Below are 138,124 nucleotides of genomic sequence, written 5' to 3'. Positions count from 1 at the left end.
TTAAAAAAAAATAGAAAGTATAAATGTATAGGTTCAGCCAGGACACTAATTAAAACTAAAATCTGGTCTTCCAGTAGCACCAAAAACAATTGAGTAGGTATTGTTCATAGAGATTCTAATCATACAAACAGTCTGGTAATATTAGATGGAGTTATAATCGGAGTAAATGTAAAAGGGAGGTATTGAGCTGTAGCCCTCATCCTCATATAATATGGGCTTTTTGATTGGAGGCTAATGAATCAATTCCTGTTCTTATGCTATCAATTCACAGACATGCAATGCAAATATTTTTTGAACTTAAGTCAAACATTACTGTACCATAGTGTTTTATTGTTTGCCCCAGTATTGGCCATGGAAGATGGAGCAATAGCACACCTTGAACATGGCTTACTACAAAATGATTGTTTGTATCTATGACTTTGAGTGCTGTGTAAAGAACATAAAATATAAAGATATGGTGGCAGATAAAGGCGGCATGCCTTCCAACTATCTGCTATGTAAAAGAAGGGTCCCTAATTACACAGCCAATGTGCACTTTGGTGACCACCACCCCATAATCATATTTAAAATCAGCTTTCAGATTCACCTGCTGGCTGATTCCCATACTAAAGGGTAGGATTCCTCCATCACAGCTTTTGTGCAAAATGGGAAGTCATAATGACTTGTTACATGTGTACAGTTCCACTAAAATGAAAGTATTTACAGTATTTGTCCTCACTTTAATATATTCCTTATTGGAAGTGGCTAACCAATCCATTGTCTGTATTTCTACCAACTTGGCCAAAATTCATATCTGAAAGGTTTCTTTAAAGTCATTTAAAGAATGTTCACTGCTTGGGTTAACAAAGGAATAATAAAAAGGAAATCATGTAACACTGAAACAATGAGGAAAGGTTTCTGTGTAATGCCTATGACATCATGTACATGAGAGAGGGCAGTACAGGCTAGCACCTGTCAGGTCATAGTAATCACGACTGCCGAAACAGTTCAAGTAATGAGTAATCTGCGTTATGTGCCATGTGTATATCTCTGCATGCCAGAATCAAGACTCAATTTCTTTTCACTGCTGTGATTGTACAATCAAGAGCAATGCCTGTCCTTGTGAACAAACAGATTATTGAGCAAATCATCTGCAAGCATGCCTCTAATACTAAAGTATTTAATCACCTGATGAGCCTATTGATTTGTTACGGGAACAAAAGTCTCATTATGAGTGAACTATTTTTTTATTCTATTTTATTAGCAAAAAGCTAGAATTAAAATGGTTTGTGTCCATGGTGATAACTGTTATTAGAACATAAAGTGAGATCAAATCTACGCAGTGCTGACACAGCAAACAATACAGATGTTCTAACTCTGCCTTCTACTCAAAAACAGCAGAACAGTTTTTAATCTCTTAATCCAAGCAGCAAAAATTTCTTAATTTCTATTTCTAATTTTTAATTTCTTTATTGTCCCTGCTGCTTTGTTCATCAGAACACCAGATATAAAAAAATTACCCTGCACGTTCAGATATGGAAGCACTGGACCAAGCACAAAACATGAGTGTCTATATTTAGAAGTTGGAACTCGAGTCATCAGACTTGGACTCAAGTCCCACTTAAATCACCTAATGAACAATTTGTGACTTGACTGGGGGGTTTTGCCCAGCGACTTGCGACTTGACTTCCGGCTTTCTCTGCAAAAAGATGAACAGGGCGTGGACTTAAAATTCGATCCTGTGCTCAAGAACAGGATCAGAGCTCTGTTTCTTTATAGGGACAAATGGGGATAAATGAAGTGACTTGACTTGGGACTTGACTTAGAAGAATTCATGGTGACTTGAGACTTGTCTTGGGACTTGGTGTCAATGACTTTGGACTCAACTTGAACTTGAAGGGTGACGACTTAGTCCAACCTCTGTCCATAGCCCAGCAAAGGCTATGTTTTGGGTTTACACACAGGTTCTTCTGTTTTTTTCTTGCAGTAAAAAGATTTAATGAGAGAAATATGTGAAAATACCAGTGGAAGTCCAGCTTTTGGCTCAGTGGTAAAACTGATCAACTAACTGATGGTATATCTCTCCAACAGAGACAAATACAGCAATTTTTCCCTTAGTAATGTAGGTTAAGCTCCCTGTTTTGTATTTGCTGCTGTCTTCTAAAAGTAAAACCAGTTGCCTCTAATTTCTTCTCCTGGTGTCACATGAACAAAAACTGAGGGGAAACCTCATGCACAAAAAGATTTGCTAGAGATAAGATTGAACCTACAGCACCGAATCTGGCGATGACATTTGCACTTACTTTGTGAGAACCAGATGCTCATGCAAGCCTCTGTTATGTTATTTATCCTTTTTGTAAGACAGGTGGTCTTTTGTTCACAATATAACTGCTTTTTTCGCATTACAAATCAGTATGAACAAAACTGCAGATTTGAAGGAGGTTAAATGCAGGCCAAATACACCTGTGGATGAACTCTGGATGATCTCAGAAGTGTCTCAAACTGATCCAAGTGGAATGCAGCCAAAAGAACGTTGCATCTGCCCATTGACACAGGTTCTACATAGAAACATGTTTGTCAGCATTTCCCATCTGCCCAAAGAAGACTTACTGTACTGTGCTGTGCAATACTGTACAAACAATGATACAGGAGGAGGAGAGGACCTGCCCAAAGAGCTTACAATCTAAAAGATTTATTTTAAAGGTAAATCATTACACGCTATTTTATACAAAAATCATGTTAATGTTCCCCTGAGTTTTATAAATATATTTTAAAGGCAATATAATATGTTGAATGACTACACATCTAAAAACATATGGTGTAAAATATTTTAGTCCTGTAAAGGGTTGTGAAGTGGAGGGCTAACAGGATTAAGCATGCTGCATGTGAAGCCAGGCCTCCTCAGTGTGGCTACTAGAGAAGAACACACACTGAGAGGTGAGCTGCAAAATCAATGTGCAGAAGGCACAGAAACTTACCTGCAAATTCCACGAATATAAGCATCATGCCTCATCAAGGAGCTTGACCAGGGTAGCTCGGACTTTCTAGCCCATCCTTCACCATCACCATCAGAACCTCCCCCCGACCCCCCAGCTGCTTACCAACCACTCCCCCACCAATAAATACCCAGACACCAATCTTAGATTTAAATTGGCTGGCAAGCACCCATTTATTTAAACACCAATAAATAAATTAACCATTCAATTAATTAACAAATATCCAATAATAAATAAATGACAAATAAATAAATACATTTACACTTTTGATATTCAAGCATACAATAACATACATAACATAACACTCCATTAATATTATTATTACTTAACCGGGATAATATATAACGCAAACATATTATATTGAATATAACCTATTTAACCAACAACCTGATTCCCTTTTATTAAGACCTAACCATAACAACAATATCCATAACGTTATCAAACTCCATACTCCCGGTTATACACCCAAACAACCAGGCTGTAGGTCTCAGAAGGCAAAATCCGCACCCAACAGGACTTTAATTCTTCCAACATCTCCACCTTGGCCCCTAGCTTCCCACCACCGCCACAGGAGCCATAATCATCTGTTCACTATAAAGGGGGAGACCCCACCAAAGAGGATCCCCCCTGCCAAATTCCACCACTTTACCATTGCACTGGATCCTTGCCTTCCAAGACCCCAAATGCTAAAATTACCCACACTTTCAAATTACACTTTTTCTTACAAGAGACCCTTTTAACTCATCCTATTCCTAATCCCCTCCTACCTCACACTCCACACTAGCACAGCCCTCCTCTAGCTTTACTACATTATTATTAACCCTTAACACCCCTGGGCTTGGCCTCCCACCCCTGTCATGTGGCCCTGTGCCTACATTCTTATGGCTACGGGCCTCTCTAAACCTCCAGGTCTGAGGTTGTTTAACAGAGCTCTTAGATTTCACTATTTGGCAAACTAATGATATTTTGAAATCAGATTGCTTAATGAATTGCAGAAATGAAATATAGGCATAGTTAAATTGTAACTCATATGTGTTTTGGCATCTACAAAGCATTCTTAAACCAGACTTATCTGTAACAACAGGTGTTTTTGACCAAGGCCAAAGATAGCACATGGAAAACAGGTTCAAAATGAACATTTAAAACAAGGGTAACCTGTCATCATAATACACACCTGAGAGAAAAACATCTGTTGGACGTGACCATGCACTCATCCAGATATGCGTTTCTGGGAGGTGATGTTCATTGAGCTGCAAAGATCTGATGGAGGTCAGAGGGGGTCATCATGGAAATGTTTCCTTTGCAGCAAACTACAGGATATTTTCAGATAATGTAAGGTTTTAGAAGTAGTTTTTTGTGATGTGTCATGGTAAGATAGAAGTTGTGAAGCAATCATTAGGATGGTTACAGATTAAACTGGAAGCAGAAGCCTGCTTTTGTATTAAAGAAAATAGAGTCTTATCATATACATATGGAATAAAAACTGCACATAGGAATTAGGGTTTTAAGAAATTCTTTATTTAATGTTTTTAGAAACTCTATCACTTTGATCGTTCAAGGCAATGTAGCAGCTTCTTACTGAACCCAACTTAACTAAACTTATATTAAAATTCACCACACTTTCTGCTGCTTGTATTCTCCATCATAGCTGTGGCAAATCCATGGAACATGAATTTATATTATTTCCTAATACTTACCAAAACCAAAAAGTCCACAAAGCAAAATTCTCAAAGCAATATATGTATTACCTGCATACACATATGAATATATGTATTCATGAATTAAACTAAAAAAAATGACAACCCCTTGTGAAGTTATGCACCAACTACACAGCCCTGACTTCCAATGCTTCTTTGTTTCATGTTGGTAAATGAAGATCCTTGGTTTGGCACTTCCTTCCTCCTCATGGTTATAGGGTGGGTGTCACATCTGATGGATCTTTCCACTGTCGGAATTCAGAAATGGTGTATAATTAGATGTAGTGCAGTGTGCAAACACAATAGGCCAACCAAAAAAATGATTTCCACCACTTTGTTTCTATCCACTTATCAAACTCATTGCCTTGTTGGGCTTTAAGCATCACTATTCAGACAAAGTTAAAATTTTCCCTGACAAAATTCTACTGTTGATTTTGGCCTATAAAAATAATATTAGGGTTCATTTAAACATCTGCCATGTAAAATTATATTCACCCAGAAGTCTGGGTTTTTATTCTATTGACAATCTTTTTGACAATGAGACAATCTTCTCTGCATACCTTGTGAGTGAGGAATCCCTACTTATATTTAAATACAAAGTCAGTGGTAACCCAGGAATTTGGTGGCCTTTATGGGTTTATTTTAAAACACAGAAAAAGTTTGTGTTCTGAAATATGTTAGGGTATTTCCATGTGCATATAGAAAATGTCATGGGTGGAGCACCATATATAACTAGCAGCCATATTGTAAATGTCACAGTACTTTTGTCCTAGTAAACAGTACAAATACAAAAGAATGCCTCTAAGCAGACATCCTCTTTGAACATATTTTACAATTGTGTTTTTCTCTTTGGTAATGCTTCACTGAAGAAGTCAAAGACAATTCATGAATTGTTCAGGACAAATATGTCTGACTTATAGAATTTAGCAGAATAACATTGAATGTTTCTCTACAGCTTAGAACAGTAAAAGTATTTTTAAGGTTTGGGTCTAACAGACTCTAAGTAAAGACTATTCTGAGCAATACATTGAAATGCCATGTGTAAAGCTCCATACAGATCCTCAATTATCAGACAAAGCAATCTTTAGTGAATATTTTGTGATGGCCTGTTCTGTTCTATGGAGTGTGGGGGGCAAGCAGGAAGGGAGGAGATCATGAATTACCATCTCCAGCATGGAGCATCCGTACATATTATTTAAACTACATACAGATAAAAGTTGCTATGTGCATACAAACAATTCCCAACAAATGGCTATCACAATCCATGATCCATTTATACAGCATTGTCTGCTCAGATCATTGTACTGACTGCAGATGCAAATGTGTAAACATTGTGGATATATCAACTAAAAAGCAACCGCACACGCATTGTTCTGTGCATAACTGTCCCGTCTAGTGACCACTGTACACATAAACACACATGGCATGCAAGAATATTAATATCGCCATTTCTTTACATTGTTGTCTGGTTTAAATAAATAATTTCCTAATGACTGTTTGAAAATTGGTAAATTTTAATAACATTTACCAATCGTTTGACCTTAAGAGTGGCTTTACACACAGACAATTGCAATTATTTCAAATTGTCTGTGGTGCTAAGAAACTACCTCCATACCAGCCATAAATAGATTGTATCTGGGTCTATTCAGTATTTTTTTTTTTGCAGTTGAAAGCAGTTTATATTAGCAGAAAATGATTGTGTATGGTCAGGACCATGTCTACGTAAAAAAAAGCAATGCAACCTATTCAATCACCGTTTGTGACAATCAGGCTGTGTAAAATTGAAATACAGTAGAACCTCGGTGATCCGGACCCACAGGGAATGGCTGATTCCAGATAATAATAAGTGTAGTTTTCAGATAACTCAAGTTTTCTTTTCTCAGCCATTCAGCACTAGACTTGAATGGGGGGACTTGTCTGAATTGCTGAGATAAGGGAAACCCTGACCACGCTTGAGCATCATCAGGGTTTCCCTTTCCTCAGCCAATCACGGAGAGGAGCAATCAGCAAGGCTCTGCTGACAGCTCCGCTTTCTTGATTGCTCCCACAACCCTAGCAGAGCTCTGGCATGTGTTCTTGGATACAAAATACATGGCACAGCTGTGCTAGGGCTGCAGGAGCAATCAGGACAGCGGAGCTGTCAGGAGAGCATAGCAGAGCTCAAGTGTCATCAGGGTTTCCCTTTTCTCAGCCACTTAGCACTAGAGGTGAATGGGGACAAGTCTCCCCATTCATGTCTAGTGCTGAATGGCTGAGAAAAGGAAACCTGTTATCTGGAAACAACACTTATCCGGAATCAGCCATTCCCCGTGGGTGCTGGATAATTGAGGTTCTACTGTAATTGCATTTATTAGTTTTCTATAAAAATGAATGGGAACTGTGTTGCAGTAATTTTTTTTCTACACTGGATCTGATTCTGTGTACTTCATGCATATAAATATATTTATTAGTTTTCTAAAAATATGCATGGGAAAGTTTTGTAAGTATGCAAAATGCCAGTACATACACAGGATTTGTGTTTGACAACTGCATTGTGGCATAGGAAACACACATTACATAAATGCAGATGCATTGGAAAAGCACAGTTACTCAAAGTAGATAAGATCCAAAATATGCAGTTTATATGTATATATATGCAGGCTATAAGTTCCTTGCTTCTTTGCACCTAGTGATCTTGCCAGTAACCTACTCACTGTCTTCACTATACTGCACATAATGAGCACCACTTCCAAAAACAGAAAGTGTATAATGACACCATGTATATGATGTAAAACACCTTCCCATATCCTCATCTCCATGATATAATGAGGTGTTCTCTCTTAAGGTTATTTAAAAACAACTCTCATTCAGTATATAATCTGTAATATTACAGTCATATAACACACAATCCAAAAACCTTCACACTTTGCAGTTTCTCAAATCAATTTGCAGGTAAAAAGGAATAATAACTAATAAGCATGGGTAAATCTGTGGGACGGCTTATAACTTTACATATCACACCATGGACGCATGCTTACTAATGCAGTTAAAGGGCGTTTGTAAAAATATGTTGGAGATAGAATGCTGTAGAACTAGATTATGTATTTAAAGAATTGCAGACAATCCCAGACACACCTGTAAAATGAATTTTATCAGCAGTAAATTTATAGAATTGTTATGTAACACAAACCATGACAGGGCACCATTGGCCTGTTCACCTAGGGATCATGGTGTAAAGCAGAGGTAGGCAAACTCCGGCCAGTATTACAGTCTGGCCTACCGCCTCCCTAGTTATTTATTGTTGGATCCGGCGAGTTCCAGCACAGTAACCCCAATTACTATGCCTAAAGAGCAGAAGCAACGCGCAGCTACCAGTCCCTGGAAGGTTGACCTCGAACGTCGGGTCTTCAACCCCAAATGGACTGATGAATTATTCTTCCTCCAACGCGGCAACAAAGCCCTGTGTTTAGTGTGCAACAACACCAACAGCACTTTCAAGCGGTTGAATCTCAAGGGGCATTTTGATGCCAAGTAATAATAATAATAATAATCCATTGTCCGTGGATCTGCCAGGACGATAATTTGGACTATGGACGACGAGCAGCCTAACACTGATCTGATCTCTAAGCAGCACTAGGCCAATCACAAACCTATCCACTGTCACAATACATTTACCTTAGTTCTCCCTTTTATAAACATGTAGCTCAGACATAAAGAAATAAATAGTTATAGACTGAAAATAAAAGACAAATGTTGTAATCGTAGGGTTCGAGTATGGGCAGTGAGAAATTAATGCATTTTATCCCACAAAAAAATGGTCTTTGATAATCTTTTTTTTCAAGCTGTCAACTGTCAGGTTCTTTTATGCACTGGGTTGTGAGCTTCAGTTATTTAAAGGGTAGCAGTGATATGTTTAGGTACAGTAAATTTTATTTTATCATTGATATTTTTAATTAGTTGGTTATAACCTTCAACATTTAAAGCTCAGTAGAAACCTGGCTTTTAATTATTGGAATGCAGTCAGGCTGCATAATCAGTAAATAACATATTTGTATTTTTTAAATTTATTATATTTACATACTGCAGCTTTTACTAAATTTTTTTGAGCTGTCAATACACTGAAGATCCAAATTACCTATCAGTGGTCCTGATCTCCAGCAGTTAGAATGGTTCCTTGTGCTGCGCTTCAATCAACAATACCGCTCAGGGAGTTTGAGCTCTGATTGCACTGTGCAGGGGATGTATTTGACCATTTTTGGTATTTTCTTTTAAACCCCCTTGCACAGTACTCCAATCAGCACTCCACACACAATATTGTTGATTACTATTCAGAGATCTGGATCACTAATCTGGATTAAGCAGTGGTAGAACTTCAGTATGCTGCAAACCCAGGTAATATTATAAGAGGTTGAAGCATGCTAGTATGGTAAAAAATAAAAACATGGACACTTGAGTTATGCAGGAGGTAGACTTCAAAACGTACATTAAACAACTCATAATAATAAAAATGCAAAATATTTGGCAAAGAAAAGGCTGCACTTTAGGTTTAGGTTACTTACTAAATTCCAATACCATAAATATCAACTTCATAAAATTATCCCCAATAACAAGAGTTATTAGGACCCAAGCAACATCAATAATATGCACATGAAGAAAATTAGTACCCCATTAATAAAGGGTGACAAACCAAACAAAATGCCATGACAAATGGAGGGAGAAGGGGAGCTTGTTTGGTAAAGCAGACTTAAACTCAAAGTTGTTACTTTACATAAAAGGGTAGACAACCCTTTTATATAAAGTAAAAATGACCTTCTCTCTTTTTTATTTTTTAAATGCAACAAAAAAAAGTGAAGCTGGCTGATGCTTGTCAGGCATGCGCAGAAGGAGCCTTTACTTTAATGGGGGAAAAAATTGTTGATCTCACGCATGGGTAGTAAGATCGGCACTCTTTCTTTGCCTATCTACGTCACCTGATCTTGCACCTGCACTGTGCGAGATTGGGTGATGTACAAAGAAAGAGGAAGAAGGCCAAAGAAGATGGCAGCGTGTCGGGATGAAGAAGGATACCGAGAAGACATGGGACCTGATCCAGCGCAATTGAGGTTAGTGTAATTTTTTTATTTTTCGGTTTAGTTCTGCTTTAAGGATAAGGTGCCCTGGAGACCTAAAATAATAATGGCCTTTTTGATCTTTTCCGAAAGGCAGAAGCCACCCAATTTTATCACCTGAATAAACCAATATTCACACTCAAAGGAAAGATAAATATTTAAAAGGACAGTACACTTTATTAATACATTTGCATTTTCAATATTATAATTTTCGAAGATTGACTGTATTACAGTGCTTACAATTAAAAATTCAACAGGGCTTTACCAAGTAAACAATAAAATCAGGGTACAACCAGAATACTAGCATCATTCCAGATTATGGGTTTTCCAAGGATCATGATTTTCTTTGCAGCAGAAGCTGCTTGCTTTCAGACTGTCTTTCTGTAGCTTAATCCTCCATATTGTCTGCTCTGTACAGCTTCATATAAAAAGTGTTTCTTATCCAACATAAGAAACAGAGCAATTTGGTCAGTTTTAATGACACCAAAGATCATATTGGCTCTCTTTAAGGGTGACATTATTCCTACTGCCCGCCACGCTAATATACTGTAAGCTGTTGCTATAGTAATAAAAGCAGAGGTTCTATAAGAACCTGAAAGTTAATTCTCCCATGTTAAAAGGTAGAGAAAGGCTGATATAGCCTATAGACACTGTCACTCACTCACATGTATATGTGATTTGGGCTTTAGATAATGAGTTCTATATATAGTCTTTATTTTATCAGCAAAGTAGGTAAAGCTGAACACTACTCATTTTTTACAGAGCCAAGTTAGCTAAAAATTGTATACCAAAACGTACTATAAATGCATAAAAATATATCAGGGCTCTTTAAATAGGTAAGCAGAATACATAATAAACTCACAAGAACAGCATAACCTTTAATGTTTGTGATTTGTTATTAGAAACCTACATACAAGCATGCTGACCTAACCCATAAAAAGGCGTGACAGCTGTGGAAACTGTGATCGTATTAATGTGGAAGTCTAGGATGATAGTATTACTGAAAAAGAAAGCTTCAGGGCTTTTTATGCGAGCAACTTTTTTTCCCTCCTGTTCCATCTATGTACAAATGACTAAGATCTATCACAGGAAAAACACAATTGTATGAACATAAAGTCCACATTATACACATAGGAATTTATATGGATGCCTTGCATACATTTGCGTACTGTTTATGCTCCAAAACAAATATTATAATTTTACGAGGACAGTCAGAAAATGCACTGCAACTTTTTCTAGCGTATGCAATGAAGAGACCTACACATTTAAATTGATGTCTCCAAACTCTTCTAAACATTTCTATATAATACTGTAAGTGATCAAATAATTATAGTAGTCATTCCTCTATCTCTACAGTATATAAGGATAATATTGGACTCATTTGTCTTTGTGTTCACAAAACAGAAGTAGGTAGGAATCTTCAAAATGCAAAAGGATTTTTTTTTAATTTTGGACAGGATAGGGAAGGGTTAGAAATCATTGAGTTTTTATTCTTGTCTATGTCCCTGCTGGAGAGATTTACTTTTCTAATTGTCTTGGATACATTGCTTCCATTGAATTAAAAAATTTTGGAGTTGTCACAGGAACATGTGAATGGAAATATTCCAATCAAAATACCTGTTCTGATGACAACAGTCTAAGATTGGATTACCTTTTCTTTGCAGAGATTACATGTAACTTGCTCTTAGACAGCAAGAAACACCTGAAAGGGGATTTAACCACCTGAGCGTTACACTGAGGTCTAGATTTCTGTACCAAAAGTGATCCACTGTTTTTCAAAAGGATGTGACAAAAATACGGGCTTAACCATCCTAGCCATTTTTTTTTGCCCGTACGAAGGTCGGGCTTAACGGCTAGGTGGTTAAAGAATATGTAATCCATAAAGAAAAACATGTAATACATAGCATTTTACTAACCCTTAGATGTCGTGGCTACATCAGTTTTAATTTTTCATACTTACTGTGTAAACCATCAGTCCCATGCCGTACATAAAAAAAGTGTGTCTTTAAGGGTGGCCATAGCAAGCTTTGTACCCTCATAATATACTGCCACCTTCAGAAATTATGGATGTTAAACAGATGGCAAATACCACATTTATCTTGGGCCAGTTTATATATGGATACCGGAATGCCCTCTCTATCATACTCTGACATACTTTGGTAGTCATATTGGTAAAGTGTCCACCACAGTTTCCACACCTCCATGCACAAAAGGGGTTTTCAAGAAAAAAAAACAATCAGACTAGTAACTGCTAGACTTTTGAGGGGAACCCGATCCAGAGATAAAGGTTATGTTAGTGGAGTGGAAAAATATATGAGTGGAAAAATTAGAACAATTGGGTTTATAGGATCTCACTAGATATCTTTTGCACTCAGATGTTGAATTTGCAACCTAGTGTCATGGCAAGAGAATTCCATGTAAATATACAGAATACAAGGTCATAGGAATTAAGGCAAGTCTTTAGCCATAAACGCCAAGTATTTAATGAGCAAGGTTGACTCTGCAGAGATTTAGGACATACTTTCATTGCTTGGGCCTCATCTAAAACTGGGAGGAGAGCAAAGTCTGTGAGTTTGAATTGAGATGCAAGAAGAGACTCCATCTTCCACAGAGTTTCTAAACACCAGGGTACATTCTTTAGTGTTTGTGGTGCCCCCTGTAAACTCTTAGAACAGCTGGATACACTAGTGACAGAACACAAGGGGTGGATCACTTTGTTTCCATTCTAATGAACCCAAGATCTGAAAGATGAAATGATTTAATTGATTTCAGGAGTAAGTGCAGTCAGTGCAACTCTGAACAGACTTTCACCAGGTAGATGTAAAAGTGAATCAGGGTTAGAATTGGACAGAGAATCCAAGCTACCGTGGCAAATGATAAATCTGCAGGGGAAAGTACTAACGTGTAGGGCCTCCACAGTTAGGCTCAGTCAAATACTATGCTAGACACCATTTAGGGTGGTGGGGCAAGATCCATATTTTCTGGTGACCAAACTGTTGGCCATACTCAGTGCCAAGGTAAAGAATGGTAGTTTGCTCTTGCAACAAGTCAACATAATTCCCAGGTACAGACATAACCCCATATGAGCTATAAGCAGCTAAATCAAGAACTGTTAGAAGAATGTGAAGCAGGTCTGTACATAGCAGCAGAACTGCCCACTCTAGGATCAGACATTTTGTACCCATATAGTGGTGAGCTAATTTAAAGGCTCAGTGTGCTGGACAGGGCCTCTGATACTCACAAAGTTCTCAACAACTGGTATTAGATGAGGGCCTGATGGCTAGAGTTGATCAGGTTCGTTTAGGTGGGCATTAGGAACAAATTGAAACTCCCAGGTGCATGTGCCAAGAAGGAGCAACTGCAGGGAGAGTCTTCCTCAATAATGAATTGCAAAAGAGACAAAGCAGACAGACTCCCACCCAGCAGATGACATTTCCGCATTTCTGTTAGAAAGCAGGCAACTTAAAAAAGGACACCATCCTAGATTTAACTCAGTTAAATTGTGCAGTTGGGAAGCACTTTGCAACTAACTAGTACCTAAACAGGGTCTGGACTTACATGGAGCCCAGTGTCCATGAGTAATTCTAGGCCCTACAATGTCCAGTGGGGTTTACAAGCATGGTTCAGATTTGAAAGTTGCCTAGGTAGCTGTATGATAAATGAAAAAATAAAAAGGTTTGTCTTTTGATCGGTACAGCTGACAAAAAAATGTTTATCCTTTTGTTTGCCTGTGTCCAATCCACCTCTAGACAGCAGTGTAACCTGATGGTACAAGACTTCCCTTATTTGTGTTTCCTAATAGTCAAGAAATAAAGACCATTGCAAAGTTTGTAGCTAGCTTTAACATTTTACATAACATTTAACATTAGCTTTTAGCTTTAAATTTATAAAACCTTTTTAAGTATCATTCGGTTCCAGGAAGAAGAGTGTTAAACACATATCTTAATGGAAACTCTGACAAACTGCCAGCAGGCTTCATCACCACTTGATTCTTGATTATGCACACATGCTGACACCATTATGAGAAGTTTACAGTATATATTTGTATGATCATTTATTTATTTTGTATACTAAAGAATGCAACAGAAATGCTGGAATTTGCAAGGGTGAGTGAGAACACCTGAAATGTACAGATGGATGGAAACAGAGATGGAATTTCTGTATACAAGACAAACAACTAGGGGCTGACTCAATTAACAAGTAATGATATAAAAAAGTATCATTCATAGGTAGATTCACCTTTGAGGTAAAGTCAAACGAACAGCCTGTGATTCAGTGTTTTCTAAATACCATAAGTTGCTCACTGACATTACCTAGAGGAGCTAATAACCAGGTCATTAGACTGAGGTTGATATATGTAAAGTAAACCTGATGAGAAAAATATGGTGCTATCATTGCTGTCTGTCTATTATGCTCAACCCTACTAAATTTAAAGCAGACATAACTTTAAAAATAGGCTTATAACAAGATAAATTGCCTATTTAAGTTTAGATACATGTATTACTTTCCCAGTTCACGATCTGCAACAAGTGTATAAACAAAAACAGGAAAGTCAAACATTTTCTTCTACACTTGGGGGAACTTATAACAAGCCAACTGGTATTTTAGTATCTCAGCAGTGACACCTATATTGAGTATGTTTGCTTAGTTAATATGAGGCTTGTGTTACGGTTGACAGAAATAACAATATTGGAAAGCAGAACATTGCTACTGAAAAAATCATAACACACAATAACACGGTGGAACCCATTGCCCACCAAATAAAAGAAGGAAATAGCTATTAAAAGAAGAAAATTTGCTAATAGAATACTTTTGAGAAAAGCATTGGCACTTATTCAGTGTTACCCTTCAGGCAGTAAAAACTGTTGACCTATGGCCCCTTACAACAGCAAGGTGGGACAGATTTATGGGAAACGTTTATGTCTTATTAGTGGAAAAAGTACACCCTCTTAATTCTAAAAGTTTTACAGACTAGAAAAATAAGCTGGTCCAAAAATTAACTCTAACCACACAACTCATCGACTCGTTGTTTTACCAAAATAAAGAAGCCATGTGTGAAAAATAAAGTACAATCCAGGATTCTATAGCTTGTAAAACCACCTTTAGCAGAAATATCTTGACAATCATTTTCTGTATTACTATCAGTCTCACACATCATTGTGAAGGAAGTTTGGCCCACTCCTCTTTACATTAGTTCAGTTCAGTGAGGTTTGTGGGCACTCAGTTATGCCCAGCTATCTTTCCACCAACTGCATCTGGATTGGGTTGAGGTCCAGACTTTAACCGGGCCACTGCAACATCTAGACTCAATTTTTAAGCCATTCTGTTGTAAATTTGCTGGTGTGCTTAGGATCAGTCCTGTTGCATGAGACAATTCCCACCAAGCTTCAGGTGTCACACAACTGACCTCACATTTGACTCTAGAATACTTTGCTTAACCAAGGCATTCATGGTAAACTCAATGATTGCAAGGTACCCATGTCCTATGGTTGCAATGCAATACAAAATCACCAGTACTCTACCACTGTGCTTGACAGTGGGAGTTGTGTTTCATCAAATATGGCACTGTGCTTTATGGCCAGACATCTCCACTTTGGTCTTCCCTGTCTAAGGGACATTGCTCCAGAAGTCTTGTGGTTTGTTTAGATGAAGCTTTGCAACCCTAAGCCATGCTCCTTTTAGAGCGTAAAGGCTTTCTTCTGACAACTGTTCATAACAAGCCATACTTGTTTAGGCTTTTTCTACTTGTGGAAACATAAAGGGGATTTATCAAGTGAAACATCAGAAATGTTGATTGTGAATTCGAAATTATGTGGACTTAGACATTGGGGAGGGATATTCAGAATGGTTTGAGTGGTGGCCTGAACTTTAAGCAATTTTGTAATCTTGAAGTTTTTGTACCACTTGGCATAGATTGTACAAGTTTACATTAGTGCTTGGTCCTTACAGATCTATGAATGCTCTTGGCTTTTAAAAATGTCACGTTTATAAAAATAAATGAATTTTCTTGATAGAAGAATAAAATAGACAGACTCACAAAGTTGTCCTCAAAAAAATCTACATATTTTATGCACAGATCAAGTCATAACGTTCACACTATGGTGTACAGAATGTATCTTCTTGCACAGCGGCAGTTGTATTTATAAAGCAATAATACCTATCACCTATTCTTTGACATGTGACCATTAACTGCACATGTAGTGCAAATGATGAGTATGGATTATTAAGAGCATTTCCTATGTATGACTGGCACAAAATTTTACCTACATTTGTCAAGCTTTCAAATACCAACTTCTGATATGACTGACAAACTTTGCAGCAATTTTCTTCTGCACACTATGCTTTTACTCATCCTGCTGAACTGTTACTATTTTGTAAGAACATGAAACTTATGTTGGTAATGTCTGTTTTTTACAGTGCCTGCTTTATTGCATTGGTATATTGTTTATTAAGCAGCACAGATATTTGTAAGGAGTATGATCTGGTGGTTTTGTGGATATTGACAATAATCACTTGTTGAGCTAGAGTCCTATTATTGTTGATTTTGTAATACTTGATAAAAATACAGTAACAGATGTGAGATGAGAGAACCATTTTGTACTGTACTAGATACAATTCCTAAACCATTAAAATATTTTAAAAAAATGGTTCAAGTATACAATAGGGCTGAGAATCATCAAAAAAGGTAACAAACAAATCAAATACAATTTACAACACTTTATTAAAGCGCTTGAGCTGGTGAAGATCGTGCAGCATTAATGTTGGAAATGATACAACTTTACAAGTTAATTTTCATTTCATAACCTCTCCAACATGCACAGATACCCAAAAAGCTGTAATAAAGAAAAAACAAAAACAAAGCAAAAACACACAGAAGAAAAATAAAACAAAAAAACCCAGCCATGTATGAATATACATGTACTCTATGTTATTGGTAATATATTTACAGGATTAGAAGGAAAAAGAGGATAGAGGAAAAACTGAATTAACTATAAGTAAAAGAAAAGCATTCATGTATTTATTCACCATTCAAACAAAAAAAGGGTGTTTATACCTCCACGCGCAATGTTTATACACACGGTTCACACAGTCTGCTGCATTTCTTGTTTTCTTTATGTGTCCTGTGGCATATGAAGCCAGCTGTGCTAATAACACACTTCAGGTGATTTGCACTTCTGCTGCTATCCAAATGGGAGACAAATGTATCCTACTTTATACGCTACAGAAAAAAATGTCCCTTAGAGCCTGATTTTATTTCAGCAATAAGGCTAAAGCTCTGCAAAAATATTTACCTGCTAATGTAACTTGCATCTAAATGCAGATTAAAGTAAAATGAACTGTAAACAGAGCTTTTCTGTATTTGTTTTCCCAATTTGAAAAGGTTTCCACTTTATTACCTCTGCGAGTCGGGTCAGCTGCCAAAGAAGCATTTGTCTTCCACCCACCAGAGGAAATAATGTAAAGTTTGCAGTAAAGTTTCCCTCCTTGCAAATCCTAATGTTTGCAATCTGTCTTTACTAAAAAGAAACTCTTCCTATTATTAACTGAACTGCTTGCTATATAAAGTCTTCCATCTCGCTGCTGCTCTTCCAGTATAAGGCCCCTGTGATGCCTTATTTCCAAGTAGTGCTCATTCTGAGTGTGTGTCTGTTGAGAAGTAGCTTCCAGCCTGGACACATCAGACAGAAGCAAAGGCTGCCGTTTCTACACCTCCTGGCTCCCAGCACTGTCCTGAACTCTCTTCTGAACATGCTGCGATGTGCTGCTGATCTCAAGCAATATCTCCACTAGCCATGTTGACAGGTAGAGGGCCCAATGGAATGACAGTAGTCACCGAATCAACGTCTCCTGGTGAAAAGGAAAGAAAAAGGAAAGGAAAGGTATTTAACAAAATTATTCATTATATGCATTTAGTTGACTATAAAATGGAAAATCTATAGTTAAAATTTCCACTAGAGGCAGAGTTTATTTTGTTTTATATTACCTTCACTACTTCTAATTTTAAACTACAACACTCTCCCCCAAAACAGTTTTCTACCAGCTTTTCTACTGCATTTGGGATTTGGGATTTGGGATTTGGGGGGGGGGGGGGGGTACCTTTCATTCCAAAAATACAACTATGCCAAATTTTTTTCCAAAAACAACTCAGGACTTAAGGCAAAAAGTCATAATGTATAATTGCTTGAAATAATATTGTATTATAAAGACTTTACAATTATATGCCAATAAAAACATTTAAAACATTAATATAAACTAGTTGACATCTGATGGCATGGAGCCCAAAAGGAGAAAGGTAATGATATCATGGATCCCAATCTAATCAAGCTATGAAAGTCTTCTTACGGATTCCCATTCATTAAAGTAAAATGTTTACTGATTCCTTTTTATATTACTATCGCATATATAAATACTTCTTTTTTCTACTTCTCTCAGTGTATCAGCCTCTTAGCTGTGCAAAAGGGCATATAATTGTACAGTCTTTATAATAAAATAGTGGTATTATACATTGAGAATATTTGCCTTAAAAGTCCTGAGTTGTTTTTGGATAAAAACTTACCTTCCATACCACCTGGAAAGGATGAATCAGGCTAACAGAAAGGAGAGTATTTTTTATTTTAAAATTTGTGTACAAATAAACTTGTGGTAACGATTTGTTTCTATCTGAACAACCAGTTAAGACCTCAATTTGTGAGATATGGATGAAGCCATCATAGGTTGAAAGGTTAAAAAAAACACAAACCAAACGCTTTAATCAGAAAGAAAAGCACAAGAATGAGCAACAATGCAATAATTAATATTTATTAATAATTAATAAAAAGTCTGCTCACCTGCCGCCAGTCTTAAAGATGAGATCTGCATTTGGTGCCCCTTTTGGATGCTGGTATCGGGGCCGACGCTCCCTGTTAGTATTAGCTGGAGCTGGGCGCTGAGCCAGAGACTGAAGCATTTCTGTAGAAATAAACAGAAAAAGCCCTTTTATATATTTGTTCAATTGCATTACATCCGAAAACCTTTTGCTGTAACTCATGCTAGTTTTATGGCAATAGAACACATTTAGCATGTCATATATTTCAATGAAATGCAAGTTTACCCATTTCCTCTGGATATATCCTAAACATGCAGTAGTTGTATCCTAAATTTCCTTGCATGGGATGAATTCAAACGAGAACTATAAATCATTTGAAATCCTGTGTTTCCAACTACAATGGTTCAACACAATTTGTTACCACAACTATTCTGAAGGAACCTCCCTAACATGTAGGTAAATAGCCAAGTGGTGGCTCTGAACAATGAAACATTTGTGTATACTGTGCAGACAATAGTACCTATTCTTCTAATGTGGGTATGTGTTGCTAAACAGCTCCACTTAATAGCCAGGGAAGTTAAACAAGATTTAAGAGAACATGCTGGCAGAAGTAGATTGAGGATTAGGTGAATTCTTATATAGCTTGTAAAACATCTGTCAAACAGTCTCTGAGAACATGTATCTTATATGGAGTAGAGCAAGCATTTTAAATCACCTTATAGCAGTGAGATAAAGCAATATTAGAGATGACGTTCCTTTAAAAATTGCAAAGAATATGGTCTTTAGTTCAGACAAGCAAAAAACGTTTGCACTCCTAATATATTTAACTCAAATGAATCAAACAAAATTTACTAACATATTCCAAACATTTGTAAGTAATTGCAAATAAAGGTAATACGGGCCACAGACAACGTTGACAGCTCTGATTAGTAAAGAAACTATTCCAGAAGGAATGACGTTTTTCAAAAAAACTAAAATCTTTACAAGCCAATCACTTGGGACCCTGCCCCCTGTATCACTGTCTGTATTAGTCTGTCATTTGCAATCCCTATTTAATGTACAGCGCTGCGTAATATGTTGGCGCTATATAAATCCTGTTGAATAATAATAATAATAATAATAATATTATTGGCCATAAATGACCAATTCTAACCCAAGTGATTGGCTTGTAAAGATTTTAGTTTTTTTGAAAAACGTCATTCCTTCTGGAATAGTTTCTTTACTAATCAGAGCTGTCAACGTTGTCTGTGGCCCGTATTACCTTTATTTGCAATTACTTACAAATGTTTGGAATATGTTAGTAAATTTTGTTTGATTCATTTGAGTTAAATATATTAGGAGTGCAAACGTTTTTTAATATGGCTTGCTTTATGTCAGTAAGCGCAGTATACAACGATTCCACTCAATATTTTGAGTGGATAAAAATAGGGTCAAGACTTTTTAAAAAAAATTAAAAAATGATTAATACCCTGATAATCCTCCTGTTCTTGACGTTCATTAATGTCCAATGTGAGCTTTTTCATCCGCATCCTTTCCTCTTGCTCTGCTTGCTGTTGGCTCCAATGATTTGCAGCCAGTTGGGAAGACATTGGTACATTCAGAATTTTAAACTAGAAGACAAATTAACATTTGCCATTATAAAATCATAGTACACACAGAATACACCAAGTACATGAACAGCTTAGTATGTGAACTTTATTGTGAAAGTAGTGATGCACATTAAATGTGTAATTTTAACATTAATAGTTTACCTTTCCATGCCATCTGTATAATTTATACAAGAAGACTTTGTCTCTAGCCAAGTCAGTATTAAGCTCCATCCTGTTAAATACAGGAACAATAACAGCCAATACAGATCTAGGCTCTTTGCTTCAAAAGAGTACCAAAATCTAAAGAGGCTGGGGACCCGTGTACAGCATAGTCCTGGAATCCATTAGGGACAAAGCAAGGACAAAACTCATATATAGACAAGCATAGATAAGTGTATTCTCCCTAAGGTGCCTGCACATTACCATTATTATAATCTTATATCCTGGAGTGGTCAACTTGATTAATATAAGGGTCCTTTAGAGCAGCGCATCAACAGAAGGCTGCATGTATTCAGTAAATGTAAATCTGGCAGGGACTACAGACATGCTGCAGGAGAGTTGCTGGAGACGGAGGATATGCTTTAGGAGACTGTTATAGATGAGATCACTGCTATTATGACCACTTTACAAAATCAATGATTCCACATTTGTGCACACTTCAGTTCCTCTTAAAATTACTTCAATGCAGAATGTTTTTTTCTTTCAGAAGGAGCTAATATAAAAGATCAGATATAAAAAAAAAAAAAAATAATAATAAGTAAAAAAATAGGGATAAACGAAACTGAAAAAAATAGGAATAACTTGAAAGGAAGCCATTTAAACTACTAGAACCTAGTTTAATGCTTTGTATTCTTCAATGACCTAAAAAAAAAACCCCAGGAAAGAGAAACATGTATTTCAGTGATCCACACTTTCAGTTTGAGCAATGGAACTTCACACAGTGCATGGGCAGTGACAGTGCTGCGATAACCTAAAAGCCTTTACCATTACCCCCTTCCCAACCTGACCTTTTGTGATCCTACATGTACCTCTAATTCTAGATGCCAAATGCAGAACAAAAGTATGTTTTGGTTTATGTCTTGTAGCCCCCTATATTTTTGAAATCCCATATTGGAATCTGATTCACAAGCACTAGAATATGGTCTTTTTAAGTTGTACATGGAAATACCCCCCACCCTGAGGTCTGTAATAAAGATTACAAATTAGGGTAAGTTGAAGGGAAATGGGCTTTAAAGCGGAAGCATAGTTCCACTTTGATACTTCTTCTCATGAAAATACTCTGGTGGGAATGTGCTGGGTATTCCAGCATTCCACAGGTCAGGTGGAGCTAAATGAACTACATCATCCCAGCCGGGGTCAATGATGATTTGCAAGATCCAGTTCCAGAAAGAAAATTGGGTGAAGATGTTTTTTCCGGAGCAAAGACAGGTGAGTGCATTTAAATTGTGATCAGGCAGATAAGGTTATTCCTTACCTGGACCACTTGTTCTTTCTGCAATAAAGGACTTATCTGGTCACTTTTTTTGTTTTTAGATATAGCCCTGCTTTAAGCTACAACTACTGTTATCACCCATAGCCCAATTTTTTTTTTAATGTAGAACTTTGCTATGCAGAATTCTGGCATTTTAACATTGTATAATCATTTGTGCTTACTAGCAATAAAGAATTTTAAGACAAACAAAACTAAACTACATATTTACAAATGTTCAGATCATTTTATATTCTTCAACTATGAGAAAATAAACACTAAGGTCAGCATCATGTAATCTTTTCCATTCATTTCTCTTAGTCCTGTTTTATGAATAGGGTTCAGTAGGTTAATGCAATGGATAATCTTGGATGCAAAGAAGCTTTATTTGATGGTACAGCTTCAGCAACACAATTTAAATATTGCACAGGTGATCCTAAGAGTTTCCTCCATTTTATCAGTGAAATAAAATCCTCTTTAGTTGTACTGCCAGGTATAAAACAACAGTTATCAGTGCATTAAGGTTTACATTTTCACAGCAATGCTATTAATAAGAAGGATGGGTACACTTAGACATGGTTTAATCCTTTAAGCTTCTAAATGCTAGAAGAGCATCATTCATCCAGCGTTTACATATCATTTAACAAGCTCTAACCAGCTCAGGGGAACCATTGAAAAAGAATGTGTAGTGATTTTATGATTGGTTTAGTAAGACAAATACAAAATATTATACATTTTGACTTTTAAACCAACAGGTGTGGCTTTAGGTTCCATTTTACTTAAGTATCTCTAACCATTCATAGCCGGTTAATAAAATTCCTTTGTTTTTTCCTTTGATCCCTACCCTGCAGCCCTTTAGGCATTTATTGAGGCTCAGGGCCCCTGTAGGCAGTAATCTGTTTTTCTTATCTAGGTCAGTGGTATCCAACCAGTGATACGAGAGAAAATGTTGGTGGTCCGCAGATCTGGCCAGTGCACCCTGAGCGGGGTCAGAAGGACTCCACTGGGGGGCGCACTGGCCAGAGCCACGGACCATGTCCCCTGTACAGAATGCAGGCTCAGGGAAGTGGGCGGGTTGTGTCTCTGAACACAACCTGTCCACTCTCCCATCGCAGGTCTGAGGAAAGAGGGCGGGTTCTGGCATCATGTCATCACTAGAGGGGAAGGTTTTCCCCCTTTGAGTAAATTTAGTGGTCCACCGCTCTGAAAAGGTTGGCAACCAATGAACTAGGTGCATACTTCATGAAAGAAAATATAGCTTAGACTGGTTTAGGCTAGGTACAAACATGCAATATTTATCCTAAGAAAACAAACGACTAATGACAGATCAACAATTATTCCCTACAATATACAATCGTTCTCTGCCGATATATGAACAAGGTTGTTCATCAATGTCCTGGCGGTTCAGTTTGGGTGACGATCGTTCACTATCTATTGTGTGTACGGTCGTGTAGCGATCGTGAATGGTTCTGCGGTACGCTTTCTCTGGTACACGTCACTTCCTGCATCGTTCAAATGATCGTATCTAGAGTTTGTACATTATTGGTGGATTTTATTTGAAGGATGGTATCATTACAGCATGTACAGAATCGTGCACAATACGATTGTTCAAATATAATCCAGCAATAATGTACACATACTAGATACGATCGTTTGAAGGATGCAGGAAGTGACGTGTACCGAAGAACCATCCATGATCACTACACGACCATACACAAAATAGATAGCGTCGCCCAAACTGATCTGCCAGGACAGTCGTTCGTTTTCAGCGACATTGCTCATATATCGTCGTTGTGCACTTTTTTTGTTAACGTTCATTGAACTTGTTTTGATTGTTTGTTTCCAACGACAATTATTGCACGTGCGTACGTAGCCTTAAAGTTAAATGCCTTAATTTCAAAGCATCTTACCTTTTTCTGTGCTGCCCATGCCTTTTTTTTCCTTGTTTTTCCTATGGAGATCTAGGACATTGTATTTTGCTGGGCAAAACATCAAATATTGCACAAGTATTTTTAAAAGGGCTATAATAATATAGTGACCTATAGCAATCTCATGAAATGTATTTCCAGTATATGATGGTCTCTTAATTATGTTTGTAATCTCCTATCTTCTGTAGCACATCTGAAGTCTGACCACCACAGTAAAGTAAAAAAAAAAACATTTTATACATCAATAAATAATCTCTTCAATAGCTTTTCACAATACGGACACATAGAGACACAAATTTTTAAAACAACCTGCCAAGAAAACAATACTTTTTAAGTAATTTACCTGCTGTTTGTTGCCTCTTCTGGTTAGCATTACAAACGGCATAGTGTCTGCACAGTCTGCATCTCCCTCCCCACTGGTTATTGTTGGTCCTTTCTTCAGCTGACTTTTCAGATGCAAGGGTATGGCAACATCCAGCTGATGCACTTTCACAGACTCTCCACTCCGTTGCTAAATAAAAAAAAAGAAAATAAAAGATTTGCTTTATAACTAAAATGAAACTTGTGTAACTAATCTTTGAGGGTCTATTCACATTCTTAACACATGCGCATTTATGTAATTAGTTATCAGACACTACTGCATGCGGTGTTAAAGGTTGATCAATAAAATGAACTGTCATCACAAATGAATGCACAAAAAAAAAAAAAGTGACATGCCCAAACACTACTTCATTTTCTTTCCTATTGGTTACTATATGGAAGAACTAGAACCTGGTGTTTATTGTTGTCTCTGTTCCAATTGGGGAGATTTCCAACAACCATGATAGAAAGAGAAATTCTTCCCAAAGGGGGAGAAACCTTTGACAGTTTTCAGAGCAGCTGTCCCAATTGTTCAATTTAAAATTGCTACATTTTGGAGCCCCACCCCCCACCCCTTTCCCCAATACCTAGGCAAATGGGGAGGATCAATCTCCAAAAGGGACACTCACAGCAAATAAAACCTTATAATGTTCCTTAAAAGAATGTGATCTAAACATAGCAAATAAAATGTATCACTCACAGACAAAACACTAAAAAAAGTAGAATTTAAAATTGTGCAAACAATGTTGATATGTTGTAAAGAATAAAAAAAAAAAGCACACAGATGATCAAAGATGAAAGCAAGCAAATGTAATTTGCTGTTCTTCAGGTTACACTGCACTGCTTGATAGGACTTAGATCACTTGGCATTTGATAAATGGATTCTGATTACAGAACAATATTTGGCAGAAAGTCACATACTTGAAGGTTTTCGAGCATCATCTTGTCCAGAGCCTGAATGAAGTCTTCATCTTCTGCACAGGCTACATGTTTGATCCCACCTCCCTTTATCATCACTGCCTGAAAAGAAGAGAGATGATGATATATAACAGAACAGATGCCAAATATGTGTGGGTGTTTTAAACTGTATTACATTTTTATTACCTTATTATTCACTTAAACTTTTCAGTGTAGTACATACTAAGTGACAGGTCCTCTTTATAAAGCCATAAGGGGGATAAAGGCAACCAGATGCACCAAAGTTTAATATCAGCAGTCACTCAGAAAGTCATCAGTGGGAACCAATTAAGTTTGCTATATGCAAACCTGCTGAGAAGCAACAAACTGAACAAGAACAATCAACAAAGTGAGGAGAGTAGTAATGACTTCCGGTTGCACCTCTACAGTCCAATCAACAACTAAAGGAAGATGGATAAATTTAGATCAGGCTTTTTCAAGCAAGGTTCTATGGAGCTCTTTCATTCCGGTAGGAATTGCAAGAATTGCGTAGCTCAGGCAGTAATTGCGTGGGTCCTTTCAAGACTCTCCCCCTCTACTTTCAGGTAAGAAACCACTGACCACATATGCCTATTTGAGCTATCTGTAATAAGTGCATATTTACCACTGATCACAAATGTAGGGACGCACTGCACTAACCACCAGGCCCCTACCGACAACCATTTAAGCCCTTCTTCAATTACCATCTCTGTAAAGGAGGGATTTACTGCCAAACAATGTTAAGCAAGGACCTCTCCCACAAACCACCAACAGAAGGGGACATTTCTCCACTGACAGCCACTGTATTCAGTAATATTTAAAGATTAACAGAAGCAAAAAAGTTTATCTAAATGTTTTACCCCAATAACCACAAAGAATATAAATCAATTTTGTGTGGGCCAAGCTCCATTGTAAACCTAGTTCCTAACTTGTATTAAATTAAAGCAGTGGTAACATTACTGTTCTGTATAAAGGACCCAGCACCAGCTGCCTGCAAAAGACCAGTCACCTTGGATTAAAGACTAGTCACCTTGGACAATGAAGAGAGGCAATGACTTATTACAGTAAGCATCTGCACAGAGGTAAAGTTTTATTTGCAAGGTTTTAAAGACATCTTTTGAATAATCCAACTTGGAATCGATGGTTTCAACCCCAGAAGGTCTTGCCCTTGCTGTGAATAAAATAAAAACAATTACTTACTGTATTTTCTTCATCGGTTTCATTTTCCTTGTTTGAGTCAGTCATGTAATCAGTGTTTTCCTCCTCCTCTTCCTCTCTTTCATCCTCTTCATTTTCAGAAGCATCCTAAAAATAAATGATTTTCAGTTTTATTAATGCAAAACTTCCCAAAGCTTTACTAACTGCGGCATTGTAGCTACAAATGCTAATTACATGAAAAATATCCTACAATATTAGATCCTAACTCTTTAAATCTCAGCATCTGCATAGCTTAGGTGCAGCAGAAGGTGCATATAGATAGAAATGCAGCCAACATCTACCTAAAGTGGACCTGTTCCCACTGAGCTGAAAGATACCCAGTAATTAAAATGCAGTATGTATTTATGTATGTATACAGTCATACCTATATTTACTCAGAAGTAGTATGGCAGGTTTTTAAATGTAAACAATGTTGCCTGCCTCTCACATTACTGTAGTTCCTTTATGTGTTAAGATTATCTCCTAACAACAAAACTTAGAAACGTAAAAACACAGCAATAAATGGTATTTTAAACATTAAACTGAATTTACTAAAACTAATTAAAACATTAAACTGATTTCCAACATGGAAGTGGCAAATCAGGATTTACATAAAACATCAGAAATGTTGTAGCTCTGCTACTTGTTCTTGCTTTCCTGCTCTGAAACAAGGAGTGTGCCTGTGCACAGGGCCCTAATACCTTCCAATGGGAATCTGGGCCAGGCAAGGAAAGACCTTTCCTTCTTTGCAGATGCTTTATGATGCAGAATGCAAGTGTGTTGGCTTATCTTTGATAACGCAAAGAACAACCAGAAAACAGTTAACATTCTATAGCTCTGTATGGATTCCAGAACTTGCAGGTGATGTAATGACTAAATAAATGCATGTTCCAGGATTGTCAATATTAAACACCAATGTGAGCCTTCCTGCTCAGGTAAATAAACTCAAATTGTTTAAAATGGGATCACCAATCTATACTTAACAAAAACATGTACTTTGACAGACTAAGTAGGAAAAAAATATGAAAGCTACAATCATGAATTCCCTAACTTGGTTTTACAAAGAATCCCAAAAGTGTGTGTGTACAAGTGAACAGATTGCAATGATGTTAAAAGTACATTTTGAATGCGTTCCAAACCCATTTCACATCTTTCTTCCCCTGACCAACCAAATAATGCAACATTTAAAACCAAAATACCAAATCACGAAAAGTTAGAGAATTTTATTTGGTAAGAAAACTGGTTCCAGGAGCATCTTGTTGAATCCAATGTTTATTGTAAATGATAATGGCTTTATACAGCACTTGGGTCATAAACCCAAGTTGCATTTTACAGCCAAAGGTGTGCATTTACCAGATGTGAAATGAGTCCAATGTTTATAACAAATACGATGCAAAAAGATACTTCTGGAGCCTGTTAATTTACGCGAACCGGTACGCAGCTTTGTTAAAGCTGAGGTTCCAGAAGAGTAATGTGGCTTGGATTCACTAGCAGCAAAGTATGTTTTTGTCTTAAAAAGATTTACTAATGTAATTGTAATAGAATTGTGATTTATTGTATGCATAAAGAATAAAGTGTACGAACATCTTCTTCATGGTCATTCCTTTCACTTTCATTCCCAGACTGCTCTTCTGTCTCTGCTCCAGCTTCTTCTTCCTCTTCATCATCATCATCCTCCAGTGCCTCACCCTCAGACAAGGAATGTTTTGCATCTTTGTCATTCGCAAGACCTTGTATGACAAAATGTCAATGTGTTTACAGAAATTTAAAAATGCTTTTTTAAAAAAATATAATACATTAAAAGAATATGAATTACACATTTCCATGCTTGCATTCAGCATGTGCATCTGGCTGCCCTGAATTACAAACCATTGTAGGTGACATTATCTTCAGAATGAGGCAATTAAAATGAAAACAAAAAACATGAAACAGCAAGCTTAACTGATTTCAATACCAATCTCTATCATGCCCACAGCAGCCAACAGTCTGGAGCTTGAGAGTGGTACAACACGGAACAAGATACCAGCCTGGAGTCCTTGTCCAGAAGCAGTGAAAAAAAAAAATAGTAATAAAACTGCTGAGTCTGGTTTCATGCTTCCTGAATATTAGTAGTTCAATGACTTATCATTAGGTAAATTGCTCTTTGACAATGTGAGGTTTTTTTTTTTTTGAAAATTAGTGTTGTCAATAGTTCTACAATTCTCTCAAATTACAAAAGTTAATAAAAGATTTACATACGACCATATTGCACCAGAAGCAATCTCAGTTACAGCATAAAGACAACAGAAATATAACAATTATAACTGCAACTTACAGCGCTCCATCACTCAAATTACAAGCTAATAGGTTTCAGAAAAGCGATATGCTCTATTCCAAACAGACTACGCTTACCTAGTTTTACTAGGAACTCTCGCTCCAGATCCTGCACTTGCCGCATTGCTTCAATTTGTGAGTTACACAATTTAATTTTTGGTCTTAGCAGCTCCAGTGTGTCACTAATCATATAATCAATGTCTATGGGGAATGGGTAATCTTTTGTCCACACATCCAGACTTTTTTTCCACCAGACATAACGCTAAAACATAAAAAGGCAAAGTAGTTAAAAGATTTTTCACTTCAGCAATGAAGCCATATTTTGACAACTTAAAGACAGGTTTTCCAAAGACATTTTTACTAGATACTCATGTGAGGGCAAAATATAAATCCAATAAAATGTTAACACAGGGAAATGTTTCTGAGTAATATTCATTCCATACAAGTAAAACTTCCTACATTTTCATATATACACACGCACACACAATGAGTTGTCCTACCTGAAAATAAACGAGGAAGCAATCAAGTTTGCGCTTGCTAGAGCCTCGGTCAAAATACTGCCCGCAGGTATCGAGAATGGTGCAGACTAATCTTATACGAAATAAATGCTCAGGAGGATCGAGAGGACTGGGAGTACCATCGGAGTTTACACCAAAGGATATGAAGGAATAGAGTGTGCGGAATATAACCGCAGATTCGACCATTCTATAATTATAAAGTTCTCCAAGAAATTTTGCACTGCTTATCCGGCGCTGATTGAACTTTGGCTGATTCACCTAGTTAGAAAAAAATTTAGTTTATAGGTATCAGTATACGCGGTCATTGTTATACATTGAGCATTAACACATTTAGCACTTTCTTCTACTGTAAACAGAGCCAAAAGTAAAAAAGTTTACTGAAGTGTACAATTTCACTAGTGAAATAAGCCTTAATGTTTACCTACTTGGGGAATTATTAGGGTCATGGAAATGGATTCTAAAAAGGTCATGTAATATACTTTAAAGTGACTCTGTGATCATACAAATAATTCTGGATTACAACTTATGGTTTAAAGCTAATTAAAAAGCACGCAAAATCCTCTGTTAAGCCAGCAACACAGTTTTATTAAGGAATGTTATTTTACCTCCATCCCTAGACGTATATCTTCTAGCACACCATCTACCACATGAATTCCAACATCCTCCTGATAAAGCACCAAGCCTGCCAAGAGGTTAGCCACACAATGGATGCTGTTGTATTTCACATTCCAAATGTTGATCATGCAGCAGATGACATATTCTCTTACTTCAGGATCCTGCCAAGGCAACTTCCTCATCTGCCGTAAAACCTAAGACATAGATACATGATAAGAGTACAACCAGTCTCTATAAAACTCTTATTCATCATGTGTTGGCAATAAAAATAAAAACATGCATAAAAAGAAACATATGGCAATACCAAACTATATCAATATTACCAAAGAACCAAATACAAGAAACAGAAGAGGCTGACAAGCAAAGCTCTCAGTTCTGGAAGTGTTGGCCTCCAACAAAGCCCTGGACATATTGTCACAGGTGATCTGCCGGTGTTAGGCCCTGTGGTCAGTGCAGATCTTTGAAAAATGGAGTGATAAAAAAACTTCATACACATTATAAGGAAACTATCGAAAGAAAATGGGTGCCCCTGTAATTTACTAGGTTGTGCCCCTGTTATTTACTAGGTTGAACACCACTGTTATAAGGTACAATACTGAGGAAATCAAGGCACCTTGTAGTGCCTGTATGCTCCTGCATTATTCTATATATGGATTTATGTGTCACTACGACTACCATTCTAGGTCCTGCAAAGCAACTGCAAAAGACACTAAATCCTGCTCCCTCTAATCTACCCTAAATATTAAATGTCAGTGTCCATCCTAGACACTGGAGCTCTAGAATTTGACAACTGAATGACAAGTTTTGGTGCTTAGTGCGCACAAAAAAGTTGAGGCACCGTGATTTTAGGAGGCTGAACCCTACCTATAGAATGGAGGAATAGCTTAAGAAAAAACTGTCAGGCTATCATTTTTATTGCCCGTCTAATTACTGAAAAAAAATTTAAATTATGAAGGCCGCTGTATGTGGTGAGATTGGTGGTGGTGGGGCACTTCCAAGCTTTAGACAAGCAAAAAGCACACCATCTATAATAAACACATTTATAAGCACAGACATCTTTCTAATACAAACACAAAAAGAGTACAACTAACCTTCTCAGTTGTGACTTTGGAAAGGTCCTTATACAGCAATTTCCTAATATATTCTTGCAGAGGTGGCCGCTTCTTCTTTACAGTTTTTTCAGCAGGGGGTGGGTTGCAATAATAGTAGGCATTTTCCACCATTGTTACATATCTCGCATCCAAGTGCATGGCTTGCTTCTTACGCATCATTTGTTCCTAAACAGTTTACAGAAGCACAGACATGACACATACAAGCTATAGCCCAAGAACTATACAAAAAAAACAGTCAAATAGCTTATACACAATATATTTACCCTCATTTTAAACTGGCAATTTTTAAGTGGAAAAAATCCATCCCAATAAAATACTGCACATGCCGGAGTGTTTGTTAAATTTCACTTATATTAAATGTGATCTATAAGGAAAGATTCCAAAAGCTGTCATTGCTGAACATGTTCCAGAAAATGCTAATTGGCTGGATGAAAAACTGATCTTTTTGTGTAAGTCTTAAGCTAGGTACACACTTCCAAAAATTATCGTTCGAAAACGAACGATTACGACCAATCAACGATTATGCACGATTACATTTGAGCGATCGTATTGTGCACAATTCTGTACATGCTGTAACGATAGGATTGTTCAAATATAATCAACCAATAGTGTACACTCGCTAGATACAATCGTTTGAACGATACAGGGAGTGACATGTAAAGGAAAAAGTGTATTGCAGAAACATGCATGATCACTGAACGACTGTACACAGGATAGATAGTACACGATCGCCGGCCAATCAGATCCGCCGTGACGATTGTTTATTTCCAACGACAATCCTCGTCCGTCGGCGTCGTTGGTCACCTTGTTAGTGAACGATTTTGGGTCTATCGGTCGTTCGTTTCCAACGATAATTATTGGAAGTGTGTACACAGCTTTAGTTGCACGCTTGAAACAAGGATGCAGAAAACTGAGATAAGATGTCTGGAAATTAGCTGAACACCATAGCTGCCTACCTATTTTGGTTTAGCAAAAGTTTTTAGGCAGGTACTAAAGGTACTAAAGACAGGAGATCAGAATACCAACAAGGCAAGCTGTGTTTTTCAGAACCAGGTCTGAAATTGCAGTTTACATAATCAGTGGTTTCTGTTTGAATTAAAGATCAGCTAGGAATGATTTTGAGTTCAAGTATGAGGGCACCTGACTTTCTAAGCCGCATCAACCTGATTCAATCTAGCTGTACATTACCTTTGACTTGCATAAGAAGAAAAGCAGTTCTGAAGTGAAACTGGAGCCCATTTACATAGGCCCCCAAAAAAGTTTCTTTCATTTAATTACCATACGGTCAGTCCAGGCAGTGAGCAGGACCTAGGTGTGATTAGGTGCAGATTGACAAACTAAAGGTTTGTCATGCCCTTGCATCATTATTATATATATATATATATATATATATATATATATATATATATATATATATATAATATATAAATAAATATAAATACACACATACACCATAAACACACACACACAATACTTACAAGACCACTTAAATAGGACCAGTTACACATAGCCATGTTAAAACATTTTTATAACTGTGCGGTGCAGGTTTACGTGACTTTACCAATATTAGTGCTGTGTAAGTAAGTCCATACCGTCACATTCCACTGCTACTTGCACAAGCCCTTAAGTGGAATTTTAAAACAAGATGCAAACATTTTAAAATAATAATTATTTGATGTATTGCTGAATCGGGTTAAAAAAATATGGCTTCCAATGATTTACTAAATGGTAGGCTTTTCTTCTACTAGAACTGTAATCCCTGCCCATAGGTTGTCCAGTTCTCCAAGAAGTAAAAAAGACACTGGGGAAGTTCTCTATTGACAAGTGCATTGGCAGCCCAAAAAACAAACAATGTGTGATAAACAAAACAATGTTTTAAGGTCAGGGAAGGTGAGCACTCAGGCTCTTATCTTCAGCAATTTTAATTGGACCACCACTGAACAAAAAAAAAAAATGGAACAGCTTGATGACATGTTAAAAAATTACATCTAACTGCCTGAAGAAAGAAAAACTGCACTTGAGTAACAGGATAGAAAAGGTTCTGGGTCATGTCGAGAATGCCAGGTGTTACTAGAATGATAGTACGTAATCTAGCTAGGAAATAGATTGGTTTAATGCATTGCAAGTACTATGAACCTGTGTGGAAAGAGACAGAACATTCTACGACAAGGGGCAAGGTAATGTCACCACAGTCCATAATCATGATATACATTGTATATTTGTGCACAAGCACACGCTCCAAACAAAGTCATACAAGATGTCCTTTCTTACCAATAGAACACTAGTGCGCAAATGCGAATCTGGAGACCTGAAGAGGAATCGCCCACAGGTTTCAAGCAGGGTGCAGGCCATCTCAATGTGGTGATGTGAAAAGTCTGACAACAGCATCTACATAAATTAAATATACAACTTAAAGAACAGTAAAGCAAATGCATTATCTTTTTTTAAAAATTTGTAAAAAAAAAAAAAATTAAAAAAAAAAAAAAAAATTTAAAAAAAAAAAAAAAAAAAAAAAAAAGACAACACAAGAAAAAAAAATAACTGAATAGAAAAGTCTGTATTTTCCTCCCTTGTTGCCTGAACCACTGTACACTGTTCTGTTCAAGAGAAATTAACAAAGAAACAGACTTTTATAAATGCCTATCTTCTACATTTCCCGCTGTGCTTATATCCTCCCAGAGAATTTAACATCACACAGTCATGACATGGAAACTAGTGGGAGAAATCACTGAGCGCGGCAGGGAATATTGACAGACACTGATTTTATGGTTTCTTAGTGAGCTTTAGCAGAAGACATCACTTGAGCAAAGTGGTGCTCAGTGGAACAGCCAATAAAAAAGGCAAATACCTTTACCTATCTCCTACCCCAACAACAGGGTTGCTTTAAGTGGACTGCAATAACCTGAGGGAAAAAGAAAGTTCAGAATGGACTAAAAAAAACTCCACTATTAATAGCCATTCCTTGATGTATTGATGTGGACAAATTATATATATATATATATATATATATATATATATTTATTTATTTCAGTTTAAAAGCCCAATGAATGTGATTGCTGTATTCATTTTCCTTTGCAGGATGTTTATCCCTTATTTACCTGATGATCTTACCAGTAATACAATTCTGGTGCTAGGGTAACAGCACTCACACACAGTAAAGTGAAGTTAAACCCTTGAGCAGTTTTCTGGCACGATCCAAAGGTTTTTCTTTTTTTGGGTGGGGATGATAGTTATTAGTATTAGTATAGTATAGTTATTAGTATATGTACTGGCAAGAATCCGACATCTACATAAAAACACATGGGTTATGATTTCATAAATCAATTTTTTTCTAAATCCAGTTTTAGCAAAACTTTAGATTTGCTTGCCAGTTCCCTGGCAGTGCTATTACCATAATCCATTAAAGTGGTCACTCTAGCATATATGGAAAGGGACTCGGCCAGCTTGTTTTGTACATTGCCAGTGGTTATGTCAGGAGTCCAAATGCACTGTTTTTGAAGCAATAGTATATGTACTGGGCTAGGTTAGGATATTGGGGCTGATAAGGGGCTGCCAAGAAAGGAAAAAAAAAAAAAACCTACTTTTGAAGAATCATTACAGTATTGCTTCCCCTAACATTGAAACACTAAACTGTACCGATATTCTCTTACATTCCTACTAACACAATACAGGGAAATTAAAATAGTAAAGCATTGTTGAAACAGGTAAACGCAATGAATTCTCTATAAGTTGCATACATACAATAAAATGAAGTATTTTGACTGTCACGCAAGCATAATTCACAGCAATACCACAATATAAAATACAGGATGCAAAAAAACACAAACCTTTAAACAATGTAGAGTGTCTGTTTTATTGAACATTTTAAACTTGGCAAGCTCGCCAATGAACCGCACAGTTTTGTTCTTTGTTTCAATATTTATCTGATCCTTTTTTCTCACCTAGGGAAAAATGCAACAAGTTTCATAAGTACCAGTAACATGCATCATTGAACTTTCATGAATGTAAACAAAGTTTTACTTACAATAATAAGTTGGTTGAATCACTGAAAACAATGCAAATCATATGTGGCTAAAATCTTAGCTCAACAGTTGTTTAAACCTAATTAATGTTTGTATTAAAGCTACACCAATCACTTTGGGGTGTAACATATTGTTGTACCGTGGATACTGCATTGCTACTCAATGGCCCATGCACCCCCTGCCTACCCCCAGTAATCTGGATAAGACAAGTATACCCCTTTAGTTATGCAAAATATTCCCTTCGGTCAACCCTACAGCTCACAGTTCGTGATCATTAGCTGTAATCAACTGGCGGGGGACAGCCTGTAAAGAGATTAATTTAGGATTTAAAGTTAAAGACTAAAACTTTTTTCTTCATACGGGTGCCCTTGGTTGACTAGGTCATATTCTTGTGTTATCAATTCTGCAATAAAGGGAGGGAGGTTGAGTGAGGCTGAAGCAAACACAAGACTCCATCTACTGGTCAATATGAAACTTGCTATACTTGTACAATTACAAAATTAGTGGAAAGGCAGGAATAGAATACCAAGTCAAATTAACAAAATATTGCAAAATACATTTTAAAGCACATAGAATTAACAAAAGCTTCAGGATAGTAAATAAACAACATGTCCACTTGTAACCCAATAATCCCACAAATCCACTCCTGTATCCAACACCTTTAGGAACCAAATGTCAACTTACATGAAATCTGAAGTCTCCTTTCAACATAGAACAGAGGTCTTCTGCCACATCAGACATGCACGGGTGCAATGTCGCAACCAATCGTGCATAAAATGGCAACAGGTCCAATCTGATAAAATAGATAAGGAAGGTATTAAAACCATTTATTAGTGAAAAATAACAAGCATCTCAAAATATTCTTAGTCTTGTGCAAGATTTAATCCTGGAACACACTTTACATGCAACAGGAAGGGCTATGTGCTGTAAATATACAGTGGCGTTTATATTACCAACACAGATAAGTGTATCAAGTATGGAACATTAGACAAAAATGTAAGCAAAGATCTCACCCACCCAATTAAAAAAAACAATTAATAAAAAAAGAAAACTTTGAATATGAAGCATAACTTAATGTGGGACTACACATTAAAAAGAAATTATTGTTTTTTTTTTTTTTTTATTAACAGAAGGCACAGACTATGCCCTTTCTGCAATATAACATACTTACTTGTCTGTTGTAACTTTTTTCTGAAATCTACCCCGATCTGCATGTGCATAGCTCAGTTTATGATGCCATGTATGCCAGCATACAACACACTGCCAGGAATGCACACAGGAGATTCTGATGCCACTAAACCATGGTCAAATGACCAAACCATGAAGACCAGGTGATGATGACATCACCCGTAATAGGCACAGAAGTGACAGTACTTAAATTTACCAAGTTCCTTTTTTTGCAGAAGGGACGTCATTAGTCCCTTCTGCAATAAACATCCTGTCTGCTCATTTTTTCATGTTTAGTTCCACATTATATTTTATGAGTTGCATGCAGTTAAGTGTTTGTAAAAACAAAAACAAAAACAAAAAAAACAAAAAAAAAAGATTGCAAAAAAATAAGCAGCTACATAAAATTCATCCCTAAAGGGCCCTATAGCTGTATCCTCTATTTGCGCTGAGCCCATCTTAACTTAAAGCAAACACTAAAATGCACAACTGAAAAAGAAATATAAAAATTGACATATTAAAGAATTTGTGATTCAATCCTTGCAAGTTTTGGGTTTTATATCTGTCCATCAACGTACATGGTAGCTGTATAGGATAGTTCACCAACAAACGTTACACCTAATATTACCTTTGTCTAGGAACAATAAAAAGTGCTCGAACCAGTTTCCTTCGGTTTGCTTTAGTATTCATATTCATGCAGAAATCCATTGCAGCCTGAAATTAAAGAAGAAACCATGCTATTTTTAGATGAATAAAGGATAGCAAAAAAAATAAATAAATAAAAAAAATTAAAAATCAAGAAATTTTTTCCGCCAGAAAAGAACCAGTAGAAAATAATTAGGAATAAAATGATTAAACTGACAAAGATGAAAGCACAGAAATATAAATTTTGCTTCAGAACAAAGAAAGCATCATAGGACAAAAATTACATTATTGGGTAATAGTAAGTTTAGGTCTAGATGACTTTCCAAAATCAAGAAAAACTGTTCCTCCCTAACAAAGCAGAAATAGTATCACATAGCGTTTAGAAACGTTAAGGCTGACTTCACCTTAGAACACTTGACTTAGAATACTTTGCAAAAACCTACTTGCATGTTGTTGCAACCTATGCAGCAACAACCAGTTGGGTGGGACAAAGGGGATGCCCACAGTACATCTATTTGTTTCAGCAAGAGAAGTGTTACTGCACAACAAGGTGCCAGCCAGTCCCTATCCAATAATAGTGACTTGCTGGTTAACAGGGGCACTCTTAATGGACAGGGAAGGCAATAGGTGGACAGCGCAATATGTTCAACGTATCAATAGCAAACATTCTCTTTCTTACCAAGGACAGAGCAAAATGGTGGAATAAAACCGATTAGAGATTTAAAAAATTGGCATAAGGTACACTGGCTGTGAGCCATTGTTTTTAGGCAGATCAATGACTGTCAAACACTAGACATTGAATGTTGACACATGCAGGGTTCTGAGCATTTCTAGCACCACTGCCTGTCTTTGTCACTGTCCAGATAAAACAGTACACAGTATCATGAAGTTTTTAGGTTCTACGGCACAGGTGAGGGCAGGCAAGAAAAAGTGTCCAGAACGTGTCAAGTATGAATCTACAGAGGGAAGGCCAAGGTAACAAAAGGGGAAAGTTGTATGAAAATGTATTTATTCTGCAAGACGTTGTGGAAAAGTCTGAGATAAGGCTAAGAAAAAAAATGCTCGTTTTTGTTTCATTGTACAAATAAATGTTCCAAATGCAATTTTACTTCCCCTTATAATGTAAAAGGATCATTAGGAAACAGGTCAAAGTCTAAAAAGTTAGAATACAAGCAAGTACTGAATATACTGTGCTGCATTAAAAAATGCCTTAACCAGATGAAAAAATTACAGGGGTGTAACACTCTGGCCCGCCAACGTCCTTTTTTTGGCCCCCAAAGGAATCCTAAATATGAACAGCAGCTGGCACAAGTAATGCCAGGAATTGTAGTATCAGCATCACTTGTGTCTATAGACCAGCGGCCTCCCTGCCTATGCGTTGCCTCGCTTTAAACTGTTTTATAGATGCAGGGAATTGAAGCAGTGGTGCTATTTCAGTTTCAAGTTTGGCCCATGCCTACATCTTTAATTTTGGCCCACGGTGTATTTGAGTTTGACACCCCTGCCTTATACATTTTATTATGCTTTATGAATATACTCCACAGCTCAGCCTGCAGAGCTAGTAAAATGAATCGATAAAGAAGTTCTATCAAGCCAAAGGGGGATTGTGCACTGTGAGCCACACACACACAATATTATTAGGTTTTCCCACACAATTTTTCACTGTATTCAGAGTATGTCCGCATGTGTTGAAAGGGTGGAGACTGAACGCCTGGTATGTTTTGTCTTTTATATTTAAAGACTGTCTATCAAAACTTACCTTATCTATTAGATCCCGATTAACACAGTTTGGCAACTGCTGTATAAATGCATCAACTATGAGTTTCAAATGAGAACCAGTGCTTGCTTCTTCATCTTCTTGCTCTGTTGTATCAATAACAAGGGAAAAAATAAACAGCATGTATAGTGTAATCCACTATCCAACTATAATACTAGTTCTCATTCATGTGATTATTATCATAGCCAATTCAACATGGGTTTACTAAATAAGCCTGTTGGCTTACACAGTTACACTTGAAGTTTACACAAGACTTCCCCCTTTCCTTAGTAATAAACACAACAGGAACAAACGCAAAGTATGAGTAACTAGTCGTATGCTTAAAAAAAAGGAACCTGTAGCTCTGCCTGGTGTTACTATTCACTATAAGTGATATGTTTAGTTAGAGAATACACTATTATTGCAGGTAAAACAGAAAAATTAAAAAAGCTAAGCCTAATATTTGTCAAACCTGACATGAATACCATTTCAGATTGTATTGTTCAGTTATTTATTTATTTTTTGGGGGCTGCGGTTATAACATTCATACCTTGTTCATCAAGCAGTTTTTTAGTTAAGTCTTCAGCTTCCTCTATTCCTTCTATCTCCATAGGATCATCATTTATATCCAAATTTTCAAGTTCCAGTTCTAGTTCTTCTGTTGTAGATGTGTCTCTCTCTTTACAGTCTTTGGAATCTAAACAAACACAACATAAAAGGGTTACTGACTAAATGTATTCTATCAAGATCAGTTTGAAAAAAACCCGTCAGGAGGTTTATTACCTGGCACTGACAACCATACAGAACTCCTATGATCAGTATCAGTTCCTGGCTTCAGCCATTTCCCTATATGTAATTCTAAAAAACTGCAACAGTAGTTCTATTTCTTGAATAACTGAAAACACATGAATTAAGTTTTTTTTCTACCTCATCCTTAGAAAAAGATGACAAAAGAAAACTTACACAGACTAGAAGCTTTAAGATTGGATTGTAGTTAGATATACTAAACTGTCGCATTAAAAATTCAAAAGTAGGGGGCTTTTATAAATCAACATATTTTAGATTAGTTTAACAGTCTATTTTTTATTTGGTGAGAATATACATATTACACTAGAACAAACAGTTTTGCCTATGCCACTGAAATTGTTCTTTGGCCCACCATAAAAAATGTAGTATCATGTCCATAGCTGGACTGTGGAAAAGGTTTAAAACTAATTAGATGAGTAAGCCAGACTGGAACTTATGGCATTTGTATATGGCCTATTTTAAGTCCAAACTTCCAAACAGTTCCTCCAAAGTTAACCAGGCCCCTTAGTTGAATATCACTATCAAGTGGATATAGAAGAGCCTCTAAAGCAGACCTGGAATTATGTACCTATGTATTATGAACAACAGTTTAGGATGTGAGCTACCTGTTCTGCATCTCTAAATATGTCCCAGTAGCCACCAATGTGGCATGTGGAGATGTATAAGGAAAGAGGTCTGTTCAGCATTCACAGACTTTCATATTTATTTAACAATGTGATTTGTGGTCAAACAACTTGGTAGGCTTACAGCAATAATTCAGTGCACAAAGGTCCACTTCCAGAAATCACTTGTTCAACAAAAGTGAACATTACCTTTTAAGTCATCTTTTACACTGTCCTTGCCTTGAGCACTTCTTTCATTGTCCTTGAAGAGAATTGCAGGGACAAATGCTTTAAGGTCAATCAAATTTTCATAGAAGTTGCGGGCATCCTCATCTTCCCATATGCCTCCTTCTAAGTCATAATCACCAGGCTTTCCAGGTGTGAATATATCAATGCCAGGTCCATGTTCTGCAGAATAACAAGCTCAAATTAGAAAACATGTTAGGAAAAAGAAAAATATTTTTAAATAAAATGACAAACCCTAAATGTCAGCCTCTGGTATCATATGTAGGTCTTTGCTAATGTACATACTGCAGGTGTTTTTTTAGTAAGAGTTTTTAGCAACAGACCAAGATAAGGACAACTTATGATGGATTTAGCAATATCATTTCCTGGTATTTTCATGTAAATGCTGAAAAACACAGATAACACCTGGCTGCTACAGGCAAACATACCTCATAGGATAACTTACAGATGTGCTGAAAAGTTATTCAAAATATGACGGAAGAATTTTCCTAGTGAAAGGTCATTATATTTATCATTTACCTTCTGGAACAGGCTTGTCTTGAGGAAGCTCAGGCATATTTTCATCCAGGAGATCAGCCAGAGACTGAGAATTAGCTAATAATTTCTGATAAGATGTTGAAAATTCCTCATATTGCTTGTGCCTGTCTTCACTCAGCTCCCCCTTGGTATGGAGGATGCGCCTATAGCAATAAAAACACACAACTGTTCAGTATTAAAATCTATATATCCTACTTTCTACACTAAAAGAGAAGGCACTACATAAACACAAATTCATAGAGCGTAAAAGTGGTGTCTTTTTTACAACCATCTGATTTCTCCATACTCTCTTTATGACCAACCACTTTCAATCTGATTTCTGCAACAAATTTTTTAGTAATGTTCTTGTTTAAGCTGAATAGAGTCCTAAACAAGAATCGCTGGCATCCAGAGATTTGTTAGCTGCTAAATTTTAAGGTGACTATTTCTGACCAACGCTACCTGAGCTTTTCATGTCCCAGAAATCACTATACTGTGCACACCTAACAAACTGTATGTGCAACTTAAAAAAAAAAAAAAAAAAGTAACTTTGGATTCAAATACGGTTTATATGTCAAATTGGAATACATGTGTCCACAACAACTAATTTCTCTGCCACCCTGTCTATTCTTATACTCCTCATAAATTGACCCCCTACCCCATTTTTCTTTAAACATAGCCTACCAAAACAGAACTATCCAATATCTAAAAATACATGTCACCAATTAAAAAGCCAGGGGAAGGGAACACTTTGGCCTGATACACAGACAGGGTGCTAGAGGCCAATGAATGCTGCCAATATTGCACCTTAGAGGTAATGGCCATTACACAGCACATGAAGTGTGCTATGGTGATGCTCCGTAGAGACAGGGTCAGGATGCTATGCACTAGACAATTAAAACTTTAGTCTTCTGTGTTAGTGTACATTGTACAAAAGACTGCAAAAAGGTATGTCAATTATGTAAATCCTCAGTGACAGGATGTGCGAACAATAAGCACTGGCAGAGGCAGGAACAAGTAGGGCTGCTTGACTGGAGGTCTCACTGAGAGTTCTGTCTATACTTGGAAGTCTGCAATTGAGAGATCAGTAAGGAAGAGTTATGTTATTTTAGTGCATGGGAAGTGAGGATGGGAGTAACATTACACAATGTGGTGGGCATGGGGAAAAAAAAATATATATATATCTATATATACCCATGATGCCCTTTACTACAGAATTGAAACCTTATTCTTTTGTGTTAAATGAAGCTGAGTGAAAGTAAAAGTCAATATGTACATGAAACAATATACAGAAAAGCTGCTACTGCCATTACTAACTTACCTGTTCTGGCGTTCTATGTTTTGTAGTTCCCTATGGTCCCTTTTTAGGTGCTTGGTCAGTGAAGTGAAGTATTCTTTCAGCAAATTCTGGAAAGGCTGTTGTTTCTCTGGGCTTATGATCTCACTTGGTGGAAAGTTAAGACCAAATTTTTCAGATGCATGTTTAACTTTTCTGGGAACTAAACCTGCAATATCATCACCACAGTGGCGGCAAAAACTGATAATTACAGACACATGAGTATGAGACTCTCGATCGGCAGCAATAATATTCTTTAGCTGCTCATAGATTAAAGAGAGGCCTTCTTTGTCTGTAAAGATCCCAATAATTGTTAACTCTGCAATGAAACGCAAATCTGTTCTCAGTTTAGTTATATTGGGAGTTTTATCTTCTTTCCGAGCCTCAAAATGCTTCTTCCACACCTGAAGTAGAGATTGAGCAAAATCTGCATATCGCTGGTGAAACAGAGAACACAGATGAACTGCACAGTTAACATCAGAAATTTTAAGTTTTGCTTCAACTATGGAAGCAGCAGCTTCTGCTATGTACTTGCTTAAGTTAAGGCCATTGAAATCATGAGATAAAGAATCTCTTTGCTGCTCAGTAATGGTTTTAAGCTTTTTCACAAAGGCAGTATTCTTTTTGAGGCTGGAGTCAAGTTTGCTAAAGAAGTGCTCTTCAGGTCGGTATTCAGCAGCATTTTGATTTTTGCTGCGAAGTTCTTTCCTGCCTAGGTGTCGCTCCCAGGCTTCCTGGTGCAGCTGATGTGCTTCTTCTTTCTCTCTGCAAAATAGAAAACACAAACGCAATAATTTGTAATTCGTTTTATAAACAAGTTTGAACTGTTTAGGACGAGAAATACTTTGACAGAAACTTGCACTTGGCCATTTATAATATATTATAATGATAAATATGACATTCAGATCTCTTCACATTGTATACAAACTGAAGATAAACATCAGAGAAAAATGTTGCCTTTAACCTTCCACCTATCCATGTAGAGATGAACACCTCTAAGTTTGCAGAAAGTTATCAAGTGTGAAGAAGGTGCTGGGCATACTTACAGCTCATGATGCACCTAATTCCGTGTAAGGCATGGAAGTATCCTACATTAGAATAATTTCATTTTTTAATTAATGGAAGTCCAATCAACATCTGTGAACAAACCTTTCTTTGAAATGGTGTTCAGTAGTATCTGTGCATGCTGCTGATTTTGCTGAGGTATAAAAATAAATGTTTTATAATTTTGCACAGCATTGCAGATAATGAACATATCTAACTCTACATACACCAGTAACAAGGTAGTTAATTCTTGCTTTATAACTATGCATAAATGTCTTACTTTAACTGGTTTGCAGCATCATTTTGATCATCAGCTTTCTTCTTCTGTTCATCTTGCGCTTGTTTTTCTTCTTCCTCAGTTTTCCCTACAACATCCTCTTTCTTTTTAACATCCTTATCCTCTTTCTTGCGCCGTTCATCATCAGGTTTCTTTTTCTTCTCATCCGAGAGCTTTAATTGATCCCTTTTGCCACTTGACTTCTCATCTTTGACTCTCTCTCTGCTGCTTGCTGGTTTTTTCTCACTACAGTCTCTAACAGAATCTCTCTCCTCCATGCTGGATAGCTTCTTACGTTCAGCTGGCATTTTCCCAAACTATACCTGGGGGGAAGGGGGATAAAGCAAACACCAAACAAATTATCTTCACTCTTTCTAAAGGTGATCTACAGGCACAACAAAAATGTATTTATATTTTTTTTTATAACCACATAGGATATAAATTTGACTTTGCTTGTACCAAATGCATGTACAAACCTAGTCATTACCATGCAAAAGTGGCAGGGACATCATCACTGTACTGCAGAAACCCAATGCAGGGAGCAGAGATGTGGGCTGTAACCAGCAGACCAACCTATCACAGGTACAGGAAAGGCAGATACAAAAACATCATCTTGCATAAGGAGACTGAGGATTAGAGACTGGTATAGCAGAAAGCGCCTGAACAATATAGGTTTTAATGCTGGGTTACTATATAGACCTGGAAAAAAATGAAATGCACTTCACAACCTTGGTATTATTGAGGGAAGTGAAATTAATAGCATATAGTAATGAGCATGAACAAAAAAAATTCTCATTTATAGTAGCAGCTGAAGGGATTTGTAAGTTTATTTCCCTCAAGAGCAAAATACAGTTGGGTTTTTTATCAGGCAATAGTTACAATTCTTACAAGAGGAACTGGGGAGTGTACTTTTTGCAGATCGACAGACATTTTTCTGTACTTGCAGAGTCTTCAAAGTTATAACACATAGGGAAAGGTGTATGAACTGAATGTTCATTTTTTCTTTTGCCATGACATACATATTGTCTGTTTTGTAAAAGCAATTTAGCAAGACTATGTACCAAGCTCAGCAAATCAGCTAGAAAAATGTGTACATCCCTGACGTTCTGCCCATAGGACTCAATTAACCCTGAAAGCTGTGACAAGAGGGTCACTCCATCTACTTTTCAAGCTTTTGTAACCATCCAGGGTTAAGTTCTTTCTTTACCAGGGTCTTAGTTTTCTTGAATATCTATTTCCAGGTTACCTAATTTGACCATTTCATAGTGCTTAGTTGAAATCTTTAAAATGAGGCGTTTGTGTTAATAAGTTTCTAGAGTTTCTATAGGCATGCAAAATCCACAGCAGCTATCAATGATGAATAATCTCAGAAGAACCTCAGACTTATGTGTAAACTGATGCCATCAACACAAACCCAAAGCCTGTTGGACACAGATATTAAAAAAAATTATCTAAACTTTTTTAAATATGAAATAAAGCAATGCTTATTCCATAACATAATTCCATAAAAGCTTTAGCAATATTTTACCAAAGTATATAAAAAACAAATACCTGGTTCCATTTAAACTTGAAAACAGGCTATTAAAAGGGATGTTTGGTGGTAAACTGTTCAGTGAAGAAAAACAAATCAAAAGTATCCTTGATCTGCAAGAAAAGGGAAAAAAAGATAAAATACTCTTATACTCAAATTCTGTATTCAGCAGCCTCTTGAGAGACATCAGCACATATGCAGGAGCAACACTGTCATGTCAGACAGATTTCCCTCTGCTCTCTCTTATAACCCAAGAGAAACGCGTTCTGTTGTTCACGGAGAGAACCAAAAACAGTGCAACTTAAGCAGATTGCTCACAAGGCTATCAGCTCACAAGACTCAAAGGTATTTTGGGCATTAATAAAACAAAAACCCAAACTCAGTTGTGTCCACTTCTCCACTTTAATAGAAATTCTATACAACTGAGAAGGATGCTGCATTTGACAACCCTTAAATAGAAGGTAAAAATTACCTTTTCATTTGCAGAGGTGAAAAAAAAAAGGGTAAAGCCCCTTCCTTTCTGTCTTAATCGCTGAGGCAACAATGAGAATGGGAGCGGAGAGCCTCCCGGGATACATACGTCACTCATCCCAGGAGGCTCCTGGCTACTACATCAACAGGGGAAAAAAAGCCAAACTCATACATGCAGAGTGAGATCGGCATTTTTTTTTTTTTATCTACATCACCCGATCTCAGGCCTGAGCAATGCAAGATCGGGTGAAGTACGAAGATGGCGGAAAAAAGGAGAAAAAAAAAAGATGGCAGCACCCGAAGCTTCCTCTGCGCTGAGGATTCCAGGACATTGCGGGACCCGATCCAGAAAACCTCCAGAGGGATTTTTGTTTTCAATTTACTTCCGCTTTAAGACACAAGCAACCAGAATATACCCTTTACCAGCAACAATACCCTTTTAGCCTGCTTCTTTTTCCATTATCTTATCCAGTTTGCACATGGTTGGATCTTTAAAGTTAATATGTTCACAATGTATTGTGAGGAGAATCACTACTCTTTTGGAAATTCTGTGGCACATCCACTAATAAATCCAAATGAATGATAAAATGATTTTATGGGTCAGATGGTACCCTCTTTGTGGGTGGGTTTGTCTGGCAATTGGGGGTGAGTTTGACTGTCCTTCTCTTCCTATTGAGTTTTATAAACTGAGAATCTCAAAAGATAAATATCTTGTATAAATAAAATCTAAAATGCTGCTAATATTATATTTTAGGTCCATTTCAGACCCATATTCACAACTGTGTGCAGATGTGTTACCTGTGTTTTGTTTTTGCAGCTCTTACAGCAGCAGTTTGCCTTTTGCCTGAAAGCAGAAAAACACAAGATTTTCCACCAGAGGTGTGAAGAGGGACCTTACTAATACAACAGGTGCAGTTAAAGACTTTTCAAGAAAAAAAAGTCTGTTTTTCGAAATAAAACTTACGCATATTTAACCCATTCAGACCTTTAGCCCTAATGTACTCTCCCTTGACCATATTACTTTGTACCAAAGACATCACTGAAGAATCTTTTAAATAAATTATCTTACTTTAGCCCTCTTTGGTTTCAGTAATTCCACCCAAATAGGTATCTGTTAGGGACCTTGTGCTGTTTAACTAGAAACGCTTTTGTGAGACAAACTTTCTAATATATTCTATAATTTTAAACCAACTAATGACTTTCCTTCAAAACAGAATCAGAGGAAAAGTAACAGGTTTGTGTTGCACATACATCATGGTGGGGGTGAGGGGTACAGTGTGATGAGAAGTTGACACTGAAAACACCTACTTAAATAAAACTAAAAACAAGCATTGCAAGTTTCAAAAATCTCCTCTATATGTCACACCTGTTTGAAATTCCTAGCAATCATAAACTATGTCTTTTCCCATAGAAACGAAAACTATGCAAATACACCATATACTGCTCAAGGTGCATGACCACCAGGTAATAGGCAGGTGGAAGTCTTCAACTCGACAGGAAATCACAAAGATGAAATGACAAATCAGGTAGCTTGTAAACTATGACTTAGTCTGTGTATTATGTTGGTGCTTTATAAATAATAATAATAATCTGAAGACAAAGTAATAAAAGGCCAGTAGGCATCCAGACAGAACTGATCTGCTTTCAGGTAATAGAAACTGTAGTATGGGACAAAACCAGGAGGTTGGTGCTGGCTTGTCACTACAGCAATTGTAGCAGTTTTGAAAAAGCACACACAGGGAAATAAATACCCAACATCTGTTGTGAATGGCAGAGAAAGAATAATATTGAAGAAATTATTATTCCTAAACAGGATTTATATAGAGGCTAACATACTACACTAAATAGGGATCCTTGCAAAATTTGTGATATTCCAGGAATTGATCAGAACAAAAAAAATCATACATAAAGAAAGGGCACCGGACTGTGCAGATTCTAAAATTTACTAATAAATTAAAAAAATGTTTATTTAACTAGAAACAGACAATGATATATAACAAAGACTAATCACAATAGATTCTGCACAGGGTAGCGGAGGCACAAAACACTGCAGTCTCCCCTTAATAGTAACTGACAGTGGTCTGTCCTTGGGGCACCCGGGAAATGGCCAGGTTAGGTGAAAAATTCCATTCACAGTACAATTGTGGGGTGTTTGGCCAACAGACCCGGGCTTTACTACTTCCCCGCAAAATGGATAAAGGACATGGGTCTTGGTGCTGACTGCTGTTCATTTCAATGCCTGTGTAAGGAGGATTGTATTTGCACATTTTTTATCATCTACTATTTACCAATAAATTGTATTTATATGTAATTTGATAAGCTTTTGTTTATGTTTCACTGTTTACATTTTTAAGGTGTGCTGATCAATAACAAATAAGTTGCTGGAGATCAGAGGCCACCAACACAAGAATCACCGTCTGATCCTCCCAAATACATCGTTACAGGCAATAATCATCTCATGTCTATGGCTATCCTAAGAGAAGAGTTACCCAGAACTACCCTGCAGCTTTCTGAACACTAACTGGTGTCACCAATACACCAGGGCCATTTACTGGTGTCACCAATACACCGGCGCCATTTTCTGGTGTCACCAATACACCGGCACCAGGGCCATTTACTCAGCACACAACCATACAAGTTAAGCCATCAAACCAGGCCTATGTCATGATCCCTTATTATTATTAAACAGGATTTATAAAGCGCCAACATACTACACAGCGCTGTACAATAAATCGATAATATAGGGTCTATATAAATACCGCAAAATATTAAATAAATTATTATTTTAAATGATTACAGTGATAAAACAAAGTTGTCACAACAATCACACATCAGGCAGCTAGTTACCCCTCTCATACATACATTAGATGTGTAGCATTGCCATGGCAGTGTGTGAGCAGCACACATGACCCTCATACCTCTCACACCCCCAGCACACACTCGTGCGGCCCAGGGGATGACAGGAAGCAGCATAGCCGGGAACCCTGATAGCAGAGCCGGACTATATTATTACACACCGCTCCTATGTACAGCCGGACATAACTCCCACCGAGCCGCCAATTCCTGACATGACACTGACACACACAGACCACCGAGCCTTTACCTCAATTTGTAAACACTCCGCTCCCCCGCAACACTCCAACACTAGGACCCCGTCAGTAAAGTAGCCACACAGCTGCCTGTTCGTGGTGTACACAACACATCGAATTTGGAAGCCAGCTAATACTATAACAATTACATTTCTCATAGAAAAAAAGCCGTGGATTTAATGAATATGTCGGTATATTTATTTACGGTGAATATATTTATAGACACGCAGTGTAAAGGACAGAGAATAAAGGTCCTCTTGGTAGATAGAGGGAGGAGCTGTGTTGTCGTCACGTGACTCCCTGTACGTACAGTTTGAAAAGTACAGCTGACTTGTGAAGTTCTAGAAGGATTTTCTTCCCGGGCGGTCAACGTTGTTCAGTGGATTTCAAAGCAAACTGTTCATAGTTTGGAAGAACTAAAGATGTAAAACGGAAAATTCAGTTGCAGAAACCCCAATGTTACCCCATTTCTAATACCAGCCATAGTAACATATGTATCCCTCCATATTTTTGTTTCATATAATGGTGATTGTATAGTTCTGATCGGAGTTTGATTATGACTTATATCCGCGCTATTCTGACCTTGGATCAGAACTTGAAATTTAAATACAAAGTATACTGAAAAACGCAAAAAAAAAATAATACACTTACCTTCAATCCCGCAATGCAGGATTATGACTCATATCAGAGCTATTCTGACCTTGGATCAGAACTTGGAATTTAAGCAATCTGAATTTCTATCTGACATTACAATAGTTATACTGACAGTAGGACTCAGCCAGTCCTACCACCAGACATTGACAAGTTTGGAAGACCCAGGATGGTGACAGCTGAGCCGAACTATATTTGTAATTCACAGTTATAGTATGGATCATTAAAAAAATACACATGAATAAGAAAAGTGAAAGAAAAAGCAGGGTTTTTTTTGGCAAAGTAGCTTGTATTAGGTAAGTTTCAAATCTATCGTACAAAACACACATACATATACTAATGGTACACATATACAAGGTAAGATTGGTAATTCAAAATAATGGCAAATGTGACCTATCTGGCTAGACATAAAATTCCTATTGTTGAATTGTAAAAAAGGTACCGTCTAGTAACCCAGCTCATTTTTTGCCTGTCGGCTACCTCTGGATTTATGGAGAGCGCTATTTACAAACTGTACATGAAAATATTATATAAATATTAAATACATTATTGTACAAAGATTTCTTGTGGGAAATATAAATCATTAATAATATTAAATTTGACCAGTGAAATATTAGTATTCAATTTACAATGTGTATCAGAGAGGTATGTAAACAGGTACCCCATAAGATAAAGTATAACAAGTACGTGAATAAACATTGTTATTTATAGGTTTAAGTATAACAAAAAAAATAGTTACATATGTACATGCCCAATAAATTTTCCCAAATTTTAAGTGGATTATTCTTTATATGTTTTCAAGATGCTTGTATGTGTTTTCTTAAAACAAAGAGAATAGTGCACTCAAAATTTGGGAAAATGTATTGTTATGTAGTTCCCATTAGTAGTGACAAAAACTCTGGCATTTATTGCTCCCAAGCGCTTACTGGCAACTGCTAGGAGTCCAGGAATGATAACTGTTTATCAAGTTATGATTTCATGTTCTGTAGTGAGTTACAATAACACCATTTGCAAGGAAGTGCTTCTGCTTAAGTCTAGAAGCAAAAAGTTCTGCTTTGTCTTTGGATAGATTTACGAAACTACAAACACGATCTTTCAGCTCTGCTTTTGTAAAAATCTCTGTAACATAAAAATACAGACAACTGCCACTAGATCTAGTAATACATTTAGGATATTTATTCCAAATATTGTAAAAGATTTAACTACCTTGATAGCCATATTGGCCTTTCTTCATTTGATGAATGCATTATGCAAACTAGAGGAATAGAGCCTGTGTGTGTGTTAAAACTGCTTCAGAAAAGCCACAAGGGATACACAAACATTTCACAAATCTTAGGAATGATGGGACAAGTGTTACACAAAACACTTAGGAACCTTAAAGTCCCCTACTACAGGTCTATCCTCTTGGAGTTCTAGAGGTCACGCCCTTCCTTTGGCACGACCTGATCCATTATGTAGAGAAAGTACTTATTCAGAACCTTTAGACAACTCTAACATGAATGTACTGCGCTGCGTAATATGTTGGCGCTATATAAATCCTGTTTATTAATAATAATAATAATAATAATAACATGAAAGATGAGGAAGGGCTTCGAAGTGAATCAGAAATCTTACCAATTATGGACAAAACCCTTGACAGAATCACAGATGAATGGAACAGAATATAGAGAAAGGCTTTCCTAAGTAACTGATTTTCTAAGTTGTATCTTTTTAAAAAAAAAGAGAAAGTGATTGATCTAAAAAATGCCTTGTTGATTGCTTCCACTTAATGAGGCTTGCAAAAATGCTGTATCTTTCCACGATGTGTTGGACAGGGACATAGACACTACACTGCTGCTGGTACAGCCTGTGAACCAGCCTTAGCACTGACCACGGTCTCAAAGGCCTTGGAGGTTTGGTCAGAAACAGTAGACATGGTTGTTTCTAGTAGCCCCAGTACACATGAGGTTTGACCCACTGTCAGAAATATTAAACTTTTTTGGTAGAGGCTTCTGGTGACATAGTCAGAATAGTTGTCAGGATGATGCTATGGGCAGTTAGTAGGAAGAAAGCTTTGTGGTTAAAACCCTGGGTAGCAGATCCCACCTCTAAGCAGGGGTGTTGCAAAATTCCCTAAAAGGGGCAAAGCCTTTTTGGAGACAAGCTTAACTTAACTAGCCTTTATTCCCCAGGACAGACACCTAATGAAGCAACAGAGGGGCATCTTTAGAAGAGCCCCAGATGATAGACTAAAAGAATCTCAAGCGTGTAGGGTTGGCAGATCCAGGAAATCTTGGGGTAATGGTAAAAGCTCTTCCGCCAAAGAAATGAGTCATACTTCTTTGGGTAAAGCCATTCCTAAGTCCTTTTGAGTTTTTGCCCACGCAGAGTCCCCAAGTAGGCGCTGGGCTTGCCATGTTTCGGGAGGTTTGGGCGAGCAGGATTTTATTGTACTATTGGAATGCTTCCTAGGTGTCACGCTTGGGAAGACATGGCCACTAGGGGGCGCTTAGGCTTGCACAAAAGTGGTATGAGCCCTGAAAAGGGCCAAGGCGCAGAGTCTAAGCCGCAACCAGGTCTTCTCCAGAGCCTCTAGTGGTGAGGAAATTGTGCTGCTGGTTACCGCCATGGTACCAAATCACTAAGCAGAAGAATTTTTAAGGAAGGCCAGGGTCGAAGCAGGCAACAAGCTAGAGAGATCAGGTCACAAGCGAGGGGTCAAATACCAGGGATTCAGGAAATAGACACCAGTGACACAGGGAACACAGGAGACACTGGAAGCAACAGGAGTCACAGGAATACCCACAGACAGAAAGGAACACTGGAAAAGCACAAGGAAATTGGCTGGGAAACAACAGGCTAGGCAACAAGGAGTTAACACAGGAGTTGGACAGGGAAAGCACTAAATTACCAACATGGGAAATTCTCAGTGGAGCCGAGAATCATTATACCCATTGCATATGTGAAGAACCAGGGACAGCAATCCACAACAACGAAAGGCTTCAAGACCAGAAAGTGTTAAAAATGGCAGACAAATGGTCCTTCCTTCTCTAGGTACATCTCTTTGCTTCCCAATGAATCACAAACTGGGGAATTTTGTATCAAGATTCACTTGCCATCCAGCTTTGGGTTCAGATGTGCTGACGAGGGGCTGGCAGTTTCAGTCTGCTTTGCATTTCCCCCAGTGCCATTAGTCAACAAGTTCCTGAGATCTCTACTAAAAGAATCAACACTGGTATTAGCGGTCATTCCCAACTGGCCAAAACGTCCTTGGTATACGCAATTAAACATACAGACCCCTCTCCACCTTCCAGCCCACATAGATTTTCTCTTACAAGGTCCCCTCTTCTGCCTGAACCCAAAGAAATTATGCCTGATGTTTGGGTATTGAAAGGTCCATAAACCTTGGTGAGTGTGTAGTCCAAACATTTATAATTGCTAACAACTTGTGTACAACAGATGTTTATTACATCAATATAACTTAGATAATGGGTATCTGTCCATAGTAATGTGCAATTTCACTTGTAAGAGTATTTGGATAGCCCCACATTTAAGTGGAGTTTTGCTAGTTCAGGTGTGGAAGATGTTATTCCAGAAATACTGGATAGATTTACAATGCCATACAAGATGTAAAAGCAAGCCACAATCTCGCCAACATCTTGGTGAGCAGTTAGGGAAAGTGTTAGATAACTTAAAGGGGTGGAGGTGCCATTGGTTAAGATTTCTTTGAAAAAAGGACCCAGTTGTATTCACATTTAGTGGTTTTATATGTTTCTCTGATAGGCATAGACCCGATATATGGAGAAAATTGATTCCCAAGGTCTGTAGACCATTTTTTGATAAAAGGAGTTAGAGAAAAACATTTGAATGTCTTTAACCTCCTTAGCGGTAATCCCCAGTGTGACACAGGGTGAATTATCCATACCAAAAGCGGTAACCCCAAGCCACACTCGGGTGGAATTGCCAGGGAGTTTTATTGTGCTCCAGCAATGCCCGGCATCTTCTTCCCCTGGCGATACCGACCAGGCCTCTGTGTAACCTGGGGATGCCCGGCCAGCATCTGCGTGTTAGCAATGGGGGCGCAAGGCCAGGAAGGGGAAGCAGATGCCGGCCTGGAATCTGATTGTGAGTGTATGGCGGGAATTTAAAATACTAAGTATTTTTAAATGTACAGCTTTTTCATTTAAAATACTTAAAATTCATACCGCCAGGGAGGTTAATACTACAACTCCAGTTGAGCCTGGCCAACCATTCCAACTAACTACCGATATACCTTTTAACGTGTGGGCACATCTGCCACTTATAATGAGAAGTCTTGCAATAAGCACATTGCTGGTGACAACACTATGGCTTGTTTAAAAGACAGTGGGTGAGTGTTGTCACTTTTTTAAGGTGCTTCTGCAGCAATGTATTTGGATTTATAAAATACTGAAGAGAAGTGACAGTCCTGTCCATCTGCCTTCCCATTATCTAGTGTACAAAGATGTCTGTCAGCCTTTTTATTCTTCTCCACCATGGAACTCACCGTGTCACCTTCTACCCACTTGTTGTCCCTTCATCCCCCTTTGCCCTGTCCAGTCAGGGACAGCTGCTTCTCCACTATCATTACTATCCCCATCCCGCCCCTCAACGCTATTGGCTAATAACCCCACACATTCGGTAACGCGCCCCCAGAGCCAACCAATCCGCCTTAGGGGGCGTTGTCCGTCCTATTCTTCCCAATTCCTAGTGAGCTGCGTCTGCGCGCTCCTCATACATTGGTTTCTAGACATTAACACTTTAGTGGCTGCAGCATTGGGTGCTGTGTGTGGGGTTGATAATCATGTCGGCTTGGCTCGGGCTGTGTGTACGTGGGACTAGACTGTGGCGGCCGGTTCTGTACAGATGTTATCGCACCGAGCGCGGTGTATACGGTTATAGACCGAAGAAGAGCGACACTAATGGCAGCCAAGTGCGTGGACAGCTCAGCGAGTCAGCTGCTGGCAGTACAGGTGTGTGTGTGTGGGGGGGCTGTCATTGGTAGACCCCCGTCACGTGGGTAGTGTACGCTTCATGTCTTGTAGTGCCTAGCTGTGCGTGAGGGGAAATCTACCTGGGACATGGCTGAGGGAGATACCAAGACACAAGATGGGGGGGGGGGTACTACCTTTAGAATCACTCAGCTCAGCAAGCAAGGGGTAAAAACAAGGTCATGTGGTGTTGTTTACTCATCTTAATACTACTTATATATAAACATCTAGTGCCTTATGGTGGACATAATGTTCTGTTTCAAAAAATTAAAATAACAAACCTTATGTGAAAAGAATCACCCTCCCCAAATGGTTCAACTGTTCTGTGCATGTTGTGCTGCCACCCTTGGCCATGTGAGTGCTGAGATATTTACACCATACTAAATGCCTCGAAAAAATGATAAATAAAAGTTCATACTTGTGTATACAAGAAATAGCAATTGAAATAATATAGGTGATCAATAATCAGCACAAATTCAGATGTGTGCATAACATGCATCTGGCACTGGGGGCTCATTGGTCACATTTAGTAAAGGTGTAGTATAGTATAGTGTAGGATCCAGGCACATAGTCATGTCAGAGGTCCTCTGGCCTCAATTAGTAAGGGTGTAGCCAGGGTCCTGGAGAACAAGCAAAAAGCTTAGGAATAGCTGCCTATGTATACATCGGGGTTCTTTAAGCAATGGGCAGTTTGTGTCAGTTCAGTTTAGGTGTCACCAATGACCTTTGTGAGTAACTGTAAAGTTGCCATTCTTCCCACTGACCACCACACTGTGAGCTGTGCATATAGTAATTATAGAAGGGGTTACCTCAGACCTGAAAGTTTTTTCAAAGCCATTCTGCTTCTCTGTATGCATCATGCAAGTCACTCATTGCTGTGAAACAGTAACTAAAATCAATAAAGTGTATTTTGGAGCAGATTTGTCACCAAAAGTGAAGAAGAAAAGACTCTTACCCAGCAGTAGCCTGGTTTATGTAATTACAAATATTCGTAGACCTCTACTTAACACACATGGCCCTAGAACCTTCCGTTTGGGTTTTCATGACCACCCCACTATTAGATAAATATCATTGGGGGTGGGGATATCTGGGATATCCGGGCTATCCATCTTATTTTCCACTATAATAGTGATATCAGCATTCAGGAGAACAAAAGTAAGAGGATTGGTATGAGCCATCATCAAGAAGTATCGTTATATCTTTGGAAATCGGGAAGTGCTGGGTACAGAAACTATGTTTGCTTCATCTTTTATGGATCTATATTTATTCTGGTTACTGTTTCTGCAATCTTACTTACTGTGGGACATCATGGGGCAGCCAAGATTCCAGGTTCTCCTCCACTATCTGCATTGTGAGGTTTGCATGTTCTATGTTTGCATAGGATTTCTCCCACAAAATATACCTATGTATTATATGACTTCACCCCCAAAAATTTGGTCTTAAACTACATTAGGAATATTAGACTATGACTAGTGAGGATATAAGATTGTGACCTCCTATAAGGAACCATTAGGGATATGAATTATAGACAATGGAAATCAATGCATGTTGACATTCCATTGTCTATAAGTCATTGTAGACTCTATTTATACATTTAAATCTTAATTTCTCCCATACAAATAGTTTCTTTCCTTATTCATTTCCTATTGTGACAGCTGTGCACTTTTGAAAGGTGGCCACTAGGTGGCAGAACGGTTCATTGTTTTAATAGGAGACTTGTAGAAAGATTCCACCATAGACATCGCCACCAGCAAATTTCAGAGAATTCGGCTGGGGGAATAATTTATAAATAGAGCCCTATTCAAAATTCACATTAAAAATAAAAATGAAGGCAGTTGTGGCAATGCATTTTGATGTACAGCTGTTCTGCGGAATAATGCTTTTCTGTTTTTTGTATTGGCACAATTTTTCCCCCTCACTAGATTTGGGAATGTTCCACAAAAAAAAAAAAAAAAAAAATTTATGTTGTGACTTTTGTTTTTTTATACTAGATCCCTCCTTTTTTAAGATCAGATGACTTGTTTCAGGCTGAAGTTAGCAATATTTTCTTTAACTACCATTTCAGACGTCTTTAGGTCATTATCTCCAAACTGCATTAACTAGTTGACTTTAGCGTTTCTCCCTCAGCAATGGCAGTGAGATGCTTTTTTGTGTAAAAATATTCCTAAACAAATGTTTTCTGTGTTGGGAAATTTAGTAGTCTGTTTGCATTTTTCACACTCAAATTTTTATTAAAGCATTGAAAAAATATAGAATACCTCTCCCTTTATTTGACCCTTTTTGGTAATTTGTTTCCACCTTCTTTACTGCTGTAATGTAACTTTTTAATTCCACTATGTTATTTCTGTCTTGCAGTGGATCATGGTCTTGCACGACTTGTTACAGCTTATCGTGAGCATGGACACAAAGCTGCCAAAATCAACCCACTTTTTGCTGGTCAAGCAGTTCTGGATATGGTACCAGAAATACAAGTGCTTACTGATATCCTTCATGGGCCCTTTCGCACAGCAGGTAATACAAATTCCATTAAATTACAGGCCAATAATATATCTCATTGAATAGTGTCCAACAACTAAGTGTATTGGTTTAATTGCTGCAATGGCATCTAGATTGTTTTATACATGCATCTTCCCACATATGGCAATGTTTTTATTGTGTTCATCTTTGTCTCAATGAATGGCATGCAGTGCTCAACCCAGAATTTTTTTTAAGCAGTTTAAGAAATTGTAGGCAGATGAAAGCCCCTGTATTGTGACCCAATTCATCAGTATTCACCCAAAAATAGCCATTTGGTTGCTAAAAAGTGCTGGGTGGAGCGCCCCATTAAAAATGGCTGGGAAGAACACTGGTATGAATGTATTTTATAGCTGAACTCAAGACACAAAAACATTCACTTGTGTGCACCGAATACCTTTACAAAACTATTTATTAAAAGTCATGATAACATCACCACTTTGCAGCACGCTATGCTGCCTAAAGAAAACTACAGGAAGGGCAGATACTATTTCATGTACAGCCCTGCATAATATGTTGGTGCTATATAAATCCTTTTATTTAAATAATTTGTTTATATAATAATAATAATACCTTGTGTTGTCTCGCACAAAGTGACATACTGTAGTGACTGGTTAAACACAGGACGCTTCCATACAGGGGCAAAGTTTTACATTGGGTTAGTGCACAAATCTAAAAGAAATACACAAAACATACCCAAGATTCTAGCAGGGAATACATTCGTTTTTTAACTAAATTTGCCTTTCATGACATTTAGTTTTAAACCTCAAAATCCATTCTGTGATTGAAAGAGTTTTAACAAGAGAAAAACCAACATGTCCACAGCTGTGTTTCAGTATAAACCAACTAAAGCACAAACTGAATGCTGATTTCAGCTGACAGAATAAAAAAGTTCCCTCTGGATGATGAAAAGTTTGAATACATCTGCAACATTTGTAGGGCTTATTAAATGAGAATAATTTTCTTGTGTATGAAATCAAACGCAGGGCAGCAGATTCCTAGTGTTCAATATATTGAGGTATTATGGATGACCTTCTTCTGGCTGTGTTTGATATTCTTTGTGTTTCACATTGTTAGATGCAGTAGATCCCATTAAAATGCATTTGCATTGCTGGCAAAGCAGATCAAACGCACCCTTCTAAACAAGCCCTTTATCTGTTCTCCTCAATGTCTTATATTGGTCACCTATATATGTAGTGACTTAATAATTACTTGTAATTGCTGTATTTGTTTGATTGTTTTTTTTTAACTCTCATTAATAGGGATACTGAATATGGGAAAGGAAGAAGCAACACTGGAAGAGGTTTTAGAATACCTCGACCACACTTACTGTGGACAGCTTTCCATTGAAACAAGTCAGTTACAGCAGTTGGAAGAAAGAGAATGGTTCTCTAAAAGGTTTGAGGAGTTGAAAAGGGAAACCTTTTCTACAGAAGAGAGAAAGCACTTGGCCAAACTGATGCTGGAATGTCAGGTAATGTATATTTGAGAAAAATAGAGGACCTCTTTATTAATACAGTTAAATGACAACTGAAGCTTAATGTTAACATTGTAATGCATTTGATTATTTTTTTTAGTAGATACATAGAAAATCATTAATCAGCACCTGTCAAAAATGTATGTGCATTTTTATAAGTAAACCATGTAGTGACATAAGTAAACTTTCAAACTAATTTACTATACTTTAATTTAAAAAAATGTTGGCACTTTTTACAAACAATCCGCCAAAGCCTTATGTGCATTAAGAACTAATCCAGGCTCGGCTTGAGTGGCTCCCTACCATCTTCTAACACGATTGAACTGATTTAATTGGTCTCGGAGTGTACTTGATAAATGCTGGGTATTATATTTGCCAAATCTTTTTACCATTGTATGTGTTGTTTACAAGTTCCCTCATTCTGGTTCTGAATGCTCATGTTTAAAATTCTACATTTTCAAAATTATTCAATGGTGGAGAAAGGTTTCTTTATTTTTCAATTTTTTTAAACAATTTTTTGGAATCAAATGTGTAATGATCAGACAATCTGTTTACTTCTCAAAAAAATCACCATCTGTTAACAGAAAAATGGCAATTTCTATTCTGTAGTTACAAACCTTGTTTTGGTATTTGTGGTGTGAGTTTAAATGCCCAATGTTCTTACAGGAATTCGACCATTTTCTTGCCACCAAATTTTCCACTGTAAAGCGCTATGGAGGAGAGGGAGCAGAAAGCATGATGGGATTCTTCAATGAGATGTTTAGGATCTGTTCCTTCAGTGGTGTGAGTGATGTTGTTATAGGAATGCCTCACAGAGGGAGGCTTAATCTTCTAACAGGACTTCTCCACTTCCCGCCAGAGGTAATTTTTCTCCTTTCCCTATTCTGGTATTTGCTACCTTAAACATTTGTTTGATATTTAATAATCTCGGCCAAGTGTAAACTGGGTTGACAGAGTATAAAAATAGACCTGCCACTTCAGCCCTTTTCTTTATAAAGAGGGGTTCTTCTAGAAAACTATTCCCTCTGTTGTTTATTGGTACACATCAGTGTACTGATATTAACTGAAATTTAGCCGTGTGTAATATAGAAGGAATTAATCTCACTTTCTCATTACTTTAGTTCTTTTTCAGGCAATAGTCCGCTAAACCCAGATATATTACAATACAATTGGTTATGTCTCAAACACAAACATGAATATTTTTTGATAAAGGGAGCAAACAGATTGTGATTGCAAATGTGTATAAGCAGTGGAGAGAATACATTTTTGATGAGCCAAATGGGCTTGTACACTCCACTACACATCACATTACCTATTTACTTTTATCTCTTAGTTCTAATGGGAGGGTCAATCATATGTAACTGTGTGATACCCAAAGCAGCCAACACAGTAGATCCCTGATTCTATTGCCCAGCATTATGAGCTTTGCTTATTGCAAAGCTATCGGTCTGACTCCATAGGTGTAGTGTAAAATAGGTAAACTAGTAATTATATTACCTTGGCCCCTGTATTGTGTCCTCACTTTTCAGTAATTACCCAAAAAGAGCTGGGTGGTTATTGAAATGTGCTGGGTGGTCCACCCGGCTAAAAGAAGCTGGGGAGAACATTGTATTAAAAAAACAATTCATTTTAAATGGGCAAAAAGACAAGATCCCAAAGTGAAAAAAAATAGCTCATGCTTTTATACTTTTCTTTATTTCAGAGCTGTCTCTTGCCTAATGTCTTTTTTTTTTTTCAAGATTCCCACATTTTTTTCATGTTGAATGACACACCAGAACACTAGAGACTTATTATGCATGCATGGTGGCATCATCATGGCACTCTTCATTCATCGTTACACGGGCTCAGCAGAGAACTGCTCTGTACCAGAGAAAAGGCCAGCTTTAAGTTTACTTCCAGTTTCTTTTTTGCAAATAACATTTGGAATACATATTTAAATGATACCATTTAGTTAGTAATACAGGTCTTCCTATTTGATAATTGCCCTAAATATATGAAATCATCTTTCATGAAGTATGTGCTCATTTTCTTAAGTGTATGGTTTTATGTACACCTGAGGATTATTTACAAAATTAATATTTTGCTTGTTTTATCTTTGTAGTTAATGTTTCGTAAAATGCGTGGTTTAAGCGAGTTCCCAGAAAATTCTCCGGCTATTGGGGATGTCCTTTCCCACTTGACGTCCTCTGTGGATTTGGATTTTGGTTCTGATAAAACTCTCCATGTAACAATGTTACCAAACCCTTCACATTTGGAAGCCATAAACCCTGTAGCAGTTGGCAAAACTAGAGCAAGACAGCAGTCTCTCTCAGATGGAGATTATTCTTCTGACCCGCTTGCACAACCTGGGGACAAAGTTGTTTGCCTTCAGGTAAAAAGCTAAGACAGATGATTTTCTTTTTCTTAATAAAATTAATTAAAACTCTGCTTTACAACTGTATGTATCTAATATCCACTTTATGAAATGTTTTTTTGCTTCAGTAGTTTCAGTGGCATACTTTTTGATCATAGTTTGCCCTATAATCCCTTCTTCCAATATGCTTCTTTACAGAACATAATAATCAGTGCTCTTAATTAAAAAAACAGCTTACGCTGTGTTGTAATGACGAGGTGTGATATGGATAGGCTCTTTTAAACATTTTGATTTTAGTTTAAAAAGTTCATTATCATTACAATGGATAATGGTAGATATTTGGGAATATTCTGTTTCCTTCTTAAAGGTGCATGGTGATGCTTCATTTTCTGGTCAAGGCATTGTCCCTGAAACATTTACACTTTCAAATCTACCTCACTATCGAGTGGGTGGCAGCATCCATCTAATTGTAAATAACCAGCTTGGGTATACTACTCCTTCAGATCGTGGCCGGTCTTCTTTGTATAGTAGTGATATCGGTAAGTGATACCAAGTGAAATTGTAGTTAAAGTTTGCATGTATGTTTAAGCTCTGGAAGCTGCCATTGATGTATCATGGTTTCCAGGTTAAGGTTTAAAGGATTAGAAGGTATGTTTACAAATGGGGTGAACTATTAACCGCAAACAAAATATCAGATGACTCTTCATCCTATCTGATCTCTGTGTTTGTGTTCATTGAACCTAACAGAGCAGTAACACAAGTTGCAAATTGTTTTTACTTCTGTGAGTAAAAGGAGGACTGAAAGTGTGTCCAAGTAAGCAGCCATCCGGCAGGACACAGTGAAATTCTTGAACAGAAACAGTGCAGCTTTATTAGACTCCTCATCATTCTCCAGTAGTGGGTTGGAGAGAAGTGGGGTTAGTAAATGGGTGACAAATGGAAAGCTTTTATAAATGAGCTTCCACAATTTATTACATTAAGACTATCTTGCATAAGTACACTGGTTTTCTAATAATATTTTTCAAAATATTTTACTCAAGTACGCAAGGTTTTAATTCTACATATTTTTGTCTAACATTTTTGTCTCTTTTTTAGGAACATTTTATAGAAATTTTGTGCAGCTTTAAAGTACTTTTATGTAGTTTCAGTATCATTCCAATAAAAATATGAACAAATTTGATCATAATTGGCTTAAATTATCAGTGTCCAGCTTAATGACGGTCTGTCTGTATTGGCCAATAGCCACCTATCTCACTAAAATGTCACTTGTCACAATGCCATTATTTACACATTTTACATATTTAATTACTATTTGAGATTTGTTAGTGTTACTAACTTGTAAGTGGTAAAGGAAATACTTTTTCATGTGTTTTAGGTAAAATAGTTGGCTGTGCTGTAGTTCATGTCAATGGAGATTGTCCAGAAGAAGTGCTTAAGGCAACAAGATTAGCTGTTGAATATCAGAGGCTTTTCAGGAAGGATGTCATTGTAGATTTGTTGTGTTATCGACAGTGGGGCCATAATGAATTGGATGAACCTTTCTTTACTAATCCTGATATGTACAAAATTATTCGGTGAGTCTAGCATTCTTTAATATTTTCCCTAATGACAAACCATCTCTGTTTTAATTATAGATTATCTGTATCATGATATCCTTTTTCTTTATCTCATATATTATAGTAAATGTATTTCTTATCCTTTAACGTTTAACTTAGGTTAAAGGTCAGTAAACCTGCCAGACCTATATATATTTGTTGTAAATTCATAGTACTTATGGATCCCAGAAATTAGGAGACTACAGACCTTTGGTAGTTAGGCTTCAGTGAAAAAAAAACAGGAAAATAAATGTTTGCTAGGCTGAGCTTCTAATTAGTCTGTGACAGTGCTGGATTAGTGTGGCAGCACAAACATACAGTCCTTGGCTTCATCTGGCATGGCCACCTGTAACACAAGCTTGCAGTCTCTGATTCACACATACACAGAGAGAGCTCTCTGAGTTTCTGTCCCTGTCAGCAGCTAGCCCCCAGCTTCTCACAGCTTCACAGGTAAATACCTTACCTGTGTTTCACCTGGCTCTGGTGTCCAATACGACATTTGGACCAGTTAGCCAAAGAACTTGCTCAGCCCTTACTTGGCTAGCTCCATGTGCCCAAACCAGTTTTTGCACAGCCTCAAATGTCAGGAAAATCCTAAATGACTTCTACAGGAGCCTTTACCATACCCTGTACCGCCATCTGCACATGACTTACACACTGCCCATCATCTCTTTAGCAAATAACTGTGACACTGTCACACTATATATAGATTAATGTGACCCTCAGACACATAATGTAGTGACAAGGCCATAGACACTGTAGCTTAGCAATAAGGTTTTTCTGAATTTCCTTCTTAAATAACAGCTGATGCAGAGTTTATTTTATAACTGTTCCACGTATGTGATTCAAAGCTAACCAAACGCATGACTAATTCTCTTTAGATCCAGAAAAAGTATCCCAGATGTATATACAGATCGTTTACTGTCTGAAGGGTTATTGACTAAAGATGAAGTCTCAGATACAAAGACATCTTATTATGCCAAGCTAAATGACCATCTTGCTAATATGACTCTTTACACTCCACCCCTCAACAACCTTCAAAGTAACTGGAGTGAAATGCTAGAACCAGGTGCACGCATCACAACATGGGACACTGGGGTTCCTAGTGACCTGCTTAAGTTTATTGGAGCCAAATCTGTGGAGGTTCCTGAGGAGTTTCAACTGCATAGTCATCTTCTCAAGATGCATGCACAGGTTAGTTCTAAATAAAAATGTGTAATGTGTCTGTGTTCAGAGGAACACTTGCTATTCTTTCTGCTATCACATCTAACAGTATCAGCGCACAGAGGCTGTTGTAAGCTCCATATTGCACTTGTATCTTCATGTATCATGTATCTTGTCACAGCTGAAAAATGACTATACAGGTTGACATTCAAAAATCTGGCCATCGATACTCCGGTTCCTTCAGATTTTAGGCATGGATATTGGAGCGCATTTTCAAATTTACACTGTTTTCTGGAGGCACCGTTTGGGTTTTGATGGCGCGGTACTCCAGAATCAGCTTTTGGGTCTTGCTTTCACGTGCTTTCCTGCTCATTCCTTATCATTTATTTGCTGCTGTATACCCCCATTATGGATTCAGCATCTATTTAAAGGACTGTACAGGTAGTCATTTTCTGGTAAATATATACAGCATATTTAACCGTAAAAAGTCCAGATTTTTTAAAAATCCGGCACTCCTCAGGCCTGGATTGCTGGGTTTTTGACTGTCAACCTGTACTTTATTATAAGTTGTCACTCTTGGAAAAAATAAAGAACCAGTCAAGAAATGAAGGGTGGTGTCATTGTCATTGTATATCGACAGACTTATTACAGAGACACTGAAGATTCAACCTCTGAAGGTTAAGTACAGTCATGCAGTGGCTACAGTGGCTATCTGCAAGATAGAAATTGTAGAGAGCTCTGACATGTGGGAATAGATGGTTAGATCTATCCATCCAGACTCATCCATCCCTCCCACCGCTCTTCTTCTCTTCATTGGCTTCCATTTCACCTTAGAATCAAATTCAAGCTCCTGTGCTTTGCCTTTACATCCTTCCACAGTTTTTGCCCCACTTACCTTTCTGACCTGGTAAAAAAACACTCCCCTAGCTACTTTGCTTTGCTGCTCTAAAGACCTACTACTGACTTCATATAGACCTCATTCATAAGCTCATCACACACACAGGTCCAAGACTTTTCTAGAGCTGCCCCAACTCTCTAGAATGGTCATTCTCGTCCTATTCGGCTTGCTCCTACTTTCTGCTCATTTAAAAGAGCACTCAAAATCCATTTTTTTAAACTTGTCTACCGGTCTTCTTCTATCTTTTGAAACCCTGACTACTTCCCACCACTACATTTATCCCCTCTTATTGTGTGATACTCTAACCCCCCCCCCCCCCCAGATTGTAAGCTTTTCGGGGCAGGGTCCTCTCTTCCTTTGTCGCTGTCTGTCTTTTGCAACACCTATTTAATATACAGTGCTGTGTAATATGTTGGCGCTATATAAATCCTGTTTATTATTAGTAATAATAATAATAGATGAATTAGCATTGCCGTTTTCAACATAAGTAGTACTTGGATAAACTTTAATTAATGAGAAATGAAATGTTCAGTATTTGAACCACTATTGAAAGATTCATGATAAGCCAAGACGAAAGAAGAAATTGGATTTATACAGACCTCTGCAACATCATATATTGACCATTCATATTTTATTAAAAAACATACAACTTTATTTACAAAACCTGATTGAATTGGTCCAAAATTCAAAAAGATCACACTAAAAGATAAATGTGGTCAAAAGAATGGTATACAATTATGTTATCTTTACATGCATATCACTCAGGTGTACCACAGTTCTCACTCTCCCAACTAGACAAAGATTATGCTTTTGATATTATGTTTCCACATATAAAAATGTGCAAAGGTATTTTGTACAGCACCTCCCCTCATATTCACATTGCTTAGTCCAGCTGCATCTTCAGGAGTAGAGGTAATATGATTTAAAACATAATATTGCACATAACTATATATATATTGGGGGAAAACACACACATAAAATATAGGCTGCAATAGGCGTATTGCAGTAATCATTTATAGTATACCACTAATAGAAAAGTATCACAAGTCCATGGGTTAAGTAATAAAATAACATAAGGTCACACGTCAGCAGTATTGAAAATAATGATTTTCAAACAAAAAGCCACTACTATATGGAGAACCTATAAAAAATTTACCAAGATGTTTTAAAATGTGATGAATTATCAGTTGTCGCTATATGATGTTGCAGAGAGTAAAAATCCCATTCCTTCTTTCCTCCATGTTTTGAATATACATACTGAGATTGGTATCTCACTCATAGAACCCACAGATGTAGCTGCTACTCCATATCTATGATAAGCCAAATACTTTGGTATATGAAGCAGTAGTAGTATGAAAAGAGAATCGATTCCATCAGTGAAAAACAGGTGGGTCTTCTAAGTTGAAAAAAAAATCATATAATCCCTTTAATATATTTGACAACAGAAGCTTGAACATAGCCTGGTGTTATTACAGTTTACTATTCTCTTAGCCTTTGTATCTGATTTGTAGATCTTACCTTTTTGTTGATTAGCTGTATATCTCTGTTTTTTTTTTTAGTCTAGAATACAAAAGTTGCAGGAAGGAACAAAGCTGGACTGGGCTACAGCTGAGTCTTTGGCATTTGGATCATTGCTGTGCCAAGGTAATATAATTACCGTTTTAACTACATATAATTTACAGTGCTTTAACTAATGTTTGCAAACAAAATCTTTATATGATGGTCGGAAGAGAATAAAATGAATCTATCATCAAAGAAAGCTAGAAGTAAAGAATACTCCCATACAAACACAACTGTCCTTCAACTTGCTTCCCAGTACCCTTATTTTTTAGTAAGACCTCCTTGAGTAACCTGTTTAACTTTCAGGTCTGGAAAAGAACATAACTACCAATTCCAAAGCATTTCTTTTAATAATTGTTTGTAGTAAGATGTATATGTTAAAGCTACAAATTATTTTACTGTTGGATTACAAGCATCTGCTGTGCTTTTTATGTGATGGTATTCTTTCCTTCATTCTTTTGTGTTCTTCAGGATTTAATGTTCGAATAAGTGGACAAGATGTTGGACGTGGAACCTTCAGTCAGAGACATGCAATGGTGGTTTGTCAAGAGACCAGTGACACCCACATTCCTCTAAACCACATAACCCCTGACCAGACAGGCTTTTTGGAGGTGTGTAATTTCCAATGACCAAACAATATAAAGTAATTTTTGTTGTTGCTGTTAAAAGGGACATTGGCCCTGATTTATTAAAGCTTTCCAAGGCCAGCGAGTATACATTTTCATGAGTGAAGCTGGGTGATCCAGCAAACTTGGTATGAATTTCTTCAAAATAATTTGCTATTTGTTAGCAAATGTTTTCAGTTCTGGACCAGATCCATTCCAGGTTTGCTGGATCACCCAGCTTCACTGATGAAAGTGTATCTTCTCCAGCCTTGAAGAACTTTTAATAAATCAGGGTTCTAAAAAGGGTTAATGAATGGGACTTCCTCCTTGCCTGGGAGATGCAAGTTCCTACATTTCTTATAGAGGCCCAGTGGAAATGATAACATACTTTCCTGACTATGTAGAAAGTCAGCAAGTTTTGAAATTCCTAAGAGTTTTGAACACTGGATCAAAACATTTTCCGTCTTTATTTACCCACCACCTTATGTCCAGTTCACCAGTTTAAATGTTACCCTTTTCCCTTCCAGTGATGTTGACTATGTGGCCTTGCATGGCACCACAAAGCCTTTCTGGCAAAGGAATTCCAAATGGAAATGTTGCTTACTAGAATACTGTAGTATATAATCCAGTTTTTCTTAACTGTAAACCCCAAATCTATTATTCCAATGAATATAAAGCCCCAAGTTACAACAGTGTTTACATTAGCCTAGCTGGTATATGGTCCCATGTTATCCATGCAATTGAACATGGTTGCTGTGATCTTTTTTGCTCGATACGGTCTACTGCAATACTGGGTCAGCTGTAAAGTCAGACATGAAAAAGGGGCTGGTCAAAAGCTAGAAACTACAGATGCTGATTGTATTGCAGTTCAACTTGAGTGTAAGGGTTACGTGGTATACTTTAAAGGGCAGCAAAACATGTATGCCTTTCTTCTCTTTTCTAGTTACAAATTGCTGCTAAATGTTTTTTTTTTACTACTTTTAGATTTATTTTTTCTCAATTTTGCACATCATTTTTTTGTGTGTCAAAATTTGAAAATGGACTTTGCAAATAAAGAGCTTGCAAGGTTGGTTCAAAACATAAAATTGTGAAACATAGTAAACTGTAGTGCGAACCATTTTAATCTAATGTTTGCTGCTAATTATTTTTGCAGATTTAGTTTTTTATCACTTTTGCCAAAATGTGCCACTCCTGTTTTAAAGACTAGTCTTCAATTTTTCCAGTTCACCAGTTAGTTGTTTCCTACTTCATAAGTAGGATAATAAACACTGCAATAGTTAACATAAAATAGCTGTGATACCTATACATAGTTGTCTAGATCAGTCAATCAATTCTAAATGTAGTCTGGTGCAGCAGTAAGGTGGGGTTTCTTTTTTTAAAGTGCATGTTTCTGTAAAAATCTTTATTTGACTACTAATCTCTGTTAATTTGTTACGTTGTTTTGTCTGTTTTTCATCATCTTCTATGTGTAGTACTATTAAGTAAGTTTGTTTTCTCTCCAAAGGTAAGCAATAGTGCCTTGTCAGAGGAAGCTGTCCTTGGATTTGAATATGGCATGAGTATAGAAAGCCCCAAGTTACTGCCAATATGGGAGGCGCAGTTTGGAGATTTCTTCAATGGTGCCCAGATTATATTTGACACTTTTATTTCTGGAGGTATGATGGTATAGAATGTCCGCAAGAAGAGTGATATTACAAAGGATGAACTAAAAAAATAGTTTCTTTTTCTACATAGATGTGAAGTGCTTTTTTTTATTCAGAGCTGTCTGCCTTATTCCTTCTGTCTGTTCTCAAAAAGAATATTTGCTTTTTTTTAAAGTTTGTCTACAGTTAGTTAACTTATCATTCAGATTGCATCTAAAAATGTTTTTAGGGTTTCACCCTCCTGCAACTGTTAAGGTCATAAACTATTTTCAAATTTTTTTTTTTGGGTGCCAAAACCCGGGACAAAAATTGTTTCATTTTTAGAATACCATTGAATATATTGAACAACTTTTATTTTAGCCACATAAATGTATTTATAAAATGGGTTATATAGCCTAAGCCTGTATATTTCAGATATCTTCCTAGCAGCTTATCATTCTTCATCATGTGGTATGAAATGTACCTATAGTTACACCCCTTATTTCATTCTTGATTTAGTTCAAGGTATTAGAAATTAGGGCAAAATTTTCTTTACATGATGGTGTGTGAGCATGGCATGTACTGCATATATTAAAGTTTTACCTTACTTTAATAGGTGAGGCTAAGTGGCTGTTGCAGAGTGGAATTGTGATACTGCTTCCCCATGGCTATGACGGTGCTGGTCCAGAGCACTCCTCCTGTCGTATTGAACGCTTTTTGCAGGTAAGGTTTTTAAAGTAGTCTTGTTTGTTGGTAATAACCAATAACAAAATATAAAAACTATGCATCTAAATATTTATGCATGCAAAGTGATCTGTTTTTATAATATATTTTACCATATTAAGAGTTAGTCTTTTGCATCTCCCTCTAGAATTTCTTTATCATTTGCTCTCTGTTATGCATAGGCCACTGATTGGTCTGGTGATCTTTACCATACACTAAAAAAAGGACCTATTTCCTGCTTGAATATGAGTAACAACCTTATATTATTTGGGTTTCTTTACAGATGTGTGACAGTGCAGAGGAAGGAGTGGATGGGGATAATGTAAATATGTTTGTAGTTCACCCAACTACTCCCGCACAGTATTTTCACTTATTACGCAGACAGATGATTCGGAATTTCAGAAAACCTCTGATTGTGGCGTCTCCAAAAATGCTGCTCAGATATCCGGTAATTATTTTATTACTTGGCACTTTGTTTTACTGAAAATTTGTTTATATCCTAAAGCAATCCTGCCCAGGATAGTGGAGGGATGGTACAGCAAATTGATTGTTATGTTTCATATTAAATTGTAAAAATGTGGTGTTTTTATGTATTCATTTATTTATTACTGGATATATAATAGAGGAGTAACAAGCCTAGCTGCTCCAGAGTTTACTTTCTAGAGGGTTTGGAAAATGTCTATGAACAATTAGATGTGAAGATGGCACTAAACACAAAAGCATTTGAAGGGATATGAAATAATCCTAATTGCTGAGAAAAACATTAACTGAATTCCATGGCTTATAGAGTGACTTTTGTTTACTGTTTAATACCGGAGCCCTTACTATCTAGATTTCATGGCATACGTAATAAGTTGGCAAGGTGATGTACAGGAGATGAACCATTTGGTGTGAATAGAATAAAATTATTTACTGTTATGATCTTGTATTTTTTTAGCATCAACATTCTACACGGTGCTTTACAAAGATCAAAATAATGTCACTAGCAGTCAGAGGGGAGAAATTACATACTAATGTCCCTAACGTAGCCATATGACTTTAGCATGGCCTAAGGCCAATTTTGGGAGGGAAAACTAATTAACCTACCAGTATATGTTTGTAATGTAGTAAGAAACTGGAGTACCTAGAGGAAACCTTTGCAATTGTGGGAAGAATATACATATTTGATGCAGATATGTCCTGATGTCCTGAAACCTTAGTGCCGCAAAGGGAAAAAATCTAGTGTTGTGCAACTGTACCTAATAACATACATTAATGATACATTCTACTGGGGACACTAGGTAAAGAATAACTAAAATGTTCATTTTTGGTAAATTATTTTACATTTTTGCATGTTTTTCAAGGCTGCTGTGTCAAGTTTTGATGAACTGTCTCCAGGAAAGACATTTAGACCTATTCTTGGGGAGGCAGTTGCAGATCCTAAAAGGTAACTCATTACATGTCCTAGGCTTCCTTTATGTGAAAGTTTGATCAAAAGAAAAAAAAAATATGTAGATCAAGTATCATATGTAATTTTGTGTGGAAAAAAAAAAAACTCTTCATGGCTTCTGATACCCCAATGTTTATGCATATGCGCTCCACCGCCCTACAGGACATAGAAACTAATATGCTTAGCATTGTTGGACAAGTTCAGAGTTCTTCAGAATTTTTCATTGATGTTATTTAGTGATGAGGACAATAGTTTAAGTTTAATAGTTTAAGTATTGAAAATAGATATTTTGGCAAATATACAAACATGTGCATAGTCTTACATCTACTTTCCTGTTAAAGCAGATGTACATGGTGTCCCTTTATAGCTTCACTTAAGATAAGAGGGTGTTACAAGGCAGATTAAAGTGAGAGGGAAGTGTTCAATTATGGGAAAAAGATATGTGTGCCAAACTATGGCAGATACTTCAGACATTCAACTATAGCCCATTTTTTTTTGTCTCATATGAAATCAAATCGTTTCACTTGTGCAGATCAAATGAAATCCAATCTAAAGAATACTAAATGGCCTATATATAGACCATGATTTGGGGATCTATGACTTTGTCTGTATGAAGAGGATAAGAAAAGGAGAATTTACAGAGGGCAAAAAAGATATTTAAAGCTAATTGTAAGCAAATATCAGTTCAAAAGGATATCATGCAGGCTCACTTGAAAGGGAAAGAAAGCTGAGACAACCATTGGGGTTTTGAAAATGAATTGTAAAATGTTTGTCTGCCAAGTGATACAGTGATAGACTTAACTAAACAATTCTTGTATTTCTTGTGTCTTCAGGTAAAAATGTTCTCATTTGTTACCTATCTACATTTAAAAAAATAACAGTTTTAAAAATTTCACATTAAAGGTCACATTATTATTTGCTGTTCTTAAAAAAGTCACATGTCTTTTCTCATAGTGTAAGCACAGTGATTCTTTGTTCTGGAAAACATTACTATGCTTTGGCTAAACAGAAGGAGGCACTTGGAGAGCAAGGACATAAATTCTCTATTATTCGCATCGAAGAGCTGTGTCCATTCCCATTGGAAGCGCTCCAGCAAGAATTGAGCAAATATCCAAAAGCCAAAGGTAAGCCAGATTTAATCAACAATGTTCAGTTTACCTCTCTTCGCTACTACCTTGAATGCTGTGAACCTTCTCCCTCCCCCTGTCATACCTACTGGATAATTTAATGGTCCTTTAAAATGTTTCACTCAAGCTATGTGATATGTCTGCTGCACCACCATTTCACTTGTTCAGCCTTGAGGAAAATTGATTGCTCCCTTTTGGCTGGCTCACCACAACTGTTAAAAAGATAGCCCTTTACATTTTTGTGACCAATATCTGGAGCTTTATTTTCCAAGGTAGAGGCATGTAACAGAATAACACAAAAATAACACATAATACATAAATAACATAGTACATAAATAACACAAAAAAAGATAAGAAACTTGCTGACTGTAATATTCTGGATGCTTTGCCACTAATTAATAAAACTGGTGGAAAATGGAAGCTCTATTAACTAAAAGGTGCATACTAGAATGTACAAATGTAGACATAAGATATATACCTAAATAATAAAAGGTGATTTACGAAAGAATTTGAGAATGTGCATGTACTATATTGTGTATTCACTTCAGTTGGCCAAATATGTGTAGATGAAAAAACAGGGATTCTCTTCACATGACTGGATAATTAAAGTGAATCTCCGCACATGCTGATTTAGTATGAACTTTGTCAACGTCTTTAATAAATCAGCTTCTTTAAGTCTAGGAGAGTATTGTTTAAAGGTGAAATTCAGTTATTGTAGATATTGACCATATTACATGTTTACAGAATATTATTTGGTATAGTAGTTTTTTATCACATACACAGTGATAATTTACCAGCCTGGGCTTCGGTAATAATCTGGCAATGTGTAAAACAAAATAATTGGCCTAATAAAAGTATGGCTTTACATTTTAACAAATGAAAGTTTTAAATTGTATTTTTTTTTTCCTGTTTGTAAAAGATTTTGTTTGGAGTCAAGAAGAACCACAAAATATGGGTGCGTGGACTTTTATTGCTCCAAGATTTGAGAAGCAACTGGGTTGTAAGGTAAAACAGTTGATTTTAACATTTGTTTTACTTCTAGGGTTTGTGCAGCTAAAATGTGTAAATTAGGACATTTCTGTTTGTTTTCCTTGTTTAGTGGTTTGTAGTGTTTTATTTACTTTGTGTTTTGCCCTATGCCTTTGTCATTTCTTTTTAATAGAGTTTAAAATATTTTCAGTGAAACATTTGCATTTTTTTCCAGAATAATATGTTCAGAATCTAGAATAGATGTATGTATTGCAAGGTAAAGCTTTAAAGTCCAAATCAAAGCTGGGAATTTCGGGTCATTTCAGAAGGGCAACATTTTTATGAAAGTACTAGATGGTGTTGAAATTACTTTGAAATGAGGTCATATTTAGTGCCCGGAAAGAATGACAGTATATTCAGTCGTTATTTTATTGTAAGAACAATTTGTGATCATGACCCCTGAAAACATATCTAAATTATGGTATATAACTAGGTGCACTTTAATAAATGAGACAGACATAAATGAAGTCAGTTTAAAGTAGAACTGTGACCAGACTATAGACTATATTTAAAAAAAAAACCTTAGATTTGTAGATGCAGGTTTGTTAAACCAATTATCCTTAAAGTTTGTAGCACTTTTAGTTTCTTTAGTTTCCTCCTTTCCTCTCCCAGTAGGTACTTGGCTTCCTTCCTGCTTTCTACTATCTAAAGTTAACACAGTGGGGAATCAATTTGCTATGACCCAGTTACTCTTGTGAACTTTGAGAATTATTTGTTCCACAGTGCCTGCAGCTGCACAGTATTACTGCTAGTTATGAATAGTATGTTAAAACCTGAATACCTGACTAAATGGCTTAAATGTCATTTGATGAGACCTTTTCCCTATTTTTACTTTTTTTTACACTTATGTACACCTTGTACACAATAATGATATATATATATATATATATATATATATATATATATATATATATATATATATAAATATCTGCATTGGGTTTGGGTGGGTATTTAAAAGCTAAGAGTGTATTTAATTCAGGTAAATGTAAATATTCTTAAAGTTAAAAACTTGTATATTATTACTGGTTGTTTTGTAATTGTAGTATTTACAATACAATTAATTCATATTCTTTGACTCCTCTTTGTAGCTGCGTCTTATCAGTAGACCCGCTCTTCCTGCTCCAGCTGTAGGTATTGCAACTCTGCATCAACAGCAACAAGAAGATATCATCAAAAAGACATTTGCATTGCTGAACTAATTATAGACATCCTTGAACATCAACATTTGAATGTAACCATTGAATACAACAAGCTTTTTATTTTTCATAGAAAGCTGAATTCCTTATCATAGGGATCAAAACACTATTGCTACTTACTTTTTCACTCTACATCTGTAACATGGTTTATACAGTCCACAGGTGGTTTTGTTTTGATGCAACCTAAACTCCAAATTGATATAAAAAAATCAGTTAATGCCATTATTCAGAACAATATAAATACCTAATCTTGATTTTTTTGCCATCAGCCTTCTGTAATCGCCTGCACAGCGGAACTTATTGCTGCTAATCCTGTTATCAGGCTGGGGTTTGCTCTTGACCAAATGATGCTTCTACCACACTGGTGATTAAGTGGTTTTGCTGTCTGGCAGAGTTTTCTGGATTACAAAACTGGCTGTTCAGAATGTCAAATCCCTTGAAATAGTTCCCACATTTCAACTGTAGATTAGTTCAGCTTTGTAGCCTCTAATACAGTTTCATTCTAACATGATTTTTGGTTGCAGCACTCCTGTCTATGTAGTCAGGTCTGTTTACATGTGCATATGGAAGTAAGCAAAATTAGGGCTGAAAACTTTTTTTTTTTTTCCTCACTTCCAACTGTATATGCATTTCATTTTTTAGCTGCCTGACTGGAATTCTGCTTTAATTGTCATTAAGTGTGTAAAATAGCACATTTTAGGATTTTGGGGAGGTAAGAACATCTCTCTTTTCTGTGTGTACATGGCATTTTGACCCATTTGGCAGCTATGTTTTGAACACTATTATAAGAATTAATAGCGAACACTGCCAATTATTTCCAGATTTTAGACAACATAATTGATTAGGTCTGCAAATATAATATTGAATAACATATGCAAAAATGAATTTAGTGAACTAAAATCTTGTATTTCTTTTGATAATAATTACAAGTGAAATTTCACAATGAACATGTCATAACATACTAGTGACTTTCTATTTGTATATTCACTTTTTATTATAAAAGAGATAAACATTGCCAAGATGCAAATTCTACCACTTCTAGGCAAACAAAAACCATAGTACCCTGATATTAGGATAGTTAGTTACTATTAATACAAGTGTTAAAGCACTCATTCATTGTAAGAATTACAATTTACGTATACAAGTGGTAACAATAAGAATGTATAATGTTTGTGTGTAAACTGATGGTAAATGTGTCAATTTAAAGCCTAACTCAATCTATTGTCTATGGTTTAGAAACAGTCTTCAAGTGTTACTTGTTTATGTCAGGTTTTTTTGTCTGGGACTTCCACACAATATAAATTTTTTTTGGGGCTTTTGAGATGACAGCCCCACTGCAAAACAGTTGGGTTTTCAGTCTGCACGCTTCTCGAGTAGCGTTTTCTTAAATACAGGGGTTAAAAAGTATTTAAAAATGTGTGGCTGTGTTTACATGGCTTTGTAAAATGATAAAAGCACAAGTGGGTAATCTTTTAATAAAAGTATGTAAAGTGCCCTGATATTGTGATAACTGACTAAATACTTCATGGACATATTTATATTGCTTGTTTTTATAAGAAGTACACAAGCTGCACAGATTAAACTACTCTATAGGAATGTTGTTTAGGCCAGTAAAACAGAAACACCTTCAACTAGAAATGCAGAGTACTGCATTGTTTTTCTTATGTGTGCATTTATTTAAATCTGTAACATTGAAGAATAAATGCCAGTTTAGTAAATAAATAGAAAATCATGTGAATTTTGTTTTTTTTTTATTACAGGGATTGCTAACAGCATTTTCCCTCTTTACAGTAACTTAAATGACTTGCTTTTCAATGCAAACAGTAGGGCTTTAGCTACTACAAACAGCTGCTAGTAGTCTTCCAAAATAATCCAAATGAAATGCTTTGACCTTTTTATGATAAGTGTAATTTGAAGCTGTAATTTCATTGACAAATTCAGTATTATGTTTGTAGTGTATTCTATAAAGTGTAATAATAAAATATGAATTTTCAAATTTGTTATAAAAAAGGGCTATGTTAGTCATGTGTTCTGCCATATCAAGCATATATATTCAGCATTTATTTTATGGGCTGTACATTTAGAACATTTTCTTATGGCTTACCTTTCCCCAGAACTGCTGACAAGTCTTCTATTTGACTTTCTATTTTCTACTCTTCGCTCTGTGCTGCAAAATTATCCTAGCTGGGATGTACAAGGGGGTGCTAAGAAGTTCCTGGCTTTGCCCCCTTCCAGATAAAATAGAAAAATGAGTGTGGGGGCATATGACAGCCTAATATCTTAGTATGTAACTGTGCAAATATCAGGTCTTTGTGATTCTTAAAACTGTTTTTTCTTTAAGTGAGAAGCTGTGATGGCAGAGGCACAAGCAAGTTTCACGTCTGAGTTACGGTCTGTCATGAAGTTTTGGTTTCTCCAGGGAAAGTCAGCAAAGGACATTCACACTGAGATGTCAAAAACACTGGGGGAGAAGTGTCCTTCCTACAGCTCTGTCAAAACCTGGATATCTCAATTCAAGACTGGGCATTTCATTGTTAAGGATGAGCTCCGCAGTGGGCGCCCCCCCCAACCTCAACTGACCCGACAAGCTGTGATGCTGTCCATGAGCTGATTACATCTCACGGCAGCATGTTGGGTTTGTTATCACCACTATCCTAAACATGCGCAAGCATTCAGCGAAGTGGGTGCCGAAATGTTTGAACAGTGATCAGAAGAAACGAGTTGAAGCATCCATAGCTGTTTTGGCCCATTTTGAAGCTGCACAGGACTTTTTGGCTAGGTTAGTGATTGCGGATGAAACCTGGCTCCACGTCTATGATCCTGAAACCAAGGAACAGTCAGAGGAATGGTGCCACATCGGGTCCCCACAGCCGAAGAAGTTCCCAACCCAGAAATCGGCCAAAAAAGTCACGGCGTCCATTTTTTGGGACAAAGACGGTATTCTGTTGGTGGACTACCTACCTCGGCTCTAGTGTCACCGGACAGTATTATGCTAACCTGGACCAGCTGAAGAAGGCAATTAGGACGAAACGCCGTGGAAAGTTGATCAAAGGGATCCTTTTTATTTGCTGAACAATGCACCTGCGCACACGTCCAACGTTGTGGCTGCCGAATTGAACACCCTGGGTTTCCAGTTGGTCCACCATCCCCCCTTCTCACCTGACCTGGCCCCTTCGGACTATTATCTGTTCCCGAATTTGAAGAAACACCTGAAGGGGCAACGTTTTGAGGACATTTCTGACATCAAAGATGCTGCTGAGAGCTGGTTTGCGGCCCAGCCTAAAGGACTTATTTGAAGGGTCTAGAAAAGTTGCAACTACAATGTACCTATGCATCAGTCTCAGGGGGTAAGATGTTGAATAAATGTGTTATTTCATAACTCTGGCTCTCTTTTTTTGGGGCAAAGCCAGCAACTTCTCAGCACCCCCTCGTATCCATACCTATTGTGCCCTCTATCCATACCTATGGAATGGCTCTGCATAGGTGGCACAAGAATTCTTTACATATAAACAACTGGAGCTTGTGGCTCATACATTCAACAGGACCAGAGTCCTAAGTAAACCATTGTGGATGTAGCTTGCAGCTGCTAAAGCCATGGAAAAATCATGTTTCTCAAGATGCTTAAAGGACACACAAGCTTTACAATTGCATGTTGCTTTCTTTAAATAGTTTACAGACGTGTAATTTGTTTTTAATCAATTAACAAATACTGGTGTTTTTTGTTTTTTTTTGTTATGCAACAATAAAATTACACTTTTAAATAGAAATTCATATAATGCTGCTTTCATTTTGACTGTTCACAAAAGAATGTTAACAAATTAGTATGAATAATGTGATTTTTGTATTCACCATAAACTTTCTTTGAGTCCATTAAAGCAGTGGTTCCAAAGCTTTCTGACAGCAAGGCCTGGCAACACAGCTCAAAACTTTGCCACGGCCCTTTAATTTGTACAGCCCACACCACTCTGCAACCCACAGCAGCTCAGCCTTCTTTCAGCACACCGGCTGAGAACAGCAGAGCAGCTTAAGAAAGCTGGTGTGCTGTCGTGCAGCAGAACCGCTGGGAACAGCAGAAAAGTGCAAGCCCCCCACCACTCCCAGCAGTTTCGTGGAAGGAGAGCTGCCTGTGCCCCCACCAGCTCCAGAGCAATGCAAGAAGAGCCGCCTCCTTCACCCGCAGCTCCCAACTCATCAGACACGAACCAGCATTAGTCCACGGCCTGGGGGTTGGGGACCACTGAATTTAAGGACACAGGAAGTCACTCACTTCTGGTTTATACTGCCACCTACATAAGTATTGGACGCTAGAAAAACAAAACTAGGCCAACTTGAGAGCCCTTCCTATCAGCACTAGTAAAGCAGTACCTAGAGCACTTAAATCTACAAAAAGGCATTTACAGTGAGCACAAAAACCTGGTTTTCTTTCTAGTTCATGAAGGGACATAAGTTATTCACTCGCCCATTCCTCAGTTGGCTCGAGTTTGGAAAACACAGCAAATCCTAACAGGCCCAAGAAAACCACAGCTAACTGGGGCCTGGCCTCAGGTAAAAAAAAGCCACCAGAAGAACTGACACCCACAGCTAGCAACCATTAAAGTAACAACACTCAAAGTAAAATGCATTCACAGATCCTAAAGAAAGAGCCTTGAAAAGTCTGATGCCCCGTTCTTGAGATCATAATTTGGATGATGATCTGCATCCTCCACCTAGAATCTGGAGATCTAGAAGCCAGAGTAACCTTAGGGAGTTCCATAAAAAATTACAAAAAGTACATTAAAAAAGCAGTGGCTGGGAGAAACTATAAATAAGAGATCAGCTCCAAGGGTGGTGTATGGAAGAGTCCCAGGTGATGTCCACCTTCCTAAGACACGACCAAAAATTTTGAGGCATGCTGGTAGAGGGAATCGTAATAGGGGCTAATATAGAGTATTTTTCCTCCTCAATGTCCAGTAAGCCTGTTGACTGCAGTATAACTTAAAAGGTGAAAAACTTCCTGGGTAACTCCATCAGTAAGAAATAATTTGGAATTGTATTACTTGAAAAAGTCAACTGCCTTCTAATATATGTTCAAGGAAAGATTCTTGAATGTTGCTAAAGTCTTTTTTTTTATGTTTGTCTTAGAAGTAAGAAACACACAAAAGCCAACTTCCAGCAATTAGTTTATTATTAAAATGATCAAAACGAGTGCATTAAGGATATATTAGACAGTATGAAGGAAAGGCTCCAATACTAAGGACCGGTTTATAATGCCATGTTACAGTTCATAGTATTAGGAGGTAGAAGTGATATTATCAAAGTATATAGATGAGTAAAACATGAAGCAGCTGCCACATAATTTTGGTTCATTTTCCTTTACCTGATTATCTCAAACATAAGCCTATGACATAACTTGGTAATTGGAACTAAACCCACAAACCTATTTTCAAGTAATGGATATATCAGGATATATGCCTACAGGTTTGTAGCTTGATCCTACAAAGCAGATCTCACCAGACACAAAGTAAAATGTTTACTTTCCTAAATAGATTACTTCTAGGTAAGTGTCATGGAAACCTTTTTTCAGGTCCCAATTCATGTATTTAATATATTACAAATCCTACTGGTTACTACAAATGATTCAACTCTTTAAAACTGACAGCTTTTGTTTTCACCCAGTCCCAAAGCTGGTGCAGAGCACAAATATAATGCATCATTGTACATTATAAATGTACAGTTTCCTATGTAATACATATTAGTTTTTTTTTTTTTTTAAATTAGCTCCTTAGTGTATCAAACCAGCAATATCTAGATTCCTGACAGATGACTAGGGTGCCTAGAAAGGTAGAAAGAAAAGTCTCTATGCAGACTCCAGGCATTTACCTATTTTCCAGTTTAGTAAAAAAGGTTTAAATCTGTTATACAGATGGCAGAAAGTTTAATTCAAAATGGTACAAAACTCTTGAATGGGTAAGTTTTAGTGCAAATAAACTGTAACCGATTCCAGCTGTTTGTGCTCAAAAGGCACAATAACGCTGTAAATGCTATTGAAAAGCAATCTCTTAGCCATGTCCAATTATTTCTCAGTGCGAACATATGTGCCATTCAAGGAAAACTAAATAATACAGAAATTACATTATGATTTGCTTTCTTATGGCTAATTTGCACTATTGGAATATTTTATTTCAATGAGAAAGACATGGATAGACAAAAGTGTTACTGGGTAGGAACACACCTACATTTTGAAAGCTCCTCACAGTATGTCCTTCATTTTCATTGTACAGCTGTTCAGACAAGTAAAAGGCAACACCTTATGCTATGAAAATGTAAAATACATATTTATTCAAATAGTCAATATAATGATTTTAGATTGGATGTCTTTTGGGCATAGTGAAGACAACACACTGAAGGCAGTTCCTTTTAAAAACCATCTTTAGAGATCACTAACTCCTCTAACAATGAAATGCTTCATTAATACCTGAGTAAATGCACAGATATGATGAAAGATATAATAAGGCTGATTTACCTAATTTGTTGGACTTCCCATAAAATAAATTGTGTGATCACTTACTTTAATTAGCAAATCATGTAAAAAAAACATATTCTTTGAAGTCATTTCATCTGTACATGATTGTATCATTGAAGTGAATATTATTTTATTGTGTGAAGATTCTTTGCTCCTTTAAAAATTCTTCCTAAATCAGCCCAGGTATTACCAAAGTGTACAGCAGCTTCCAGGAGAAGAATATACAAACATCACTATTTAACCCTGAATCTTCCTAATTTACAAGCATGTGATTTTTGCATGACCAGTAAGAAGTAAAATCAATGTCTACAATAATGCTCTGGTCCATTTTCAAGATGAATGCTTTAAGAAGTTGCATATTCAAGTGTTCTCAAAGTTGTATTTTAATGTTTGTTTTTGAGATAAAGAAATAAGTGTGCTAAAAGGCTGGAATATAGAAAAAATAAAATGTGACCCTTGCAGTGTTGCTGCTGTTGTGTAATCAAAGATGTAAACATAGGTGGCCAGTTTGGGAATGTGGGTTTCAAACAAGCTGTCCTAACCCTTTAAGAATGGCAGTTCGAAAGGTTTAGCAACAGCGTGTTCCAGGGCCAAAGCATATGTGTAGACTCTTGCATCAACCACCAGCTTCTCCTTTGCCACCATCTCTGTAAAAACACAAACATGCTGTTAATTAACATACAGCCAAGAATAAAGGACTAACAAACATGGAAGGATTTCCTTTAGCTAGATTACACAGACAGAGTATAAACATAGAAAGTTTTTTCTTCATTTAAACTGATCAGGGGCTAATTTAATTTATTCTTTTTTCTTGTTGTGGTCATTTAGGAGCCAGTCATGAATAGGCTTGTATAATAATGATTAGAAATGCTTAGGCTCACTGTTAAAAGTTGACTTTTTAAAGTTAACCACCCCACTTGTATCCCTCGGTCCTGGATAAGTTTCATGCTGCCTGTTGGCCATCTCATCACAGATGGCTGATAAGTTTCTGAAATGCAACCTGGATAAAACAGAAATCAATGTCTTCCCCACTCATTTTCAAAAGTCTTCCCTGACATCTTTCTAAATAAGGTTATTCAACCCACCTCTCTGGCACATTGTCTCCTTATTCCACACTCGCCACATTCAAAACATCACCAGCGCAGCATCTCCAAAATACACCCCTACCTGTCCGCAGAGACCACCAATCTTCTAGTACATGCCCCCCATCATCTATGGACTAGAACATCTTTTTTCCTGGCATTCCACTAACCAGATTCTCCCCTCTACAATCTTTCATGAATGCTGCATAGATTCAAATTCATATATTTTCTTTCCTTGATATAAAAAGAAATGTAGCATGAAGTTGTCTGAACATAAATTTTCTAATATATTTACTTATTCATATTTTTAATTTTTTCTTTGATTCATTAAGTGTAGGTAACCTTTTAACCATATGGAAATATGTTTTCTCAAGACATTTTTGAAAATCACATTGAAAATCCCAGCCTTATAACAAGTTATCTGTATTACTGTTTACTCAATAACTTTATTTTTAGTATGTCTGACCCATCAAACGGTGATAGTGCCAACTAAATATTACATGGTAATGCTTATTTGTTTAACAGGTTTGAATAAAACATGTCTGAATATTTTAAATTTAGGGGCTAGGCATTGCTCTAAAAGCTCAAACATTTTACAAATGTGCAATCTCCTTTCAGCTCTACTAACAACTGTATATTCCAAATCCTGCTTTACCGCATACAAGTTGATCGGGTAGTTTTGTTAGAGTTTAAAGAAGATTGCAAGTAAATCAAGAGCATAGCGCTTATTTTTAGGGCCCTTTCACATCTTTCTATAACAGTTCGCTGCAACATGCACATATGTGTAATGCATGTTAAAATGTTAAGACCATTCCAAATATATGGGCTGGCAATGCACCCTAACATCCTAAATACAAACATGAGTTGTTTTCCCAAATCATCCCACAGGACCAGAGATTTGGCATCCCCTCCAACAAAAACAGAAAATAGATCAAAAAGTTCTTCTTCTAAACTTCAGTTTGTAGTAGTAGGAGGCTCAGCTAGTTTTGACTGAAGTGCACGCACCCCCTTTTCTCTTCTTGGGGGCAAATAAAATCAAATTGCCCCCCTTCCCCCAGTCTCTTCCTTCTTATGGGCAGAAGGAGGCCTAGGGCCTGCACCTGGGGATGCTCAGTACTGGGAGACTTCTTTCTTGGGGGCAGGCAAAGCTAAGTCCATTGGATGTGAAGGGCTTGTCTCCATGTGTGTATGGAGTAAGGTTACTTCCTTGGCACTGAAGCTCCTAGCTCAGAGACTTCCTAGTTGCATGACAAAATGGGAAGTGCTTCCTGGCGATTCTTCTTGCCGAGTCTGCTACAAAGGATGGCTTTATACTGGAAGAGTATTTGGAGCTATTTTTATAGCTTTCTTTAAGTGTGCAGACAGTGTACAATAACTTCATTCTAAGTTTGAAGCAGAAAGTTAGTCAGTACTATTAAAAGTACCCCCCAAACCTCCTTCTCCTTCTGTCTAGTGTCCTTTAGTACTTGTGAGGTTGCCAGTACAGGCATGATAGAGAAAAGATCTTGCTACTTATCCTACTTATCCTTACCCCTCGTCTCTATAGCTCATACTCCACAGACATGTTGTACACATGTTATATTGTTTGTTGCTGTATATTGTTTGCATGCAACCCTTCCGTCTCCCATTGGTTGAAATCATAACAGCCTGCTCTACTGTGTTAACAGTGAACTCTGGGTAAGCCTAAAATCTACTACATACTTCCTAATGCTAATCTAATCTCCGAAACAAGTTTCTTTTTCCCTTTGTTAACAGTTCTTCTCTGTCAGTTCTGAATGCACAATAAATCACAAACCTCCTTTGTATTGCTCTAATCTCCTGTAGGCACATGGCTGACATAGGAGATACAACCATGTAATACCATGGCAAACTGAAATGCTTTGGGAATCAATAGTTTGTGAATTTAGCAGTAGTCTAATAGAAGTAAACACTATCACAGCAAAATGTGTAAACCTCAGCAAGCACAGGGGCTCTTTAGCTTACAAACCTTTCACTCACACACTGCATCAGCACAGGTATTCCTGAATTGACTGCATTTGCATGCAGACCACACTAGGAAGTTCCCAAACATGAGGCTGAGACTATGAATCCCCAGCACAGATAGGCACCAGTCAGAAAGTGAGGTTGGTTCAAGATATCTGCTTCAGCTTCTAATGTACATGTGTGCAAAAAACGAAAGCAAAGATTGGAGTTCACCTTTAATTGCTTACCTTTACTCTATACAACAATGGAAACCTCAAAAACCCAATCATATAGAAAAACTCCAGCAGATCATCTTCTGCCTTTTTTCCACGGTTACACTACTGCTCTGTGCACCCACATCTTACCAGAAGTGGCCAACAGAGCAGTGTGGAAAGGACCAGGCAAGAAAAAAAACAAAAAAAAAAAAAAAAAAAAACTTGTAAATCATCTGCTAGAGATCATAAATAAAATTTAAAAAAGAAAAGAATATACCATCAATGCGCTTGCGCAGGTCTTGTTTTGGTATTAAAATAGTTTCTGTGAATTCTGGAAAAAAAGTGAAATAGAAATTTAGCATTCCAGTTTGCAAAATCTTTTTGCATGGTATTGACTGACACTAATTAAAGGAAAAAAAAAAACAAGATAAAAATGACTTACCTCCATCCGCTAAGCAAAACAGGGCAAGATAAATATAAAAACAAAAAAAAATTATTATTTGGTTCAACTGCTAACAGATCAAAACAATCACTCACAAAACAAATGTTTTTTTTTATCCTGAAAACATTCCCTGTACTGGGATACCTAATATAATTGCAGTCTTCAATAAAAATGGCACAACATATTACAAAGATATAGCAACTGCTACAGCAAATTAGAGAGCACTGACATATTGTAAATGGGATACAGATGTTATAAAGTAAAATACACTTCTAAAGAGATGCAGAAATGCATTCTTTCATATATAAACAAATGCATGCTGTCTTGTCTCTCCTCTATTTTGCCCCCTTTTTTTCTGGACAAGCTGCTGATATTACCTTAAACATACAAACAAATAGGGCCTGATTTATTAAAACTCTCCAAGGCTGGAAAGGATACACTTTCATCAATAAAGCTGTATGATCCAGCAAACCTGGAATGAATTTCATCAAAGTAATTTGCTATTTGATAGCAAATGTTTTGAATCCTGGACTAGATCCATTCCAGGTTTGCTGGATCACCCAGTATCCTCTCCAGCCTTTGAGAGCTTTAATAAATCAGGCCCTTTGCAACTTATCAACCAGAGGCATTTAATATTATTAAAATTTTATTACACATACGCACCTGAAAATCACAAGATAAGGTACAGAAGAAACAGTTATTCATTTTTAATTAGAATAAGTGCATTTTAACAAAATGCTGTATATTGAGAATTTACCATAAAGGCTTTATAACTTAAAAATCTGATTATACCAACTTCTTAAAGTTTAACAAAACCATGTTGTGCAAGGAGCTAGATGATTAGATATAAATTGGGGTAGCTACACAGATTTTAGAAATGTAATAGATCCGGCTTCTTAGGATTTCGAACCTGTTTTTGTAGCGTTAATGAAAATGCCAGCAGGAACTAGGTTAAAGGTAAAGAGGTAAATAATAGAACTGGAAAGCACCCCTGATTTCATAACAACTGTGTACAAATGAAATGTAACTATTCAGGTTTATTTTACTACATTTCAGACCTTTCATTTATCCACTTTTCCATCTAATCAGATGTTTTTGATTTGATTAAAGTTTGCTTACCAAGCTTGGGTTTAGGTTTGAAATTTGCAAATTCTTCGCCATTTATGTGCACAGTTACAACATACGTTGTACAATTTGACAATCCGGGATCCAAACAAGACACTAAGCATGTGATTGAGAGAACAAGCACAAATTAATAAAATTAAACTTAAGTCAGTTTCCTATGCAAGTCTATCTTAAAGAAAAGTACATCCTTTACCACAATATATATATTATTTTCAGGACTAAATACAAAAATAAAAATTTCATCTAGTCAGGTAAACATAAAATATTGCATATGAACAGATCATATTTTCACAAGGTACAGTCAGGTGGAGCTGTTAGTGCCTGCCCACAGCTTTGAACACCACTGTTTTGCGATATCGAGCTGAAAAAAACTCATACAAAGTTTTACATTTCTGCCATATTGGATCCTGGCACCCTGGCTGTGCTTTGCTTCCAACTGCTGATCCTTATGCCACCAAACATGTGGGGACTAAGCATCTGACACACTTAGAAGGTTGCTGAATGATGTTAGCAACATTATCAATGCAAACATGTTGCAGATACCTGTACAGGTAAGTAAAAAGTGTGTGCCTTTGTCAACTTTTAAAAATGATCAAAAAGAAATTTTACAATCAGTCAATTATCAGAGAAGAAAAAAAGTTTAACACACCCGGAGAGCATTCAACGACTTCACCTTTGTAACCAGTTTCTTCCTCCAGTTCTCGAAGTGCTGCTTGTTCTGCAGTCTCGTTCTCATCAATTAGGCCTGACAAGAGGAACCCATTTTACTAATGAAAATAAGTTAGTAAAAACTATGTGTCCTTGTGTGCGATTTAACACTATTAAGGTTTCTGGTATCCACTAGAATATAAATTGCACAGAAATTAATGAAATCATAGCAGTACACATATGCTACCTAGCTGAATGAATGGCTAACATTCTGGACCACATCTAGAAATTTTAGTTACTGGGTTTAGATCTACCCAATAGGTCTTACAACATAAAACTCACCTGCAGGGAATTCCAGGCAGTAGCAGCCTAAAGGAGGCCGAAACTGTTTTATTAGCACCATACAATCATAATGAAGAGTTCTCAGCAGTACTGGTATTATTGCTACACCTGTTGAACAACAAAAATGAAATTATAAAAATGTTGTGTATACAACAAAATTGTGTCCTTTATTATTTACAGATAAAAAGACTCAGCTACAAAAAAAAAAAAACTGCTCACCGTCTGCATCATTTCCTTCTCTTCTAGTTGTACGTTTTACAGTTTCCCATGTTCTGATTGAAAAGAAAATGCAACAAATGAACACCTAAAACTAATAAGTGGATGTCAAGCTAAATCATTGTTTTTGGATAGTGTAGTAAAGGGTTAAAACACTTGTCTGCTTTTTTTTTTTGCTTCCCAAGGAGTCATTGCCCACTGAACACACAAGCTTTAAATCTGTTTTACACAATGTGCAGCTATTTTACAATAGTAAATAGCTAATAGTACCTAGGGCATTATTAAATCTCTGAATGTACTACTTTTGATTAAAGGAAGCTGCTCTTAAGTGTTGTAAAATGATTTGGTGAACATGGCACTCAAAAATAATCACACAGCCTGATGGTATGCATGTTCACTTGTGATTCGAACACTGACTTGCACTCTTTTATCCAAGCAGAATTAATTTCATACCTTCATGGTACATCAGAAACCCTGACACAGCCTTTCTAAATACACAACTTATTGTTCATTGTCAAACGTAGTCTTTATATATCTTAGGAAAGTTCTCTTTACACAGTTGACGGCTGAGCAAGTTTAACCTACAGAATATTCATTGGAAGTTTCAGTTTATCACTGTTTGTTGTTTCTTATTAGATATGCTTTATAAAATGTGTAAAAAGAAACAAACATACTGTAGGGATAAGCCTACGTTTTGAAGAATAACACATACCTAACTTAAAAGTACATCAATAATAATAAAAAAGACTGTTCTACCAATACCCATATGGGATACATTACCACCACCAGTACAGAATGTTGACATTTCTAGTGTGATACAATAATTAATTTCATACTAAAACACAATCCGGTTCAGCAGACTAGTGTGTGATAGTATCTGTAAAATCCATTGCAGCCAGTAAATCTCAATCATTATTTTTAGAGCAAAGTAAATCAAACAAACCCCTGGCTGTGATGAGCACTACCATCCACTTTTCACCCAGTTTTTATAATTTTTTTGCCATACTTGCTTATATCCGAATATGCTTTTGGGTATATTGCTTGTCAGATGCTTCAAGAAAAGCGCACACATCTAATAATAGGTCAAGTACTAATTTACCGGCAGTTCTTAAATTTTAATTCAGACAATCTTATTATAAAAGGAATAACATAAAAACAGCCTAAAACTCAACCTACAACAGCCTATAGCTATGTTGTAGATTAATAACAAAAACAAAAAACTGCTAGATATCAAACTGAAACGAAAACAATTTTTCTTTCTCTTCTGTGTGGTCTACCTAAAGCATATGCGTATCTAACCCTATCTTATATTTCTTTCTCATGATCAATAATTATTACTATTATTATTACACAGTATTTATATAGCGCCAACATATTACACAGCGCTTTAGTCATATCACTAGCTGTCTCACAGTGAGGCTCACAATCTAATGTCCCTGCCATAGTCATATGTCATTAACACAGTCTAACGTCAACGTTTTGTGAAAAAAGCCAATTTTGTTTGTGTTTTTTTTTTTCAACACCCTTTTGAAAAAAAAAAAAGGTGCAGCACCACCCCTTTAATTCTTGATTGCATTAATTTTGTGAATGCGCAGTGAGATCAGCACTTTTTTTCCCAATCTATTTCACCCGATCATGCGCCTGTGCAGTGCAAGATCAGGTGACGCAGGAAGAAGAACCCGGAAGATGAGGGATGATGTTGGCACCCGGCTCCCTCTGCACCGGGCTGAAGACAGATACCGGGACGACCATTCCGATCAATAGACTGCTCTGCGGGATTGAAGGTAAGAGTGATTTCTTTGCTTTGGGTTTACTTCCACTTTAACCTAACTACATGTTGTGAAATTGATTTATTACTTGTTCATTCTGAGGATTTATGCAGTAGGCAATAAATGTAGCCCATTTGTGCAGAACACCCCAGTGAGTGGGTCTGATTTATTAAAGTGCTTTAAGACTGGATAAGATGGACTTACCTCAGGAAAACCTTGGTGATCCAGCACGCCTGGAATGGGCCAAGATTAAAAACATTTCCAAGCTAATGGCAACTGACTTTTAAGAAATACATACTTACTTTAAATATAAGCACCTATGGGTGCAGGGAGCAATGGATGCAGAGCTGATAAACATTAGTTAGTGATAAATAAATGAATACATTAATATTGTAGAAGAGCTGGAACCTGACACCAACCTGGTTTTTCCTTCATGGTCCACATATGTGGTTTCCTCAAGCTGCACCCATTTTCCTTTTATTAATGTCTAAAGCAAAAACAGAATGTACCATAAACTGACAACAGCGAAGTACAACCAAAAGCAAAAAAAAAATCATCAATCCATCTAAAGGCCATTTAGGAATATGAAAAATAGGTTCTGCAACACTTGAATGACCTGTATGGTTGTCTATTGACAAGTCAGCCTAGTCAGGTTTAATATATATAACACAAAAGGTTTCCCAGCTGTGAAAGCTGCTCTCCAAATAGTCATTTGAAACAGTGGTTGCCAACCGGAGGTCCGTGAGAAAATCTTGGTGGTCAGCAGAAAAATTACCCTTACAGTTACTTTTTCCTTCTCCTGATCCCGCTGATCACTTCCCCCCTATGGACACAATTTTTGTTACATCCACAGCCATGCGCTACTGTCCCCCCAAGATGTTTAGCAAGCAGGTCTCTGCGATGGGATAGTGACGGGTTCTGGTATTATGACATCACTGTGGGGGAAGTTTCTCCCCTTTGAGCGACACACGGCTCCCGGCGCATGCGCAGGATTGAAAATTATTGATTTTAGTGGTCTGTGAGGTCCAAAGGGTTGGCGACCACTGACTAAACATGTTGAATTGAAATGGTAAAACTAAAAATGTTATGTGGTGCAACACAGGATAGTAGGTAGTGTCAATCAAAGAAGAAATCTCCATCATAAGATTGATGTTGAAATATCAAATACATGAAAACATGCAATAACAATGGAAAATGTACCTCTTCCTTTATGATGGTGTCTTTTCTAGGTGTTGATGCAGCTTCTGAATTTTGATTTTCCATTTTTCTGGACAAAAAAAAAAAAAAAAATTAACTATTCTTTGCTTGCCAAACATTGTAGCAGAAAGACAACTTTGAATTTAAAAACTTCAAAACACATACACACATATATATATATATATAAACACATACACACACCCCAAAAGGAAATCATTGTATACAGCAGTGGTTGATCTCTATGTATGCTCTTTAGATTATTAACCACAAAAGTTCAGGAAGAATACTGATCTCCTAGATTGTAAGCTCTTCAGAGCAGGGTTCTCTCCTCCTCCTGTGTCACTGTTTGTATCTGTCATTTGCAACCCCTATTTATTGTACAGCGCTGCATAATATGTTGGCGCTATATGATTAATACAAATGATAGACAGATACTGACAGACACAGGAGGAGGAGAGGACCCTTGCCCCGAAGAGCTTACAATCTAGTAGGATTTGATTTATTAGTGTTCTCCTATTTTTCTTGAGCCTATTACTATTTCTAAGCTGAATCCAGAGGGCAGCAGGAAATGTCAGCATTCTCTTTCTTTCCATCTCACAGGCGTACGGTGCTTTTCTTGTGTCTGGGTCCCTTTATGAGGTCAGTAAAGACATTCTCATTAAACAAAAAGCATGGTGGTGATCAGAATTAAGCCAATCAGGATTTGTAGTATACCAGTATGAAATGAATCGAGAGGGCCCCAGCAATGGCTGTCCTGGAATAAAGGAGCAGATTGAATATTGTGCTGCTATCCTCTTGTAAAGCTTTAATACCACAGCCACCTAATTGTACAGGATTTAGGAGCCTTCTATATGAATGACAGGGACATTACTAGGGGCACCCCTACCCCTCACTATGCACAGCATGAACATTACATATGCTGCAAGTATCTCTCAGAACAAAGTGAGAAAACAAATATCAGGATGAATAAACATTCACCCAGCTGAGGTCAGTGATACAGCCAAGCTGCAGAGAGTTGGCAGTCATCCCACATACTGGCAGCCCGCCCTCCTGACCTTACCTGTACAGCTACACCCCAGGAGCGATACTCAGGTGTGCACAGAACAAACAGCATGCAGCACCCTGACCACACCCACTAACAGACCACTCCCCCGCCACATGACATGGGCCGCCCACTTACCAATAAGCGGCAGAACCTCGGAGCGTTCCAAGCCTCACTTTAGAAAGAACTACAGCAATTCCCTTCTGTGATAAAGTAGTGTAGTGTTATATGAAAACGAGGCGTGAAACGCAAATGTCACATGACAGTGAATTTAGTTGTTTAGAAGAGGTTCTCCCTCCAGAGTCCCTAATCTAGCCAGCTCAGTAGCGAGTCAACTAGAATGGAGTTGTTTAGAGGAAGGCTCCCCCTAGAGGGAATAATCCAGCCAGCTCTATAAGGGGAGACCGCTAGAATGGAGTTGTTTAGAGGAGGGCTCCCCCTAGAGGGCATAATCCAGCCATTTTTATAGGGGAACGACAAAATGTAGTTGTTTAGAGGAGCGCTCCCTCTAGAGGGCATAATCCAGCCAGCTCTATAAAGAGAACGCTAGAATGGAGTTGATTAGAGGAGGACTCCCCCTAGAGGTCGTAATCTAGCCAGCTCTATGGGGAGAATGCTGGAATGGAGTTGTTTAGAGGCAGGAGTTGGAATGGGGCACTTTGTCCCTTACCTAACAAGGACACAGAGAAGGAGGAGAGGGGCAGCTGTGTGCCCTGTATGGACCATAACCAATATGTACCCCTCAAATTACCCTGTTAGAACCAGGGGGTACTATATGCCTTTGTGACTGAGGTACTGTAGATTAGGTTTAATCTGATACTGTATCTTTCCTTATTTGGCTGCTAAACTGATCAGACACAGTGGCCTATCTCCCACTGACAATAAATGTTTTGCAATGTTTTTTCATAGCTCCGTGAAAGCTTTAACTCCCAATACCTTCATTGAGGCTATGCCTAGGTTATAGAGAAGCCTTGCTCAACTTGTGGCAACCTAGAGTTCCTCAAAAGTTTGTCAGGGGTCCCTCAATGTTCAGCAATTTCTGATTTCCAGATATGTTATTATTGATACCATATGTGTCTTTAGCTGTCTTTAATGCAATGACCACCAGTGCTAGGGGGGCTTTTCTTCCACTAAACAGACGCTTCTACTCTTCACCCAAATAAATGTGGGCCTCCTCCTACTGTTCACCCATATAAAGTGTCCCTTCTCCTACTGTCCACCCATTTAAAGTACCTCTTCTCCTACTGCCCCCTATATAAAGTGTCCCTTCTACTGGTCACCCATATAAAGTAGCCCTTCTCCTACTGCCCACCTATATAAAGTGGCCCTTCTCCTACTTTTCACTCATAAAAAGTGTCCCTTCTCCTACTGTCCACCCATTTAAAGTATCTCTTCTCCTACTACTGTTTTTCATTTTACTGTTATAAACTCATGCAGCACATAAAACATTTAGAACAATAGCCATTTGATTGTTCTCACACGTGTCAAAAAAAGTTCCTTCTATACCGAGCTGTCACAGAGAAATTGGGCTTCATAGAGAGTAAGGGGATAGCGGTGTGTAGCATAAGGGTAGCACAAAAAGAGTTGCCCATTGGCTTCCACAGAGAAGGTAAGTGTCCAGCTATGTGTAAGAGGTACCCTGCCAGCCGCTCAGTCCCTCGCATGCAACGTCTACAGATTTGACTCCAGGCGGCAGTGAGCAGTACTGAGCGTCTCCCCCTAGGCGGGGTTCCATGGCATGGGGAAGGGGTAACCACAGTGCCACCTCACCGCCAGTCTGAATGCAGCCTTAAAGTTTGGTGAGTGGGCAAATTTATATTTGAGGCAGCACAGCACACAGACAATTGGCAGTACCCTAATGCTCAATGCCATGGAAGTGGCCCCTGAGGGTCCCTAATATGCAAACTCCATTTGGGGACCTTGGTCTTGAAATAGCCAATCACCACAATTTTCATTTCATATAGAAGAGTAGATAACCCCTTGTTTTTGTTTTTTATTTTGCAATTTTTTTTTAAACACAGAACTTCTAGAACAGCAGCGGTGGGCGGGGAGCAGGTGATCTCAGAGGTCTATAGAACACGCCCACTCTTGGGGGATCACACTGAAGCAGAATCACATTAAAAAAGACAGGAGATGCGCGCGCAGACAGAGCAGAAACAGCTGATTGTGACGTCATTGTATACACGCCCAATCAGCTGGTACTACGCATTCCGAAGGTAGGAATATCCCATAAGACACAGGGAAATACTTCCCGGCAACCAGAAACACGAAGCTGCATATAGGAAAAATCCCCAGAATCCTCTGTACGTACCGCGTCATATCTCAAGCCCCGCCCCTTTCCGTAGCCCTGCCCCTCCTTTAAACAAATCCATTCCAGCATCTACTATGCAGTAACCCTATCTGCGCTGAAAACATTTACAACGGATTGCTAAGCGAGCGCATTGTATGTGTGAATTAAACACTAAACGTGTCTATGTGGGAACATGAACATGCATAACTAAGAACGCGACAAACGTCTTGTAGACACTCGGGTGGTGCAAAGTTTGGGTAGATTCCCCGCAGTTGGCACACTTGGTTCCTAGCAGTGTTTTCTAGGGAAGGTATTGGCGGAAGCACATTTCCTGTATCAGTGGTTGAAGCATGAAGAAGGAGCAGGTGGTGAATTGCCAGTTTTCTGTGTGGTATCCCAGGTTTAAGCGGCTCAGTATCAGGAGGTAAGGCGTTATGGAGGAGAAGCACTGCTGGCCTCATGTATTAACCCTTTCCTGCCTTCTTCCTGCATTACATGGCAGGGTGGCCTCTGATTGGTTGGTATTTGTATTCCCCAATCACGTACATATATTTTTTATTAAAGATCCGCAGTGTGCAAGCATCTTCTGTGTCAAAACAACACCATAAAACTAAATCCTGTGCAACAAAGACGTGTTAGTGCACAAGTGTAGCACACAAAACATTGCACTAGGTGCTTTGCATGGTCCTGTCCTAAAGGGGACTAGGGTCTCTTTACCTGAACCCCCCCCCCGGGTGCAGGGCTCCTGATAGGGGACAAGCGTCTCAATCTAGAGCCTACCCTATAAAAGTCGTAGCCAAGCCAGAGTGCCTCTAATACTTTAACCTCCTTGGCAGTCTGAATAATGAGTATTTTAAATGTAAATGTAGTACTTTTAAAAATACTCATTATTTTAAATTTCCCTCCTAAGGCCTGCCGGAATCTGCTTCCCCTGACCTCGCGTTTCTAACATTCACACACTGGGGATGCTGGACGCCGATAGAACGTGGGAACCAGGTAGGACTTTAAATCTCCCTGAAAATTCCACTTTGAGTGTGGCTCAGGGTTACTGCTTTTGGCACTGAAAATTAACCCCAAGCCACACTGGGGAATACCGCCAGGGAGATTAAAGGGCTGACTGCCCCTTGCATGCCAAGCCCTCACATGAAACTTGAGCAATGGGCTTTCTTGAAGAGAGACCCAAGGTTAGGGAGAGCCCAGACCAGAAGGCCACGCGCCCTCCCCACACCTAACTTTCAGGGCGAGGCCTTAAAGAAGGACAAGCGTCTTACTCATTTGTTGCAAAGAGGATAGTGCAAGTGAGAGTTAAAAACATACACACAAAAATAAAAGTAAGAAAGTGCCGTGGTATGGTGTCCATGGCTGGCCTTTCGGTTGGTTATAAAGATTCCTCTGAACTGGCAAAAAAGTGGATTGCAAAAGAGAAGTGTGACTTTAGGGTGCTGTGTGTGCAATAATAAATGTGCATGGTTACCCAAAAAAATGCTCAGTGATTAACTCCCCTGGCAGTAATCCCAAGTGTGGCTCGGGGTGAAGTTTCATTACAAAAAGCGGTAACCCTGAGCAACACTTGGTGTGGAATTTAGGGCTTACCTGGTCCCCACAAGTCTGCGGCATCCTCCAGCGATGCTGACCCGGCATCTGTGTCCCCTTGGCCTTGCATCCCAGGGTGTGAATGTTGGAGACACAACACCAGGGGATTCAGATGCCTGGTGGGTGGTCAGTGATGCACTGGGTAGCGAGACTGGCGGGAAGTATTTTTAAATGTCAAATGTACCGCTTTGACATTTCAAAATACTAAAATAATCATACCGCTAGGGATGTTGAGGCACCCCTGGGCCACCCAAAAACCAAGGGTATAGCTCCTGCAGACCTTCTAATCCCCAGCACTCCAGCCAGATCATGGCAGTCTCATCAGCAGGCAGAGCTAGGTAAATTGCCCCTGAACAACGTCCCATACTCCAGCCTTTTTATCTAGAGGGTAATAACCTCAGCACCACCCGACAGCGCCTTGGCTTTCCAGCATCCAGAATTGATAAAAACAGATACTACACTTGATCTTAGCCAAAAGGCAATCATGTTTATATTGTTGCAGGTGGTAGGAGGTTTTGCTGTAACCATTGGCTATAGCCAAAACTGTTCTCTTCATATAGGATAGAGTTATTGGTGTCCTATTAGGGAGCACTCCCCATGCTCTCACATAAAAGCTTGCTGAATATTAATATATTGCAAGTACAGGACAAAACCTTCTACTAGCCAGCAATCCAATGAGCTTCTGATCTGTTGTACGGAGCTGAAAGCTTTGTCCCTGCTACATACAATTCCCAAACAGTGTCTGCTCTATCTCAGTGTTTCTTCTAGACTGCAGACCACCTTCTCTATATGATCTGAAAAAAACAATAGGCAGAGGGATTTTTTAGTCCAGGGGTGGCAACACTGCTTGGAGTTTTCATGCAGCTGCTACAGACCTGTCAGCCCCCAATCTCTGTTGATATTGTTATTTATGATGTGTGCTTTTTCTAACCAGAGTTCCACATGTTAGGAAGCTCGTAAATGTGACAATCACCAATCATTTATGCTGGTGTAGCTTTCTGTTTTATGCATTCTACATGATGCTGATTCATTTACATGCGGTGAATATTTTGTAAATGTTACATTCATCGCCATATAAACACACCCCTAAAGTGGCTGATTTATGCCTACTGAGAGCCACACCTGCCTAATTCTCAAAATAGATCTTTAGTGAATAGTGAGTTCTTTTTTGAAAGTGCTTCTTTTTTGTAACATGTCAAAAATGAGACTGCTTTGAGTAGATGGACTAAACTTGTCAAACCATGAAATTATGTGCGTCTGTGAAATGGTAAAAGACAATGATTCACAAAATTGTACATAGCTGATGCCTTAAAAACTTTAAAATCTTAAAAGTTCATTAGTTTGGCATTACCTCAAAGTAATAATTCTAGAAATATTCTTCCTTTTGTAGCTTTGTATGGCATCACCTACTATTTGTTACTAAATCACTTTTTACATACAAACTCTCCTTTTATCTAATTTTTTTATTGCAACCTTATAATCTTGTTTTTTTTCTCTGTTCTTTAGTGTTATAATCCCACTGCCGGAAAATGTTAAAGACTACTTGCTTGATGATGGGACTCTTGTTGTCTCGGGAAGGTACCATGTGATTTTGTTTTGTCATATCTATTTAAATCAAACTCCTTCCTAATAAGTTTTTCTTGAGTTGGGTGGTGCAGGGGGAAATAAAATTTGTTTTCTTTTTCTGTTCTTTGTTGGGAAGATACCCTTTCACTTCCTGTCTAATAGATACAGAAGGAAGTGAAAGAAATCAGACAGTTGTCTTTAAACTAAGCTAAACTTTTGAAAGATTTCCCCTCTATTCCTGTTAAAGTGACAGTGACACAGTGATTACTAGGACAAACAAAGCGGATGAATCTCCCAAGTTGGGGAATAAATGGCAATATATGCCTTATGGAGATACTAATCCCTTAATGTATCTATAAAAATATTGGCTAGAAAGAAACTTTATTCAGTAGACTTTCAGGCTTGGCAGTATTGAATTTTAGTGTTTTGTCAGGGTTGAATTAGTATACACATCAGTGATGATCTGTCGAATCTAATTATAGATCGTATTAAGAATATCTTCTCTCTACTGCCTAATTGTAAATGCTATAGACACAATGGGTCTGATTTGTTAAAGCTCTCCAAGGCTGGAGAGGATACACTTTCATCAGTGAAGCTGGGTGATACAGAAAACCTGGAATGGAAGCCATTCGCCATTGGTTAGCAAATGTTTTCTATCCTGGACTAGATCCAGTCCTGGTTTGCTGGATCACCCAGCTTCACTGATGAACGTGTATTCTCCCCAGCCTTGGAGAGCTTTATAAAATCAGCCCCAATTTCTTCCAAAAACTAGTTCTAAATCTTCTTCTCAATGATTTTTAATGGGTATTGGTATTTTTATTAAAAAATAAATAAAAATTTCATCAGTTAATTTGGGTGATCCAGCAAACCTGGAATGGATCTGGTCCAGGACTAAAAACATTAGCTAAAAAATGGCAAATTACTTGTATCACCCAGCTTTACTGTGGAAGGTGTATACTCTCCAGCCTTGAAGAGCTTTAATAAACTGGGCCCAATGGGACTACACAAAGGTGTATTGTGTGTATACGAGTAACGAGGTGTCAAAGTCCCCTGGTATTTAGTAGGTGTTCCAGGGTGGATAGATATTCATAAAAGAGTCTATTTTATCTTGAAGCACAGCCACCATTTTTTCATTAGTGAAGTACCAAGACAGTTTGCTCTTCACCTGTGCAGCTGTTTGTGTTCCCAACCACCAAGCCCAAGTCTGCTTTGCAGCCGTGATTATAAAATTTAGTTTTCTTATCAGCTATTGCTCTTGGTTTAAGGCACAATCATGTCCCAAAATTACCCTTTTATATGCTTAAGTAAATAATGCTAGTCAGGGCTCCAGAATGGTGGCACCAAATGTTGTTGTTGCCATTTCTTTTTGGTGAAACTAACACAGCCTATAATAAATGTATCCCATATTCAGACCAGAGTGTTGTGTATGATATATTTAAAAGCCTGGATTCAGAGCAATAATTTAGGAGTTAAGATATACTGAAGGACATTGCAGTGTTTTCCCCAGTCCCTTTTAGCCGGGCGCACCACCCAGCACTTTCCAGTAATTAGTACACATTACACATTACAGGGGGACTGGACATTTGGGCTACAATAGAAAGAGAATGTATAATGGGACATGCTAAGAGGGTGGCCATTAGAAAGTTGGAACAAAGGGTTGGGGTAGGCATTAGAAAGTATAGGAAACAATTCTGGGGAGAACACTGATATTGGCATAGGAATTGCCACAAATAAGAAACATATTTCCTAGACATTGTGGTATATCTTCTATGCTTTGTGTTCTGGGGGAGAAAAATGCATTAGAAATATTTGCTTTGAGACCATGGGTGTGCATGCTGTCTAAACCTATTTTCTCAGTGATTTCTGTAAATACTATAAAAGGAGATGGTTGCTTTACCTACCCCCTGGTGTGTGTATTTTTAGGAATGTACCTCCCGCTTGCACAGTTTTGTTTTAGTATACTATTCTTTGGCTTTTTTTTTTTTTTCAGAGAGTCACAGTCTCTGAACTTTTGCTTACAACATTTTAAATTAGTAGGACGAATTCACCTTGGCATGTAGAAGTAGCTTCAAAAATGTGTTTCTGAAACAGGAGGAATAAGTACATTCTTTTCATAAAACCAGAGGTACATGTTTTCATATCCATCACAAACTCGAGAAACAAGCATTCTATGCAGCATGCCAGCTATTCCTTTTTTCCCCAGTACCCAGGTCTGTAGCCATGATTTTGTTGTTTAAACAACTTGTTTCTGGCTCTTGCAGACCTGTTATTTCTTATCAGTGCCACATATGTCTTTGTTTTCTGGGGGGAAGTCGTGGGGGAAGTTATCACTTTACTTAGTAATCATTGTAATGTAATCATTTACTTAGCCCCATACCTTTTTGCTTCTTTCTGCTACAAAGCGATTTAATTAGGGTCTTTTTTCTGTTTTCAGGGAGGATTCTGTAGGATGTTCCAATGCAGACTTTAACAGTAATAATGAGGAGGAAGACGAAGTACAGGTAATGCTTTATTTTTCACACTCATAAACAGTACTGTATGTTTTTTTTGTTTTATTTTTAACAAATGCAGTAATAACATTCACTGCGTTAGGTACAACATTATATTAACATTCACCGCATTAGGTACAGCTTTATAATTGTAGACCTGCTTGTGAAATACTTACCTCTGGGAATCTTCATATTCTTGCCTGTATTTAGAGAATAAATAAAACTATATATATATGTAAGCTATCTCAAGCGATGGGGGTGTTAACAGTTTGTATCCATCATCAGAGCAAAAGATGTACAGCTCAACCACTGACATACCTGTAAAATAAGGCTTGAAGTATATCTAAACCCACATACAAAATGTGTTAAATTGCAGCTTACCAATCTGTGGATGCTATGGCTGCATTTGTTATCTTTTTTTCAGACTTAGTAACTATGTTAGGACTTCTTCTCCGTAAAATGTGATGGTTAAACATGTCATAACATATAACAACATTGAGAATCTTTACTTTTTTTATCAATTAAAGCTTTCTTTAAAGCAGACCTGAACTAAAACTTTTACCTTAAATAAAAAGGTACACAACCCTTTTAAGTTACCTTCTTTTTTTTTTATAAAACCCTTCCCCTTCTGTCTTGATCGCTGTGACCCATGTCATGCATCCCAGGAGGCGTCTGGCTGTGATCTCCGGCAAATGTGGAAGGAGTTTTTTTTCTTTAATGTGGATAAAGAAAATGCTGATCCCGCACATGAGCAGTGAGATTGGCACCCCATCATTCACTACAGGCTATATCACTGTGCAGGTGCGAAATTGGTTGAAGTAGGCGGAAGAAGGGTAAAGATGTCTTCAACATAGAGGTAACATATGAACAGAAATGTTCGTAATGTTCTATCAGCTTGCAACATAGGAGGAGGGGGGTTGAATTTTGGAGGCATCTTGTATACCCACAGCCAAGGAAATGCTCCTACAGAATCAGTACGATTTACGTTTGTGTTCTATGGTCTGTCTAGAAAGTAACTGGTAACACCCAGGATACCTGTACAGATAGTAAAGTCCTTTGGGTAGATGTTTATGAATTTTGGGGTAAATTCCTAGGACACATTTGAAGTTAGAAACTTAGGAATAATTAAACATAAACTTTACATTTTGAGTCTACTTAATGTGACCAACAACTAAAAGCTATACATTGTACAAACCTGCTTTTTGTACTGTAAGAGTATCTAATCTAAGAGATATGTGTATCATAACTCTTCCTTCAGCTAAAACTCAACTACAAGCATTTGGGAAAATTTTTTTTTGTCAAATTCAGCTTGTTTAGGACTGATTGAATAGTGGAGCAATTTCAGCTAACTAATGTGGTCATTTCTGTGCACTCCCCTCTAATTACTAAGCTTCATTTGTTATATTATCAGAGCTGTGCAGTGCAATAATATTGTTAAATATGTTTATATGAATCCATTACTAGATTAAAAGGGGGTCTCCTAATATAGAATCGTAGACTACCAACACGTTAGATTTTTGTCATAGGAAAGGATCTTTCATGATTGTTTCCAACTACAAAAGACTGAAAGATGCATAAACTATTTAATGTACAGCGATGCGTAATATGTTGGCGCTATATAAATCCCGTTTAATAAAAATATTAATAATAATGAACGAGGGCTGTACATACTGCGCCATTCTGCTCTGTAGAGAGGAGAGGGGAGAGAACAAGCGAGTGGTACCCCGCTGCACTCTCTCCCCTTCATTGCATTGAGGTCTATGTCTTCTGTCATTCATGGATCCACCAGGAGGGATCCATGAATGACCTTGAATGGCCTCTGTACACGTGTCAGATTCTCATCCAAGAAGAGCTCTGTGGCTCGTATCAGGTGAGAATCATCTGATGTGTGTACTTTAAAGATAAACTTAAAATTAACTTGTGCCAAGCCTATGTACAATAATGTATTAAAGATTTCTGAAGAATCAGTGAGAGTACTTTTTTTACTAGCCCTTATTCAGATCTGTAGTTTTAAGCATTGCAGAGAAATTCATCTTCAAAAGAATTAGAACTTGGGCAGGCTGTAAGCTAGCAAGAAGCTGACTGAAACCTGATTTTAAGAGTTTCTTGTAATCTTTGATGACCCTTTGGATATATTGCTACACAATACATGCCTCTTAAGAGGTCAGTAATAGCTTGTTGGAAAAAAAAACATTATTGTCCATTACTGCCCATAGTCTGGCACAGATGCAATTTAAGTCTGTAAATGAAGCAAGATAGAATAAATAAATTAAGAGCCAATCAATTCACTAGGTAGGTGTAACTATTTGATCCCCTTGCAGAAACTATAGGGCTGATTTTTTAAAGCTCTCCAAAGCTGGAGAAGATACCTTCATCAGTGAAGCTGGGTGATCCAGCAATCTGGAATGGATCTGGTCCAGGATTTAAAACATTTGCTAACAAATAGCAAATGACTTTTAAGAAATCTATTCCAGGTTTTCTGGATCACCCAGCTTCACTGGGGAAAATGTATCCTCTCCAGCCTTGGGGAGCTTTAATAAATAAGGCTCTATGTGCCCATGCTCCCTTCACAGTTGGTTTACATTCAGAAGTGCAAACCAGTGGGAAGCTTCTTTTCCTTCATGATAGGGAAACTGCTAAACTACGATATGTTAAAGAGTAGGAGCTTACTTATTTATTTTTCCTGGCTCATCTAACTTATGAAGACAGAACAATCACATTTATAAAATATTTATTCCACAGAAAGGATTGTTGTTATGTATATAAATAGGGTCGTGTGATGTGGCAAGTTTATATGCAGATAATCGTTTTGACTAACGACTTCCCTAAATATGGAACTTAATGTGAACTAAATAATGTATAATGCAATTATAACAGATTAAATGTCTGTGTAACTGTATCTGGCCATCTGGTGTTACTTATAACAATTGTGGATCATGCTGTTTATTCAAGATCCAGAGACAAGACATAACTAGCTAAAAGGGTAGATGAACTTTTCATGCTTTGTATATTTTTTCAGTTGTCTGCCATATTGAGACTGAAGTAACCATTGTAATATTGATATTGAATTAAACCATTCTTTTATTTTTTTTTTATAGTGGTCAGATGATGAAAACACAGCAACACTTACAGTAAGATGCTTTTGTTGAAAACCTCTCACCAACTAAAAATTGAATATCACTGTGTTAAAAACAATGTGAGTAATTTTCCCTTGTGTTCATACAGGCCCCAGAATTCCCAGAATTCTCCATAAAGGTGCAAGAAGCTATTAATTCCCTGGGAGGCAGTGTTTTTCCTAAGCTGAACTGGAGTTCTCCAAGGGTAAGTGTTTACTATGGTTTGTCTTTTCTCGGTCACATAAGTATCTATTTTCACTTCCAGTACATCAGCCATTTTATAATTTCTGTATTTGCACTAGAGGTTATCACCAGACAAATCTCATCCCTGAATAATAAGTATTGTTGTTGTTGCCCATGTAGTTTTACAGTTGGCAGGTAGGTAACTTCACATGACAAGACATAAGTGTGTGACTTGCTGCCCTGTGATTATATACAAACCTAGCACCTGATCACTCACATGACTGGTGGATTGATGTTAGCACTTTCCAAGTAACCTAAAAGAAATACTCTAACCCCTTGATTAATTAATTTGTCATTAGGTACCGCATCCCAAAACAAACTGTATTGGAAATGAGAGTATACTTCCCTATTTAAGTTAACGGACTCCCAAAGGGAATAGTGTATACTAAATAGGGGGATTTTTGAGGTACCAGATCAAATAATATCATATCAAAACATATTTTATTTACAAACCCTTTTAAAATTAGCCACATTTGACATAAACAAAGCATCATATATAAATAGTTCAATTAAACCAATCACAAGGCACTGTATAGGCACTTGACAAATTACTTCTGCTATTGCAATATGATCACAGGGTACTTAGTAGAGAAGATGTGTGTATAAGTTACTAGGCAAAGGTCTGCTACCAACAATGGCAAGTACTGTGTTTGCCCACTCTCCAATTAGGGGGGTGAGGAACAAATAACAGAGGGTATATATAAAACTTGCGTTCCGCATAGCTGGTCTGCTTTTTCAGAAATTTAGTACTGACCAATAATTAGTATAAATGTATCATTGATAATGGTAGCAAAGATAGTGATACACATATGACCTTGGGCTAGCAGGAAATCACATTCAAGCGAAGTATAAAGGAATAACTGGAGCAGAGAAATGTAATAGAGTTGGAGCTCACTGGAAGAGGTGGAAGCACTTGTTAATAAAGGTCCAAATAAAATAGGTAGTGTTGATAACCCTGAGTTCCTGTCGGCTTTCTTTTTACATCTTGGGATGAAACTGCTTAATAAGGAACATAGGGTTACCAGCACTACCTATTTTATTTTGACCTTAATTAACACCTCTGATGGTAGCTGTGATGGTGTCCTAGGAAAGTATTGGAAAGGAGAGTATTTTCCCTATTTGGGGGGTGCAGAGGTAAGAAAAGAAGGGTCAGGGGATGCCTTTTCCAAAGACATGGTTACCTTTACTTGTATGGGCAAGATGGATTTATCTGGTTCAGCTTATAAACCTAATCTAATTAAAAGCTGGACTATATAACAACATGTAGGAAGATGTAGACGATACACCCAGAAGATGTTAAAGTATAATATTATGCAGAGCGCAACAGATGGGACCCCCTTCCCATAACAACCGGAACATCAGCAGGAAGATCTCATTGCTAGCCGATGACTTGTCTATATGCCTCAACCTGTAGATGGAAGTCAATATGAAAAAACTAACCTGGTATGCAGATTTGGCAACATAGCTTTCTTGTACATTATTTAGTAAATGTTGTTATTTTTTTCTTCATTGAAAGCCTTAATGTGTTGTAAATGTAAAGTATTTTTAAACTGGTGCATTTATCCTCTTTTGTTTTATAGAAATAGTGTAGTGGACTATATAGTGGAGGGGAAAAAAATCTACTGTAGATGAGGTTTTTATTACTCTCTCCATACATACTCTCCCTATAACTCTTGCCATACAGCTTCACAAAAGGTGCAGCTTTGAAGGCTCTGATGATACCAAAAAGAATAATGTAGATATGCATTTTGCCTGTCTGTTGATAGAACTCTGCAGCTGCATTCAAAGAGACCTGAAGAGTGTTTCCCAATGCAGGCTGAGAAATGACTTAGACCTTATATGTCTACTGACCTCTTATGTACACAAGCAGTTGACAGAGGTACATGTGAGTAAATAGAACACAGATTATTCCTCTGTATCAGCGTCCATTATCAAATTTCTGTGTTCATAGAAACATGGTTGCACTTTTTCTTGCGTTTAAAAGAATGCTTTATGAAGTTCTAGAGATTTCTGCAAAGCTCTACTGGCTTGACTAAACCTTTAAAATATAAAAGGAAGACAGGTTGTTTTTTGCATGGAAAAGGTGATATCCGTTCTGCAATAAAATAAACCTAGCCTGCCTGCTCACAATTTTTGTTCTTTAATCCACACTGAGTTGCATGTGTGAAACTCCCAATGCCAGTATACTATCGCTATATACCCAGCTACAGGGAATAAATCAATTCCTGCACACAAGTTATGTCATTTTGGTGTGGCCTATCAAGATTTTTATGTGTTCCATGTTAGTGTGAGCAGGCTTTAAACTAGCAAGACAAAAGCAAGACTTTTGTCATGTACATGTGCTGGGGACCTTGTTGACCAATATGGCTTAATGCAGCTCCTTGCATATGGTGTGAAGTAGCTCCCCGGTATTCTAGGTTATTCTTTATCCAAGATCAAAACAAAGACTCTGATTTCAGTCTATTTCAAACAACTTATTAACCAGTTTAAAGAGTTTCCTCAAAAACGAATGTTGATTGTAGTTAGGGGCATATAGATTTACCAGTGTGAAGAGTTCTGCATTGATTTTACAATCCAAAATAACAAATCTGCCATCTTCCCCAGCAATATGTTGAATATATTGAAAAGGAGTAGAGTCTCTAATCAATATCATAACTCCACATTTCTTTTTAGGAATAATAGCCATATACATATGAGAAAATCCCTTCACAGTCCACTTAGGTGGGTGTAGGCTGTGTAAATGAGTCTCCTGAAGAAACACAACATCCGCCTTTAATATTTGCAATTCTTTGGATAGTAGATGCCTCTTATAGGGACTATTAAGTCCTCGAACATTCAAAGAAATAATGTTAGTCATCCCGGGAGTGTAATATAGAAGGTTGGGCAGTAATTAAAGCAAAATCTTCCACATCGAAGAGGTAGGCGATAACAGATACGATCCGGATATAATAATAAAAAAAAAAAGAAAACATAAGGCTGGTGTATCAAGGTATTAACATAGAAAAAAAGAGCAAGAAAAAAATGAATAATAAAAAAAAGAAAAATGTCCATCTGGTATACAACCAGAGAAGTTGGGCAACATTGACACATGGAAGTAGAGAGCAAAGCTACTTGTGTCAGGGCGGGCTTGTTTGCCATGAGAGAACTGTGGATTTAAATCAAGACCATATCTGGGACACCTTTTTCGGAGATTGTGAAGATTGAGAATCAAGTGGAGGATTAATGAGATTCCATCCCTGAAGGAGTTGTCGACCCATTTCTTCCGATACTATAACATGATTAACTCCTTTATAGGCAATGAGAAGTGTAGTAGGATAACCCCAACGGTATGCAATTTGGTTATCTCGTAAAACTTTGGTAATAGGAGCTAATTTCTTCCTGTTTTGGATCGTTTGAGCTGAGAGATCAGAGAATATTTGAATGTGCTGAAATTGATCCGGTAATGAGGGAGATTTCCTAGCTGCTGCCAATACTTTTTCTTTAATATGGAAAAAATGTAATCTTAATTATACATCCCGCGGGATCTCAGTTGGGAGAAATGTAGGCTTAGGGATTCTATGAATCCGATCAATCGTAAGGTCCAGATCAGAAACCGATGGCACTAAGGTTTGACAGAATTGTTTAGCAAAGGTTCCCAAGTCGTTAAAGGGAACCGATTCCGGAATTCCTCTACGCTTGATGTTATTGCGGCAAGAGCGATCTTCCAAATCTGCAATTTTAGTTTTGAGCCAATCAATCTCTGTTGCATGTTCACGATGAGCATCAATAAGTTCATTATGTGCTTGAGAGAATTCTCCCATTTTAGACTCTACATGGTGAATCCTTTTACCGAGATTAACAATAGAGGTATTAATTTTACCAAGCATAGAATTTAAATCTTGTTGGATAGTATGTCTTAAAGACAGTAACATCTCCTTCATAATTGTCGGAGAAAGCACTTCATCTCCCACATGAAAACGTGCTAAATCTATATCCATAGAAGACTCTAATGATAAGGGCACAACGCCCTTCTTACTTGTCACATGCTCCGGAGTGTAAGAACCTTCATCCTGCGGCACAGGAGATGTAGGATTAGATGTTGTAATAATATGCGAGGAATCATCCACACTATCCGTAGAGTAAGGTCTGCGATCAAAAGACGGTGAAGGCTCATCTGTTGATTGTGCTGGAGAGTCGATTGATATAGAGGCTCCGTCGCCATCTTGTTGCTGGCGTGAATGTTGCGGCCTAAAGTAATAGGAGAGTTTCTGAGGTTCTGTCTTCCCCTTCTTGCGTCTCGTCATACTGACCTGGGCCAGCGTGAAATCGGCACACTAATAAGGTACTCAGAGGATCGAAGTCGCTGTAAAAATCGTTGCTGAAGCCCGGACTGACACAGAGCTCTTTCAAAACGCGGCCATCTTAAGAGCTGGCCAGACACGCCCCCCTATTTCAAACAACTTAGTAACACCTACTGGCTGTGGTGAACTTTTATAACAAGTTTTTTCCCCAGTGCTTGTACATAGAGAGGTAAGTGGGGCTGCTTTTGTTTGTGATATGCAAAGGACAGTCAAAGGACAATAAAGAGAACAGTTTACAGTTGTTTGAGTCTTTTGTGTCTTGTTTTCTTCTATATAGACTCGAGGCAATTGGAATTGCTTAAAAAATTATAAACTTTACCAAGTGGCTGAGTATAGTTTACTATTACGGAATAGGGCACTGCTTATATTTTATTGAACCTTTTAGTAAAGCAAAAGAAAAGAAGAAAAGTTAAAATATTAATGTACTGAGTGAATGTAGGTAGCTGGGAAAGAGTCATGCGTAACTACTAAGTAATTAGTAAGAAGGCTAGTATTTTTAACTTTTTTTAAAATACCTTCTAAAATAGTATAAATAGTCTGGGAACAAGTTCACTTCAATGTCTAAAGGAACTATATGAAGCTAGTCTTTCAAAAAGCTACCTAATACTAAACCGATATGGTTTACGTGAATCCATAGGACACACATTTCTTTCATTTTAGCCCCAAGTATCCATATTTGTAGACCAGTCTATAGAGTTGTAGTGGTCTTAAAATAACATTTGTGATGCTTTTAGCAGCCAGATAGATTCTGGATTTGGATTGTTTTTCTTCAGTAGCAACTGGTCGGTTTCCTGTGGTTTTTATAACGGTACTATAACTTCTTGAGTATTTTCTGCCTTAATTTATTGGTACACAAACTTTGCAGGCGCATATAATAAAATATGTCAGCTTTAGGGACGGTCATTAAGCATTTCTGTCGCATACACAATTTATGTTTTAACTGCTAAGTTGTTTAGAACAAAAATGAATAATTTGAGTGCTTCCATTGTGGTTAAATACTTATTTTTGTTATCATGTACACAGGATGCCTATTGGATCGCATTGAACAGCTCGCTGAAATGTAAAACCCTGAGTGACATCTTTCTGCTTTTCAAGAGCTCTGATTTTGTGACACATGACTTCACACAACCGTGAGTAGTAAAGATTTTAATTGAACATTTTCTGCTCAGTGGAGTGGATGGACTCTTGATAATAACCTCACTGCATCAGTATTGTTTGTGGAGCTGAACATTCCTGTCACAGATGATTTCTCATCGCATACTTTCAGATGCAGCTGCTGATGTGCTGTGGAAAATCTTGCAGATTTAATGCCTTGTTGTAACATGTACCTGCTGCAGTCTTTTAATAGATGTGCTAAGTGGGAGTGCCGCCAGTGTCTTCAAAAATAAACCACCACAGCAGTTGCTAATGTTTTCCAGTAGAGGGATCCTTACTGCATCCCTTGAATCCTTTTTATGGAACTTTCACAGATCTTTAGTCACAGTCACTCCAGATCTATTGTAACCTTGGATGTGTTCATACTGCTACATAAATGCTTGTTTCAGATTAAGCTTAAGTTTTCCAGCACTGCTCTTCACAGATTTATTAAACCCCTTCTATTTAGTTTAAAATAGAGTGGTGGATGTTGCTGTGCACTTTAATTTGCACATCTAGCAGTGCTCCTCGTGAGATTAAAAGGCCACTGCATTGAAAGCCTAAAGCTGCGTACACATGTCAGATTTTTATTGCCCGATAATCGGCATCGGCCAAATATCGGGCGAAAATCTGCCGTGTGTACAGTCGGTGTCGTCCATCGTCCGAACGACCGTCCTGCCGGATCCACGGATGATGGACGACAACCGATCCTAATGAAAGGGAAGGGGGAGAGCGCGCAGCAGGGTGCCGCTCCGTCGCTCTCAGCACCGTTCATGCATCGTGCAGTCCCTTGTCGTTGGAAAGGATCGTGAAAGATCCTTTCCAACAACAAAAATTGCACGTGTGTACGCAGCTTTAATTATTTTACAAAAAAAAAACTGTCAGGAATGAGGAGATGGGAAGAAATGCATTGCTGATGTAATCGCAAGGTGGAGGAGCACGAGGTGACTGAACAGTAAACTAGTTTAACCCCCCTGGCGTTCTAATTCTGTCCATATTTCCATGCAAAAAGCGTTACATTTTTTTGCATGGAAATGTATTTTACATTGTAGGCCTATATTTCTTAGACATTACCCACCGAAATATGTCCAATATTTAAAAAAAAAATCTGTTAAAACAAAGGTGCATAAAAATACTAAAACCTGTAATATAACTGTACAGTAGCATGTATAATTTATAAAGATTTCTTTGTATTGGATTCAATACATTTGTATTGTATTGAATCCAATACAAAATTATTTGAATTTCCCGTTGTGCCTCCTGCCCGTACTGACGCATGCACCGACGTCACTGGGAAACCCCAGAGAACGTCTCTGCAGTCACTGGCTGAAGACTGGAGGAAGAGGACTTGTGCCGAGGACCTGCAGGGCCGAGCAGGACGCCGGGGGAGCCCAAAGGAACAAGGTAAGTGTTTTTTTTATTATGTTTTTGGCGACCCTCTGGATTAACGTTTTTTGCAAGTAGAATCCACCCCGAGTCACACTCTGGAATACCGCTAGAGGGTTAAACGGCCTGTTAAAATAAGAAATAAACAAGAATCAAAGGAGGGCTTTGCGGCAAACAATCTTGGGTATTAAAATTGTTTTACAAATAATCCAAAACTCTTAATTGTATAAATACAAATAGAGTGAGGTATAATACACATTGGATATTTTCGTCCAAGCTGAAGGGCACCGGAGGCCTTCTGAAAGGTGCTCGCCGAGAGATAGCTGAGCACCTTTTGGAAGGGACTGGTGATAGCCTCCTTCTCCTTCGGCTTGTTTATTTATAAGTTTCTATAGGTCTGGCAAACTAGTTATTGTAAATTATGTAAAGGGGGGAAAAGAACTCTTAATGTTTAATACTAAATTATAAGTTAAAGAAATCTTCTAGGTAATCAAAAAATGCTTTATAACTCTATTTTGTAGAAAGTTACAAAAAATAGTAGTTAATTTTACCTAGTGGTTTGCCTTTGGAACCACCCACTGAGGGTGCCATTGATGCTGATCAAATACACTGCGGAATAAATTGCTGTACTTTACGAATCAGACAACTGAGTTTGTTCATAAGGGATGGATGTATGAAGGAGATCTTTACACAGTACTATGCTTCCAGCAACAACATTATGCTATCACAGAGGGGGGATTTCATCAATGACCACCAATGTAACATGATAATTAAAGTAACGAAAAAGAGATTTCACAGGTGGTTGCTGCTGTGCTTTGATGTTATGTATTTCTGAAACCTCAGACAACTGCACTGCTGCACTTGACATACTGCAGACCGCACTTTGTGTTGAAAGTGTTGCTACTCAGAACTACTGAATTTGGTTCAGTGTCTTCATTGCATACTTCAGACCACTGCACTTTATATACTATCCTGATCCAATCCCATAAAAGGGCTACTATAGCACAAATTGCTGAATAAGTTAATGTTAGTTGTAAGAGAGCTTTGAAAACACACAGTGCATTTCAGTGTCGCTGCGGATTCGCATAGTCATACTCACTAAATGTCCATACAGTGTCTGAACTGTACCATAGAGCAATAGGAGATCATTCTGGGGTGTTTTGAATCACATATTCCCTTAGACCATGTGGATGGCCTGGTACGTGTCCATTGTTTACCTGGGGGAACAGATGGTGGCAGTAGGCAATATGGGAAGAAGGCAAGCAATGTGCCATGGATGCACATGAGGCAATGTGGGATAGTGGATTTGCTAAAGTATTGGTTACAGATACAACAGGGCATCTTCAGAGGTTTTGTGGAGTCCATTCCTCCTAAGGTCAAAGCTGTTTTAATGGCATAAGATAGAGACACACTGTTAGGCAGGTGGCTTTAATGTTTTTTGCTAATTAAATTATTAGATAGATTTTCTTTAAACAATCTAACCATCAAAGGATTTAGTTGCAGTGTGATTTAGATTGCATTCCACAACAAAGTCCCATAATACATCTGAAGTTGGTGACTTTAATCATCCAATGACAAGCAAGCAACGGAGAAAAAGATTTTTGATGCCTTGATTGGATGATTGAAACTAGCAGAGCTTTACCTACATTAATTTTTTTTCTTTGCAAGCTAAACTTTTACTTATTGATTTTTTTTCATTGTACACGACTAGGTATTTTTTACAAAGTGATTTCTTTATTGTGTTTCCCCTCATTTACTAAGATGAGTAAAAATTCTCTGTTGAATTTACTCCTTAAGTAATACAACCCTACCAGATTTTTACACTGTGTATAAACATAGTCAAAATATCTTAAATGATACATCACTTTTTAAGCTCCAATAAGTACTAAACAATCAATCAATGAGCATTTTTTCAGACGTTTAAATTAGTTGGGCCTGATTTAATAAGCTCTCCAAGACTGCAGTGGGAGAACCTAGATGATCCTGCAAATCTGAAATAAATGTAGTCCAGGACTGAAAACATATGGCAAATGATTTTTAAGAAATACAATCTTTGTTTTGTTAGATATCCTAGGTTCTCCCATGATAGACCCATGATCTTTTCCAGACTTGGAAAGCTTTAATATATCAAGACCATTGCATGCTAGCTCATTCAGTAGGTGGTACGGGTACTGCTTACTGCTGCCCCCATTCCTCTGCAGGAGCAAGAAGAAGCTACATGGAGCTTCTTCTCAGAGTCAGTAGTTCCCTGGAGGAAACAGTAAATGTGCTGCAAACTCATGGCAGTGATAACGTAGCCTCAGAATAATGTAAAAACAAAGAGGTACTTGGTTGGGTTTGCTAAAAGTATATTTGAAAAGCGACATTACTATTGTGAAGAAGAGAGTTCTAATTCAACTAGGAGTAGTGATATAAAGCCTGCAAAACAAAGCATTGAACTTTTCCTTAGGCTATGCGTTTATACTGCACTGTGGTTGCCTGGTCGGGTCCCAATCACAAGTGCATTACTTCAGAAGTAGTCTGGAAGACCCAATAGTTGCCCTGTATGTGTTTCTAATGTATATTTAATTATTTGGTTACTTTGGTTTTCTACTTTATCCCCAGAACATCCATTTTTTATTTTTTTCATGCCCTCCCTCTGTCAGTTCAGGTTTCCTCGACATAGAACTTGTTGATTTATTGCTGCCTTTGGTTGCAGGCGTCACCGTAGAATAAAATGTTTGCTGAGTAACTGAATTCATCAATTATACTATTGATTTTACTCTGGAAAACATATTTCACACTATTGAATATTATTGTAAACTGCTGACATTGCTTGGAAACATTGAAATGAAGTTTTAGAACAAAACTTTGAGTTCCACTTTTACAAAGATATAGCATATCTGTTTGTTCAATGTATTTATTTTTTTAAATAATATCTGTTTGTAACATGTATACATGTTCCTGTTATAGATAAGAACCAGCTGCTATTGTGTGGTAAATGAATAAAGTACAGCATAGATTTGTAGTGAATTATAAATGAACTGAATACAGAACAAGCATTCCGGTGAGCACCAGCTAAAAGATTACTAGACGGTGCATAACCTGACAGAAGAATGGCTCTTCATCTAAAAACAAATCACTGTGCTTCAAAGCAGAAATGCAGCGTGTAAGATCATTTGGCTGGACAATACTGACAGGTAACTCAACCCAAGCTTATATCAATAATCTGCTGTTGCTAGGTGCTGCTTTCATGCTAAATGGAAGGGCAATGATTAATGGCCCAGCACAGACTAATTTAACTAGGTAAAAATTAAACATTTGTTTATAAATAGTGGTTATTGGAACAATGTATGGAAAATTACAAGTAAAATGCTCTTAATAAAATGTCTATCATTAGTTTATTTTGCTACTTCTGTTGTATTGCTAGATTACTTTAGTAGAAAAGGGCTCCATTTCCCAATGGCTTACCCAATCTTACCATGGCTAGGAGTTAACAGGTCTTTGCCTTTCCCTGTCTCTTGGATTCTGGATAACCTAAATGTTCATGTACACTGCACCAGCTACTAGCATTTATTGATACTTAGACACCATAAAAAATCCATCCCCAGGATCACAGCTTTGATCAGCCCTTGCAGTGCAGAAAGGATTGGTCTTTAAATTAAAAGTCCCTCTTGCAGGAGTGGTATGTGTACAAACCAATAGTGAATGCACATTTGTTCTTTATCTATTCAGGGCAAAACAGGTTTATTTATTGTCTCATCTCTGACAGCACATACTTGCCTTTCCATCACTCCATTTGGGACTACAGAAAGGAAGCCCTCTGCAACTCAGCCTCACTCTAACAGGAGCTTTCTCTGGCCTGAGAATTTCCCCTTGCCCCTATTTATTAGCACTGGCCCAATCAACAAGCCGTGGCTCTGTGTCATAGGGAAAGGGGTAGTTTATATGCTTGTCAACTTTGGGAGAAACTGGGTATTTTCTTCACATCTAATGCCTAATCGGAGTGGCAGCAAGCAAATAAAAATATGTTGTGCCAGAGAGGGGGGTGTTAAAGCTGTTGATTTATAATGCTTTGGAAAAGCACAGATTTAAAGTCCAATTTCAGTCTAAATTTATTTACATGCAGCTCAGGCTTCAGGGGGTGAGCTTTCACCTGCAGTACACTCTCTTTGCCACTAGATGTCCTTTGTTTTCAAGGATGAATTACTCCAAATGTAATTCAACCTCAGAGACTAAAGCCCTGTGCAGAAATCAGATAGATGTTAGATCACTGTCACTGGAAACTATCTTTTCCAATGGCAGGAGAACAAAGGAGTGCTGTACACAGCACCATTCTGTTCTAAGTGCTCCGCTTTATAGGAATACACAGCAGTTCTTCCTGTTATATTCATCAATCCATCAAGGAAGATTGATAAACATGGTTGGGTGACCGCTGTACACATGTCAGATTTTGGTAGTGCAAGTAAAGGTAGTGGATTTTATTGTTTTTTTGGGCAGCCACTGCTCCAGAAGCCCAGTAGTAGACAGAACGCTGGAATCCTCCCTCTTTTTCTTTTTCTACCATAGATAGCTGGTGCTTTTTATCTGTGGAGGTATAAGCATGTCAATGTGTAGACATCTGTGAATATATGTATGTACATATATGCCTGTGTATATTTATGTGTATGTATGCATGTGAAGTTATATACAGACAGCGGTTTTATTTGTGCTCATAAATGTTCCACGCTGCTGCTAGATGGAGAGAGAAAATGTTCATGTAATATAAAGCATATATAACCCTTGGCCACAAACCATTATCTTTATTATGATAGCTGTTTTATTTTTCTGAAACTGAAACTACAAACAAAACATTTTTATAGTAAGGGGCAACGCATCCAAAAATGGGCATAATATCTGGTCCCAATTAAGGATTACACTCCCATTTAAAACATTTGCTAGTGAGAAAGAATGTAATAAAGAATGTAAGAATGTAATGAACAGTAGTTTAAAATATAGGTAAACATTCTTGTCTGACTGCTGCAAATTAGTAAAAGGTATAGATGGTAAGATGTTGGAAGAAATTGGTAAATCTGCACAACACATTATCTGAAACCTCATTCCTATATTCATTCTTCAACTGTTTTAGGCTCAGCTAATGTTTACAATATTCTTTGTGGATCTCCAGGACAATCCCCTTTATCTAGGGCCCAAGAGACCTTTAATTTCTCACACTGTCCATCCTTATCGGCAGAAGAGCAGCCCAGGATTTAATCTGGTATAATTACTGACTGTCTAATGACATAATGTACTACATCCATATAATTAGACCAAGAACTGTGCAATCACATCTGCCCTAACAGACTCTTCATTAAACTCTGTTAGAGCTGTTTAAGGATGCTACTTTCCGAAATCAGTATACATTAAAGTGAGAGAAACCGAACATAAAGCTCAACAGTTATGCTGTGAAATATATTTTTTATTCATATTATTATCCCTTTAGGTTAGACCAGTGATACTGTCAGCACACCCCAATTATTATTATTATTACACAATATTTATATAGCACCAACATATTGTGCAGTGCTGTACAAAGCCCATAGTCATGTCACTAGCTGTCCCTCAAATGGGCCCACAATCTAATGTCCCTATCATAGTCATATGTTAATGTCTTTTTGTATGTTTATCTTTAATCCGGACTAAGGTCAATTTTGGGGGGGAAAAGCCCACACAAACAAGGAGAGAACCTGCAAACTCCATGCTGATAGTGTTCGGGCCGAGATTCGAACCTGGGACCCAGCGCTCCAAAGGCTAACTTCTGAGCCACTGTGCTGCCCTATTGTACCACAATATTACCGTACCCATTTTAGACTGCCAGTAAAAGGTACAGAAATAAAGCTGTTATATATTTTATCTTACCAGTTCTTAGATGTGGTGTCCACTTTTTAGTTTTTTTTCACACTTTATCCGGTGACCTTTCTGGCTACATACTTCCTTATTTTAGAGGGACAACACTTACTCAAGCTACTTTATCTGTAAACAGGAGGTTAGGAGCTAACTGGAATTCTGGTTGGAGTAAGCTGATAATTTCCTGTACTTTGTACTTTTTGCTGTACAGCATTTTTAAAACACCAAAACATGTGGAGAGATGTACTAAATTACTCCAGCCACATGACCCTGCATTTCTTAACCGTATCTTTTTTAAAAAAAATAAAAAATTGGTGAATTATATAATATGCTTTGTAATCTCGAACTTAATTCATAATCATTTCTTACAATTTAGGCAGGACTAGCATGTATAATGAACTTTCACTGTGACATTTAACAGCATACACACAACATTAATTGTGCATTGCTAGACAGTTTCAATCAGTTTATTGAAGTTTTCATATATATTTAATTTTATTACTGAAAGTTGTAGTGGAATATTTGCCAAGTTTGCTGTATTGGGCCATGGAGTAGTGAATGATTTATAGATGGAATGCAAATAAGGGGATGGCTCATACATCAAACATGTCTTTTTGACCATTCCATTACATGTGCTTTTTGTGACCTGATCATTATAATAGTTAATCCCATTGCAATTCTTCTGACCATTTCGTTTTAACACCTTCATGCAACAGCATAGTTGAGACCTAAATACCCAAATTTTGCAGTTTTTGTTATGTTCTGCCCTATGTCAGATATTTTTTTAAAAAGTTTTCAAAGCACATACAAGGCTTTTATTTGGTGCATTGCTTTTATTCTTCATTTGGAGAATAAAACGTTTTTTTAAACGTCACCTACCACAAATTTGAGTATTGTGGTCTTTCACCATTTCAAGGGCCCCCAGAACTTTGAGGCCTAAACCATTTGATATTTATTTGAGTCAGTTTCATCTTTTAAATTTTACAAAAAAATATGGGAATTATATTGCGTTTGTGTGCACTAAAACTTTTTTAATTTATATTTTATAACTAATCAGGCTACCTACCTACATATCAATTTTAATAGTAGGTAGTCAGTGTATCTTCTCACAAATCTGCAAACTTAAAAAGTTGTCTTTTATACGTGAATACTCTTTTGGGGAAAAAACCTGGAGTTATTACTTATGATTTGCAGACTAGGAGATATAGATTACATACTTACATTGAAAGCAATTTTTGTGACACTGATACTTATTTGGGAATCTTCTTCAGGTCTGATCTTATATTATGGGTCAGGTGAAAGGATAACATTGCTGCAGATGTTTCTGCTGGAATGATTCTTGTGAGGATGGGAAGATATTTTTTCATTTTTTTATTTAGTGTAAATACTTGATTGTGTCATCCTCTGCAGTAATGGTACTGATGCTGTGATTTTTTTTTTTTGTGTTGGCATGCTGCTTATATCTACAAAAGTATTTATCATGTAAACAATTATCACATATATATGATTGTATTTAGCTGATTGCTTGGTTTTCAATTTCAAGTCATGAGGTAAAGTCTGTAGAATAACCAGCCAGGTGTCACCCAAGGTAGACTTTCATATAACTTCAGAAACATTTTTGAAATGTGTGCACAGGTCACATCAGAAAATTCTGGATATGTGTATTGTTTTTTTTCTTTCATGTACCCATTGTTTATAACAAGTAGTCTGAAATGTGCATTGTATGTGTCCAGTACACTAAACTGTACTACCAACTGTATTGGAGAAGTCTGATATATTAAAGCCATTAGTCATCCTACTTGTAATTATGTACATCTATCTTTGCGGTTTAAATTACTATTTACTGTAGCTATTGGCAAGATCCATATATTCTATTCTTATATTTATTCTATTCCTAAAAGCTTATAAGGCAAAAATTGTAGGCAACATATTAAATTGACCACATGTATGTATCCAGCAAAGTATATGAGAACATTTGTGTTGCAACTAATCGTTTCTATATTTGCTATCCACACATTATTAAAGGAACCCGTTTGCCTTTCTGTATCCAAGTTGGCAAACAAAAAGAAAATGTCATCAATGTGACTCTGCCTCACTTTCAGTGCATCAACTGTTATAGCATGGTTTGATACTCACCCCCTTTTCATTCATCACATTTAATTCTTATAAACCAATGGATGTTTGATGCAAGCAGCAAAGACCTAAACAAGCATTGTATTGACCGCTTTCCATGTTCTTATATACAGGTTTATTCATTGCACTGATGATTCTCCTGACCCCACTGTAAAGTATGAGGTAAGTAAAATATTTATTTGGATAATTTGTAACCAGAAGTAATTTGTGTATGTATATTACCTTTATTTATGTTTGTGCTCCTCTTTCTATACTTATTTATTTCTGAGTATGTCATCTTACAACACAATTTAATCATTTAATAAAATATTAACGTTTTGGATATGTAATACTTTAAGAGGGGCGTGTGCAGGGTTTAGGGAATTATATATTGTATAGGGGTTTTCCTTATAATTTTTAAAAATATTTTTATGAATAAAATATAGGACATTTAAACTACATTTTTAGTCCGATAACTGTAACTGCTAAAAGTAAACCTGCTTGCAGACCTGAGTAGTAGACATTAGACAGAGTCTTCCCCCTCCACCTTGGCTTTCTTTGTAAAACTCCATATGGTATGGAGAACATCACAAACAAAGAAGCTACTGCTGTTCGTTATCTCTTTAGGAAAGCCACAGTGATCCACAAAACCAATGGTCCAGATTCATACTGCATAAATGTCATTTTTTAAAGTAAGATGTTTGATATTGGTTTAATTGCTAAATATGAACTAAAGTGGATAGTCATAATCAACTCCATCTATTCAGGAAATGAAAAGGACAAGACAGAAGTTGCTTACAATGCAATGATTTGGTGGATTGTGTGGTAATATGAATGTAATTAAAGTATGTGGTGATCTGATCTCACCAGTTTTAAAACCCGCTTAAAATTGTTATATCATAATAGAAAGATTTTATAGTAAAGTCAGAATACACTGCAGTGGCAGAATTAAAAAATGGTAAGGTAATACATCTGCATTATGAACTTACAGTAAGGAAGCAAGCAGGAACATGCTTTGTTTTATGTATAACCAACAACATCCTTTTTTTAAACTATGGAGCCAAAGTATAAACTACATACCTGGACACCAGCTGGACAGCAATGAAAGCAGATCGGATACATTCTTGTCACAAGATGGACAAGCCTTCATCTCTAAATACTTAACATTTTCAAAAGCTGCTTCCCAGTTTCATTTTGCTGATGCTGATCTTAGCCATCCAATCATTTTGTTTCATTTTCTTGCACTATATTAGGTAGTCTTTGCAAAGTGAATTTTCACCACATTCATTTACTTCATTCTGAGTGAATTGTCCCTTGCAGATTGATCGCTTACTTTGCTAAGTGAACAACCTAAACTCAATTAGTAAATCGACCTCATAGAAAAGTGTCAAAATGTATTTAAAATACTAAGGGTCCCATTCACACCTTTCCAGTGCTGTGCATAACATAACATGTTACTTACATTTCCACATTCCCGAGCTATTGTTGTGGCAGGACCAGTGGAAAAGAGAGGGTTCAATGCAGGGTTTGAACAGAGGACGTCAGATGAGCTTGTTAAGATGATTGTCTTTTGAACTCCATTCAGTGTGATTACCAAATGTTCTAACAAGTAAGGAAACAGGAAAATTGACAACTGACTAAAGCAGAATTTACATACAGTGCTTATATGTAAAGAAGGGGGTTCCAACAATCAAAGAAAATACTATACACTTATTGCCCCACACATCAGCAAGGGAATATCAGTGATTTTACAATGAAATTGACACAATACATGCAGCAGGTAGAAAATGATTTAGTGTACAGGTTAAGGAAAGGCATCGGAGCTAGAGACTTTTCTGATACACGCTTGTTAATTGAAAAAGCAGATTGCTACCAGAAATCTATATGTACCTTGGCTTCAACACTTTGTTACTTTATTTGTGATGATTACGTCAGATAAAATATGGAAACTCCCCATTGAACAATTATGTTGTCATATGGAAATTGTCTCATTTTCAATCTACAGTGATGATAGAACATGGTATTTGGCCATTCACAACACTAGTACTAAATCAAAAATGTAAGAAAGCTATATAGCAGCATGAACATTGAATCATAGGGCCTCATTTAATAAAGTTCCCCAAGGCTGGAGAGGATACATTTTCATCACTGAAGCTGGGTGATCCAGCAAACCTGAAAATGATTTCTTTAACCACCTTGCCGGTATGCCCGACCTTCGTACGGGCAAAAAAAAATGGCTAGGATGGTTAACCCCGTAATTTTGTCACATCCTTACCTCCATGGACCCGCATGGCTCCATGGAGGTAAGGATTCCAGCGTCGTTTTCCCATTCCAGCGTCGTCCTCTGTCCGTCGATCTCCAGCGTCGAGTGCCAGCGGGACCGGTAAGATGCCGGCCGGTATCTTGTGTTCCGCTGCCCGGCATCTTGCGTTCCGCCGCCCGGCCGGCCGAACACAAGATCCCAGCCGGCTGAACACAAGATACCGGCCGGCATCTTACCTGGTCCCGCTGATGGTCCACGTCCGTGTTCGTCCAGCGCCGGATGATCTCGGCAGGGAGAAGCCGTCCGGCGGAGAAAAAAAAACGGAAGGCTTCTGCGTGCGTGATGACGTCGGCGCGTGTACGGGAAATTCAAATAGAAACTCATTCATTCATTTTGTATTGGATTCAATACAAACTCCTGTATTCAATCCAATACAAAATATTTCAAATAAATACAAAGTTTGTAATTGGTAAATTCAAACTGTCATTTTGTATTGGATTGAATACAAACTCCGGTATCCAATCCAATACAAAAAAAAAAAAAAAAAAGTAAATAACTTGGAAATTCAAATTTATCTTTTGTATTTGATTGAATACAAACTTGCGTATCCAATCCAATACAAACAATAAAAAAAATAAAATAAAAGTAAATAACTTGGAAATTCAAATTTTTATTTTGTATTTGATTGGATACAAACTTGCGTATCCAATCCAATACAAAATAATATAAAATTAATACAAAGTACATAATTGGTAAATTCAAACGCTCATTTTGTATTGGATTGAATACAAACTCCGGTATCCAATCCAATACAAAAAAAAAAAATAAAAATAAAAGTAAATACATTTTTTATATTCATAATATCTACTAGAACCCTTGTTCGGACATATTTCTACAGGTCTACAATTTAAAAAAAAAATTTCATGAAAAACAGTGGATCACTTTTGGTACAGAAATCTAGACCTCAGTGTAACGCTCAGGTGGTTAAAGTCATTTGCTATTTGTTAGCAAATATTTTCAATCCTGGACCAGATCCATTCCAGGTTTGCTGGATCACCCAGCTTCACTGATGAAAGTGTATCCTCTCCAGCCTTGGAGAGCTTTAATAAATCAGGCCCATATTCTCATTATTAAAGAAGAAACATACACAGCCTTGGATATCCTTAGATTTTATTTACTCTCAAATTTCAGATACATTTTTAAATCTTACATCTTCAGTTTGGTCATTTCTAATTAAATCTAATAGACTTTAGCTTTGCTGCTCTGTGTACTGAACTGTATCATGTCTTTGAAGGATTTTACCTAAAGTTTCTCCTAATACTAGTTATATTTCTTTACAGCCCCTTATTTGTCTTGTAAAACTAAATGTAATACTAGTTGCATTGATGCAAGTATCAAAATGTAATTCAAGCTACAAGTATTGCTTTAATTCCACAGGCATTGTTTAGCAGTATGCTGAAATAATACACATCTGGGTTATAAACTCAAATTCATTACAAGCTTTGTTTTTTATCTCCCAATACAAAAAACATTTGTAAAAACGGCATTCAAGAAAGAAAGAAATGTTAGTAATTACTACTATAATCAATTTTTAAAAATAAAATTGTCTTCTGGGAGGCTGAAGTGATCTGATCCAACGTTCACATTAGAATTATGCATAGATTTACTTCCTGCAGACAGGCAATCACTGATAGTGGATTTTCAGGCCACTTCCATTTCTGGCTCTTATTAAAGTCTCACACACTGTGACTCTGTGAAGTTGTATGACAAGTACAGCATGAGCTTAAGTGACAATTATGGTGAGCGGATGGAGATGTGAGGTTTTGGGATTAATTAGTAGTATAAGGAAAATATTAAAGGCACATCACTGTTTAGAAATAACATTCTAGCTGTTGTATTTGCAGAATTAGAAGAATTGCCAGAGTTGTTTTAAAAATATATGCCTTAATAATAGAACGTGTGAGATAAGCAAGAATGGAACCAAACAATCATTTTCCTTGTAAATAAAAGTATTGCTTTTAAAAAGGTGCACACTTTTCACCCCTTTGTGCATGTAATGATTTAGGTTTGTAATGCAAATTGACATTTTTTATACAAAATTGAGAGAAACTAAGTGATAGGAAAAATATAATTTATTCTTGATTTAAAATTACTCTCCTCTGTAAGCATGGAAACATTTATTACTGCACCTAAAAAAAAAATATGCAATCATTTTTTCCCTAAAACTGTATTGCAGTGCAGTGTATTGATGAAAACAGGCTCCAAAGGAATGAATGATTTCCCTATTGGTTGAACCTGATGGACTGGTGTCTTTTTTTCAACCTGACTAACTACCTGGGCCCCAGATGTAGGTTCAGCCACCGTTTTGCTGTTATCACTCTATGTACAACACATTTAAATAAATACTTCATTAGTGTGTTGCATTAATAAAGGCAAAGAATTTTTAAATACAATTGGAATGGCTTATAATGTATGTTGGGTTCTGATTTATATTACATTTTTATTTATGGGACAGTTGGAAAATAAATAGTTTGGGAATCACATGGACAGAAAAGCACTTTGCTTTCACGTAAACTGTTAAGTAAAGTTAAGAAGCTGGTCACAGTACCAGCTTCTTAACTTTACAGACAGAATCTAATAACAGCCAAGCAGAAGTCTAATGTACTAATAGTCTACTACTGTACTAAGACAATGTGTAGCATTGCTCTTTGCACCATTGTGTTCATTGTGAGAATTGTTCCAAGTTATTTGCTCAATTGTTTAATGTACAGCGCTGCCTAATATGTTGGCGCTATATAAATCCTGTTAATAATTGTTCTGTAATGTTTATAGCATTTTTAGATGTTTATATATTGTTAAAAACAATGTTTATTTTACATAGATATTCTTCTGTAGACTGAATTTAGGACCCTCTTTTTTTTTTTTTTTTTTTTTAGCTTGTTTTAAGGAAATGGTGTGAGTTGATCCCTGGTGGAGAATTCAGATGCTTTGTTAAAGAAAACAAACTAATAGGTAAGCTTTTCCATAACTGTAAAGATAAACTTTGCAATGATGTGTAAATTTCATGAGATATGCATTACATGATGTTTGTGTGTAAAAGTTTGCTTTAATCACCTGAAAGTGGATGGGAAAGAACCCATTTCCATTTGTTTCATTAATATTGTGTATATTAATAAATACTTTTCCCACCGCTAAATTTCAGAGCTCCAGCATTATAAAAATTTACATTTGTTTTTAAGACCCAAAAGACTTACTATCTCATTAGAATAGCCCAATTCCAGATTTCATTTCCTTGTCTCCATCTATATGATTTATATTACTACCCCACCACTTTTTCCCAATTTTTTCTTTGGGGTGGCCTGCTGTTTCCTTCTGCTTCACAGGGCCAGATCACCAAAATCTTGCAAGATCTCTTGCCTTTTGGCATTTTTTCGGCAGATTTTGACACCTACAACCCTTCAACCTTCTGAAAAGTTCAACATGTCCCAGAAGGCTTGGGCATTAGAGGAATAGGTTGCCCTTGTCAATGCACAGAATTGGAAACCAAGGACATCCTCATAATAAAATAATGAGGAAAACAAAAATCTAATAAGCTATAATAATTCTAAAACAAAAATATAAAAAGCAATTTTGAAAGGCAGTGTGGAAAAAGAGAAATGATTCAATTTGGGTGACACGGAGGCTCAGAGGTTAGCAGTCTAGCCTGGGCCCCAAGTTCACATCTTGGCCAGGGTACTATCTGCATGGAGTTTGCAGGTTCTCCCCAGGTTTGCGTGGGTTTCCCCCGGGTACTCCAGTTTCCTTCCACATTCCAAAAACATGCAGTGAAGTTAATTGGCTTCCCTCCAAAAAGTGACCTTAGACTTATAGGAAATGACATATGACTATGGCAGGACATTAGATTGTGAGTCTGTCTCTGTATTACGAGACTTTTCTCCACATTTTAGGGACCAAATTAAAGATTTTATAACATTTAGTGAAGGTACCACACATACCTTTTAAGTTGTTTCAGTGTATTATTTTATTTCATTGAGTTGCTTGACTACATCAGCCTCTGCCGAGAGTAAATTCTTCTAGTAGAATACTCCTACAGATACATCAGGGCTGGCTTAGGTAGAAGCCTCTAACTTTGTTTTGTGGTTTTAGGAGCTAACTAACCTACATGGGAAAATTCCCACCCAAATATAAGTAAAATCAAGGATTTCTTAAAAAGTGTATTTCTGATTAAATAAGCAAAACAATCTTATGTTTTTTTTTCTGTTATGTCAGCCTTATCCTGCCCTCACTGATCCTGTACATTTTTAAAGAAAGGTTATATTGATGCAGCTGCATTATTCAGCATGCTGGCGGGAACTCGCTTCTCAGTGACACTCTGACATGTATTTGAAAAATTCAGTGGCATCAATGCAAAAATATGATGACAGTGCTATGAATAACATTTTACCCAGACTGATGTTAACTGACAAGCGGTATCTACACCGCACTCCAACATTGTCATGTCAGCCCTTAAGTACATCCTCACAGTAGTTGTTGCTTGATGACTCAGATGTGAACTTTCCATGCAGAAACTTTTAAATTAATGGTTTAAGTAATAGTATACCGATTTAACTGTGTGATTTTTATTACCAAAGTTGTTTATTTGGTATGTAACTTGCACTGGTACACATGAACATTAAAAAAACAGTCTGTGTGACCCTTTATGTGACATCCCCTCCTATTGTGTGTAAAGCCCCCTACCTCCTGGATTGTAAGCTCTTCTGGGCAGGGTCCTCTTTTTTTATGGGTATTTCAGAATTTTTGGCTTGTTTTTACTGAATACCATGTATTTTACTACTTCACCGGTAACAAAAGAAAAGGAACTTCAAGTTGGCCAGCACATCAGTTGCTTGTATATTCAATGAGGGCATTTTCAACTCGTATAGCATGTAATGTTAAAATAAATATAATTGGTAATGTTGAACATCAGACCGCTAAGTATGGAGCGAACATTAGGGTTTTGTCAAATGTGGGTGGAAGTGCCTTAGGCAGCTCTCCAGAGGATTAGTGCCATAAAGTACCTTGTACCTTAATAGCAGAACTTGTTCCTTCGAGGCAAAAAAAAAAAACGTCATGAAGGAAAATGCCAAGTCTGAGTTGTGTAAAATACTTTTCATACAAAGGATGTATACTGTAAACAGGGAATAATCTAAAATATAAAATGTGGAGGGGTCTAAGGTGGCAACCCTGGTGTATGTGTGTGTATGTATATATTTATATATATATATATATATATATATATATATATATATATATATATATATAATATAATATATATTTTTGTTTTATAATAACCTCACCAATCTGCCTGATCCCTAGGGAAACTGTTTCTTTGCATGAAATTGTAGGATTGCAGGAGTATAGATCATTGTTACTCCATTTTTAGCTCCTTTTTTTTTAAGCCTCTGTGAGTGACGTAATTAAAGGATGAGGTTGTGAACCTGCACTAACCTCTCCACCCAGTTCTTGCTGGATAAGGTTACGTTATTGAGCTGATTACATTCATTGCCTGTATGAAATTGGAAATAGTACAATGGAGTCTCATGTAAGGAAAATGAAATAATTAAATTTACTTTACAATTAGCTAACATTGAAAAACAGATGACAGTTATGCATTAAAATATGCACACTGCAGGAAAAATACACAGATATATTTTACAATTCACAATATATGCAGTTTTAGGACCAGTCATTTTTTCTGTTATTACATTTCATTCTTGTGAAATGGTTTATTTTGGATTCTAAAGCTATTTTCTATTCTTGTATACCCTAAAGATGGCCATAGGTGGGCAGACATGTCACCTGGAGAAATGGGTGTTGCAAGATGTCTAGATAATTATTTCAATTTCTTTGAAGAATGAGAAATATTTCTTTTTTCTTATGTATGCTGGGTTCATATCTTGGTGATTGTTCCTGGTGAGATTTCTGCCTCGTTTCGAAGTGTTAGTGTCAAACTGTTCTTCCTGGATATCTGGCTCCTACACAGTACCAACAGATCCTTTACAACTTCTTTTGTCTATATTTGTCTGTAGGTATCTCACAGAGAGATTATACTCAATATTATGATCATATCTGTAAACAAAAAGGGGATATCCAAGGAGCTATACAGGAATTCTTCAAGAAACACATTCAGTATAATTTTTTGGATGAAGACTGTAAGTATTTATTGTCAAACCTTTAGCATTTCTGATCATGCGTTGCATATCCAAACTATGTTGTTGTGTTTGACATAAAGAAAATGTTAGCTTTGGTAAGGATTCATTGTAATGAATAGAGTCAGCAGCACGGACAGACACGCAGGTGGCTGTGCGCTTGCAATATGACATAGAACAATGCACTTTTTTGGAATCAAGGCCTAATGTCTTTCTGACTGGTCCTGTAAGAGACACATTTATATATACAAAGTTTCCCTGCCCTTCCCCTGACTGTATCATTGATCATTCAGTGGGGTCAGTAAAACTTTAGTATAGTCTCAGGTGACATAAATCAGTATAGTCTCAGGTGTATTTAAAACAGTAAGTGGTGGGCCCGAATTACTGGAGGAAGTCTTAATTTACTATCATTTCTGGTACAAGTAGTCCCCGGGTAAAGGGCATCTGACATGATGGGGGGGGGTTGCCAAGAATTATTATTTTAGATAAATAGATAGACAGAGGACCACCTACCCTAGGCCTTTTCAAGTAAAAACTGGCCTGTGTATTCAATATGCCCAGGATAAAGGTTTTGTTAGATAAGGATGCGGGGTCGGTAAATTTGTTGAAACTGGGAACTCCATTGATATTCAACCAAATTCCATGAAACAAAGACTAGCACATTGTTTTGAACAAAGGTCTTGGTAGAGGTTGCGAATGTGTTCCTGATGATCCTCCCGTGATTATTGATATTGCAAATGGACATTAAAATCCTTGTTCTCCCTAAACTCCTAATTTTGATTTTTCTATACTTTGAGTAATTTGCTGTATCTTTTGTTTAACATATATAAACATTAGGTGATTATATCATTTACCAAGTTCTTTTGTCAAATTTGAAAAAAAGTATCTGTTAAACATGCAAGCATCTCTGACCTTTTCTTACCCAAGCAAACCATTTATTTGCTTGATCTAAAGAACTATAGAAAAAGAAACAAACAGCTTCTAAAATAACTTTCATGTATATCACAGGTTCTGTACATTTTAACAGCTTTTTTTTTTGTTGTTGTTGTCTTATAGTTGTTTTTGACATATACAGAGACAGTGAGGTAAGTGAAATATTTCTCCTTAAACCCAAAGTGTGAATACATTCAGCAACTAGATAAATGCATTTGTTAAACAAATAGTTTTCATTTATCATTGTTACTGTAAATAATAATTAGTATATTTGAAAAATGTGCTGTAGCACTTACAAGTTGCTTTGTATGGCAAGAGTATTGACAGAAAAATTGACAGAAAGTTAGTTTTGTTTACACAACTAATATACATATTCATCAGCATTTTTTACAGAAGAAGCCTATTGACACAGATCCTTAAAATCTGCATTTAGGAAGTAATTAATGGGTAATATTAATGGTTCTCATTTATCCAGCAAAAGCCATATTTCTTATACAGACTTCAATGTGCTCCCCAGGGTTCTTTACCCGGGGGTCACCACCCACCACTTTTTAAGCACATTTTGGGTGGTTACTGAAAAGTTGGGTCACAATACAGAGGCTTCCACCAGCCTACAGCTTCTTCCCACCCATCTTAAAAAAAAATCTGTGGAGAATACTGGATTGTATCATCTAAATCAAGGATCCCAAAACTCCTGTTTATGATAACAATATACAGTTAGGTCCATAAATATTTGGACAGAAACAACTTTTTTCTAATTTTGTACATTACCACAATTTTTTAAAATGAAATAACTCAGATGCACTTCATTTCAGGGGCTCAAAAGTAATTGGACAAATTAAAAAGCTGAAAGTAAAATGTTCATTTCTAATACTTGGTTGAAAACCCTTTGTTGGCAATGACACCCTGTAGTCTTGAACTCATGGACATCACCAGATGCTGGGTTTCCTCCTTTTAAATGCCCTGCCAGTCCTTTACTGTCGCGGCTTTTCAGTTGCTGTTTGTTTGTGGGCCTTTCTGTCCGAAGTTTAGTCTTGAACAAGTGAAATGCTCAATTGGGTTCAGATCAGGTGATTGGCTTGACCATTGTAGAATATTCAACTTCTTTGCTTTAATAAACTCCTGGGTTGCTTTGGCTGTATGTTTTGGGTCATTGTCTATCTGTATTATGAAACGCCTCCCAATCAATTTGACTGCATTTAGCCGGATTTCAGCAGACAGTATGTCTCTGAACACCTCAGAATTAATTTGGCTGCTTCTGTCCTGTGTCACATCATGGATAGACACTAGTGTCCCAGTGCCACTGGCAGCCATGCACGCCCAAGCCATCACACTGCCTCCGCCATGTTTTACAGATGATGTGGTATGCTTTGGATGATGAGCTGTTCCATGCCTTCTCCATACATTTTTCTTGCCATCATTCTAGTAAAGGTTGATCTTGGTTTCATCTGTCCAAAGAAGGTTTTTCCAGAACTGTGCTGGCTTTTTTAGATGTTTTTGAGCAAAGTCCAATCTAACCTTTCTATTCCTAAGGTTTATGAGTGGATTGCACCTTGCAGTACACCCTTTGTATTTACTTTCATGCAGTCTTCTCTTTATGGTAGACTTGGATATCCCTACTTCCTGGAGAGTGTTGATCACTTGGTTGGCTGTTGTGAAGGGGTTTCTTTTCACCATGCAAATGATTCTGTGATCATCCACCACTGTTGTGTTCTGTGGAAATCCAGGTCTTTGAGTCAATTGTCCAATTACTTTTGAGCCCCTGAAATGAAGTAATTGTTTAAAAAAAGCTTTAGTTCCTCACATTTTTTTTTGCAATCTTTTGTTCAACCCACTGAATTAAAGTTGAAGGTCTGCAGTTCAACTTTTGTTATTTCATTTAAAATGAATTGTGGTAATGTACAGAACCAACATTAGAAAAAAAATGTCCAAAAATTTCTGGACCTAACTGTACTTGTGAATACTGTCAGCAATTCCACTTCATACCAGCAGCTTTAGTTATAGTTGTTATAATTTTAGTAAATACACAGCAGTCATCATTATGTTTGCTATGGGTGTACTCACAGTGTACATATCTCTTACTGGAAAGGGGAATGGCAAAGAAGAGAGAGGCACTCCTCCCACATTCCAAAAAACATGTGGATAGGTTAATTGGTCCCCCCCAAAAAAAATGTCCTTAGACTGTGTTGGTGACATGTGACTATAATAGGGACATTAGATTGTAAAACCTCCTTGACGGACAGCTTTTGACATGACTGATGTTTGTCAAGTGCTATGCAAATACTTATATAAATATTACACATCATCACTGACACACAAAGCAAAGCCCTCTGATAAATGAGGCCAGCACCAACACAAAGTTGAGACGACTCAAGTCTGCTATTGCTGGCAGCTGACTATTTAAAGCTGTGTACGCATGCCAGATGATTCTCATCCGATAATCTCCTCAGGGCTGATATTGGACAAGAATCTGGCAATGCTCGTCATTCATGGATCAGTCCTGACGAACGATCGCAATGGAATTGAAGGGGATAGAGCACAGCAAAGTGCTGCTCTGTCGTTCTCCCCTCTTCATAGAGGAGAACAGTGCTGTATGTACAGCACACGCTCATGTATTGTTCAGTCTTTTGTCCTTCGATTGTGAAAGATCCTTTCTAACCACAAATATTGAACCAAATGTACATAGCCACCACCTCACATTCATGACTAGGGACTGCTGTGAAGTGCTGTAGAGACCTCCAAAGATAAATTGTCCCCAATTGATTTTTTTTAATCTGGTGACCACCTGTTGACCTCCAGATGTTTTATAAATTAGGTGGATGGTCTCATTACTCTTGGGGCAATAATAATTGCTTTGGAAATTCCTGGCCTTAATGCTGCTAATGCTAAATAAAACCTTATTAGAAAGGATATATATTAAATATACATTTAAGCACCTATTTTGTTTAAAAATTTAAAAATGCAAAATATTTGTCATGTGTAGAGTGCACTCAAATAATAACATGGTTAAAGTAATCCTGGATAAAACATAACCCTAATCAGTGCACTGAATTAAAAATACCCTGTATATATATATTATATAAATCCTTATCACTGTATATATTATCAGAAACATATTTTCAGTTAAAGTTTATTGCAATTCTGTAAAAGCTTTCTGCCTGTACAGTTATCAAAACCTGTGATAAAGTCTTCAATCTGAAAAAAACTGACTCTGGTGAATCAGATGAGAATATGCATTTAACATTTGAGAACTTGTTTTGTCCTCTATTGTTATTTTTAAAAATGTATCTTAGAAGAGGTCCTATCTTTTAGGGTTATGCTCTCCCTTGAGTTTATATACCTCTGGATTTATGGGATTTAATATAACAAATAATGTGTTTTTGGTTCAGTATTTGCTAACTTAATTTCTTTTTTGCAGTCAGTGTTGCATTCCATATGGTATATCAGAGCAATTTCATGTCCTTGTTTTTTCAAACATAGAGGAGACCCAGTGATGAATGTTTATTTTATGTCTGGTGCGCAGCAATGCTAGATTTCTATTCTAGAGATTTTGGTTTTGTCCCTCTATGCTATGAAATCTTACATGTTTTGCTTTAATGGGAGTATGTGCACTTGTGTTGCTACAATCAGTATATGCTCTGTTCAGAATAATTTTTTAATCTAAAGGCTTCATGTTTGTAGGGTAAAGTTTGGTTGATTGACATAAACCCATTTGGAGAGGTAACAGACTCATTGCTGTTCACCTGGGATGAACTGACAAAAGGAGCAAATCAAGGAGGCGAGGAAAATGTTGATCAAGTAAGCATAGACCTTTAGGTTTAAGGATACCACAGAATAAACTGTGTCTTACATATCTCTTCCCAAGTAAATTTGCCTTGTTTCAGCTTTCTAAACAAAAACGTTCACCACAACTTATAACTACAGCTAATACTTTTTTTTAGTTTTTTAAGTAGACTGTCAAAGAGTTAAACCCTAAAGTTGGGGATACGCTTACCTTTTAGCCTCTATCCCAGGAATAACTCATATCCCTGCCACTTATCTTACCAGAACTCCCTTGCAGTTCATTGCTTCCCCATAGCTGGTGAGAATGACTGGCATGTGATGGTGCATGTATCTGCTTTCATGTGATGACTGTCAGTTGCTATACCAAGGCGCTGTCCCATGACAGTGACCTCATCACTGCTCTGAGTTGCAAACACAGCCTGTTTGAAGGCCAAATGTGAAGGAACAACAATCTGTAAGGGAGCGCAGGTAAAACGAGTTACAGGATGCTCCTTGCAGAGATACAGTCCCTTTGCAGCATGCACTAGGTGTCAAGGTCTCTTTAAACCAATAAAGATGGTTATAATAACCTAAGCACCTTCAGTACTTGCATTTAAATAGCCCTAGATCCAGGGACCTGGAGTATTTCAGAAGGCATTCAGAGGTTCACCTGATTTACAAAAATAAACTGTATACAAGAGTTCAATTAATAGGCACACATGAAATAATTCACAGGTATGAGAAAATAAACAGGCATTTTGGTAATATATAGCAATATGATATCAGAGTGTGTGGTTAGAAAGTGGACCTCTCCTAAAATATGATAATAATAGCACTCATATTATGATGCAGAACTATGAAGAAATGTTATCGTTAATTCCCATTTTACAGTTTTGTTTCCAGACTTGTATGCAAAATTTTTATGTTGCAATCAACATTCAGACTTTTTATCACAGCCATTATTAGAGGGAAACCATTTAAATATAGATTGTGAGATTAATGTATGATTGTTAAACTTGTTGAGAGTCACAAAGTTGAAAAATGTAATTTCTTGCTAGCTATAGTTTTTCACTGCTTTGTTTATGCTTGTGGCTCCCTTGGCTTTTAAGATGAATATAGCTGTGCTACCTTTTTATCATCCATACAAACATCAATAAACATTGAAACATTGTACTATATATATATTTCCTAAAGCTTTGGGTAATACTGCTGCCTCCTGGAGGATTGGACACTAGCAAACAAACAAAATAATGCAGGCCAGTCTGGATATTCCCTCCTACTATGCAGCTCTTCTGTAAGAAAAAAAAAAAAAAAGATCAACTTTTTTTTTTCTAGGACCATTTATCCTATTATTTTTTTTCCAGTCAGAATTCATTTTATTATTTGTTTTATTTCAGGAGTTTTATTTCCATTTGCAGCTTTCAGTTATCTCTGACCTAAGAGTGCCTCATTTGCAGACCTGACCTTTGTGGGGATAGCCTGGAAGTGACCCTTGGGAACTGTGTTCCACATAGGTTGCTTTTCTTTCTAATACCAGGGTAGCTTTGAAGTGCTGTCCAAGCTTTATTGACATTATGAAAGATGCCTCCATTGACAAGAGCACTCACATTCCTTAGTGAAAGAAGTCCAAGGATAAGCAGAGTAAATCCTCTTCTCCTCATCCCATCTACAGGTTCAGTATATAGATCCCTCAAACCTGCTGACAATACCAGAAACTCCTAAGTCTGCTAAATCCTCATAATGTTTATTTCACATAAAATTTTGTTTCTTCTGGGAGATCTATTAGACTTCAGAGTGCATTCTTCTTTTGGGAAATTTCCCTCCTATCAGATATTGCCTGTGAACTATGGGCTTGTTGGTAGTCTTCCATGCTGACATCTTCTATTTCTATAGCATTTGAGTGCTATAAAAGTAGTTCCAGATCTTAGCCTTATATCTCTACAGTCAGGAAGATTTTCAGCTGCCAGTTCTTGAAATTATTTGATCCAGCCTGTTGGTCTAAGGAGGAGTCATAAGCATTCTTTTAGTGCATATACCCTTGCTAAAAGTGATGCCTCTCCAAGTACTTGTAAGTTTATCTCATGCTAATGCACATCGCCCATCAGGGAGGGGCAAGACCTCTTAAGATGGCAAGTGAAGTTCTTCAAACCATACATTGTCAGAGTACCCTCTACACTTTGTAGCCATGGATGTCTTGGGATGTGTCCCGGACATTTTGAGTCAGTTGCCTGCTGGGCTTTAGGTGAAATTATCCCCCCCCTTCGTGTCATTTTGGTTGTAAACACCTTTGCATGACTTCTTGAACTGTAGGCAGTACACAGTTATGTATCTGGGACCTGTTGGATAGTTTGCTTTGTGGTCTACCCTACAATTAGGCTGTTTTTAGACATCCATAAACTACAAGACTTCCTGCGTTCCTCAATAAACAGGAAAGAAAATAGGATTTTTGTATACCTTACTATAAAATCTTTTTTTTTTTTTTGATGGACACAGATCCTTCCCTTACTCGTACTACAGCCTGCTACAAATTGAGGCATGTTAGTACAGGTTGATATTCAAAAATCTGGCAACCTCCGGAGGAGTGCGGGATTTTTGAAAATTCCGAGTTTTTTAAGGTTATATTTGCTGTATATATTTACCAGAAAATGACTACCTGTACAGTCCTTTAAATTGATGCTGAATCCATAATGTATGGTGTGAAATAGTAAGGGTTTAGGAAACAGAAGAAGACAGGTAGTCCAAGTTTAAAAAGATGGGTTTTAGAGGCTCTTTTAAATCTGTAGAAAGGAGCAAGCCGAATAGGATGAGAAAGAGAGGTGGGGCAGCCCTACAAAAGTCTTGATGTGATGTGAAGTTGTGCATTAAGGCAATTTTTTTAATGTAGACATTTTTGCAATGCATGCCTATTTTTCAAAATTTTATTCCTTTAAAAACCTTGCAAAAGAGAAATACCTGTTGATGGTGTAGACCAGTGATTTTCAACCACTGTGCCGTGGCACACTAGTGTGCCGTGAGAGATCTTCAGGTGTACCGTTGGAAATTATCCAATTACCATTGTAGAGTGTCTGTGCCGTAGTGACTGGCAGAGTAATGTAATACTCTTCTATGTCAGTGAGTGGCAGTAGGTAGCTTAATTGCCTTGTTTATTCTTAGAGACGAGAATTAGCTACTAAGTGTCATTTTGTAACATTTTTGATTTGTTGTGTGCTACAGGATTTTTTTTCAATTTAAAAACTGTGCTGTGGTTTAAAAAAGATTGAAAAACACCGATGTAGACATTTTAGGTGTATGGGGGAAAGTCAAAAATGGGCTTGGTGCATAAAACTGATGCTAAAGAAACTAGCTAGCAGCAGTATCTATAATGCAAGATTTATATCTTCTGCATAAATAGCCATTTAGTAAAAGCAAATTCCACACTATGACTATTTTCTCTCAACATTTATGCTTTGAGTCCCACTCCATAAGAGTAAAGGCCTTTTGGACAGTTTTACACGGCTGGCTCTACTATGTTTATGAGGCAATTGTAAAAATAAATGGTTCTCATGTGTGTGATTTATGAATAGCCATGTCCCTTAAAAGCAGCCACATTTAATGTGAAGATGTTTGTTTTTCCCCTTTCCAAGCCATATTGATTTCTTTATAATGCAGCCTTAGGAGCAAAATGTACTTCTCTTAAAGTGCACCTGTGCTCTACTATGGACCACAAAGTAAGAAAAACCATGTACATTGAAATAAATAAGCTTATCAGCACTCAATCTTTCAGAATAGTACTGCTATTTACAGGATTCATGCAATGTATTTTTATCTAACAGCCAAATGTAGGACTTTATAGTCAGGTACTGTGCTAGCAGTAATGTTCTCAACTCTCCTATGTAATGGGAAACAGGAAAGATGCTGCAGTTCAAGCCTTTCAACTTTCTGAAGTGGAAACATAGGAGATGTTTTAACACTTAGTATGCAGGCAAATAATGTCAAATAACATACAAAATAATTTATCAAACCCACTTTGCTTTTTTTTTCAAGTGTTGTTTTACATTTATGTTTTTTATCAGGTTTTCAAAATACCATATGCAATATTAAAAAGGTTGGTAGAAATGCTTGGTGTACTATAACCACTTTGATAGTTTAATAGTGCAAAATATATATATACATATACACATACATACAGAGAGAGAGCACTATACAGTATATAATATACTGCTCATAGCTATACATTAGACCCAAAAAAAGAAAAGGAAGATATGTTGATTTCAAATGAGTGACTTTAGCGAGCTTTATTATTGATTATAAGAAACCAATAGTGTGTGCTATATGTTTTTTACCCACTCTGGATCTCAAGCTGGATAATAAAGATTATATCAGAATCTGTTCCCTGTCTTAATGGTTTATTCGTGTTTTTACTTTTTTGGCATCATCTAAAGGCTGGTACATCCCTAAATTACCCTTACATGTCAGTATCCTATCACTAGGCCTACTTTAACACTGGTATTCTCAGTGCTCAGTTTATAATATGTTGGCGCTATATAAATCCTGTTGAATAATAATAATAATATTGTTTAATCCAGTGTTTCTCAACCAGGGTTCCATGGATTATGATCTTTATGGTTATCTGTACGGGTGACATTCTTCCTGCTAGTTAGCAATGTAGAAGACATTCTTCCTACTGTCCACCACATTATAGTAGGGGTTCCCTGAGTACCTGAAAGTGAGGAACACTGGTCTAGAGCATGTAAAAATTGCACATTATACATATATGCATATTAAAAATAAGGACTACTATACATTGTGCATCAAATTAAGAATTTTGTAGTTAGAAATTCTATGACCAAGCATTGCTGTCAGGAGTGGATGATACTAGAACTTGATTCTTAGCTCCTAGATGCTGAAAGGAGATAGGTGTAATATGGTTGGGTCATTGTATTAGACAGTAATAACTTTTTAGGCAACTATTGTTGGATGGCGTAAGAAGACCATTTGTGAAGCCAGGTTGTACTTTACCTAAAATAGTTTTATTATCATTTAGTTCTACAGCAGTAAACATAAGGGCATTTCTTCTCTGTTACTAGTCTCTACTGTTCACTCGTTTTGTAGAAGGTGCTTTGTGGTGCCCTGTTATGTTACAAAATTGAGTGTTAGGTATACCTGCTTTTTTATGTCACTCCACTGTTCAGGTGAAAAAAAATGTAAAAGATAAAACACAGCAGAGGTGCTTTAAAATATTAAAATATACTTATTTAAATATACTTTTATTTATTAGTTTAAGGCTGGTTTTCCCAGCTACTGGTAGACAGAGATAATGGTCTGGATAAATCTTCCTTGGGTGAAGGAGGGAAAGACTGCTTTCTGTTCCGCAAGGGAAGAATACAAATAGTTGGCTAGGGCTGTAGTTTGTCTTCAAAACTTTTTCAGTAGACATAGGTGCTTGAAAGTGTTCGCATTGTGCTTGTTCACATTATATTCCCTCCTAATTCATATGTCTGTTCCATTTCTCTGTGTGAGCCATTTATTTAAAAAAAATCTTTTACCGAAATGTGTTTGCAAGTATCCTCATTCTTTTTTTGACAATGTTCAACTAATTATGTATTTGTGAACAGGTGAGCTAGAAAAATGTTATATTTCATAAGTTTATTGCATAATTAAACACAAAAGAGTGGAGGCAATGCCAAACACTATTTTAGAACACCGCTTTTTTATCACCAAACTAGTGACGGATGTTTTATTCTGTAGCTTTATGACTTATATTGGGAGCTCATGGCCCATGCTTCATGGCTAGTGGTGTAGTATGTTTAAACAAGGGCTTTTAGAGGTCAAACAACCAAAGTGAAGAACCCAAAATCTCTATAATATTTTTAAAGATAGCCCATATGCAACCTAGGGCCATATATAGAAGCCTCTTTGGTCGCCAGGCTTGCTACAGACTGTGGCCATTCTAAGAGCTGACTTTTAGCACACGGGATGACCAAAACATTCATTACATGGAACAGACTTTTATGGAGGATAGGGCAGGTTTTTGAGTGATTTTATTTTCCACTAGGGAAGACTCCCTTTTGTAGAAGTCTACTCTACACACAAATACGACTTCAGAGCCCTAACTGCATGTGAAGTTGAATGTCAGATTTAGGCAAGACAGCGGCGTGATTTAATGCCAGACCTTAAAGGAAGAATGGATTGATTTAGAAATTGTTTACTTTATACTAATACTAAGGCAGATTCCTATCCATTATTCAAAACTGTCAGGGAGGGATGTGATCGATCACAACTTAATTTTGCAGTATGACAGTGACCCAAAGCACATGGCTAAAATGATTAAGATATCCAGCTGCAGTGAAAAGAGAAAAATAGAATTTTGCAACAGTTAGGAAGACCCCCTTAAGAGCCTTAAACTAAGCACTGAGCCAGCGTGAAATTATTTGCAGAGACAAAAGCTACTATTAAAGCCAAAGTCTGCAGTATGACTGTTATAAGTTCTCCAGGATGCCTGGAGCAACATACCAGTTCAAAAAGCCCTGGCAAGTTTAATGAAAAAAATGCTGCTTTTTTGGTTTGTTTCAATCTGTTCATTACATTTTTTAAGTATTTTACAAAAGATACAGAACAAGAAAACAGGGAAATGTGAAGTAAAGTGCAAATATACACACATGTATAAAACAAGTCAACATTAATCAAATAAATATATAGCTCTGAATGGTAAACAATACAGGAGGATAGCCCACTATAACCCCTTAGCCCGGCAACCTCAAAAGACTGGCAGGGTGGTGATTATGTGAAGCAGATTGCAGAAGAATTTGCATCCACTATAGTAATAAAAAGAGACCATATTTGCTAATAATACTGATGGTTACAAGGTAAATAAGGTAAAGTACAAATAGAGCAAAATAGAACTGTCAGGGAGGTCAAGAATAAATCCGCCCATAATATTGTCAATATTAATGACATTAACACCATGTACATTAGATTGTGGGGGGCTATTCAAGTAAATATGTCAAAATATACTGTTCAGATTGATTTTCCTCATCAGCCACTAACTGTTCCATATACTGAAACTGAAAGACCCCATTCTTGGATAGAAGGAGGGGAGGATGTGCGCCAATACATGAGAATAAACCATTCACGCTGAAGTCAAAAAGTACCAGAGTACACCTTCTCTTAATAGATTTTAGGGAACCCGGGAGCATAGAAAGAAACGTCACATACGTACCCCATATGTATTACAGAATTAAAGAACCTTGTTCCAAAATTTGTTGATGGCCGAACAGTCCCACCAAATGTGAAGCATAGTACCTCAATATGCCTGACATCCTCGGCAGAGGTCACAGGAATCTGAAGTGAATCTGTAAATATCATCAGGGCAATGATACCACCTAGGAATAACTTTAACGCTTGAGCTATTTTATGTGTTAACATAATGGATTTTTCTCAATCTTCAGGAGATTGAGTAATGGGTAGCTCAGGTTCCCATCGTCTGACATATAAGAGTGGATTAGGAGAATTATTCTCTAAAAGAAAATTATAGAGAAAAGAAACCACGTTCTGGGGACTTCGCTGTTGATTGAGAAGTCAGTGTGGTCCCTGGTTAGTATATGTAGATCGCCGAGTGTGGAGAGATAGGGGGAAAGATAGTGGTATTGAAACCAGGGTGTCATTCTACGTACTGTAAAGAGTTGCAGGGCAGGTACGGAAAGTAGTTGACCACTATCTAAGAATTTAAGAATGAGAATCCCGATGCCATGGCATAAGTTGTTGTTGACCAATGCCGGGGGGGGGGATGCAGAATTGTTAAATAATTGCTGCAGGAGTGGTCACACCAAATATTTATTTCACCAGTTCTTTATGTTTGCCACACTTTTAAGGATGTTTTTCAATTATCAAGTAGTAGTGAAATCCAACTGGACTCATTCTTGTAATGTTGAAGACGTTTCACAACCTGTCAAGGTGCTTGAAGGCGCTTGGAAAGCTTTGCAATGTATTCTACATTACAAGAATGATTCCAGTTAAATGTGACTAACTACTAGTAGATATACAACGACCTGGATAAATAAGAACCTTCTTCACAGACATTATTGTTAAATGCCATTATTGTTTTTGCCTGTCGTTTCCTTAATCTGCTATTTAAAAAAAAAAAAAAAAAAGATAATTGCAAATGACATAATGAAACACATTTTATATCTTTACACCAGTTCTAATAACTTATAATCCTTTATCCTGTTTTGAGCACCAAAAAGAATGTTTTTACAGTGAGCTCATCCATACCTTGTAAAAACATGGCATACAACAAGTCCTAAATACTTTGAAAACAATTATAATAAGAGCTACAAACATTAGCGCATTTTTAATTTGTGAAAGAGATCTGGTAGTTATGCCCCTGGCATTTCCCAAATGGTTCCACAATAGCAGCATATCATGTTTGAGCTTGCTGGTATATCTCGTTCACAGCTACTGTATTAAACAAACACAATGAGCTGGGAATGACATAAAGGCTCAGAATACATCATAGCATGTTATATAAGTGCACAGAAATGTCTTTGGATAAAATAAAGCTCTTACCTTTTTTTGAAGGCTTCAACTAATGTAAAGGAACGTGATCCTATATTCAAGAGAATGATATGTATTTATTTGGCTGTAGGGAAGAGTGGGGTATTTATCTAGAAGACATGGGCTGATGCTACTTCTATATTAAGTTGTTTTCTTTAGGTCATCTGCATATGGTTGGCCAAAACCCACTATAGTACTCAACTTTCTAAACATACTGAAGGTATATGTAAGTGATTTATTCTCTTTGGGTTTATGAACCCATTCATTGAACCCAAAGTGAGTATTTAGCTAGTTGACATGCTGATGCTACTGTAATCCTAAATGAATATATCCTTACATAAAATAGGTAATTACCATGTTCTTCATTGCACCAGGACAAGTATTCATTTAACCTTTTATATAGATTTAAGTGGGATTACACAGTTTACTATTTCCCCTCTTTTTGAAGAGAATAAAAGTTTCTCTAAGGATTTTCAACAAGTTGGAAAATCTCTGTCCAACATTCCAAGTGTTTGTTTTGGCAATATAACAGTTTATAGTATTCTTAAATGTGGCAAATACCACTTGTATATCATCAAGATAACATTTGTATCTCTTTGTAGAGAAGAAACCTAATTTGTTTCAAAGCTTTAAAAAAATAGAGTATAGGTTAAAGGAACCACAGGAGAGGTTATTAAATTGGCAAAGTATTTTTTATATAATTAAATGGTATGCACCTTACAGTTTTGA

General features: G+C 37.2%; 4 protein-coding genes across 13 annotated transcripts; 2 read left to right on the top strand and 2 right to left on the bottom strand.

The window, feature by feature from the left end:
- Positions 1 to 16,461: 16,461 nt before the first annotated feature.
- Positions 16,462 to 48,212, bottom strand: UPF2 (UPF2 regulator of nonsense mediated mRNA decay). Of its 9 annotated transcripts, XM_072401781.1 has the most exons (25): positions 48,125 to 48,165; positions 45,820 to 45,865; positions 44,571 to 44,663; positions 43,507 to 43,592; positions 43,023 to 43,342; positions 41,684 to 42,463; positions 40,366 to 40,526; positions 39,811 to 40,008; positions 38,742 to 38,888; positions 38,195 to 38,298; positions 36,419 to 36,504; positions 35,308 to 35,416; positions 34,429 to 34,542; positions 32,873 to 32,989; positions 30,581 to 30,766; positions 29,480 to 29,683; positions 28,857 to 29,132; positions 28,435 to 28,618; positions 27,628 to 27,773; positions 26,047 to 26,151; positions 24,832 to 24,930; positions 23,894 to 24,061; positions 20,034 to 20,175; positions 18,588 to 18,708; positions 16,462 to 17,607 (listed from the first exon to the last, which is right to left on the bottom strand). In XM_072401781.1, the coding sequence occupies exons 5-25, from the start codon at positions 43,325 to 43,327 to the stop codon at positions 17,598 to 17,600; spliced, it is 3,762 nt and encodes a 1,253-aa protein (XP_072257882.1). In that variant the 5' UTR covers positions 43,328 to 43,342; positions 43,507 to 43,592; positions 44,571 to 44,663; positions 45,820 to 45,865; positions 48,125 to 48,165; the 3' UTR covers positions 16,462 to 17,597. The 9 variants fall into 9 exon arrangements, with proteins under 9 accessions (XP_072257882.1, XP_072257881.1, XP_072257880.1 ...); XM_072401780.1 differs by lacking the exon at positions 45,820 to 45,865 and having other exon boundaries at positions 43,496 to 43,592; positions 48,125 to 48,206; XM_072401779.1 differs by lacking the exon at positions 45,820 to 45,865 and having other exon boundaries at positions 48,125 to 48,206.
- Positions 48,213 to 53,466: 5,254 nt separating this feature from the next.
- Positions 53,467 to 76,806, top strand: DHTKD1 (dehydrogenase E1 and transketolase domain containing 1). The gene is made up of 17 exons (XM_072401773.1): positions 53,467 to 53,731; positions 56,105 to 56,260; positions 57,526 to 57,737; positions 58,407 to 58,601; positions 59,842 to 60,111; positions 60,461 to 60,632; positions 61,469 to 61,667; positions 62,570 to 62,882; positions 65,310 to 65,394; positions 65,782 to 65,921; positions 67,420 to 67,570; positions 68,154 to 68,260; positions 68,544 to 68,708; positions 69,604 to 69,686; positions 70,644 to 70,813; positions 71,736 to 71,821; positions 72,934 to 76,806. Exons 1-17 carry the CDS (start codon positions 53,563 to 53,565, stop codon positions 73,042 to 73,044), a joined length of 2,784 nt encoding a protein of 927 aa, XP_072257874.1. The 5' UTR covers positions 53,467 to 53,562; the 3' UTR covers positions 73,045 to 76,806.
- A 1,381-nt stretch (positions 76,807 to 78,187) lies between these two features.
- NUDT5 (nudix hydrolase 5) lies at positions 78,188 to 89,694 on the bottom strand. Of its 2 annotated transcripts, XM_072401772.1 has the most exons (10): positions 89,602 to 89,694; positions 88,545 to 88,611; positions 87,764 to 87,831; positions 85,579 to 85,631; positions 85,360 to 85,467; positions 85,019 to 85,114; positions 84,364 to 84,465; positions 83,245 to 83,253; positions 83,080 to 83,133; positions 78,188 to 80,190 (listed from the first exon to the last, which is right to left on the bottom strand). In XM_072401772.1, exons 2-10 carry the CDS (start codon positions 88,605 to 88,607, stop codon positions 80,081 to 80,083), a joined length of 663 nt encoding a protein of 220 aa, XP_072257873.1. In that variant the 5' UTR covers positions 88,608 to 88,611; positions 89,602 to 89,694; the 3' UTR covers positions 78,188 to 80,080. The 2 variants fall into 2 exon arrangements, with proteins under 2 accessions (XP_072257873.1, XP_072257872.1); XM_072401771.1 differs by lacking the exon at positions 83,245 to 83,253.
- Positions 89,695 to 91,936: 2,242 nt separating this feature from the next.
- On the top strand, positions 91,937 to 128,932 carry CDC123 (cell division cycle 123). The gene is made up of 11 exons (XM_072401770.1): positions 91,937 to 92,297; positions 94,973 to 95,044; positions 97,467 to 97,533; positions 100,620 to 100,652; positions 100,747 to 100,842; positions 106,244 to 106,350; positions 115,852 to 115,900; positions 120,917 to 120,992; positions 124,049 to 124,171; positions 125,225 to 125,253; positions 128,783 to 128,932. Exons 1-11 carry the CDS (start codon positions 92,224 to 92,226, stop codon positions 128,915 to 128,917), a joined length of 861 nt encoding a protein of 286 aa, XP_072257871.1. The 5' UTR covers positions 91,937 to 92,223; the 3' UTR covers positions 128,918 to 128,932.
- The last annotated feature ends 9,192 nt before the right edge of the window (positions 128,933 to 138,124 follow it).

This window comes from Pyxicephalus adspersus, chromosome 2 (assembly GCF_032062135.1).
Source record: "Pyxicephalus adspersus chromosome 2, UCB_Pads_2.0, whole genome shotgun sequence".
Lineage (NCBI taxonomy): Eukaryota > Metazoa > Chordata > Amphibia > Anura > Pyxicephalidae > Pyxicephalus > Pyxicephalus adspersus.
Note: the sequence above shows the minus strand (reverse complement) of the source record. Positions and strands in the feature narration are given on the sequence as shown.

Coding starts and splice junctions, on each gene's coding strand:
- UPF2 (XM_072401782.1), bottom strand. CDS start 43,327: ATGCCAGCTGAACGTAAGAAGCTATCCAGCATGGAGGAGAGAGATTCT. Junction 42,464..43,022: donor GATGCTGCAAACCAGTTAAA/GTAAGACATTTA, acceptor TCTATTTTGCAG/AGAGAAAGAAGAAGCACATC. Junction 24,062..24,831: donor TGATGCTCGAAAACCTTCAA/GTATGTGACTTT, acceptor TTTTTTATTTAG/CAACGGAGTGGAGAGTCTGT.
- CDC123 (XM_072401770.1), top strand. CDS start 92,224: ATGAAGAAGGAGCAGGTGGTGAATTGCCAGTTTTCTGTGTGGTATCCC. Junction 100,653..100,746: donor AAAACACAGCAACACTTACA/GTAAGATGCTTT, acceptor GTGTTCATACAG/GCCCCAGAATTCCCAGAATT. Junction 106,351..115,851: donor ACACATGACTTCACACAACC/GTGAGTAGTAAA, acceptor TCTTATATACAG/GTTTATTCATTGCACTGATG.
- NUDT5 (XM_072401772.1), bottom strand. CDS start 88,607: ATGGAAAATCAAAATTCAGAAGCTGCATCAACACCTAGAAAAGACACC. Junction 87,832..88,544: donor ACACCATCATAAAGGAAGAG/GTACATTTTCCA, acceptor TTTTTGCTTTAG/ACATTAATAAAAGGAAAATG. Junction 85,468..85,578: donor AGAAGGAAATGATGCAGACG/GTGAGCAGTTTT, acceptor GTTGTTCAACAG/GTGTAGCAATAATACCAGTA.
- DHTKD1 (XM_072401773.1), top strand. CDS start 53,563: ATGTCGGCTTGGCTCGGGCTGTGTGTACGTGGGACTAGACTGTGGCGG. Junction 57,738..58,406: donor AACTGATGCTGGAATGTCAG/GTAATGTATATT, acceptor ATGTTCTTACAG/GAATTCGACCATTTTCTTGC. Junction 67,571..68,153: donor TGACACTTTTATTTCTGGAG/GTATGATGGTAT, acceptor TTACTTTAATAG/GTGAGGCTAAGTGGCTGTTG.